General features: G+C 52.3%; 4 protein-coding genes, 2 long non-coding RNA genes and 1 other non-coding gene across 17 annotated transcripts; 3 read left to right on the top strand and 4 right to left on the bottom strand.

Moving 5' to 3' along the window:
- Positions 1 to 14,283: 14,283 nt before the first annotated feature.
- LOC117198867 (uncharacterized) lies at positions 14,284 to 26,333 on the bottom strand. 3 transcript variants are annotated; one of them, XR_007473585.1, is made up of 4 exons: positions 26,073 to 26,333; positions 25,455 to 25,588; positions 14,976 to 23,714; positions 14,284 to 14,693 (listed from the first exon to the last, which is right to left on the bottom strand). It is a non-coding gene; the product is annotated as an uncharacterized LOC117198867 (long non-coding RNA). The 3 variants fall into 3 exon arrangements; XR_007473584.1 differs by having other exon boundaries at positions 14,976 to 22,885; positions 23,138 to 25,588; XR_007473583.1 differs by having other exon boundaries at positions 14,976 to 25,588.
- Positions 26,334 to 26,583: 250 nt separating this feature from the next.
- On the top strand, positions 26,584 to 69,675 carry MAP3K14 (mitogen-activated protein kinase kinase kinase 14). 4 transcript variants are annotated; one of them, XM_049702293.1, is made up of 16 exons: positions 26,584 to 26,695; positions 47,265 to 50,145; positions 51,358 to 51,427; positions 52,552 to 52,762; positions 52,884 to 53,504; positions 54,077 to 54,214; positions 60,009 to 60,138; positions 60,590 to 60,721; positions 61,167 to 61,271; positions 62,578 to 62,741; positions 63,223 to 63,373; positions 65,159 to 65,548; positions 65,713 to 65,819; positions 66,254 to 66,398; positions 67,573 to 67,673; positions 68,036 to 69,675. In XM_049702293.1, the coding sequence occupies exons 2-16, from the start codon at positions 49,890 to 49,892 to the stop codon at positions 68,198 to 68,200; spliced, it is 2,886 nt and encodes a 961-aa protein (XP_049558250.1). In that variant the 5' UTR covers positions 26,584 to 26,695; positions 47,265 to 49,889; the 3' UTR covers positions 68,201 to 69,675. The 4 variants fall into 4 exon arrangements, with proteins under 4 accessions (XP_049558250.1, XP_004286001.1, XP_049558249.1 ...); XM_004285953.4 differs by having other exon boundaries at positions 26,586 to 26,695; positions 49,870 to 50,145; XM_049702292.1 differs by lacking the exon at positions 26,584 to 26,695 and having other exon boundaries at positions 47,259 to 47,397; positions 49,870 to 50,145.
- Positions 42,205 to 56,809, bottom strand: LOC125962132 (uncharacterized). The gene is made up of 2 exons (XR_007473586.1): positions 56,755 to 56,809; positions 42,205 to 42,375 (listed from the first exon to the last, which is right to left on the bottom strand). It is a non-coding gene; the product is annotated as an uncharacterized LOC125962132 (long non-coding RNA).
- A 132-nt stretch (positions 69,676 to 69,807) lies between the features above and the next one.
- SPATA32 (spermatogenesis associated 32) lies at positions 69,808 to 82,876 on the top strand. The gene is made up of 6 exons (XM_049702518.1): positions 69,808 to 70,766; positions 79,669 to 79,723; positions 80,534 to 80,588; positions 80,905 to 81,702; positions 81,781 to 81,977; positions 82,523 to 82,876. Exons 1-6 carry the CDS (start codon positions 70,145 to 70,147, stop codon positions 82,605 to 82,607), a joined length of 1,812 nt encoding a protein of 603 aa, XP_049558475.1. The 5' UTR covers positions 69,808 to 70,144; the 3' UTR covers positions 82,608 to 82,876.
- Positions 82,877 to 84,187: 1,311 nt separating this feature from the next.
- Positions 84,188 to 88,692, top strand: LOC125962183 (uncharacterized; the record flags this gene model as incomplete). The annotated part of the gene is given in 8 exon segments (XM_049702519.1): positions 84,188 to 84,593; positions 84,691 to 84,774; positions 86,752 to 86,811; positions 86,814 to 86,894; positions 87,252 to 87,323; positions 87,408 to 87,525; positions 87,767 to 88,209; positions 88,556 to 88,692. Coding segments are annotated over 8 exon segments (1,401 nt in total), but the record flags the coding sequence as incomplete, so codon positions are not given.
- Positions 86,276 to 86,382, bottom strand: LOC117198872 (U6 spliceosomal RNA). The gene has a single exon (XR_004480134.1). It is a non-coding gene; the product is annotated as a U6 spliceosomal RNA (small nuclear RNA).
- Positions 88,693 to 88,754: 62 nt separating the features above from the next.
- On the bottom strand, positions 88,755 to 114,524 carry FMNL1 (formin like 1). 6 transcript variants are annotated; one of them, XM_049702290.1, is made up of 28 exons: positions 114,206 to 114,524; positions 104,847 to 104,930; positions 103,209 to 103,292; positions 102,345 to 102,418; positions 101,908 to 101,991; positions 101,434 to 101,571; positions 101,119 to 101,136; positions 99,507 to 99,615; positions 98,467 to 98,543; positions 98,163 to 98,256; positions 97,212 to 97,286; positions 96,789 to 96,899; positions 95,544 to 95,693; positions 94,950 to 95,051; positions 94,518 to 94,770; positions 93,965 to 94,264; positions 93,639 to 93,763; positions 92,772 to 92,974; positions 92,095 to 92,329; positions 91,866 to 91,934; positions 91,251 to 91,331; positions 91,032 to 91,161; positions 90,733 to 90,896; positions 90,377 to 90,478; positions 90,133 to 90,228; positions 89,742 to 89,862; positions 89,488 to 89,586; positions 88,755 to 89,233 (listed from the first exon to the last, which is right to left on the bottom strand). In XM_049702290.1, exons 1-27 carry the CDS (start codon positions 114,332 to 114,334, stop codon positions 89,495 to 89,497), a joined length of 3,300 nt encoding a protein of 1,099 aa, XP_049558247.1. In that variant the 5' UTR covers positions 114,335 to 114,524; the 3' UTR covers positions 88,755 to 89,233; positions 89,488 to 89,494. The 6 variants fall into 6 exon arrangements, with proteins under 6 accessions (XP_049558247.1, XP_049558245.1, XP_049558248.1 ...); XM_049702288.1 differs by having other exon boundaries at positions 103,179 to 103,292; XM_049702291.1 differs by lacking the exon at positions 89,488 to 89,586.
- Positions 114,525 to 128,228: the final 13,704 nt, after the last annotated feature.

The following is a 128,228-nucleotide window of genomic DNA, read 5'->3' on the forward strand; positions in this document are numbered from 1 at the left end:
TATCCATGCCAGAAATCAATTGACCATAAATGTGAGGGTTTATTTCTGGACTCTCGATTCTATTCCATTGATCTCTATATCTATCTTTATGCCAGTACCACACTGTCTTTATTATGTAGCTTTGTAGTAAGTTTTGAAATTCGGAAGGGCAAGTTCTTCAACATTGTTCTTTTTCTAAATAGTTTTGACTTCGGAATCCCTTGAATATTCATATGAATTTTAGACTCAATTTCTGGAAATAAGACAGCTGAGACTTCAATAAGAACTGCATTGAATCTAAAAAGTAAATTTATCATCTCAACAGTATTAAGTCTTCTAATCCACAAATGTGGGATATCTTTTCATTTATTAAAGAAGCTAGATCTTCTTTAACATCTTTCAGCAATGTTTTGTAGTTTTCAGGAGTATAAAGTTTCACTTCTTTTGTTAAATTTATTCCTAAGTATTTTATTCTTTTTTATGCTATTGTAAATGGAATTATTTTCTTTATTTTCCCATTGTTTGTTACAAGTATATAGAAGTACAACTGATTTTTGTATTCTGAAATCTTTTTGTACTTGCTTATTAGTTCTAATAGTTATTTAGTGGATTCCTTAGGATTTTCTATATAAAAGATCACGGTATCTGAGAATATAGATATTTTACTCCTTCTTTTCCAACATGGATGCCTTTTATTTCATTTTCTTCCCTAATTGCCCTGGCTAGAACATCCAATTCTATGGGGTGTTTTTTTTTCAAATATAGTTAATTTATCTATTTATTTTATTGATTGATTTTATTTTTGGCTGCGTTGGGTCTTTGTTGCTGCGTGAGGGCTTTCTCTAGTTGCGGCTAGCGGGGTCTACTCTTCATTGCAGTGTGCAGGCTTCTCATTGCGGTGGCTTCTCTTGTTGCGGAGCACGGGCTCTAGGCGCACGAGCTTCAGTAGTTGCAGCACGCAGCCCCAGTAGTTGTGACTCTAGGGTTTAGTTGCTTTGTGGCATGTGGGATCCTCCCAGACCAGGGCTCAAACCCCTGTCCCCTGTATTGGCAGGCTATTCTTAACCACTGCGCCACCAGGGAAGTACCTCTCTGGGGGTTTTTTTAAACAGCTTTATTGAGGTATAATTGATATACAAAAAACGGCAGATATTTAATGCATACAATTTGGACACATTTGATGAATTCCATACACCCATGAAACCATCACTACAGTCAAGGTAATAAATCTCCAAAAAGTTCCCTCTTGTCCCCTTGTTTTGTCTTGTTTTTTGTGGTGAGGACACTGAACATGAAAGAAATCTACCTTCTTAACAAAGATTTTAAGTGCACAATACAGTATTGTTAACTGTAGTCACCACGTTGTACAGCAGATCTCTAGAAATTAGTCATCTTGCATAACTGAAACTTTATGCTCATTGAACAACAGCTCCCTATTTTCCCCTCCCTCAGCCCCCTGGCAACCACCATTCTACACTTTGCTGAGTACAGTATTGAATAGAAAAGGCAAGAGTGATCATCCTTGTTTTGTTCCTAATCTTAGAGGGGAACCATTCAGTCTTTCACCGTTAAAAAACCTACTGTGGGGTTTTTGTAGGTGCCTTTTATCAAGTTGAGGAAGTTCTTTACTATTCCTAGCTTGAGTGTTTTTATCACAAAGAGGTGTTGGATTTTGTCAAATGCTTTTTCTGTATGCTTTGAGATAATCATATGGTTTAGGTCTTTAATTCTGTTGATGTGATATAGTATAAATAGATTTGGGGATGTTCAACCAACCTTGCACTTCTGGGGTAAATCCCACTTGGTCATGGTGTGTAATCCTTTTGATACATTGCTGGATTTGGTTTGCTAGTACTTGGTTGAGGATTTTTTCATGTATATTCATGATATATATGGGTCTGCAGTTTTCTCTTCTTGTGGTGTCTTTGCCTGGTTTTGTTAATAGGGCAATACTAGCCTCATAGAATGAGTTGGAAGTGTCTAGGTTTCTTTTTCACTCATGTTTTGGTCAAGCTTATCTCTTGATCTTTACAACATTCTGAGAAAAAAGCCAAGGCCTGGGAAGGTTTATCTGGGGTTCTCAGGTTGAGCATGCATCACGATCAACTGGGAGCTCGTTCAAAGCAGGGTCCTGGGTCCCGGCTCCATACACTCTTGACTCAGAAACTTTGCAGCGAGACTGGCGACCCTGTATTTCTAACAAGCGCTCCCCAAGAGATTCTGAGATGTCTCTCTCATTTCACTTTAAAAAACATTGGTAGACTTGCCCAAGCTGACCCAGTTAAGTAGCCTCAGAGGATGGCCTAAGAAAGTATTGTTTCTTCATATAGGAGTCTCAGAGGCTTCAGTGTGTTCATGTCCCTCATGAATATCTAAAGGGGAAGCTAAACTAAGCACTGTTTCCCAGACTTATTTGTCCACAAAATCTTTTATTTGTGGAGGACTGATGTTCCACAGAGCATACTCTGGGAAACACTGCCCCCAGAATCATTCAAACGTCCCTCTGAACTTTCATGGGGCTTTGTTCTAAGCACTCACCCCTTTGGCCTGCAGCTGCTTATATATGTGTGGCTGTGTCAGACATCTGTCCAGGCCTCAGTTAGGGTTGGATAAGTTAGGCGTTTGCCTCAAGAGCAAAATTTCAGGAAGTGCCAAGGAACTCAATTATCGAGATAAATTATTATTTGGAGGATGGATCAACCAGATAGCCCATCAGGCAGCCAGTGGGATAAAGGAGGGTATAATAGTGTAAAGGGAGCTTAATAATTACTGTGTGGGGGACCAAGAACCACGGTCTGTCCAGGCGGGGTCAAGCCCTGGAGCAGCGGGATGGTTGAGCCGGGTCTGTTGTTTGTCTCCCCCATGGACTGGGACCCTCTCCAGAGTAGGGGCGGGTCTTTCTCACCTCTGAACCCCCAGTCTGAATCCACAGTGCCTGGAGCACAGAGGGGTTCCACGCCCTCACAGGAATAATGCCACATTTTCTTACCTCCCAGCTCCTACTTGAGCCTCAAACCCAGTGCTGGACACAAGGAGACTCAGCTAATTCCTATTTTGAAGTGACTGAATGGATTTCCTCTAGAAAGCTTCCCCAGAGTATCTGAGCCGACTGCATGATGGCGCCTTGCTTTGGATGTGCTCCTAAATCTGAATTGGGAAGAGGGGGGGCTGGGTGCCAGAGCATTTCTGGGAAAAGTCTGTCCTTTCCCAAATACCCTTCCTCTCTGTGTCCAACAGCGCTTGACCTCAAATGTGAAAGCTCTAACATTCATAAAAGTTGGGCTGATTGGGCTGCCGCTAGATATTTGTGATTTGTGCAGTCATCATGGCCTGATTGGGCTCTGTGACTAGGAGGCCCTCAGCCCTGACCTTGGAAAAAAATCTGAAAGCCAAGAGTGGTTGCCCAAGGGTACCTTCCTGGGCCCACCCTTCAGGCTGGTTCCAGGGCATTTCCGTGCCTCAATCCTACCCATTCTTTGCCTCATTAAAACTGCTTTAGGGCCTTCTCTGGTGGCGCAGCGGTTAAGAATCTGCCTGCCAATGCAGGAGACACGGGCTTGAGGCCTGGTCTGGGAAGATCCCACATGCCGCGGAGCAGCTAAGCCCGTGCGCCACAACTACTGAGCCTGCGCTCTAGAGCCCGCGAGCCACAACTACTGAAGCCCGTGTGCCACAACTACTGAAGCCCGCACACCTAGAGCCCACGCAGCAGCCCCCACAATGTGAAGCCCCTACACCGCAACGAACAGCTGCCCCCGCTAGCTGCAACTAGAGAAAAGCCCACGCGCAGCAACGAAGACCCAACGCAAGTAAAAATTAATTAATTTTTTAAAAAACAAAAAGCTGCTTTATAGGCCTAAAATCTCATCAATTAATTGGACAACAAGGAATAAGAACAGGGTTCCCTTTAAATAACTTGTGTAAAAATTATTACAGTGGCTCCATGTTGACCTGCTCAAGAGAGGAAACATGTTCACTCTCTTAGGCAACATCTAACTGTAAATAAGCCTCCAGCTGATTCTAGAAGATTCTCCTCTATGCCATAAAAAGCTGATTCCCCATGACCTCTACTTATCAACACCTCATAAGTTTACTATGGGTTGCTTCATAACCTCAAGGGTACAGTGATGTCTTCTGGGAACTAAGCTTTATAGTAACTCTATTGTGTTAAATAAGCTTCAGGGAGACTTCCCTGGTGGTGCAGTGGTTGGGAGTCCTCCTGCGAATGCAGGGAACACGGGTTCAAGCCCTGGTCCAGGAAGATCCCACATGCCGCGGAGCAACTAAGCCTGTGAGCCACAACTACTGAGCCCATGTGCCACAACTACTGAAGCCCACGTGCCTAGATCCCGTGCTCCACAAGAAGAGAAGCCACCACAATGAGAAGCCTGTGCACTGTGATGAAGAGTAGCCCCCGCTCGACGCAACTAGAGAGAGCCCATGTGCAGCAACGAAGACCCAACGCAGGCAAAAGTAAATAAATTTTAAAAATAAAATAAAATAAGCAATAAAAATAATAAATAAATAAAAATTTCAGGAAGCAGGGCAAGCTAGAGTCCAGGGAATCTGTGTGGATGAGCAGGGTTTAGGATGGCTGGAAAGCTGGTTCTTAGGGATTGTGGAATTGGCCCTGGCTCTAGGATGATGGCTTTCAAAGGAATGTCATCTCAGAGAGGAGTTACTGAGACCCAGGTTGGGGGAAAGGGGTGACTTGTCTATATTTACACAGTGGCAAAGCTGAGGTTAAGACGTGGGTCTCCAGACACCAGACCCTCTCTCTCCTTTCCCTTCCAACTCCCAGGGCCCAGCCGCTCTGCTCTAATCCCCTTCCTGCTAAGAAAGCAGAAAAGAATCTGACAGCTGACTGAGAGCATGTGTAGGAAAGAAATTCAGCCATTTTTCTCTCCTCAATTCGTCCTCTGCATTTTAAGCCATTACTTTTTATTGTGCCATGAAAGTCTTTGCGCTGTGTCAAATGAACTTCAGGCAGGTGGGAAGAAGGCAGTGTAGAGGTAGGAGGCCACCGAAGTCACATGTGGTGTATGGCCTCAGGTCTCACCCTTGGCCGCGTGGTAGAATCGCCTGGGGCCATTGCAAAAGTCCCAATGTCCAGGCCACACCCCAGATCAATTACATCAGAATCCTCTGGAGCTGAGCTCAGGCATTAGGATTTTTTTTTAACTCCCCTTTGATTCCAACATATAGCCAAGTTTGGGAACCACAGCAGTTACGCCATTCTAAATCAGATGAAGCCAACGTCGGAGTGGAACAGCTGTGGTGGATGTTCACCATTGATGTAGACAAAGTCAGTGTGTCCTGGGCCCTCACCCTCACCCACCCCTGTCTCCAGAGAATCCCCATCATAGCAGCCTGCTCCGCTTGCATTTGTTCAGTGCGCGCTCTGCCCCAACAGGCGTTCTGCTAAGTGCTTTATGGGCGTTGCCTCACTTTCCCCACAGTTGCCCGGTGATCCGGATGCAATTATTACCCACACTTTGAAGATGATGAACCTGAGGCTGGCTGAGACGGCACCTGAGCCCAAGTCTGTGTGACTCCTAAGCTTATCTTCCCGTAAATAGTGGTTGAAGTCATTATTCTATGGATTAATACTATATGCTTAGACATAATAATGGCGTCAAGAAATATGTCCCGTGTGCCTCTTGAGGGCTGGGCACTGAGCTAGCGCTGGGCGTAGAGTGGCGAGCGGCACCGAACAAGTCCTGGCCCTCGGGGAGTTTATGGGCCAGCGGGGCAGATGCCCTCAATTTAAAGACTCCACGCCAACACTCATGCCCATAAACAGGTCATTCCAGATGCTGAAGGCTGTGAAGAAGGCCACCGGGAGGCTGGAACGGGGAGTAATGATGGGCCTGTGTCAACCGGAGGGACAGGAAGTGAGATGTGGAGAAGGGACCAGCTGGTTCCAGCAGGCAGGGGCACGGTCCTGCTGGGCTGGGGCAGGGTACAAGCCAGAGGGGCCCCTCAGGGTTTCAGGTAGAACAGTGGCAGGATCAGATCTGGGTCATTAAGAGACCACCCCCAGCAAATGGATTCCCCTTCCATTTCAAAACCGATCGGCTGGGTGACCTGTCCTCCCCACCCCTACCCTCTGCCTCCTCTGGCAAAGGAGGGGCAAGACCAGTGGTACCTCAGGCCACCAAGCCATGGAGTCCACGGGTAAAGGGCTGAGGAGCACATTTGTCATCCGGCCCCAGCTCAGATTCTTAGGAAATACCAAAATAACGAGAGACCAACGTGGCCTAATTCAGCTAGAAGAGCTGGGAGGCTTTAATTAGAAACATCACAGAAATAAAAACCTTAATCCAAACCAGCCCCACCAGATGGAAATTCAGTCTCTCTTTCAAGGTCTTTAAAAAGAGTTTGCTTTACACTACACAGTGATCAGTTTTTATACTTAAACAATATTTATGAACTGGGAGTTCTTCTTCATCCTGGGGCTAAGACTTCTTTACTGAAATCTAACATGAATACCAGCTTTTCAATATATTTCTATTTGTGAAATTATGTATATTTGAAGATAAGAAATTATTGTCCAATAAAAAGTTAAAAAATTAAAGATGACTCCGGAGCTCTAACATAAAATAGTGGCCGTTTGGGCTTCCCTGGTGGCGCAGTGGTTGAGAGTCCGCCTGCCGATGCAGGCGACGCGGGTTCGTGCCCCGGTTTGGGAAGATCCCACGTGCCGCGGAGCGGCTGGGCCCGTGAGCCATGGCCGCTGAGCCTGCGCGTCCGGAGCCCGTGCTCCGCAACGGGAGAGGCCACAACAGTGAGAGGCTCGCGTACCGAAAAAAAAAAAAAAAAAAAAAAAGTGGCCGTTCTCTTAAGCCACTTTCTCCCCTGGGTTCTGTATCCAGTAGGTGCCTAACTATGTTGCTACTAAGGACACAGTGTGTGAAGAGCAGCGGGAGCACAGAAAGGAGGGGGAAGGGGTGCATCTGCAGCAGCACAGCAAGAAGCTGGTCCTGGCCCAGGCCCTGAGCAGGGCAAAGACAAAAGTCCAGATCCTCAGGGACCCCGTGGGGGACAGCAAGAGACATGTTACATCTATGAACCCCCTGTCAACACATCCCAGCAAGGTCCTGAGCCCTTCCACAGTCACTCCAATCCTTGACACCTCCTTGGTCACAAGAACCAACACACACACATACATACACTGGTTGCCGTGAACACCTTGGGGTGTCAGGTTTAACAGAGTCAACTGAGGTCAGGGTTGACAGATCTAAACTCTTGTCCCAGCTCTGTCCCTGCCAGCTGTGTGACCTTAGACAAGGTACCTAACCTCTCTGTTGGTCAGTATCATCTCTGGGGAAATGGGAGGAATAAACACATAAGACATTCTTCGTGGGGTTGTTGTGAGGACTGATGGGGTTGTGGGGTGAAGTGGTGTGTGAGCTGGACCCACACGATTCATTAGATTCATTGTTACCTTGGGTCTGACTCTGAAGCAGAGGTCAAAGAGGGACAGACAGGAAAGGAGGGAGAAGTTAAAGAGGTTGGAACTCTGGGACTGTCCGCCAATCCCAAGGCCAGGCACCTTGCAGCTGCTGTGGTCTCCCCCTGGGCTCTGAAATTCACAGACACTGTGAAAACAGCAGGGGGGGCCCCTCCGAGCAGGTCCTGGGCAGACACTTTTCACAAGATCAGATGTTCTCACGGCCCCATTCTACAGAAGAGAAAACTGAGGCTCAGCGAGGTTCTATTTCTAGGCTGAGCCAGGCATTCCCCTCTAATGCCTGAGTGCTAATCCCTGTGTCGTGGGGCCACGTGTGGGGAGCACAGCTTCTGCAGAACAGGAAAGCACAAGAGGCTTCCCCCAGGAAGCTGCCTTATCTTTTAGGCACGGGGCCCACAGTACTTGCAGGGGCCCGTGCAAATGTTTTCATTTTAATTTATTTTAAAATCAAAAGATAAGTTGAATAAAATAATGAACATATAATCATGAATCCAGCTTGGATTCTATTCGTCTTTATACTGAGGCAGTTGTATCATATACTGTTTAGTATTTTTAATGAAGGAAGGGGCCCACAAAGGCAAAAGTCATAAGTGGCCCTGGTGCCCCATAATTATGTCCCCACCTGGGAGAGGAAGGTCAGGAGCTCCTCCTCCTGACACCCCACCTTCCCGCATGCTCCTGGTCCCTGGGGGCGCTCAGCAAGGCCAGGCCAGAGCAAGCCCAGCCTATTAAGCCCAGCCCCTCAGCGAGGCGGCGGGGTCCAAGCCCCCCTGGCTTGTGCTGCAGAGCGCCAACCCCACACGCTGTCCCGCGTCCTGTCCCCAACACCATCACAGTGTCCTCCAGCCCAGGGCTGAGGAAGGGTGTGTTCCAATTCCTGGCAGAGCCCAGCTTCCTGTTTTTCTTCAAGTAGACGAGGTCAGGCTGCTGCTGGAAAGGGACACGGGGACCAGTTATGGGCCAGCAGATCCCGGCCGCGCTGATGGGCTCGGCAGCTGAGGGAGGAGGGGCCGGCAGGCAGGCACACCGGGCTCCAGGACCCAGAGGGGCCCTCTCTTCCTGACACCCCCTCAGACCCCCCACAGACCTCTGCGAGGACTCCTCGTCCTCTCTGACTTCCTGGGCTTCAATTTGTTCATCTGCGAAACAGACAGGGAGGTTCTACAGTGCCTGCCCGCCTGCTAAGAGGATCCAAGTCAGGCTGAGATGGGAGCAGAAAGGGCTTTGTCAACCGTAAAGACCCCACTGGCCACCCGCACAGTAGGGCTAGTGACCAGGAGCTGCAGTGTAACAGCGTCTATTTATTGCCTCTCTGCCCCTTGTGGGGTCTGTCCCTGTGCAATTTCATCTCCACAAAGACCCTATGAGGACGGACCAACTATTCCTATTTTCTGATGGAGGAAAGTGAGCCTAAGTGCCTCAACTCTGGCCCCAGGGGCAGGAAATGACCGACGTCAAGCCGTGCCCACACCACAGCCTCCCCACTCCTCACACAGCCGGCGTGGGCTGTGGGAGCTGAGAACTGGTAAATCCAGGTCTCCTTCTGGCTGGTGGATTTCGGGGTCCTGATCAAGGTGGCTGAGGAGTTACGGGGTGGGGAAGCTAAGATGCTTCACTAGCCGGTGCCGACAGACACCAGGGATTCATATAGTCAGTTCAGCCTCAACACGCCTGAATCCCCATCCATTCAACACTATTCATCGAGTGCCAGCTGTATGCCAGGTGCACGCCCTCCTCCTCAGGGTGCCCTGTTGGGACTTCTGCACCCTCCTGCCTCCAGGGAGTGGAGACAGACTCTGAGTTCAAATTCCAGCACTGCCACTTACAAGCCATAAGGCTTTGGGCAAGTTTCATAACCCACCTTTGCCTCCTCCCCTGTAAAATGGGGATGATAATCGTACTGACCTCACAGGGCTATTATGTGGATTAAGGAAGGCATCAATGTGTTAAATTCATGTCACATGTTGCATCAGCATCCTCCCTCCCTCCTTCCGTTTCAGCCTCCTTTCCTCGCTTGGCCTCACTTCTTTCTTCCACTTGCTCGGCCCACTGCTCTCTCTGGTTTACCCCTCCCTCATCTCTTCCAGGGCCTTTCCTGACATCAGGAGAGACATCCAGGAAAAGAAAACACAGGCCAAGAGTACGCAAGGCCAAGGACAAGGTAGGATGCGGTCACATGAAAGAGCAGGGCTCCATGTTGCAAAGGGCCTTCCCTCCCACTGAGCCCTCTGGGGTCCAAGAGGAAGGATCCGTGGGATCGTTCGTGATGCTCTCAGCCAGCAGCTGAAGGTCTAGAAGGGAGGACAAGAGGTAGTTGGGTCACATGGAGACTGGCTTTACATCTGGGTGACCCTGAGCGTGTACAGGAAATGGGAGTGGCGGGGACAGGGCCTCCCATCTCCAGCAAAAGCAAACCCAAGGCAGGACTTGTGGGATGCTCAAGGATTTGTGAGACGCAGAAGACTAAAACAAGAGTTTAGTGGCCAGTACCATGGGTAGGCACTCAAGAAATATTTGTTGAATGGATAAATGACTCCATGTGGGAGTGGGGTAGGGTGTGTTGGAAACAGGAGCAGAGGAAGATGGGGACCAATAAGGGTACCAACAGCCACATCTGCCATGCAGAACGTGGACCAAGATGGCAGCTCACAGGGTAATACCAGTAGCTGACCCTGGAGAAGCACTTCCTGTGTGCCCCAAGCACTGTTCTAAATGTCTTACCCATAGTTCTGTTATCATCACCTCTGTCTTACAGACAAGGTAACTGAGGCACAGAGAAATCAAGAAGCTGGCTCGAGGTTACACGAACCCAGGCACTCTGACCTCAGTGGCCGTGTCGCTAACCACTGTGCTCTCCTGCCTCTCAATTTACTCTGGAGAGGGAATAGCCTCAAGTTTCAGGTAAGGTGCTGACTTTCCAGATCAAGCATCGTGTTCGTGGCTTTCCTGAAGTTTGTTTAGTTCATATGCTCTACTTGAGGCTCCTTCAGTTGTCTTATTTTTTTTTGTTGTTCACATTGTTACCTGTCTTTTCAGCAGCTCCATACTGTTGGCCATCTTGGCTCAAAATCAGAACACTGTCAGCAGTTAGGAAAGAAGTGGAGATGGAGAGAGGGAATAGTCTGGAGCTCTGTTCTGGAGGTCACAGTCGAAGGACTTCCTGATAATTTGGATGCGGGGGTGAGAATAAAAATGACACCTTTCTCGCTGCAAGTCAAGTGATACAATGCATGTGAAGTGAATGATATAGTGCATGCAAAAGCCACCAATGATCCCCTAAAGCAAAGGAAACAGATGAAGGAAAGGAGGACAGCTAGCAATGAAGAGGTTGCAGACTGAACCAGCCCTGATGCTGTTCCTGTTGCCTGGAGCTTCACGCCATCCCGCACTGATACAGGGTTCCAGCTGAAACATCCAGCAGGCGCTCCTGGGTTACACCTATTGCCTGGACATGGTCGTCATCATGCCCCTGCGGCAGATGCTGTGAGGCACCATCCAAATCCCCAGCTGTTGGGCTGGCTACCCAAGCTGCCTTCAGCTGTCAGCCCTCTTTGGGCGTTGCCTCGGCTAACGAAAACAAACAGCCTCCCCCGAGGTCACACCTCCTTCCAGAGGCCACAAGTATCCAGGGACTGCTCATTGTTATACAGGATGTTATACAAGCCAGGCCCCCCCGCCCCCGGCCCCAGCTGGAGATGATACTGAAGGGCCATCTTAGCTCTGGGCTCCCTGTGGGCTTAGCTGAGACCTTCACTCAGACTGTGTCACATCTCAACTTCTCCCTCTGCCCCGTCTGGCTTCTGTCCCTTCCCTTCCACATGTATTGACCCCAAAAGCACTCCTAATAATCTTTCTGCATGCAAATCCCACTCCCACCTCCCGTCGTCATCTTAAAATCTGCTTCCTGGGGAACTTAACCTGCAACAATCACTTTTACTCTCAATAGTGTCCTAGTTAGAATACTAAACGGCACAGTCACCCTAGCTCCATGAGACCTACCAGGTCACAGCACTTGGCACAGCTCATTGCAATGACTCATTTAGTGACACTAGACTGGGAGCCCCCTGAGGCAGGCAACGTGGAGGTCTCATTCCCAATCATGCAGAACCCAGTGCTTGTCACAGCAGTGCTGAATAAATATTGGTTGAATGGATGGATTAAGCACCTTATCTGAGAGTTTAGAGCCCAGGTGAGCTGGAGGGCAGGGGGGGAGGAGGAGGAGGAGGCTGCTCTGAGCCCCTAAAACGCCAAGTAGCAGAAAGACACAGGCGTCTACAACCATCCTCCCCAGTCTGCCTTTGCTTGTAGCTCCTCCTGGCTTTATTGCCTCCTCCCAACAACATCCCATCCCTGACTATAGTTCTTCTTGTCTATGGCTTCATTCATTTGTTCATTCATTCATGGAGGACCTGCGGAGCCCTCCCTGTGTGCCAGGCCCAGGGCAGGACACTGGGATATAGAGGCGAATGCAACCAGCCCTCTGTCTTCCAGGAGCTCACAGGTCAGAGGAAGAGACAGATGTGGGAAGGGCTCTTGTGATATAGTATGAGAAGGCGATAGTACACCAAGGCTACCCTTGATTTTTATTTTAGCAAGATTTCACTTGCACTAATGTTGGGCGGAGGGAGGAAAAAGGATCCTTGGGTTTGTCTGCAACCCCAGGAATGGCTCTGATCCCAGTTGTACCCATATCCCTAAGAACTGCCCCCGACCCCGACACCACTGCTGCTCCACTCCCTCCCCCTCCCGCCTCCTCCTGAAATCCATCAGTCCTGCGGCCCAGGCCAGGTTAGGTGCCTTCCAAGATGACAAGTACCGAATCCTAAAAATGGCCCTGGGGTCATATCTCCCTTCCTGGGTAGAGGTCATGTTGTAAAGCTGGCCTTCTAGAGACAGTGGCCTCAGATTGGTGGCCTGCTCCAGACCAGGTGGGCAGAGAGCTGGATCCTGGGTGGGAAGAGAACCTGACTTGTAGACTTGCCCCACACCTTACACAGCAGGCAGCCACCCACCCTCATGGGTGAGGTTCTTGGGAGACCCAGGTCAGCTCCTGGAGGAAACCTGGAGCCGGTCTGCAGAGTGGGCAGTGCCCAGGAGAGCCGCCAGGCCAAGCTACCTCTCCACCCGCCCTCTCGCTTCCCATTCTCATCTCTTGTTAGTCAGAGGAGCGTTGGCAGCTGAGGGAAACACACACAAAGCAGAATTCCAGAAACTCCAGGCTGAGCAGACTCCTGGCTGTTTTCTCAGTTCCTTGTTGCTTTTCTTAAAGGTCTCTGGTGCCGGAGCTCAGCCCCATGAACTTCCAGGCAGAATCCTGGTTGATGGTCTCCGTGCCGCCTCCCTCCTTCCCCCACAATTACACTTCTCTTCAGAGGCTTCTGAGAATCCTAGAAGGTCACACTGCTGGAAAGGACCGTATATAGATAGCGAAAGAGGAAGCTGAGAGGCTCCAGCCTAAGGAGGCGGCCTCCATCTAGCTGGTTCCCACCTGCCAGGCTGCATCTCCCCAGGGTCCCCAGCCTCCAGAAATGCAGCCACTAATTAGGTACCAAGAGGTATGGAGCACTGGAACAGTAACACCTTCACACTTGAATGCCTGACCCTTTCCACAGGTGATGAAATAAAAAGGTGGAACAGAAAAGGGTACGGGGGTTGCTGATAACATGCAAAGCCTGCGATGTGAAAGGAAAAGGCAGAGAGCTCCCCATCCCACCAAGCAGAACAGGGGGAGATGCAGAATTTTTCCAGAAGGATGAAGACTAGCTGTAAGGACTGCTAAATGGAATGTCTGAGAGCCAAGTGATGGGAAGATTGAGTAGAGGTAACTCCAGGCAAAACAGAGGATGATCTGAATTGCTTTGGAGTTTTTAGGAAGAGACGTTTCTAGCCTGTGATTCATCCTGTGATTCTGGTGATGCAACAGTTTTGGATAAGTGTATATAAGTGCATTAGAACCCCCTTCCCCTCCCCTATCCTCACTCCTCCCTCTTTGGGGCCACAGAGGGGAATTCTGGGTAGGAGGGACTCATCCTGCCTTCACATAAAATGTCTATGCATTTATTTATTCATTTCTTTCTTCAGCAAAGATTTTCAAGCACCTGGTCCAGACCCTGATAAAACCATTGTAATCAAGGTAGATGCAGTGTCTGCCCTCATGGAGTGTACAGTCCAAAGGGACAATTAAATGATTCCACAATAGTGTGGGGTAAAGTGCTATGTGGGCAGAAAAAAGTGAGAAAGCTAAAGAAGCACAGATGAGGGACCCCTCAGTGAGACCTGTGTGTGGGAGGAAGTCGTCTCCTCCCTCATGACAACGGGTTAATCAAATGACAATGCCTCAGACTCAGACTAATTGTCTCCAAGATCACACATCTAGTGACAGTCACCAACTGAATCTCATCTCTATAAACTGACTTTGAATCCTAACTCTGCCACTTTCTAGCGAAGTGTCCTTGGGTAAGTTACTCAACTTCTCTGTGCCTCAGTTTCCCCATCTGTTAAATCGGGATAATAAGAAACCTGCCTCATTGGGCTGTTTGGAAAAAGTAAACGTATTAGTACAGCAATTCTTGTTTTTTGAGGGTTTTTTTTTGTGGTATGCGGACCTCTCACTGTTGTGGCCTCTCCCACTGCGGAGCACAGGCTCTGGACACGCAGGCTCAGCGGCCATGGCTCACGGGCCCAGCCGCTCTGCGGCATGTGGGACACTACCGGACCGGGGCATGAACCCGTGTCCCCTGCATTGGCAGGCAGACTCTCAACAACTGTGCCACCAGGGAAGCCCATTTCTTGTTTTTTTTAAATTTATTTTTTATTGAAGTATAGTTGAATTACAATGTGGTGTTAATTATTGCTGTACTGCAGGTGACTCGGTTATATATATTATATATATATTATATATAATATATATATATTCTTTTTCATATTCTTTTCCATTATGCCTTATCACAGGATATTGAATATAGTTCCCTGTGCTATACAGTAGGACCTTGTTGTTGTTTTTTAATTAATTTATTTTATTTTTGGCTGCGTTGGGTCTTTGCTGCTGCACGTGGGCTTTCTCCACTTGCAGCGAGCAGGGGCTACTCTTCATTGCAGTGTGCGGGCTTCTCATTGCGGTGGCTTCTCTTGTTGCGGAGCACGGGCTCTAGGTGCACGAGCTTCAGTAGCTGTGGCACATGGGCTTAGTTGTTCCGTGGCATGTGGGATCTTTCCGGACCGGGGCTTGAACTCGTGTCCCCTGCAATGGCAGGCAGATTCTTAACCACTGCTCCACCAGGGAAGCCTGACCTTGTTGTTTATCCATTCTACATATACCAGTTTGCATCTGCTAACCCCAAACTCCCACTCCAACACTCTCCCACCCCCCTCCCCCTTGGCAACCACCAGTTTAATCACTATGTCCCTGATTCAGTACATGCTTTTAAAGTGTGGTCCAGGGACCCTTGGATGTCCTCAGGATTTTGTCTGGGGGTCCAAAAAGTCAAAACTATTTTCATAGTAATAGTAAAATATTATTTACCTTCATTGCTCTCCAGTGTTTTCCAGAGACCATATGATGTATGACATCACAACAGATTGAATGCAGAAGATGTGTGAATCAAACTATCTTTGATTGAACTAGACGTTACAGGGAATTGTAAAAATATTTTTTAAAAAAATGTCACCCTCTTCACTAAATATTTTTTATTTTGGAAAATAACAGTTATTTTTGCAAAAAATGTTATTTATACTGACATGCAATGGGTTTGTGATTAGTATTTCTAATGGATGCATAGTTTAACTTGTTCTCAATTTTAATTTCTAATACCTTAGATATTGATAAACATCCCAGCAGGGTGCTGGAGTCAGCTTGCCCTGGCTTGGGAGAGTTGATTGTGCACATCTCTCCCCATTTCACATTCAGTTATGTCAGGGGGAATCTTAAAATGGGTCACAGTGGAAGTATTTACACCATGGGAACTGGCAAATGTTACACATCAGAATTTTTCTCCCAGAGAACCAGTTATTAAGCATCACACCACCAGATATAATCCACAGAAATAAAAGCTCTTTGGGGGTTTTCAAGAATTTTTGAGGCAGCCAAAAAAGTTTGAGAACCACTGAGTTAAGTACTCACAAAATACTTAAATCAATGCCTAGTATGAGGTAGTTCCTCAGTAATTTTCAATAATTAATCTCCACCACATTTCAAAGTTCAAGGATTTAGTCATTAATGGAGGGCCTTATTTTTTGTTTTTCATTTTCCAAGTCCCCAGATGCTCCTTGCTCTCACCTGCAACCTCACCCCTCCATTCGACGGCGGCCCCTCTTAGCTCCCACCAGAAAGTTTCTCTGCTCCAGGGCCTTGAGGCACCATCCACCCTCTGACCATAGCCAGCAACCTCTGCCAGAGGCTTTCTACCACCTACTGGGCATAAAGAGCCCATTTGTGAAAGGTACTCTTGTTTACATTGGCAACAACCCAGCGAATTGTGTCTTTAGCTAACAAGCTGTGGGGATTGTTCAGAAGGTTCTGGCTTTGAGATCTCCTCAAAGGCCTACTTGGGTTTGGTTGTTTCATCATCTTATATTTGAAGAGCATTATTGAGCAAGCCTCAACCAGATTAAGAAAATCTGACTAAGGGTGCTGCATGAACGCCCCTGGCAGAGGCGTTTCCAAATATCTCCAGGGGCGGCAATAGAGGCTAGGGCGTCTGGGGAACCCAAGTGGAAGAGATTTTGTGAGAGAATGCAAATTGGAACAGTTTAACCAAAAAACAAAACAAAACAAAACCAAAAAACCCTTTCATGACCAGAAGCTCAGTGCAATTTAAGCATAAGAATTACCAAGCAAATAGTAAATGATAAACAAATAAGCTGCCTATGAAGAAATACGGATGCAAGTCCATTTCAACACCAAAGATGAGTGAGGATACAAAAATAAACACCAAATACAGTAGAAAGAGCCTCACCTTTTCTCCTTGCTTCGTTTCCATCAGTGATTTCCCCACCTCAGTCATTTGAATAACACCTTCGCGGGTTTTGCGGGTTTTTTCCACCTCTGAATTCCCACCTATGTTATTATTTACTCAGCATTCTTCTCTAAATTGACTCACCTTGTTTTTTAACTTAAATTATTTTGGAAGGAACCTTCATATTTTGATTGTAGATGGAAAATCTATGTAAAGCTATATCCAATAAAAACCAAACATTGTTATGAAACTCTAGCTAGGCTCTGGCCAAAGACTCTAATCGGAGACCAACACTCTGTCTTGAAGAGATTAGCAAGTATTAGAGAAAGATAATATTAAAGACATTTTGGCACTAGTGAGACTTTCTTACCCAAGTGAGATTCTTCCTGACATCATTAGAAGGATTGAAAGAAAGTGTGACCCACTTCTAGGAATCTATCCTGTAGCTTTCTCCACTATAGATTGTCAGCTCCATGATGCAAGGACTGGGCCTGTTGTGCTCACTACTCTGCACACACACACACACACATACGCACACACACACACCGTGCCTAGAGCTGGCCTGGTGCATAGCAAGTGCTCAATAACATTTGTGGAATGCATGGATGAATTAATATGCAAAATGAAATAGGTACAAAGATATTTACTGCAACAATTCTTATAGTAGGAAATGGGTTGGAAACAGGTAACTCCATCAATAGGGGACCAGGTAAATTACATACCAGACATACAATGGGGTAGAATGAAGCATGTACGATGTGGAACTCACTGATATGTAAAGTGAAATAAAGTACAGAGCTGTTGTGTATAGCATGCTTCCATTACTTTTTTTTTATATATATAAATTTATTTATTTTTGGCTGTGTTGGGTCTTTGTTGATGCGCACGGGTTTTCTCTAGTTGCAGCAAGCGGGGGCCACTCTTTGTTGCGGCGGGCAGGCTTCTCATTGCGGTGGCTTCTCTTGTTGCGGAGCACGGGCTCTAGGCACGTGGGCTTCAGTAGTTCTAGCACGCAGGCTCATTGGTTGTGGCTCGCGGGCTCTAAAGCTCAGGCTCAGTAGTTGTGATGCACGGGCTTAGCTGCGTCTTAGCTGGATCTTCCCGGACAAGGGCTCAAACCCGTGTCCCCTGCATTGGCAGGCGGATTCTTAACCACTGCACCACCAGGGAAGTCCACTTGCGTTACTTTTTAAAAAAGAGGCTACCTGAATTTATGTGTTTGTAGATGCATGAAACACGTCTGGAAAAATACACAAGAAACTATATTTTTGAATGGTTGCTTCAAAAGAGGGAAACCTGGGGCCAGAGGTGGGAGAAGCACACTCTTTTGAAATTTGTACAAAGTGCACACATCCACTATTCAAGGAATAGACAAACCTGGAGGACTGGAGGTTTGAAAAATGAACTGGAGGACTTCCCCAGTGGCACAGTGGTTAAGAATCTGCCTGCCAATGCAGGGGACACGGGTTCAAGCCCTGGTCCAGGAAAATCCCACATGGCGAGGAGCAACTAAGCCCACGAGCCACAACTACTGAGCCTGCGCTCTAGAGCCCTCTAGCCGCAGCTACTGAGTCCACGTGCCGCAACTACTGAAGGAACCGTCAGGGACTCAAAGCCCATCTAGCTTTCTGCTCTGCCATCAGAGGATGAAGTTTCCATGCTTATGCTCAAATACTGGCTGCTATACCTCCTGGCAGTGGGTCTACATTCTAGACTAAAGAAGGATAATAAGACAAAGGACAAAAGACAAAGGGTGTGTGCCAGCGGGGTTGGTCCCCTTTAGGAAGTTTTCCCAGAAGCCCCACCCAGAGACTTCCACGTACATCTCACTGGCCAGAATTTTGTCACATGGCCATCCTAGCTTCAAGGGAGTCCAGGAAGCATTTAAAAAGGAGCAGGTCACCAATACGAACAAAATTAGAATTTCAATCTTAAAGAAGGAGAGGCAGGATAACTCAGGAGTGAAAGATGTTATTTTAAACTGATAGTAGTTATTAGTAGGCATAGTTTATCCACCCTGGTAGATATGGGAAGGGAAGGCAGGGAAGGTGTATTTTATTCATTTTTCTATCTTTCACACTTCTAGCATAGAGTTGAAATTGAACAAGGGACATATTTGGGGGAACCGTGGGGGAATAAGGTTAGATACCTAAGACGGAGCCTGGGAAGCCACTAGGAACAGGTTTGAAGTGGTGGACAATATGAGGAACCACAACAGGTTCTTGATCTGAGGAATGTTTTTTGAGCCAATTCAGTTCAACACACATTTAGTGAATACCAACTCCTCATACGGTGATGAAAAGCTGCCCTTAAGGTGCTGTCTGTTAAGAGAGATGAGGCAGACAATTACCTGGGAAATATGGTGTGTGGAGAGGAAGCATTTCATCGGGGCCTTGAGGGATGGGTGTGATTTGACAGGCAGAGGCAGGAGAAGACGCATTGCAGTCTGCAGGACGGCCTGTGGTCTGGACGCACAAGACGTGGCGTGGTTTGGGGCGATGGTAAGGGTGTCTGCCAGGAAGTTGTGAAAATTAAGAGCCAAAAAGGTAAGTGGGGGCTGGACTGTGAGGACCTTGAGAGCCAGAGAACAAGCATGTACTTTACCAGTAGGCAATGGGCAGGCACTGAAAATTTTGAGCAAGGGAGTGTCAGACAGACAGTAGGAAGGATCGGAATGGAAATGACAGAAGCAAGAGGAAACGGTGGGACATCACAGGGGCACTGGCAGAAAGAGGAGCCAAAGAGAGGCCACAGACTCAAAGGGCGTTATGCAGGCAGAATCCGTGTGGCTCGGGGTGAGTCGGCGAGAGAAGGCGATGACACTCCCGGGGACGGTGGTGACGTCACTAACAGAAGGAGATGGGCGAGGCACAGGTTTGGGGGACTACGTAGAGGTAGAGATGACAGGCGACTGGCTAGAAGGTGGAAATGCTCTACGGGCCCCTGGAAATTCCGGTCTGGAGCTCAGGATCGAGGTCAGAGCTGAAGGTGTTAATTTGGAAGTGAACAGTCAAGAAGGACAATTGATGGGACCAGATGTACCTCAGCTACAATATGTCCAAAGCCGATACTCCTCTTCTTCCCAGAACCTGTCTCCTCCTATGGGTCCTGACCTCAGCAGTATCAGCCCAGACTCACCGCTCCCACCCTTGGTCCACACCCTACCAGCTGACTTCTTTTCTCAATTCTGAATCTCTCCATATTCTGCTAGACTGTCCTGGCTCCCCATCCCCTTGCACTGCCCGAGTCCAGCCCCCACTGTCTCTCACCTGGTTTACTACAAAGCCCCCCGACTAGCCTCCTAGTTTGTAACGTGCTCCACCACCACCCCGACCCTTTCACACTGCAGACAGAGAAGCGTCTCTAAAAATGTGCTCTACGGACTTGAGGACACGGGGTGGGGGGGGTGGGGGCGGGGGGGGGGAAGGGAAGCTAGGACGAAGTGAGAGAGTAGCAACAACACATTTACACTACCAAGTGTAAAATGGATGGCTAGTGGGAAGCTGCTGCATTGCACAGGGAGATCAGCTCGGTGCTCTGTGACCACCTAGAGGGGTGGGATAGGGAGGGTGGGAGGCAGGCTCAAGAGGAAGGGGATATGGGGATATATGTATACACATAGCTGATTCACTTTGTTGTACAGCAGAAACTAACATATCATTGTAAAGCAATTATACTCCAATAAAGATGAAAAAAGAAAAAAAATTTTTTAATGAAATTGTGTTCTAGAAATGTTGTCTTTTCCCCAGCCCAGCCTACTAAGTACATAAGGCCCTCTGCAATCCAGATCAAAGCCTGCGGGGCCAGCCTGAGGCTCTCTCTCTCCCGGCATCCCTTGCATTCCACACCCAAGTCCACAATGTGCCTTGACAGGCCCCTTGTCTGCCTGTGCACATGTTATTCCTTCCACCTGAATGTTCTTCCCGCCTCATTCACCTGGCTCACTGCTAGCGTACCTGGCAGCAATCGGCTCAAGGGTCACCTCCTCCAGGAAGCCTTCTTTGATCTCTTCTATGTGTTCTTACCTCACCCAGGACTTCCTACTACCGTCCACATTGTATTGCCACATTGTCCATCTCCTCTTGGAGGGCGGGCCTCATGACTCATTCATCTCTCACTGTCACCAGGGGCCAACTCAAGTGTCTGGCACACACCAGGTGCTCAATTAATGTTTGTGGAATGATTAAGTGAAGTTAGGAGTGGATGAGAACTCCAAAGGAGAAAGTGCAGAGAAGTGGGGGGCTTGGGACTGAAACTTGGGGTGTGCCTCAGTCTTTAAGAATGGGAGAAAGAGGGAATGCCAGGGAACTAAGATCCCACAAGCCGCGCAGCACGGCCGAAAAAACAAAAAAAAAGAACTGGAGAAAGACACAGAGACAGAAAGTACAGTATCCGTGAAGCCTCAGGAAGAGAATGGGCAAAAAAATACCACTGACCTTCTTACTGTCTCCATACTTTTGCCTTTTCCAGAATGTCATATAGTTGGAATCATACAATATGGAATCTTTTCATATTGTCCTCTTTCCCTTAGTAATACGCATAGAAGTCTTTTAAGTAATATGCATTTAAGTCATTTCACGTTGGATAGCTCATTCCGTTTTAGCGCTGAATAGTATTTCATTGGTTGGATGTATCACAATTTATTTATTTATTACTATGGAGATAGTAAAAATATCAGTGGCTGCCAGGGTTTGGGGTGGTGGGGTGGGAGGAGGGAGGAATGAACATGCAGAGCACAGAGGATTTTTAGGGCAGTGAAAATACTCTGTATGGTATTATAATAATGAATACATGTCATCATACACTTGTCCAAACCCATAGACTGTATTATAGACCATACAACAGCAAAAGTGAACCGTAATATAAACTGTGGACTTTGGGTGATTACAACGTGTCAATGTAGGTTCATCGACTGTAACAAAGGTACCACTCTGGTGTGTGATGCTGATAGTGGGAAGGCTGTGCGTGTGCGGGGGCAGGGGGTAGATAGCAAATCTCTGCACCTTCTGCTCAATTTTGCTGGGAACCTCATGCTCTAAAAAAATTAGTCTTTTTAAAATGTCAGTTATTGCTCGGAACGTTTTCTCCTCCAATTCCCCTTCACCTTGCAGGTCTCAGCTTAGTTCCTCAGGGAAGCCTTCTCTGAGCCCCCTCCACTAAGTCAGTCGCCCCCTCATCCTCTCCCATCCCATCCTGGTGGTGGTCCTGGGCTGTTGCCCTCCCATCTGGTCCTCACCTTCTCTGCTCTGCACTGCAGGTGACTGACCCCTGCAGGCTCCGGACCAATGAGAGGCTCTGGCAGGAGACCAGAGGGTGGAACGTGGAAGGAGAGGAGAATCTTCATCCCGCTCAGTCCTGAGTGGTATCTATGGAAGTGGATTGTATCTTCTCTGTGGTTCCAACTTCTTCCAAGTGACCCTGGCCCCCCGCCACTGATTACACTGTTTTCCCCCCAACCCAGGACTAATAGTGGATTCCTGGTTACCTTGCCATCTCCTCCTGGGTTTCTCAGCTCTTTCAACCTCTGTGTAACCAATTCCTTGTGTGAAATTCCATGTTTAAAAACTCGGAATGAGTTCTGTTTCCCTGGTTGGGCCCTGCATGATACAGTACACTCTGTCCATCCTCTCAACATCCTCATCACCTGAAATGATTTCGGTCCTCATCTGTAGTCACCTTTCAAGGTCTGTCCACCCTTGGGAAGGGTGTTCCCTAAGGGCAGGGCAGGGACTGGTCTGGAGGTCCCGCACTCCCTCCCCAGGGCCTGACACAGTAGGTGCCCGGAGCATCACATCTGTAGCTGGCTGCATATGGGAGCTAAGACAAGGTCATCTGACTCAGAGGCGGTTAGTGGGGTATCCATGGAGAGAAGGGATAGTGGGCAAAAAACAGACCGCCGGGGTTACACACAAGTGGGAGATGAAGCAGACACCAGGAGTACCAAGAAGTTTGGGAGTTGAGAGGGGAAAGTCGAGACAGGGGAAGGGTTTTTTTTTCTTTACCGGTCTGTTTTTTGGCTGGGGAGACTCGATAACATTTGGAGGTTGAGAAGAAAAAGGTAAAGGTGAGGAATTGAAAGGCAAGAGATGTGGAGACACTGGGGCTAGAACACATGACCTAAGTGGTCTCTTAGGAGGATTAAATCCACCAGAAGGGTTGAGAATGACGTTGAGAGGAGACTGGAGGCAGGGAGGTGAGCTAGCAGGGGATAACCCATCAGGAAGTGAGAAGAATTTGAGTCAAGCCTTAACCCAGGGCTCCCTAAGAAGCCTAAGAAGGCTCCAAGGTCAGGAGGGGTCTCAGGTACGCCCAGGAGATGACCTCTTGGTAAGGTCAATTTTGCCCAGTGTTCCAGAGACCCCCACCCAGGCAGCTCCGTCCTTTGTGGAGATGAACACGTCTCTCCTCAGCCACGTCACCGGGACTCCTCCTCTTGTCCCATAGCTCTGGGGCTCGCCATGCCCCCTTCCATCTCCCCCTGTTAAGCAGAATTAGTGAGAGTCAATCAGGATCCAGAATCTGCATGCAATGGTGCGCTGGTAAATGCTGAACAACCAGCTGGCGGGTAGGTAGGCCTGGTTTATATTGTTTGCTAATTTCTATGGTGTAAATACTCCCAACACGTCTGATTTCAAGCAACAGGAGTTCCTGGTGGCAGGATAGGAAGAGAGCCCCAGCACACCACTGCCTGAACCCATTCTCTCTCCTGCCTCCCTAGTCCCACCAATACCTCTGGACTGGGTGGCAGCAACGGGGCAGGTCCAAGCCCGGGAGGGCAGCAACAGCACTACAGCTGCAGCCTCGGCCAGGTCCCTGATGGAGAAAGAAAGCTGCTTCTCCTTCAGGAACATCCATTCCCACCCCCCAGTCCTCTCTGATCTCAGCCTCACATCCGAGTTCTTTTCAAGCATAACTTCAGGATCTCCCAGGAAAGTGGGGCCTAAGACCCACGGACACAGAGATGATTCACTAGCTACTTTCCCACTAGACATTGCTGGACACCATGAACTGCGCTGACCAAGGCAATAAAAACCAGAATATAATTGCCTTTCTTCCAAAGCAAACAGAAAAGGACAAATGATCCAAGAATGGCATTCTCTCACTGATGCACAGAATTCACTCACTCTTCATCACTCTTCTACAGAAGTGATTGGGCAATTTGCTCCTTGAAGCCCACAGTCTCTTTGCAGAGTCCTGCATGCAGGAGAGCAGGGGCTCTGGGTCACACCTGGTTTAAATCCCAGATCTTCTATTACAGTGAAGTGACCTTGGGCAAGTCACTTTTCTCTGAGCCTCAGTTTCCTCATCTGTGAAGTGGGGATGATAATAATAGTTATTATTCTGTGAGGTTAGACTGCAAAGGTTCTCAACTGGGGGCACTTTTGCTCCCTTTGGGACACCTGTCAATGTCTGAAGACATTTTTTTTCTTGTCACAACTGGGTGTAGGAGGGTGGTGTTACTGGCATCAAGTGGGCAGAGGGCAGGAATGCTCTTAAACATCGTATAATATATATGATAGCCTCCCCACAACAAAGAACTATCCAATCCAAAATGTCAGTGGTGCCAGGTTGGGAAACCCTAGACAGGAGTGAATATTTAGCGAGGTTATTATGCATACAAAGCACTTAGAAACATCTGGTTTATTTTTTATAAGCTCTCAAAAAACAGAAGCTACTATTCTTTGTGGAAGAGCATAGTCTTGCCCTTCCATTGCCGGACTTGAACCATGGGAGTGGGATGCGGAAATCCTTGAGTGCTGAGAACCCAGCTCACTGCTCCAGGTGTGAGTCATCCCATAAATACCAACTTATTTTATTTAAAGCAGAGCTGAGGCTGCACAACTGACTCAGGGCTAGAAGCCTTCCCAGGTTGTCGTGACTCAACTACCTGGGTTGGAAGGAACTAATTTTACCCTGAAGCTCTCCTTCCAGAAGATGCCAGCATTTCAAGGCTCAGAAGTGCTCAGTGCTCACTTGCAGTGAGTATCATGTTGTTTCTTACCTCACCTCACACACAGTTGGGCTTGGAAAGGCCTGGGGAAAGTAGCTGAAACCAGGAGTCCCAAATCTTGTCCTCACTAGTCTGTAGAGGTTTGTTCCTCTCCTGCAACCTGATGTGAAATTCCTTCTTGGGAGTTGCAACTTTGGGTCAACAGGTTCACTCTCTCCCAGTAATACACATTAGTGTTAGTGGATAGATTTAAAGACAGATAATATTGATAGGGTGGGTGGGTCGTCGCGGGGACCGAGAGAAGTGTCGAGGGAAGCTGGGTAAAGTACATGGGCACTGGGTGTCGTAAAGAAGGAATGGTGAAAGAGGGAGAAGGCAAAGGCAGGCCAGGGAATGTCTGCAGACTCTGGCCCTGTGCCCACATCTTTCCTGAGAAGCGGTGTGCCCAGAGGCAAACAGGTGGTGGAAGAGGCAAGCCCTGCATCCAGGCTTGCTGATACTGACCTGTAACCCACCATCTGGCCAAGCTCTACCTCTCCCTGAGTCACAGAAATGAAAACCCTGTGGTTGGAAGCAGCTTTAAGGGCCCCCAGCTTCTTTCTTACCCATCATTTCCCACGTCAGTCAGTAGCAGAGCCAGTTTATGCAACAGAGACTGTCCAGCTCCAAAGTATGGGCTCTATCTGGACCATGACCGCAAACACTTTAGTGGCCAGGCAAATGACATAGGTTAAGTGGTTGGGTGTAAGACAACGGGGGCTGGGGCTGTGAGGAACTGCAGGCTCTGCTCGAAGGCATTCAAATTCAATTGAAAAAAAACATTGGGCCAGCCAAACAAAACTTATCTATAGCCTGAGTGAGTGGGTGAGGCCTCTAGATGGTTAAGTTTTCTGCCTAAATGGTCTTCCGTATCCCCTGACAACCAAGATGTCTGTTGGATGCAGATCTCCAGAAACAGACTTCAAGCTATGAACCACTGTCTGCAAAGTGGTCCTGAGCAGGTCTTTGCTCCAACACTTCCAGAGATTGGGTGATCCTTACTTCCCCAGACAGCCTTGAATGGGGCCTGCTTACCCGTACCATTAGAGCCACTTACCACACCTGCCTGTTGTAGACCACTTATTGGGGTGGGGTGCCCAGGTAGGGGCATATCTTTTATTTTGCAAACTTTTTTTAAGCGTGGAAATATTTTCTTTATTATAAATAAAATACAAGCTCACTGTGGTAACGCTGGAAAATATGGAAAAGCAAAAGTTAGAAAAGAAAAAATATCCATACCTCCCTTAAGCACCTCCCCTACCCCTTCCCCAACGCCCACCCCCACCCACCATTCAGAGAAAAGCATTGTTGACACCTTGGTGCATATCCAGACTCCAAGTCCTTTTTTTAAATAAGTAAAGCTCTAATCTTCTTTCTGGCTCCATAACCTGTAAACCCAGCGAGGAGATGCTTCACGCAGCGCTCACACCACGTTGCTTCTCTGGCTGTGGAAAGGGATTGCACCACGCCAGCCGCACGCTCTCACCAGACCTGGGTTTCAACACACAGGTCTGACCTGCGTAGGCCTTTAGCCCCCCAACCTCCTCGAGGGCAGGCACTAGAACCTATCTTATCCTCAGAGCCTCTACAGCACCAGGCTCACAGCCAGTGCTCAATATAAGTGTTTCTAAATACACACCCCTGCCCCGCCCCGCTCCCTCCACAACCAACACACCTGCCTCAGCCGCTACGGCCCGGAGCAAAGAGGAAACACAACCAAAGCCTGGAGAGAGAGCACGCCTCGCCGTCTCCTAGGTAACCAGGTCCTAGGTTGGGGAGGGGGCCCACGCATGCGCACGCTCACCCTTCCTTCCCGTAACCTCCAGAAGAAAGCAACCCTGAAGACTGCCAGAAGCCGAGCGCGCATGTGTAGTTACACCAACACCCCTACCGCCTCCGCCTTCTGTCGATCCTTCAGCCCAGCAATCTCTTCTCTATAAACACTGTCCGGAAATAGTGCCCATTCCTGGAAACGAGGCCTCGTTAACCAATCGTTGCTTGGGGCAGTAGGACAGAACTGGCTGGGACGCGCTGTCTCATTGGTTAGATTGGAGGAGTGGGCGGGGCCAAGGGTCTAGGTGAGGCCAAAGCAAGGAGGCGCGAAGCGAGGCAAATTTGCTGCCGCCGGCGGAGGCGTGGCCCCGGGGATGGCCGGGAAGGCGGTGAGGGGGCGGGGTCCGAGGCGGGGCGGGGCGGGGCGACCGTGGGCCCTGAGAGCAGCGGTCGGCGACCGGCGGCGGGAGATCGTGGACGAGCGGAGCGTGACACTCGCTGGTGGGGGAGATCGGCGCTTGGCCGGTAGGTGACCTGAGCGAGTCCCGGGGCGAGGGGCAGAGGGGATGGGTCGCTTCTCAACCCGGGGCCGGGCTGCGGCCTGGCCCGCCGCCCCGGAATGGTGGGGGTCAGCGACGCGGCCGGGGGACCCACTCGCGCGCGGGCCCTCGGCCCTGGCGGCCGGCCGCCGGCGCTCCCTCACGCACGCTGCCGGGGCCACGGTCTCACGCCGTGCTCAACCAGCACACCCGCAGGCCACACGCTCGGCCGAAGCGCGCGCAGGGACGCCTTGCTTCCCCTTCTCCAACATCCTTGTTCCTCCGCGCCAAGCTGCCCCACCGCCGGGCCTGCCCCTCCTGCTCTGTTCCCTGGATGCCCCCCAGGATGAGGGCTCACCTCGGCACCGGGCGGAAGGTGCCTAACGCCCAGGTGCGCCGGGTCCGTGAGCCCTACCACCTGTCCGGGCAGTGAAAACCTCAGGCCTTTCCTGGGAAGTTCTGGGGTCACACCCCGAGCCTGGGAGAAGAGGCAGAACCTGCCCTTGCCACCCAGCGGGGCAGTGCAGGCTACTCGCAGCATATCCTCTTTCTCTCCCTGACTCCTCTGTAGTTCTTCTGTCCACTCCACTCAGGACTTTATCTGTCGGCTCAGATAAAATATCCCATCTTGGAAGCCCATCGTGGCCCTGGCATCCTGCAGCCACCGGGCACCAGGCAGAAGGAGGCCACTTGTGAGGCACAGAGAGCCCCACCTGCCCGGGAACCTCCTCGGTGCTGGGTAACTTCAGAAAAAGCCGATTTTTCCTAATTGAAGTTAAAATATTGCTCTCAGTCCTAAGGGTGGACTAGGGGATGAATGGAGAAAAGAGACAGAAATCAGTGGTGTAAATGGTAAAATTATTATTTTTTAACTGGGGGACAGTGAGTACCTGTCCCTTGATTAAGAACTTGAAAAGCAGATGAAGCTAAATGATGAGAGGTGGGGCCTAATACAAAATAGAAGTCTGAAGTTTATTCCAGGAAAAATGTTGAAAACCCCTTGACTAGAAACATGGTCTTTCTGAAAGATGAGAGGGAGATAGTATCTTAACATTAGTGATGTGTTTTTTTACTTAGTATCTTCATACCTGCAACCTCCTTTTTCCTTCAGATGTCTGTGTGATAAGATAGTATTGTCCTGCTTTAGAGGTGAGGCACCTGAGGCAGGTGTGTGTTTGTTGGGGGCGGGGGTGTAAATAGATCTTGCCTAATGCCTCATAGCTAGGACTCAGGGTGAAGACTTGAACCTGGGCCACTGGGGTCTTTCCCAGGCTCCTTACCCTGGACCAGGACCACATTATGGGACTTAAGATGCAGGACAGAGGGAGAAGTGTTCGCTGGGGTATTTATGCTTTTAACATGAGAGAACAGGTGCTTGTCTTACGAAGTGTTTGGATTTACTCTTGCTGTTTTTTAAGTGATGTCAAAGTCAGTTCCTTTGGTGCAGCAATGCCAGACATGTGAGATTTTGAGACACCTTGAGGACATCCTCGTTTATTTTGAAGGGTGTGGTGAACTTCTCAGAAGGCCTCAAAGTAAAAGTACTAGTCTCTGACTTTAATTTTAGAAATATATACCCAGGTATATGTTCCAGCACTTTTGTGAAATCAGACAGCGGGAAGCCGCCAAGCTTTAGGTCGCCTTCTGACTGTTTTCAGAGTATAAGGAGCAGTTAGCTCTGAAGGGGGTTTTTCGCCCCTGGTATTGTCAGTTAGAGTTTGTGGGAGCGGCACCACAGAGACCCTGCCAAATGAGCCTTCATCTATTAAACAAAAATGTCTGGTTGGCCATTTCGCCTCAACAGACAGAGGTTTGGTTCCTCATTTTGGTTCTCCTGTTGAACACTGACTCCATTGTGATCTGCCTGGAGTGTTTGTATATCACTTAATGTTGAGAAGCAGGCCTGCCCTGATTGGTTGTCCAACTCCAGGCAGCTGTTGTGATTTTGTTTGGTGCGTGGTAACAGTTCACCCTGACCAGGGTCTGGTGAGAGACCTGTAGATACGTGAAAGAGGTAAAGCCCGATTCAGAGCTGTTTTCCTCATTGTTGGCACCCTCTTAAGAGTGTCCTATCACTTTGGCCTGCAAAGTCACTTTTAATTTCCTATTTTTTTCCTGTCTCTATGGGCAGCACATGAGCTTTCCTAACAGGCCTGCCTGCCTTGATGAAGAGCTGAGAGATTCATGTTGGTTGACCTGACACATGTTTTTTTCTGGGAGAGTAATTAAGAAATCTTAAAACCAAATTCAGTCCTAAATCAAAAGTGTAAGTCAGCTTGATACACACATAGGCAGCATCTTTTGTACCAATGGCTTCCATCATCTCAGAGGTGTTTTTTTTTTTTCCTGGCAAAAGGTTAAAATGCAACTAAAATTCTGCTTTCATGATTAATAAGTCACTACCGCAGTTGTGTCTGATGCTTCCTGTTTGCCCCATTTTAGTATTTCAGTTAAACTGGAAACATCTGAGCCTTATGGGCACTTTTGATGGCACCAGCGTGAAATTGGCGGGAAGGGGGACAGTTCCCTGTCAGTGGATTTAGGGAGCTTTAAGGATAAGCCAGCCTCTCTGGCCGCCGCATGCCTGAGATCCTTCAGCAGGGAAAGGAACGGGGGTTGAGCACCTTCAAGGACTAGGTGAGCATTTAGAGTGATGCACGTGTGAAGGCTTTGCATTTGCTTGGTGATGCTGACTGAAATGTTGAAAGCAGTAGATTAGAAATGGAAGGCCAAACATAGGGCAGATCGTGTGGTAGAACATTTCAGTTGAGCTGAGCGAGACACTGAAGTATGTTGCATTTGAGGTCTTCAGTTCTGGCCTTGTCTTACTGCCTGAGTGACAATGCAGAGAAAAGTCACTTTTTCTCAGAAGCCTGTGCACCCTTCTTTGTACTCTATCAGTAGTTTAAAAGATCCCCTTCCTGTGGATGCCAAGGTGGGGGGTGGGATTGGATTGGGAGTTTGGGGTGAGCAGATGCAAGCTATTACATATAGAATGGATAAACAACAAGGTCCCATTGTATAGCACAGGGAACTATATTCAATATCCTGTGATAAACCATAATGGAAAAGAATATGAAAAAGAATATATATATGTATAACTGAATCGCTTTTCTATACACCAGAAATTAACACATTGTAAATCAACTATACTTGAATTAAAAAAAAAACTAAGATCCCCTTTCCCTTGCTATTTTATACCCTCTCTTATACCCTCTCTTATCCTCCTGACATAAATCCCTTGAAATTGTATGGCATCCAGAGTAATGGTACTTAGTGGCTATTTTCTGTATTTTCTCACAATACTCCCGTAAAGAGAGGCAGAGACAAAGATCAGGAATGTGAGGCCTAGTAAGGAAATAAAGGGGATGAGATTACTCAGGAAATCAGTGTCATGCCTAGAAGCTAAACCCACATTTCTTGATATCTAGTTCACTGCCTCTTCTACTAACTTACTCATGAAAGGGTAAGTTGTTTTCTTTTTTTTTTTTTTCCCAAAACAGGTCAGTTTTGAATATAACTAAACCAGGGTAGCTGCTTTATTTATCTATTTATGTTAACAAGTATTAATTAATAAGTGTTAACAATTAATTATTAGTTGATATTGATTGTCCATAATAATTATTATTAACAAAAGTCTAAAAGATGAATAGAGCATCCTCTGGGCGAGTCTGCTTATCCCCATTTTACAGATGCAGAAATTAAAGCAGAGTGGTCAAGTGATTTGCCAGGAGCGGTAGAGCAAGTCCACGGCATCTTCGTATCCAACTTGGGGGTTTAGGCTGTCGGGTCAGGTCCAGGTCTGCCACTGTCTGCCTGTGTGACCTCAGGCAAATCACTTCTCTTCTCTAAGCATTGGGTGCCTCGTCTGTAAATACTTCGTGGTGTTGTTTTCAGTAGAAAAGGAGAGAATGTATGTAAAGTGCTGAGCTTGGTGCCTGGCACAGAATAAGTCATAGGACACAATGGCTATAACTGCTGATGGTGGTTGTAGTAGTAATCGCAGTACTAGTAGTTGCCGATTAACACTTTGACTAGACCTGTTTTCTGTAAGATGATGTCAGGAAGGGTCACACTGCCTGATAAGGGCAGTCATTTTCTCAGCAGGACCTCCTGGGGGACATTTCTTCTGTCTAGAGGGTTTAGCTGTCAGGTTTTCCTGCCCTTACCACCCTCCAAACGAGTCTAAAAAAGCTCCGGCTCCGCCTGGTCAGAGTTGGCGAACCTAACCCTTGGCCACCCTCGGCCCTCCCAGGACTCTGAGCAAGAGGCAGAGCTGAGCCTCTCTAGGGCCGTCCTGTGTCCCCTGTGCAGCGAAGTCCTAGCCTTAACTCTGGAGGGGAACAAAAGGAAAACACTGTGTAGAATATAAGTCAGCAAGGACTCATTCTTCTCTGAGAAACCTGGGTTCTGTGGGGCAAGGTTCCCACCACCATGTGGCAGCCTCAGCTCACTACGCTTTGTCGACTTATTGCCAGTCTGGGGGCCCTGGATCCGCAGTCAGGGACTTGCAGATTTCCCTTTAAATCACCCAAGAAAAAAACCAGTTTCACATTATATTTTAAATTCTTTTTTTTCCCCTTCTTAATACAAAACAAAAATACAGGCTCCCACCAGGCTGACGTTGCCTTTAAATAACATTTTGTTTTCTCTTGGGGAAGCTGCCTTCGTGGCCAAAGAGTCATTTCTAAAGTGAACTTAGTTTTTAGAAAAAATAGATTACCGGATGTCAAGCCTCGTGTGGAGCTCAGTTCAGATGAAAATGAAACCAGCAGATCTGGAGTGGCAGCTCCACACTTCACTTCAGGCTGGAGGTGAGAGGCAGAGTGTGTCTGGGCCCAGCTCGGTAACTGGTCGGCCCCACAGGGTGCATTTGATAGGCGCCTTAGTCATTTTCCAGGCAGCTTTGCTTAGGTGAGCAGAGCACTTTCTCTGGAAGGTGAGTCACCCTTGCAGGGGTGTAGGTGACAGGCGATTTATTCCCCAGCTCAGTCGCAGAGGAAGTCTTGAACAGACCTTGTTGAGAAGCCCTCTGCCAAAGATCATGTTCATTTCGGTCCAAGGGCTTTGGAGGCAGGGGTAAGGAAGCAAACCGAAGGCTCCCGGGGCTTGTGGACTGACAGAGAGATGGATCCCCCGGCAGGGGGTTCATGTGGACCCGGCACAGAGCCCAGATCAGCAGTGTCACTGCACTCTTGAGTCCAGCCACCTTGAGGGTGGAAAATAGCCCACTTGCAGTGAGAGTCAACAAAGAAGCAGGAGGGGAGCTTTGGCTCTAGGGAGCTGGGAAACCCCTTGGCAAAAAGCAGAGAGATACATACCATACTTTGGTGTAAAAGGCCTTTTGGGGAACCCTTTTCTATCTGCTTTCCTTTTCACCACCTGAGTTGGAGGCTCTGAAGAGTTCCAGTGATTAGGAAGGCTAGATTCAACCCTGGCTTTCAGGAGACTTTGGAATTCTGAGCCTGCCATACTTCTGGAGCCAGTGTTTGGACTCAGAAAGAAGGCGCAGGGCTTCCCTGGTGGCACAGCGGTTTAGAATCCGCCTGCCAATGCAGGGAACACGGGTTCGAGCCCTGGTCTGGGAAGATCCCACATGCCATGGAGCAACTAAGCCCGTGTGCCACAACTACTGAGCCTGTGCTCTAGAGTCTGCGAGCCACAACTACTGAGCCCACGTGCCACAACTTCTGAAGCCCACACGCCTAGAGCCCGTGCTCCGCAACAAGAGAAGCCACTGCAATGAGAAGCCCCGCGCACCACAACGAAGAGTAGCCCCCACTCACCACAACTAGAGAAAAGCCTACGCGCAGCAATGAAGACCCAACACAGCCAAAAATAAAATAAATATATTTATTTAAAAAGAAAAGAAAGAGGGCTTCCCTGGTGGCGCAGTGGTTGAGAGTCCGCCTGCCGATGCAGGGGACACGGGTTCGTGCCCCGGTCCGGGAGGATCCCACATGCCGCGGAGCGGCTGGGCCCGTGAGCCATGGCCGCTGAGCCTGCGCGTCCGGAGCCTGTGCTCCGCAATGGGAGAGGCCACAACAGTGAGAGGCCCACGTACCGCAAAAAAAAAAAAGAAAAGAAAAGAAAGAAGCGGCAGAGGGAACTCCTGAGCCATCTCTTCCACCTGGTTTTTGGGTGCTGTGCCTTCTGACCCTCTTACCACTAAAGCCGTGGCCAGGTATCCTTCAAGGCAAAGAGTTTGTTCGGACTCTGTGTTCTAGACCAGTGCAGTTGGTGTTGAACTTGACTGCTGAGGGTCAAGGACCTCTAAGCAATGTCCAGATCACCCCACCAGGTGGGCTTGACTTCACTGAAGCCACAGGGAAGAGCTAGTATTACCTTGTTTCCTTTATCTGTTGCAGGCTCCCCTCCAGGCCCCCTACCCGCACCTCATCCATCTGGACTAGCCAGCAGTCACTTTGGGTGGGCATGGCTGAGTGACCTTAGGCCTGAACCACTCTGTCAAGAAAGAGCTCTTTGAGTTATAGCCTGGAAATGATCATAACCGTTTGTGTGCTCTGTTTTACAAACGAGAAAATGGTGACCCCAAGAAGCTGAGTTGCCCTAGGCCACACGGCTAGTTAATTGCAGAATCTGAACTAAAGTCCAGGCTCTTTGCACTGTGCTGTGCTGCTCCTTGAACAAAAGAACTACTCCTGGAGTAGGAATTGTATCTTTTAACTAGCTTCTCCTATATATCCACACCCAATCCCATCACTCCCGGCCTTTCTTCAAGCTTTGCCAGACCTGGGGAGGGTGGAGCCAAAGCGGCAGCTGCTCTGAGTCTAAGAAAAACTAAACGGAAATCTACTTACTTGACACTCTCTTGTACCATGAGGTTCGTGTAACCAAAAGGAGGTGAAGGTTGATAAGAAAATACAATTCTGGGCAGGGTTACCCGGAAGTCTCAAAGGTTGCCTACACCTGTAGGTCACTGTCCTACCTCACCAGGCAGTATCGTACCCAAAGTGGGTCTTTAGTAGCTATGAATGATTGATTGTGAGGCTACAAACCCACTGGGCACCAAGAAGCTCCTCTGCATCTTTCTCCTGTTGTGTTACCTGTGGTGTGCAGGTAGCCAGAAGACCCAGAATAGTTGGGCATCATTCCCTCGGGATCCGTCCAGCTCCTCTCAGTGAAGAGGCTCTTTCTTGTGGGCAAAGCTTGATGTCACATCTAGATGGTGGCCCCCATAAGTGCAAAGAGCTGTTGTATCTGAGATCCACCACCCACCTTCTGCTGACTGCGACATTTCCTTTTATCAGAACGGAATTAGTCCTGGTCAATACTAGGGATAGGTGGGAGGCTTGGGAGGAAGGGGCCTTTGCCAGCCTCAAATGAGGATGCTATTGCCAATTAAGATTAGAATTGGAGGTACTTCCCTGGTGGCACAGTGGTTAAGAATCCTCCTGCCAATGCAGGAGACACGGGTTCGAGCCCTAGTCCGGGAAGATCCCACATGCCGCGGAGCAACTAAGCCCATGCACCACAACTACTGAGCCTGTGCTCTAGAGCCCACGAGCCACAACTACTGAGCCCACGTGCCACAACTACTGAAGCCCGCACGCCTAGAGCCCATGCTCCGCAACAAGAGAAGCCACCGCAATGAGAAGCCCGCCCACCGCAACGAAGAGTAGCCCCCGCTCACCACGACTAGAGAAAGCCCGCACGCAGCAATGAAGACCCAGCGCAGCCAAAAATAAAACTTTTTAAAAATAATAATAAAAATATAAATAAAGAGTCTGCCTTCCAGAGATCATCTGCGAACATTCCCTGTCATACCACAGGTCCCAAACCCTTTCCTCCCTTCCTGGAGGAGGACAAGAATGTGACCCTGTGTTGAAAGGGACATGTCCTCAAGCTGCTCACTCAGGCCAGTCTGTCAAAGGATGTGTAGGGCAGCATCTGAAACGAGGCCATGATCAGGGTGCCACTGCTAAAGGGCGGAGCTGGACTGTGTACTTCCTTCCATTTACCCCTATATGTTGGAAGCCTTCTGTGGAAAGCCAAGTTGTTTGGGTTTCTTGTTTATTCTGAAGTTCCTCAAACTAGTTCCTCAATTTCAGGACCAGTCACTAATAACTACAATGAACTTGAAGCCTCTTCCCTTCCAAAGAGGCTGAGCCCGTCTTTCTCCATCTCTGAAAACAGGTAGACCCTGCTTGAAGCCAGTCCCACCTGTGAAAAGCAGAGTTACCAACCAACAGAGGAGGGAAGTGGTTGTGTTGCAGCAGGATTGACCATAGCCCAGGGAACTGCTCCTTGCTCAGAATCCAATCTGAAAAGTTAAATAAGGAAAAGTTTTTCACAAGCAGACCTTGCTTGCAATGATGACCTCAAGGCTTGGCAAGATCCAGAAGTACCTTTTGACTCATCAAAGAAAGCTGGTTGTGTTTGGCACGATTTTAGTGTTGAGGGCAGTTAACTGCACTATAATCTTCGGAAACTGATCGTTATTGAGTGGTACATGCTGCAGCCCCCACTTAATCAGAATATTCAGTTACACAAAATACGCCAACCTACAGATTTCAGTGATCCTATGAAACTTTTGTATATAACATACATTAAAAATTCCTTGCTGTGTATTGTAGAAAATGAAGTGGTTGAGGTTTTTCTCAATACTACCCCGCCCCCCCATTCTCCTACGTAACTGCCTCTGTGGATCAGTGATGCCCCAGTGGCATCTTTTCTATATACTGTTGGCTCTCCTCATGCAAAGGATTTGAAAGTTGAATTGAAAATGTCGTTGTAATACTTTACTTTTAAAGTGTATACAATACCCTATATCAGGGCCTGGAGACAAAGTAATAACCGTGTTTATGAATTTAGTAACTGATGCTCGAGGCTTTGCTATTAAAAACAAAAACAAAAAACAGTAAAATAGGCTCAAGAAGCCTGGAGCCAGGCTTTATATATAAAATGAATGGTGAATTTGAACGTTTTCATACTGTTGGTCCCTGGGATGGGTCCAGCTGTGCTGGGCATGGGTGGGCTAAGGAACACAGGCCTGCCACATGCTTGGAGTCTCTGATCCCCATTGCCATTTTAAAGTTGCTTTTTCCAAAACAGAGGCTGGCTGTTTTTATGCTTCCTAACTGAGATGCTTCCTCCTGGGTCAGTCCCTGGGTTTCTCATTAACAAACCTTTGGCTTGTGGCAGCTTCTGCATTTGGGTCCCAATTTTTAAAGCTTGAATCGTTTGAAAATGGATTCAGTGTCATGGTTAAGAGTATGGACTTTGACATAAAAGAGTCCCACGTGCAAATCCTGCTTTTCTGCCACTTCCTTGCAGTGTGACCATGGGAAAATTACTTGACCTACTGAGCCTCAATTTATTCCTCCATCTAAGGGGGATGATACTAGAGTTATTGTGAGGATTCAAGAAGTAACACACATGTAATACATAGCAAGCATTGCCTAATGTACCTAATACATAGCAAACAATAACAGCTGTCATTATTATTTTTATTATTATTGACAACCGGCATGTAATTCTGTGTATACATATAGCAGCAGGTTGTTGAAAACACCCAAAGATGTCCACAGGACAACTGATTTCGGCTCTAGGTGCCGAGGACTTCTGGGTCCTTGTTCATTGTGCACTGGTGGGTCACTCTTGAGTCCATTCAGAGCTGAGGCACTGCCAGGAGAGAGAGGCTGGATGGCGTGTGCAGAATGCTCTTCAAAGAACAACCCCCTCAGGAATTCCCTGGCAGTCCAGTGGTTAGGGCTCTGCACTTCCACTGCAGGGGACACAGGTTCAAGCCCTGGTCAGGGAACTAAGATCCCGCATGCAAGGCGAAGCCAAAAAAAACCCAAACAAACAAACAACACCCCTGTCATGGGTGGTCCTTTTCCTGCTGGCCGCTCCTGCCTCCCTGCTCTTGGGATGCTCCCCTCCTCCTTTGACTGTGCCCGTTCCAGACTTTCCTTCCAACGCTAGGGCTGCTGGCTGGTGGTTTCAACTCTGCACAGGCGAGGACTGTCAAACAACTGGCACTTCCAGTCCCGGAAAGGACTGCTCATCTTGTAACAGCTTCCCGCTCACTGGAGGTTCTGCTAATGTTTCTAGAGCATCCCCTGTGTGCCAGGCACCCTGCTGGGCATTTAAACATTGTTTCTTGTGTTTAATTGTCCTGTAAAATCCTGTTATGTACGTTTGAGGATCCTTATTTAACAGATGAGATACCTGAGTCTCAGATTACGTTATCTGCCCATGGTTATACACCAGATTCAAACTCAGATCTTTTTTTTTTCTTTTTTTGCTGTACCTGGGCCTCTCACTGTTGTGGCCTCTCCCGTTGCGGAGCACAGGCTCCGGACGCGCAGGCTCAGCGGCCATGGCTCACGGGCCTAGCTGCTCCGCGGCATGTGGGATCCTCCCGGACCGGGGCACGAACCCACGTCCCCTGCATCGGCAGGAGGACTCTCAACCACTGCGCCACCAGGGAAGCCCCCAAACTCAGATCTTCTGATGGCAAGACCATCCTGTTAAGTAGCTGGATGGCCATCCCTCAGGATCATTGAGTGCTATGTTGGAATAAATGACGTCCAGGGCCCTTCTGATCTCAAGGTCATTTTGAGATTCCTTGATCATCTATTTATCCATCCACCCATTTGCACCGACTAGATAAGCACCTTGAGGGCAAGGATAGTCTTTCTAGCAAATAACTAGTGTAGTGTTTGGTAACCACCTGTGCTTAACTGATGGATGCTGCCTACTTCCCTGACACATAGAAACAGGAGAGAAGAAAGGGCCACTAACCCACTAAGAAAAGGGTTACCCAGGAATTCTGATCCCAGCAATTTACCACCTAGAGTTACTTGTAAGAGTGCACAAAGAGGGAATTCCCTGGTGGTCCAGTGTTTAGGACTCTGCATTTTCACTGCCGAGGGCATGGGTTCAGTCCCTGGTCAGGGAACTAAGATCCCACAAGCCGCAAGCTGTGCGGCACGGCTGAAAAAAAAAAAGAAAGAAAAGTGCACAAAGAAGTGAATAAAGGTGTTGTTTTGCAATATTACTTACAAGAATAAAAAATGGAAACAATTTGAAAATCCACCCATAGAAGAAAAAGTGAGAAAATGATAGTACATCTGTACCATAAAATCTTATGGAACCATTAAAAAGAATGAGATAGACCTACATACACTGAAATGGAACAGTATTCATAATTCATTGTTAAGTGAAAGAAGCAACGTATAGAATATTATGTATGTATAATCCTATGTTTATTTTAAAAATGGTCCCAGGGCTTCCCTGGTGGCGCAGTGGTTGAGAGTCCGCCTGCCGATGCAGGGGACGCGGGTTCGTGCCCCGGTCCCGGAAGCTCCCACATGCCGCGGAGCGGCTGGGCCCGTGAGCCATGGCCGCTGAGCCTGCGCGTCCGGAGCCTGTGCTCCGCAACGGGAGAGGCCACAACAGTGAGAGGCCCGCGCGTACCGCAAAAAAAAAAAAAAAAAAAAGTCCCAAACTCTATGTTCGTATATGTACAGTAATGGAACTAGAGGGGTTTACACCAAACCTGTTTCTAACATTGCAGGGAGAAGGGAATGGTGCAGGGATTTTTTTTTTAATATATACACTTTTTGTATTGTTTAATTTTTTATAATGAACAAGTATTATATTTGTACTTGAAAACAAAATAATTTTTTTCTTTTTTTTTAAAAGAAAGAGCAGTGTCAGATATACAAGGAAGCAGTGTCAGATATACTAGCCTGAAACCCTTGCCTCTTTCAGGTTCCCCGGGTTGGGACCAGCCCTCAGATCCTACCCCTTGACATCAGCAGCCACCGAGGGGCCAGTGGTTTTCTCTCAGGTCCAGTTCTGCTGTTTCCCACTCTTTATGGGGCCACTTGTGCCCACGAGCATGTCTTACCCAGCATCTTCACCGCTGCATACACTTGTCATTGGATGGTTATAAAGTAAAAGCAGGGAAGCACTGGCCATCAGAGTTGAGGACGGCTGGCACAGCGATCGCTGAGCACCTTCCTGCTTCTTGAGTCCCAACGGATGAAACTCACAGTCCCCCAGGGAAAACTAGAAAGAGAGTGAAATGAAAACCAAAACCAGGAGGGACAAGCTTACCCATCTCCAGCTTCTGTTTTAGCGGCCCTGCTGCCAGAACTCACTGAACAGCCCCCAAGTTTCTGGCAAGGTTTCCTGTGTGTGTGGTGTGTGTGTGCGGGGTGAGGAAGCAGTCGTCACGTATTTATGAAGCCCCAGTCACAGATGTGGACCAGACGCCTCCTAAGTTCTCATCCCATACCAAGAGACCTTATTTTAGTTATAGCTTGTTTTCACTGTAAAAGTAATACCTCGCAGAGAGCATCTCTGGAGGGATATGTAAGAAACTGGTAATGGGGATCCCCTCAGAAGAATGAGGGAGTGGTGGGAGGGACTTATATTTCTCATTGTTTATCCTTTCTGTATTTTATTTTTACCATTTGGAAACATCTGTTGAAAAATGAAGACTGGGAAAAGTAGTACTTCCTCACTGTAAAAAATGTGGAAAAATTAGAAAAGTATAAAGAATATTACCACCACCAAGGGAGAACCATTGCTGCATGTCTGTGCTAGGTGTCTGCATTTTTATAAATGTTGATAAAATATACAGACACATGCTAGGTGGGATCATACCTTAGATATAATTCTGTATCCTTTTTCTGTTAACGTTGTATCCCATAAGCATTTTTCCATATGGTTAAATATTATTTGTAAGCATTTTTAATGGATGTACTATGACTTATTTAATAATTATCCTCCCCGTGTAATTAGACATTTTTGTTTCAGTGTTTTACTATTATAACAATACACTGAACGTCTTTGTACATCTTTTCCCATATTTCTATCTGCTCCATACCTCCTAGATTGCAATTATGGAGTTGTGCGCACAAGAAATGGCTATCTTCCCTTGGTGTATGATGATTTATCACATTTAGAGTTCTTTCACCTACATTATTTTATTTAACGAGTAAAGGGAGTGAGGGTGAGGAGAGTAAGGAGACCAGGTGCTATCAGCGGGGACTTCCTGGAGGTGGAAGGCCTGAGCTTCGCCTGGGAAGGACAAGCAGGATGTGCAGCACGGCCCACACAAGGACGAAGCACACACGGAGACCTGTAGATCTGAGTAGCCAGCGGGGTGTTGAGAGATCAGACTGGCCAGAGCCAAACCCTGTGTTTAAGGAAACAGTGGTAAGACAGATTATGGACCACAGAGTTGGGACCAGACCCGTAAGCAGTGCACAGCCAATAGATGTCTTTGAGCTTGAGGTTATCTTAAGGACATCATGATTTAAGATTAGCGTGGCCTCATTGTGAGATGGGAGGGGTCAGGGAGAAGCTGGAAGTGGGTAAGGCCTGTGCTAATAGAATAGTGAGGTGACTTCGTGTCTTAAACATTTGAAAGGGCCTGTAGACAGCGGTGTTCCTGCACATGTGGGGCTGGTTAACCTTTTTTTTTTTTTAACATCTTTATTGGAGTATAATTGCTTTACAATGTTGTGTTAGTTTCTGCTGTATAACAAAGTGAATCAGCTATACATATACATGTATCCCCATATCTCCTCCCTCTTGTGTCTCCCTCCCACCCTCCCTATCCCACCCCTCTGGATGGTCACAGAGAAACGAGCTGATCTCCCTGTGCTGTGCGGCTGCTTCTCACTAGCTATCTATTTTACATTTGGTAGTGTATATATGTCCATGCCACTCTCTCACTTCGTCCCAGCTTACCCTTCCCCCTCCCCGTGTCCTCAAGTCCATTCTCTACATCTGCGTCTTTATTCCTGTCCTGCCCCTAAGTTCATCAGAACCATTTTTTTTTTTTTTTTTTTTTTTTTTTTGCGGTACGCGGGCCTCTCACTGTTGTGGCCTCTCCCTTTGTGGAGCACAGGCTCCAGACGCGCAGGCTCAGCGGCCATGGCTCACGGGCCCAGCCGCTCCGCGGCATGTGGGATCTTCCGGGACCGGGACACGAACCCGTGTCCCCTGCATCGGCAGGCGGACTCTCAACCACTGCGCCACCAGGGAAGCCCCATTTTTTTTTTTTTAGATTCCATATATATGTGTTAGCATATGATATTTGTTTTTCTCTTTCTGACTTACTTCACTCTGTATGACAGATAGAGCTGGTTACCCTTGATGTGTGGTGGGAATTAGGGATGGTCATAAATTTTATTCCATACATTTCATCTACCTGGCAGTTTGACCTATGGAACTGGCAGTGAGATTGAGTTTTGTGGGCGTGACAGGTTTCTTTTTTATAACTGACCTGTAAGATTTTAATGATTAATGTATTACATTCACATTTCATATCCTCTTTAATGGGAAATGCTTATGCAGAACTTGCTCTCCTGGGAAGCAGGCCTCAAGCTGGCGAGGAGGCAGGTGTTGAGATTCCTCCAGCTGCGTTTCACTCAGGGTGCTCCTTCTTCCGATGTCTGTTTCTAGGTCCCAGTGCCCACTCCCTTTCTCTGCCGAAGGGGAAATTAGCAAGCCTTCCAGAGGCCTGTAACTTGTGATTTTATCAGCCCAGGCTGGGCAGGTGGTGGAGGGTTCTGTCCCAATGGCAGGATTTTCATTTAATGCCCAGCATCCACCATCTGCCCTTACGCTGTAGGTTCCTCCATCTGGAACTCTGCCCCTGAATTAGACACCTCTCACTCTTCTGAGAATTTCACCCCTGGGGGTGTATCAGGACCAAGCACAATTCCATGATCTGGTACCTGAACTCCACAGGCAACCTCATCTCCTGCAACTCTCGACAAGCTTTGCTCACCAACAACTTCAAGCTGTTTGTGATTCCTACATAGATTCACCCCTGTTCCTTAACTTTTGCCATCCCCTCTACTTGGAATACCCTCTCCTTTTTTCTTGGGAACTTCTCACTCACCCCTTGAGACTCAGCCCAGGTGTCACCTGCTTTAAGAAGCCTTTCCTGATCCCCACCAGGCTGGGCTAGCTGTCCCTCCATGTGTTCCCACTGCATCTGCTATGTGTCTGTGCTGTCATTGCATCTCTGTGTGGTAAGAGACTACTTGTCTCTTTCCCCAGTAGACTGTAAGCTCCTCAATGGGCTGCTGCATCTTCTCCCTCAGCGTACACCCAGTGCTCAGCAAAGCCCCTATACCCAGCAGACCAATACATGTTCAAAGAATTCTGTGTTATAAGATCCTGCAGTTCTCTGCAGTATGACAGGACACTCCGAAGGCAAGACCTTACTCATCCAGAAAGCCTCAACCTGCCACAAGTCTCTGGATTTAGAGGCTCCTTGTTGCATGCATATAAGTGATTGTTATATCTTTTTGTCTTAAGTATTTGGTCTGATATTAACATTAAATGTTTTTGGTTAGTATTGGCCTGGCATATCTCTTTGCATCCTTTGTTCTGAATCTTTCTGTATAATTTTGTTTCGTCTCTTTTAGTTAGCATCTAGAGGGATCTTTTAAAATCCTGATTGTCTGACTTGAAAACTTAATGTTTTAAAGTGCTTTAAACTAATTTTTTTTTTTTTTTTTTTTTTTTTTTTTGCGGTACGCGGGCCTCTCACTGTTGTGGCCTCTCCCATTGCGGAGCACAGGCTCCGGACGCACAGGCTCAGCGGCCATGGCTCACGGGCCCAGCTGCTCCGCGGCATGTGGGATCTTCCCGGACCGGGGCACGAACCTGTGTCCCCTGCATCGGCAGGCGGACTCTCAACCACTGTGCCACCAGGGAAGCCCTAAACTAATTTTTTTTTGAGATTTTAAAATTTCTTTATTTTTGCTATTTTCCCAAAGGCTTGTATAATGTAGAAACCATCCTATATATTTGATAGAAAAATATAAAACTACTGGATTGTTTACTATTTTTGACTTATAAAAATGATGACTTCATATTGTTCAATCTAAAAGTTTCCTCATTTAATCACATATAATTTTAGTCTGTTTGAGAAATACTTTCCATTGATTTGTTTGTTTCATCTATCTGTTCTTGGACATTTTCTATTTGGCGAAATGTTCATGGCTATCAAATGTAGTTTTTGTTTTTAGTGGTAAAATGAGCAAGTTATTTCTGTTTCTCTTTTACATTATAAAATAATTTTTTTAATGTAGACCATATGTGCTTATGTAGATTAAATTCTTTTTTTTTTAATAGATCTTTATTGGAGTATAATTGCTTCACAATACTGTGTTAGTTTCTGTTTTACACCAAAGTGGATCAGCCATATGCATACATATGTCCCCATATCCCCTCCCTCTTGAGCCTCCCTCCCATCCTCCCTATCCCACCCCTCTAGGTCATTGCAAAGCACCAAACTTATCTCCCTGTGCTGTGCTGCTGCTTCCCACTAGCTAACTATTTTACATTCGGCCGTGTATATATGTTGATGCTATTCTCACTTCGCTCCAGCTTCCCCCTTCCACGCCCTGTCCTCAGGTCCATTCTCTATGTCTACATCTTTATTCCTGCCCTGCAACTAGGTTCATCAGTACCATTTTCCTTTTTTTTTTTAGACTCCACATATATGCGTTAGCATATGGTATTTGTTTTTCTCTTTCTGACTAACTTCACTCTGTGTGACAGACTCTAGATCCATCCACCTCACTACAAATAACTCAATTTCGTTCCTTTTTATGGCTGAGTAATATTCCATTGTATATATGTGTCACATCTTCTTTATGCATTCATCTGTCGATGGACATTTAGGTTGGTTCCATGTCTAGGCTATTGTAAATAGTGCTGCAGTGAACATTGTTGTACATGTCTCTTTTTGAATTATGGTTTTCTCAGGGTGAAACTAATTTTTTTTACATTCAATTGTTAATTAAATTGACCAACATATCGTATCGATTCCTATGCCTACCATTGTTTCTTGCATCCCATTTCTTCTCTGGTTTACTTTTCTGCTTGCCAAAGCACAGCCTTCAGTGCTTCTTTCCCTGAAGATAGTACCATCTTTCCTGGAACTCTTGTTGCTGTGTTTGTGTATTGTGTGGATTTTTTTTTTTAATTGTATTAAGAAAATGAAATGACCTGTTAAAACTAATCAAATGAAAACTGGTAACATCCCAGGAACACGTACTGGAGTAACTCCACTAGAAGTCTGACCAATTTATTGGTGATCCAGCCCTTACTGATGAGACCCCTCATTTTTAGTTCTTGTCCTTCCTGCCTACATAGGCTAAGAAATTATTACCAACAGTGGGCAGATCCTGCGAGTAAAATAGGGGTAGTAATATGCACATGGGTAGTAATATTGCTCAGTTCCCGCAGTTCCAGGTACCTTTGCCAACAACTTTTATCCTAGAAAGGAACTAAGGATCCTTGGGTCCCAGGGGAAAGGGCCAGGAGTGTCCTGCCTTTAGCCCTAACCCCATGTTAGATGCTCTAGTTGTATAAATTGGGCCTTATTAGTTTCTGCAGGCAGTTTACCTCTCAGAGCCTTAGTTTCTTCATCTGTAAAAATATTACCAACCTTGCAGTGTTGCTGTGAGGTTCATCAATAACATGGATAAAGCCCCTAGCACATGCCCAACACACAGAAGATGTTTAATGAATGGTAGTGACTGTGACAGTCCCTGGCACTTAGGAGACTGTCATTTAATACCTGTTGGGTGAATGCGGGAGCCTACCGGAAACGGTTTCATTGAGGAGATAGGTTATAAAGGATAGGTGAGATCTGGACAGATAGTAATAAAGGAAGAAGACACTCTTCACAGGGAACGGGATGAGCAGAGGAAAAGAATCAGGCTCACCCGTTGCTGCCCTGCTCAGGGAAGTGAAAGGAGCAGTGTGGCTGGAACAGAGGCTGAGGGTAGGGGCTTGGGGAGGATAGGCAGGGCAGAAAAGGGAGCTGGGATTGAGAACACATGGGGATCTCTGGGTCCGCCTGGCCAGATAGCTGTCTTGCCTGGCCAGGTTACTCTGCCCAGCGCTTGCCCTTGGTTCCCCTTCCTGCACACCCCTTGTTCTTGATAGGCAGAGGCTGGCCCAATGTGGCCTAGTAGCCGGGCAAGCTGAAGGCTTAAAAGAGGAAGCGTCAGAATGAGATTGGTTTTCAACTAGTATCTTATTAAGGAAGTTGAGTTCCTCTACTTCTGTTATTTGTCCCCTCTGGGCATTCAGAGAAGGACAAGTTTTTATTTCCAGATGAAATATCATGAGAGGGATTTGCCCTGGTCTGCCCTGGCCCCTCAGTGGACATTTTCAAGATGGCCCTATATTTCTCTTTGATATACAGAGAATCAGGGCTGAAGGTGTTGAGTGCCTTAGGTAAGGCTTGACACCTTGGCTGTATGATGCTGAAACAAAGAAGTCCCATTGTCTCAGTGAGGGCGTTTATGAGCTTCTATTGGCCAGGCAAGGTGATTGGCATTTCATGTACTCTACCTCCTTCAGCCCTCAATGCAGCTCTGAAGAAGCTATGAGAAGAAACTCAGTGGCCTGCTCAAGGTTTAGCATGAAGGCTGGGGAGGCAGCAGTGCACGTTCAGCCCCACTTCTGCAACTTGTCCCTGTGTGACTGTTCTGACAGGCTACTGAACTTCTCTAAAGCCTCCGTTTTCACATCTGAAATTGACATTAATAATGGCTGTGCTTAGTAGATATTGACAATTATCATTCTGAATTGGAGTCATCCAGCCCTCAAATAATCCTGACAAATCAGTGGCATTTGGGAAACTAGAAGGAACCTCAAAAGGTTTCCTAGGCCACTAGTTTTCAGACTCTTTTTCTTGGAGACCTAGGATTCTGGGGAGGTCTGTGGTGGATGAAGGGAAGCTGAGTATGTGTGGCCCTTGCCCACCTTCTTCAGCAGAGCAGCTGTTTCTAATGTGAATTACGTAGCAGTTGCACGTTTCTTGCTCTTTTATATTGTGGGGGTTGAGGTGGATTTCATTTAATAAAAATGGTCCTGCTGCTTTTTAAAAAAAGCTTCCAAGGCTTGCCCTCATATCTCGTGGTTCCTAATCTAGTGTTTTTACTGACCTTACTAAAACAGGGAACTGAAATATGATACATTTTAGAAAGGTTGTCATCAAAATTTTAAACATTATTCTCGTACCTTCCAGTTAATCAAGCACTCATTTAGTCTAAACCCCATTCCTGTCCCAGAATCCTAGGAACAGAAATTTTGCTGTCAGAGAAAGCATTGCTATCATAGCCTCAGATGAGAACTGTCTAATAGAACCTTCTGCAGTGATGGAAATGTCCTCTGTGTGCACTGCCATATACGGTAGCTAGTGTAACTGAGGAACTGATTTTTAAATTTTATTTTAAATGAATTGATTTAAATGTAAATAGCCATGTGGCTAGTGGCTGCCATGTTGGACAGGGCAGCCTTACAGTATAGAGCGGGGGTCAGATGGCAGTCCCTGGCCTCTGGGCATTGGAATCATCCAGAGAACTTGTCAAAAGCACAGATCCTGGGCCTAGTGCCCAGTGGCTGATTCAGTAGACCTAGGGCGAGTGCATCTGAGGTGGTCATTCTAACTTGCACTCAGGTAGGAAGGCACTACATTAGTGAGCTTTCCCTCGGCGTAAAAATGTGGAGGCAGAGCAAGCATTTTGCCCTGGCCTTGATCTTCTGGGGAGACTAGAGCAACTTTCTGAGGAATGTCAGACCCTTGGAGGATATGATGAAAGCTATGGACCTCTTCCCTGGAAAAAAACAAAAATAGTGTCTAGGGCTCCCAGACCTCCTTGAACCCACATTAAGAACACCTCAACTTGGACAGAAGATCTTTACTAGCTGGTGAGGGAGTTGAGCTTGAGCCCAGGGTTAATCTGGTACCATCCCGCTCATTCCTACCCCCGGATCCCTCCAGGGGGTCATAGAGGCACCACAGAAGAGAGAATAGTCAGTGTATGTGGATCAGGCCCTGAAAGAATACTGAATGAGTTCTGCCCCTTTCCTTTCCCCTTGTGTTTTCATAGCCTTGTGGGTGAGCTGAGAGGGTGTGGCTATTGTCACTGCTCATGTCCTCGGCTCCGATACAGAGAGCAGAGGGAAGAATGCATCTGGGGCCCGAGTGGAGCTGTGGAGAGAGTCCAGCTGAGTAATGGATCAGGATTTTGACTTGCCTTCAAAGGCAGAGACACAATGGGCTCCCACTTAGTCCTCACTTCCCACAAGCTGCAGGAGTGAGAGAGAAGGGGCAAAGCTGCGGGGCTCTGGGCTGGGGCAACGAGCCAGGGACCGAAGCCCAGAGCTGGGCAGGCCACCCAATCAGCAGCCCCAGGCTTAGTGCAGAACCCCATTTTTTGTAGATCAGAACCCATGTAGAAGTGGGGAAGAGTGAGGAAGCAAGCGTGTGTATGTGTCGGAGAGCTGCTGTCAGGCCAAAGTGTCCTGAAAATAGCCTCTTGAACTTGGAGACTGTCGGTGAGGGTCTGAGTCATGGTCATGTGGCACAGGAAAGCCAGACACAGGAGAAGCTGTACAGCTCCCGGGCCGAGATTTCGTGCCCCTGGGAGGTGAGGGTCAGCCCTGTTTTCCCCGTGCCCTTCACAGATTCAGCTGCCAGCTGCTGGGTTAGCTTCTCAGGCCGCCTTGTTCCTCTCTCTGCCTGATAGGCTGCCGGATGAGTCATCAGGGAACTACAGAGGAGGAGGCCCCAAGCTCAGCTGCCTCAGCCTCGGCTTCTCTGGGACAAGGGAGCCTGGAGTGCTCCTGGAAGGAGGATCAGGAGCCTACCTAGCCACCAAGGTGAAAGGGCAGCTTCTGGGGGAGGGGGTGCCCCACAGCCTGTCTGGAGGAGCTCCAGCTCAGGATGAGCCGTGTCAGGCAGGACAGGCCACTTGAGCCTGAGTGCAGCTCTATAGACCTCTAAACATCTGGGTTTAAGATCTTGCCCTCGGAGCAAGATTGACTGCTGGCCTCATTTCTCTCACCGTCAGATGAAACTCTCTCTTCATCCCCAATGCTCAGCATCACCCTTTGATTCCGTCATGCAGCCACCACCGGCTGTTTCGTCTATGCCCCACTCTGCTCTACACAGGCAACACCACCTCTCACCCTCAGAAGCCTTCTGCCTGGGGAGGACCACGACTTTCCTCCTTGTGTTTGCCTGCAGCCCAGGGGACTGGGGAGTGGGCAGCACAGCCCACTAGGTCTGGCCCCGCACTGCCCCACACAGGCTGGGTGATCTGGGGCAAGTCTCTGCCTAATTAAGCCTGCAATTCTTCAAATAAAAGTGAGGAGAGGGACTTCCCTGGTGGTCCAGCGGTCTCCGTGCTCTCAATGCAGGGTCAGGGAACTAGATCCCACATGCATGCCACAACTAAAGGAGCCCGCATGCTGCAACTAAGACCCAGTGCAGCCAAATAAACAAAAAAAATTTTTTTAATGAGGAGATTAAAGCAATGTCCCTATAGGCACGCTTCTAATACTATTAGGTTTGAAGGCCTTGGGGTCTGTTTTTAAGATCTCATTTCCCTTATAAAGAGGCCGAGAGAGGTGGGCCCTACTCTAGGCCCTGGATCAAGTCCTTTTTGGAGATGGAAGGGGCTGTGGAGGTGTGGGGTGGGATGACAGTATGGTTACAAGTGAAACAGCCTGCCTTGCAGGGCTTTCACCTAATTGAAGTCAGAACACCCCTTAGACTTCTTAAGGTCATCAAGAAACAATGAGGCCACCCATTCAGCCTCCTGAGCATCGGGCCTGCAGGACCACACCCAGGCATCCAGGCTGAAAGCTGGAGCTGCTGAGTTCAAAGCTAGAAGGCCCTTGAAGGCACCCCCACACCCACACCCCAGTCAAGCTGACTCAGCCTTTCGTAGCCACTGTGGTGAGGCAGACGCAGTAGGAAGGAGGTTTCAGCCTAGTGTTTCCCAGCATCCCACTGTCTCTTGTAAGCTTCCAGCCTGATCCGGCAGAAGGTCAGAGGTGTTGGAGGGTCGGCTTCCCACGGTCTGCCTTTCTCGCGCAAGAGCAGATGGAGGAGTGATCCGGGATGAATGGAGCTACCGCAGGGAAGACCGCATCTGTTAGTAACAGCCTTAGGACCAGGCTGCCATCAGAGAGCACTTATTAAAGGCCTGTCTGCAGCCGATGCCTTCTCAGGCTTTGTCTCAAGCAAGTCACGACCCAGAAGGGCCCTGCCCTTGGGAGTCCACGCCCCAGTCTTTAAAAAGGCTCCCAAATGGTAACAACCTCAGGGTGGTGCCATTCTCTTCCGTGACAACCGTAGCCCACGTGCTGCTTGCACAGATTGTCACAACAGTGGGCTCTCTCTCCCCTCTGCCTCTACGGGAACGCAGAGCTGGTAGAGATGGAGCCCAGAGAGAGGTGACGTCTTGCGCTTTGTCCTCATATTTCTAGAGGTGTCGGTTGGTGTCCACGGCTCTAATATAAATTCCACTACTAATGTTGCCTGAAAGAAAACTGATACTTAGGAGAGGTTTTCAGCAAATGAGTTTGGACATTACAGAAGGAAGCATGTCAGTTCCTTCTGGAGAGCCGCAAACAGATGCATCTCGTGAAAGGAGCCAAGTGCTGGTATTGCCATTTGCATGCTGGTTTTTCAATTTACAAGATTTCATTTATGTGTATGCATGTAATGTTTATATAAATATACACACAAATCCCTCTATATATATATACAAACACACACATCTGGATGCCTATGTACACACACGTGTGCACACACACGTATACATACATGTATCTACCTCTAGCTAGGGAACAAAACAAAACCGTGGTTCTCTCCACTTGGAGAAGAGCCATCATGGATGGTGCAGGCATGTCCTCTACGAAGCAAGGCTTCTGCGGAATCAGTGATGTGACTGATGGTTTTGGAGTATAGGATCCACCACCCTGTTCTGGGGAAGCAAAGTTCACCACAAAACAAACAACAGAAAAAGATTCAGCCATTATTCATAAAGGCAAGAAAGAACCAACCCAGATGTTGGTCCACATCTCTCCTGGAGGAGGCGGGCTGGAGTTCCCCTTGTGGGGTGGAGAGAGGGGCCATTTACTGTGGAGGGGCCAGTAGGACTGGGGGGCTCACCCCACGTGGAACAATGGTGAGGTTGCCATTTGGAACATTTGGAGGGATAGCTATGTGTGGCATGAGGAAGTAGAGACCCTTTGCCCCCTGCTTTTCTCCTCCCACCCAAGCCTGACACCTGGGCGCCTCGGGGTCTGGGGGTGACCTGCTCTGTGTGTGGTCTCTCACAGGGTGAGCGTGAGCCTGGGAGATGGCAGTGATGGAAATGGCCTGCCCAGGCGCCCCCGGCTCCGCGGTCGGACAGCAGAAGGAGTTCGCCAAAGCCAAGGAGAAGACACAGGCAACGGAGACGAAGCAGAGCTCCGTCCACAAGCTCGAGGCCGTGGAGAAGAGCCCCATGTTCTGCGGGAAGTGGGAGATCCTGAACGACGTGATTACCAAAGGCACAGCCAAGGAAGGCTCCGAGGGCGGGCCGGCTGCCATCTCCATCATCGCCCAGGCCGAATGTAAGGAGCCCTGGGCTGGGAGTGTTGGCAGAGAGGGCAGGTGGGGAGCCTGCAGTGGGTGCAGCGCTTGTGCAAGGGTGGTTGGGCACCGATGGGGCTGGACTCAGGGTCCCCCTGTGGAAGAGGGAAGTCAAGGTGACCACCATAGAAGACTTGCAAGACACACCTGGGAATTAAGCCAAGGATCAGTGTGAAGTGGGAGCTCGAACAGTGCAGGGGAGTGAAGCACAAGAAGGGAGAAGTGGCAGACAGAGGCCTTGCTCATGACCAGAGCGGGGGAAGGGAGCTGGGAGACAGGAATGCTTGGGCTCCAAGGTCCTGGGCCCTCTCTGCAGGGCCATCAGGCAGGCCTTCTGCTGGGACCTTGGGCAGCCTGAGCATCTCTGGAGAGGCCCAGGCAGGAAAGGCCAGGTGTCCCGGAAAGCCTCTCTGGGCCCTGGGCCCTGGGCCCTTCACCTCCTTCCACGCCGGTGCTTGCCGCCCCCCAACCCCCGCAAAGAATGAACGCCTGCCCTCGGGCCTGCAAGGCCGATGCAGGGTCTGCGGGGCTTCCCGGGCTGATCCTTTCTGCTTCCACTCACAATACCTCAAGATGGCTTGGAGCAGTGGCTGCCACCGGAGCCTGAGAAACTCCCAGGGGCGTGGGGAGGGCCAGGAATCCCCTCTCTACCCGACACCTACCCTCCACCCCAGGAGGTTTCCTTGGGTGGAGCCTGGCGAGACCTACAGCTCATAATGGTATTTTCTCACATACACGCATCCTTCCCCTCATCTTCCGCTTCCTTCTGGCTGGCCTTTGACGAGAGATGAGAGAATAAAAATTAAAGTGGAGTGAGTGACATGGTAATGGTAGTACTGCACACGCGTGCGCGCACACACGCGTTATATGTAATAGTGTATATTTGTTGAGCTGTTACCGTGTGCCAGGCACTGAGTTGAGTGTTTTATATAGATCATCTCACACCTCACAGTACGTGAAGTGAGGTGGGCACCCTGTGATCCCATATTGTAGGCACGCCCTGTGCCTTGACCCACAGGCTGGGAGGGAGGGGTGAGGCTGCCAGTGAGAGGAGGTGAGCCGCCAGGCAGAAGGGGTCTGGGAAGGAGGAGTGGCCGGGAGGGTATCTGCAAAGTGCCTCTCCTCTAAGTGCCTCTCCCCTGTTCTTTCTCTCTCCTTTCTGCTCATCCAACCCCTTTGCCTTTACTTAAAAGGTGAGAATAGCCAAGAGTTCAGCCCCACCTTCTCAGAACGGATCTTCATCGCTGGCTCGAAACAGTACAGGTAAGGTCAGCTTGAGTGGGGTGGCAGGGAGCTGCCGCGGGGGCGTCCCCACCCCAGCTGCTTGCCCAGGCCGCTCGCAAGTGACCCCTGGCTCCTTCCTTCAGCACCTGTGGTTTGGCTCCTGGAACCCACCCAGGCTTCCTCGCTGAGCTGCTCTCGCAGCCAAATAAGCTTTTCAAAAGCTTTTCCCAGCGTGTGGGTGACTGCCTCTGGGTCACATCAGGGTCACATCAGCTTGACGTTTTATTTTTATTCTCCTCCTCGGAGTCCTTGCTGCTCCCCTTCGGTTCCCATCAGTAGGGAGGATGCTGGGAACAGGAGGCACTTTGCCGCTGGTGCGTGACCACGAGTGCAGGCCCAGAGAAGCCGCTCTAACTCGGGGAGAAACCTGCTGTGTCTTTCCTTCTGTGAGACACACCCAAGGAGGGATGAGGGCTTGGAACCAGGCAGGGACAGACTTGCAGCTCGGTGGCCCTGTAGAAAGGAGGCCAAGTGAGGCTCGGCCTGTTCCCAGCCTCCCCAGCCCCAAAGAAGATTTTTGGCAGCTGGAGGTTGAACCTGGAAACAGTTCCTCCCCTGCCACCAGGTGGACTTCTTTATCGTTGGAATTTGGGAACTGCTAGCAGGAAAGTGACCAACCTCAGCTGCCCCTGCTTTGGAGGCAACAGAAGCCAACTCAGAGCCGAGAATGCCTGCCATGGGCTGTGGCCCTCTGAGCCACATGCCCCGCTGCCGGGACCTCTCAAGGGCAAGCCCCCCTTGGAGAGCAGGGAGAGAACCATGTCTCCCCCTCCACCCAGAAGAGCGGTGTGCACCCTCACTTTAGTAACAACCACTGTTGATCGGAAGCTTGCCGTGGGGCCCGACACCGAGGCAGGCTTTTTAAATGAGCTATTTCATTTAAACCCCATCTTCGCCCTGCCCGGCAGGAAACGCCACCTCCATTTTATCAGTGAGGAGCCTAAAGGTCTTTGGGGCTTAGGAACTTTCCCACGTTCACACAAGTCCTGACCAAGCTGGGATTTGACCTCGGGTCTGTATGACTCCAGCCGCAGCTACCTGAGCCGTTCTGTCTCCCTGCCCCCTCACACTCAGAATGCGTGTCTGTGTCCCCTTGCTGACAGCCAGTCGGAGAGTCTTGATCAAATCCCCAACAATGTGGCCCACTCGACCGAGGGCAAAATGGCCCGCGTGTGTTGGAAGGGGAAGCGTCGCAGCAAAGCCCGGAGGAAACGCAAGAAGAAGAGCTCCAAGTCCCTGGCTCAGGCAGGAGTGGCCTTGGCCAGACCCCTCCCTAGAACCCCTGAGCAGGAGAGCTGCACGGTCCCGGTTCAGGTGAGACCCGCCCCTAAGCCCAGACCCCTGTGCCGGGCGCCCCCTGGGCTCATGGGCCTTCGGAACAGCACCTGTGCCTTGGCCCCAGCCCCATGTCCTAACAGCTGTGTTTCCCCCGCAGGAGGATGAGTCTCCGCTAGGCACCCCGTATGTTAGAAACACCCCCCAGTTCTCCAAGCCTCTGAAGGAGCCAGGCCTTGGCCATCTCTGGTTTAAGAAGCTCGGGGAGGGCCTGCGGCCAGCGCTGCCTCGACCGGAACTCCACAAACTGATCAGCCCCCTGCAGTGCCTAAACCACGTGTGGAAACTCCACCACCCCCAGGACGTAGGCCCCCTGCCCCAGCCCGTGCACCCCTTCCCCTACAGCAGACGGCCCCACCCCTTCCCGTTCCACCCTCTCCAGCCCTGGAAACCTCACCCCTTAGAGTCCTTCTTCCTAGGCAAACTGGCAAACTGTGTAGACAGCCAGCAGCCCCTGCCCGGCCCTCCCCTGGGCAGACTGGCCTGTGTAGACGGCCAGAAGCCCCTGCCTGGCCCACATGTGAAGCCCAGCTGCCCGTCGCATGGCTCGAGTGACAAGCTGTCCATGGAGGAGTACCTCGTGCATGCTCTGCAAGGCAGCGTGAGCTCCGGCCAGGCCCGCAGCCTGGCCAGCCTGGCCAAGACCTGGTTGGTGGGGGGCTCCAAGCCTCGGGAGCCCAGCCCTGAAACCGAGGACAGTGAGGGGGTCCTGCTTATTGAGGCGAGTAGTCCCCAAACACACGTACACCTACCACCGCCTCCACCTCCAGGGCCGTCCACCTTCACTACCCCCCTTCCCTTCCCCTTTTCCTCTAGTTCTCTTCCTGGGTCACTGTGTAATGTTATGTGATTTTCCCAAACTTAGATTTCTGGGTGTTATCCCGTCCATCTCTGACACACTGTCCCTTGTCCCCCGCCCCTCTTCACTGTCCTTCCCTTTCCTCTACCACTTAGCTCCTGAGGCACTTTTTCTCATGGTCAAGGCGGTTGACAATTCCATTTCTGTCCCACAATCACAAGTCTGGGGAGGAGGTTTCCTCATCGCAAGGGTCGGCTTGCCTCCGCCCGTGAAGCTCCCCCTTGCCTTCGCCTGACTCCTGCAACCCCCTGTCTGGGTCCGTCCCCACACCCCGACCCCGAGCCCTGCCTCAGACCTGCTGGTGTTCTTGGATGTGAGGGCTCAGCCCAGCAGCCTGGCAAGGGCCACCAGTTGGAGAGCCTTCCTCACTGTAACCCTTCGTCCCTCCACTGCCCTGGCCACTGAAACCGGCCTCTGTCTCCCGCCAACCCCAGAAACTCAAGCCGGTGGATTATGAGTACCGAGAGGACATCCATTGGGCCACGCGCCAGCCCTGCCTGGGCAGAGGCTCCTTCGGAGAGGTCCACAGGATGGAGGACAAGCAAACCGGCTTCCAGTGTGCCGTCAAAAAGGTATGCCGGGCTCCGGGGCTGAGGAGGGAAGGCGGACAGGAGGCCTGTCGCGTTCCCTCTGCTTCCTTTCAGGGTTAGCACAGGGAGGCCGTGGGCCTGACTCTTTAACGGCGTCTGGCTATCCTGGCTGCCCTGGGTCAGCTGGAGCTGGAAGGGGACAGTCCAGGTCATGTGTCCCCGCCTGGGTGCCACACTTGGTGTGCGTGTATGTGAGGGAGCATGAGAGTGTGTACGCAGCCTGGGCCACTCCTGATGCCAGGCCCCTAGAGCACATCAAAACCTGGAAGATGGTTGGATTGTCATGAAATTCATGTTGAGCTGAAACCCCTAAACTACATAGTGGACCAGAAGGTAATAGCAAGAGCATAGCCTCCACCTAACAGGTGCTTCCCGACAGAGGCCGTGCACCTTGGGAGTCAGATCTGACTTGAGTTTGGGCTCTGCCTCCTGTCGGCCGGAGGTACTAGGTCCTGCGAGATGGACATGAGGAAACGAGACTTAGCAAGAAGCCCCAGGCTTGTCCGACTGTAGGGTTTGGCTTTGAACCTCTCTTCGGGAAGGGACAGGGGAGGAAGACTCATGCTTCTAGGATTTTGATTAGAGGAAGAGGCCTGAGTCACCTCTCCCACTCCCTTGTCTCACTGATGTTAGAACTGGAGACCAGAGAGGGTCTGCACCTTGCCCACCGCTGCACAGCTGGGCCTGGAACTGAGGCCTCCTTCTGTCAGATCACACTGCCCAGGCCTAGCAGTCCTTGAGGGTGTCAGTCGTGCTCTCCTTCAGATACCATTTCTCCTCCTCTCCTCTCACCTTGACTAGAAGCCACCTTGTCCTTGACCCCACCTCAGCCTGAGGGCTAGCGCCAAGGACTTCCTAAGGTGGAAATCAGAAACATTTCCAGGGCCATTTCCTTGGCCCTTGGGCAGCGTGAAATAAGCTAATTCAAAGATGGGCCCTGCTTTCAAATGGCTTTTGCCAAGGACGCTCTGATCCCCAAAAGGAAAGGAACCAAACAGCCAGCCCAGGCAGGTGCATCCCACTCAGGCCCCACGCAGAGTAGGCACTGCTGCCGCCACTGTCTTGGGTACCTGTGACTTTAAGGGGCGATGGTACAGATTGTGTTGTGAGTAAACCTGGCTTCCCTGGCTTGTGTGTGACCAGGTGTTAGAGTTCTAAAGTTTGGGCCTCGGGGTGATGGGATGAGAGAGGGGACTATCTGTAGGTATTACCCCAAGCTTCAGACCTACTGTGTCAAATAAGCCAGCTCCACCCCTGCCCACCCCCACCGGCCAAAACACGTGCTTAGTTCTTGCCAGCACGGGTCATCATCTTTCGCTGGGATGCCAAGGCCACGTGCCTGACCTCCTCAGCTGCAGTCCCCTCCCCAGGCCACCGGAGAAGGCTCAGCTGTTCCTCCTGAGAGGCGGGTGGGAGGAGGGCAAGAGAGTGTGAAGTGTCCTGGAGATGAGCGCCCATGCTGGGGAGCTTAGTCACCAGGCTCCTCAGCTGTTCCCCTGCTGAGGTTCTCAGAGTCCCAGGCAACAAGGTAAACAACCCTAATATAGTAGAAGAGGACAGAGACTCCATTTCTCACCTCCCCAAGGCAGTCGGACAAGCTCCAAGCACAAGGCACGGACTTGCCAGCCCCAGAGCTGCTGCCCCAGCCCCCCAGAGCCAGCCCTTCTCAGAACTCCGCCTCCCCCATCCAGGATCTTAGCGGGGCTGGCTTTTGGCAGCTCACACAGCTGCCTTTGGTCGGGCAGACCACCCCTCCTTTCTCTCCAGGGCAGCGGGGTAGGGGAGGCAGTAGTGTCCTTTAGCGATTTCAGCTGGAAGATCTCAGAAACAGTTCCCTGCTAGGGGGTAGGGGTGGAGGGTGGGGACCAAGGATCAGAGGTCAAGCCGCACAGGGGGTCAGAGCAAGTCTGCACACCCTCTGATGCTCCCTAGGGAGGATCCAGGATGTGGAGTATCCTGTGGTGACATCAGCACCCCATTGGCCCTCCTTCTAGAACATTCATGGCCCCAGGTCAGATGTTGATTGGTCACAAGTCCAGGGCTTAATGTAGGGTTTGGGGGTGGGGGTGGGGTTAGGGTTTTATTTGAGCTTACTTTTAATTTCAAATTAATTGAGGCTCATTGTAAAAGAATGATACCCAAAAAGCAAAAAGTCCCTCTGTTGCCCAGTCCCCTTCTGAGGTAACCAGCCTTTGACATAAATCTTTTTTAGACTTGTTACGCATATATAAACATGTAGTTGTTTCTTTTATTGAAATGAGATTGCACTCATTTGTTGTTCTGTACCATGTTTTTTCATGTAATAGTGTATCATAGATAGATTTCCTTATCGGTACATATACATCTGTCCAGTGCTTTGTTGTTTTTTTTTTGTTTTTTTTTTTTTGCGGTACGCGGGCCTCTCACCGTTGTGGCCTCTCCCGTTGCGGAGCACAGGCTCCGGACGCGCAGGCTCAGCGGCCATGGCTCACGGGCCCAGCCGCTTCACAGCATGTGGGATCTTCCGGGACCGGGGCACGAACCCGCGTCCCCTGCATCGGCAGGCAGACTCTCAACCACTGCGCCACCAGGGAAGCCCTGTCCAGTGCTTTTTAACAGCCAGTGTGTAAGTTCTTAACCTAGCCAGTGGATGAAGTCATAAGATCCATGAATTCCTGGAACTTTATTCTAAAGTGTGTATGTGTGTGGCAAGTGTGGACACACACACATTTTTTATTTATTAGATTTTCAAAGGGGTCTGTGGCTCAAAGAGGGTTAAGAACTGTGCGTTTGAGAACATCTGGCTCGAGCATGGAGTTCTGGGAGCCTCCTTTTGCCTCTGCCCTGATCTGGGGTAGTGTGGCCTTGGCCAAGTCCAGCCAGCTGTTGTTACCAAGCACCTGTTCTGTGCCAGACGCTGTGCCAGGGAGACAGAGGTGTGGAATCTACACGCCTGACCTGAAGGAGCTCAGATTGTAATGGGGGGTGGACACTTACATGGTGTAACGGTGGTAGAAGCAGCCATCAGCCGGGGACATGGTGAAGTCAGCCGGGACAAGTGTTGAGAAGGAAATCAGAACAAGGACCGAGGGGAGAATATCTCGATGGTGATGGCGAAATAAGGCGGAAAGCTAGGTGCCAAATACTGTGTGAGTCACCTTCACATATTTATGTTCCTGGGATCTTTAAAAGAACTTATTAGAGTTGCTGTTACTCCCTTTTTTACCGATGAAATAAAATGGATACGAATACTAAAGAAAACAAGAGGGAAAGTTTCAAGAAGGAAAAAGCGATCCGCAGTGTAAAGCGTGCAGGCAGTTAAGCAGAGGGAAGGGGCTTGTGGATTTGGCAGTTAGGTGATTGCTGACCATGTTTCCACCTGGGTAGGCGCGTGCCTGAACGTAGGTAAAAACGTCCCAGATGTAAAAGCTAATATACCTGGAAGGGCCTTCAGCGAGGTGGGGTAGCTGGGAGCTCTGGAGTCAGGCTTCCCCCACCAAAATCCCAGCTTTGCTACTTTATATCCAGTGACCTTGAGCAGATTACTGGTCCAGTCTTCAGCTTCCTTGTCTGTAAAATGAGATGATATCACCTCCTAGGCTATCGTAAGATGTAAACGACTAATGCTCATGAAGTGCTGAGCACAGTACCTGGCACATGTTAAGTGGGCATTAAATATTAGTCCTCATTAATTAACATCCTCATCAGAGTCCAGCCCTCACTTGACAGACGCAGACACTGAAGTCCAGGGAGGAGAGGTGGCCGGACGGGCAGCTGGCCTGGACCAGGAGGCCGTCATTTCTCCCTTGGGACCGCCCTTTCAGCCTGCTCTCCCTAGGGCTGGCCCAGACTTCTAACGCGCCTTGTGTTTTGAAGTGTCCCTTCCAACCCCCTCTGATCTGGGTGGTTGGGAAGGGTTTTAATATTCCTGGGACACTCCAGAGGACTTATGGATTTCTTCACAGTTAAAGCCGAGGCTCCCAGACTTTCTTGGTTCACAGCCCTTAATGTCTCAGTCATTTTTTCAAGGTGCTCCAGGCCAAAACAAGTACTGACCACTTCCATTTATTAAATAATTGGGTCAAATAATAAGTCTTTATCCTAATAACCTAGTAGGCATTTGAATAACAACACTCATAAACTGAGAGATAAATTATGCTCTTAAACAAGCGTTATTTACTAACGGGGTGCATGCCTTGTTGGGCAGGCACAACTTCTCCAACTCAGAAATCACTGGACACCGTCACTTTCATTTCCTGCTCCACATTATCCCCCTGAAGTACCTTTCTGTCACAACAACCTCCAAAAACCTAGCTTCATAAAGATATATCATCAAAAGAATGCAGTTCGATCGTTGAAACTGAACTGTCTCACGCTAGTAGTTTGTGTGATGTCCCCAGATGTCAATCGTTGCTGTTTCCCGCAAATGCAGAATACCCTGTAGCCCCCTTCCAAGTTCTCTGCGGTGCCCCAGGGCGCTTCACCTCACAGTTCGGGAACAGTAGGGTTAAAGACGTTTGCTAATACCAGTCCGGTTGGCGAATTAGTTCCAACTCAGGTTCAGAGCTGGAAACACTGACAGGGAGTCAAAGTTCATGTGAGTTGATTAACCAAACCAGATATTCTGCAAGTAACCAGAAGAGGGACATTTTCCACTGATAGGCTAAAGTCCAAAAGCTGCACAAGTCCGCAGGTCTCAGAAGAAAACTGCCAGAGGCCCTGACTGACGGCTTCCAGGCTGGTTTTGTTACCACTCGTGCCCCCTGGTGGCGCTTCTCAGGGCTAACATGAGAACCAGCTGCAGCCGGAAAGGACAAGTCTCTGTTAGCAAGTGTAAGCATTTAGTAAGCTGCTCTTATCTGAGCTGGAGGGAGGAGGTGGGGAACTGGCATTTCCTGAGCACCCACTAGTTGCCAGGCCTGGTGCTGGTTATCACCCCTCCAGACCCCCACTCGACCCACCCTGGAGCAGATGCCACTGTCCCCACCGTTCACATGTGGAGGCACATAGCTTGGGGGAAGTGATCTACCTTTGGAAATGGCCGAGCCAGGGTCTCAGCCCAGGATGTTTGTATCCAAGGCCTATTTCTTCCCTCCATGTCATGCTGGTCCCTGCAGAAAGGAGTGGGTGGTCCCTGGCCTGCCAGTCCCCTGTAAGAGGGGCCTTGGCCAAACCCCTCCCCACAGGAGAATCCTCTCCTATGCCCAGATTCTGGGGAAACAGCTGCAAACAGAGTAAACAAGCACTACCCCATCCACATGGACACTTTAGCCCTCAGGGGAAAAGGCAGATAATTATGAGCAAATAGTAAGTGCTGAGAAGGATGCTGAGGGTCCAGGGGCACTGACAGAGGCAGAATCTTGGCCTCATCCACTCTGGCTACAGAAGCCCAGCATCTTAGGAGTAGAAGTGGATGTTGATACAGAAAATGTCCCATGACCTAGAAACTGTCCAGACATTTGGGCTGGGGAAAAGAAAGTTCTGTGTTTGGCAGATCTCTGAGGGTGGGCAGCATGCCAGGGGCCTGGATAAGGATTGTAGTTTTTGTGACTATATTTCCATAGGCATCAGCACTGAAGAACTTTAATCAAGTGCTAGGCGTTGACCCCGACCCCCAGGGGGCACAGTTTAGTCTCTAAGGGTCCAGTAGGCCCACTAGGGCCCCTGCCTGGCCTCAGAATCGTCACCGGGAACATCAGCGGCCTCTGTGCAGGGAGCTTCAAGGGTCCTGACAGGATGCCAGGGAAACAGCCCTGGTCCGTCACCCTGATTCACACCCACCTCTGGGCCCTTCCAGGTGCGAGTTGAAGTGTTTCGGGCTGAGGAGTTGATGGCATGTGCGGGATTGACCTCACCCAGAATCGTCCCTTTGTATGGAGCTGTGAAGGAAGGTCCTTGGGTCAACATCTTCATGGAGCTTCTAGAAGGTAAGGAGCCAGCCGCCGCTCCTTCTCCCTCCACATTCAGAGCCAAGGGTTTCCCCGAGTCTTGCCCAGGTTGACCCTCGTCCCCAGTCAGTCCGGTTTTTTGTTTTGTTTTTTTGCGGTACGTGAGCCTCTCACTGTCGTGGCCTCTCCCGCTGCGGGGCACAGGCTCCGGACGCGCAGGCTTAGCGGCCATGGCTCATGGGCCCAGCCGCTCCGCGGCATGTGGTATCCTCCCGGACCGGGGCACGAACCCGCGTCCCCTGCATTGGCAGGCGGACTCCCAACCACTGCGCCACCAGGGAAGCCCAGTCAATCCGTTTTTACTCTCTTGACCCTGTGACATGAGCAAGAAAGGCCTGCTTTCTACCACCTGCCCTTCGGAGGCCCTTGCCCTTGGCTGGCTTGCAGGCCTGGAAAAGCCCCATGTAAAGACTAGCCATTGGTCTCCTAGGTGGCTCGCTGGGCCAGCTCATAAAGCAGAGGGGCTGCCTGCCGGAGGACCGGGCCCTTTATTACCTGGGCCAGGCTCTGGAAGGGCTGGAATACCTCCATACCCGAAGGATTCTACACGGAGATGTGAAAGGTAAGGCTCAGGGCGCCTGTGGCCCTGGTCCCCGTGGGGCTCCTTCCTTACCCCACCCTGCCTGGTTTCCTCCCAGGTCTTCTGGGCCTGCTCCAGTAGGAAGGGGAAGTGTGTTCTCCCAGCCCTCAGCCTGGCACTGTAGTTTCCAGTGGGCGATGCCCACAGAGAACAGCAGATCAAGCTCCTACCGCACTGGTGACCACTGGGGGAGGGTGGGGACAGCAGAGCTGAGTGGCACTGTCCCCTCACCCTCAGAGATCCTGCCTGCTGCCTGCCTCCAGGCTGAACTGATTCCCTCCTCCCTCCCTCCATGACTAATGAAACTAATCAGAAGCAGCAGGTGCCATGCAGGGTCAGCCAGAAAGTCGCCTCGCCGGAGGCACAGATTGGGCCGGGGCCCTTGGTGACTCACCTGTTCCTCTTCTTCCCGGGGGTGGCCTGGCAGCCGACAATGTGCTCCTGTCCAGCGATGGGAGCCACGCAGCCCTCTGCGACTTTGGCCATGCTGTGTGCCTTCAACCCGATGGCCTGGGGAAGTCTTTGCTCACAGGTACGCCCCTCCCCGCCACCGCTCCCCACAATGATAATAGCCAGTAGCCTTTACTACGCATTAGCCATGTGCCTTCTGTACTTCCTCAATGGCAATCAGAGATGTGAGCACTTTAGGTCCACCAGGATGCTTCAGCCCCACAGCAGCCCTAGGTTATGAGGCTTTTGTTGTTAGGCTTAAATGCAATGATGCACATCAGGTGCGTGTTTCTGCTGTTCCTGTTATACAGGGAGGGGAACAGAAAGGCTGGGTGCCTCGCCCGAGGTCCCCAGGTCTCCTACCTCAGAGCCCCCAGAGCTCCACCCCTCTCGTCCAGCCTTTCCTGGGGAGCTGTGCTCCCAGCCTGCGACCTCAGCCCTCCTGTGTCTCTGAGAGCACAGTTTCTGAAAGCAAAATGGGAAGGCTGACCAAGGGGCTGGGGCTCAGTAGCTGAAGAAATCCCTGTTTTTAACTTACATTCTTCTGGTTATCAAAATAATCCATACCCACTGTAAAATATTTGGTGACTACAGTGTTAAGTGGTATGGAAGGGGAGGAAAAAAGAATTCTCACCATTCCTCTTGCCCAGAGAGATAATCATGAATATTTTAGATAATTCCCTCCAGGTCTTTTTTTTTTTCCGTACATAGTTAAGGCCATTATAACACGATTTTGTGCCCTGCTTTTTTATTTATAGCATTAGCATAAAATTATTTCATTTTGACCAAAGGAAAAACAGTCTTTTAGAAGTGATTCTTTGTTGTTAAAGGACTGTTGGTAATTCTGAAGATGTAAATTGCACATGGACACCTGCCCTCCACTTTGAAATAACTCTAGTGTTTTCTTCTTATTACAAAAATATCTTTTCTAATATCTTTTGCAGAAAGTCAAGCTAAGCAAAACTACAAACCGCTGGAAAAAAATACTGTTCACATCTGGCATCAATCTTTCTAGTCTTTTATGCATATAAGTTTTCTTTTTCCTTTTTGTTTTTTTTTTAACCTACATTTTAGGAACATCATACCACTAATCAGTCTCCTACAACCGAATTTCCAGTGTCTAGGCCCCTCCCCGCTTTTGGGAAAGCACTTTAAGGGTTTGGTCCACGGGCAGAGCCCGTGTTTTGGATGATATATTCTTTGTCCTAGTCCCCAGCACAATCCCCGACTTGGCCCAGCCCCAGCAAGTTTGATCTGGAGGCTCTATCTCTGTTTAAAGTACTCTGAGACAGTCAGGGTGTTTCAGGAATTGACTCGGGTGGTCATTGCCGAGGCTTCTGCCCGTCAGAGTTCACAGTTGCCTCTTCTGTCTCTCCTCACCTTCTCAGGGGACTACATCCCCGGGACAGAGACCCACATGGCGCCAGAGGTGGTGATGGGCAAGCCCTGTGACGCCAAGGTGGACGTCTGGAGCAGCTGCTGCATGATGCTGCACATGCTCAATGGCTGCCACCCTTGGACCCAGTACTTCCGAGGGCCGCTGTGCCTCAAGGTCCGTGACAGCGCCTGGGGCCGCCAGCAGGGCCGCGGGGCCCGGGCTGCAGGCTTGATGTGGCCTCCCGTTTGGGCCGCTCTTCAGTGGCAGATGGGAGCAAGCAGAGGCCTCATCATAAGTGTGGGATCCTGACTAAAATACTTGGCTACTGGAATCTGAGGGTCCAAGGGCAGATCCTAGGTGAGGGGTCTTCTTGGGTCCATGGTTCAGGGCTCTCTTGCGTCCACACCCCGGGCCACCTCTGCCTGCCTCCTGACAGGCTGGGCCTGGGGGTCATGGGTGCCTCACCCCCCGGCTCTGTGCTGTCCTACCTTTTCTTGGAACAGTCCCAGCCCTCACTCTAGACCAGGCCACTCTGGTCCTTGTGACCGACCCCAGCACAGCAGGGCAGGGGAGAGTGGGGAGGAGCAAGAACAGAAAGCCGGGGGCCAGGAAGTGACGGGGAGGCGGGCCTCATATGTTGCCTTTTGACCCCCAGATTGCCAGCGAGCCTCCACCTGTGAGGGAGATCCCGCCCTCCTGTGCCCCCCTCACAGCCCAGGCCATCCAGGAAGGGCTCAGGAAAGAGCCTGTCCACCGAGCGTCTGCCGCAGAGCTGGGGGGGAAGGTCAGCCTGGCGCTGCAGCATGGTAAGAGCCCCATGCTGGCTGCAGGGGGCGAGAGAGGCGGCGGGGTCGTGTAGTGGCCAAGAGCAAGGTACTCAGCCTCTCAGAGCCTTGGTTCCCCCGTCTAGAGCATGGGCCTGACACCAACCTCAGGCTTGTTAGGGAGACTGAGGTCACGTGAGTCGAAGTGCTTAGTACTGTGCCTTGTACTGTGCTTAGTACTGTGTCTTGATGCAGAGGCTGTGCTCAGAGATGGGGCAAGGGGTTACAACATATAAAGGGAGGCTTGAACTCAGTATCAGAGAATGTGAAATAAAGCCAGGTATCACTTTCTAGCCATTTGTGTGGGGAAAATCAGGAAGTTGGTGTCACGCCAAGTGTTGGTGGGGATGAGGGACAGTGGCCTTTGCGCTCTGCTGGAGAGCACCTGGCAGCACTCCGGCAGACGTCTGCAGACCCGGGACCCAGCACCCCACTCCAGGGCGCACCGCCAAAGAAACTCTGCCCAGATCCATAAGGGGACACGCCTGCGGATGCACGCTGCAGTGTCGTTTGTGGGAGGGGAGTCGGGTGTCCCTCCCTGGGAGCTTGGAGAGGCCAAAGGTGGGGGTGGGGGGTGGAGGATGCTCCACGCAGCGCTCACAGCAATTAAAGCAACTCTGCTCACGGAGCAACCTGGCTGGATCTTCAAGCCGCAGTGCTGGCTGCAAAGAGGACCAACAGAGCAAGGCCTAGAACACAGTGCCTTTTCTGGAAATGAAAAATTGATAAATAGGGCTTCCCTGGTGGCGCAGTGGTTAAGAATCCGCCTGCCAATGCGGGGGACGTGGGTTTGAGCCCTGGTCCGGGAAGATCCCACATGCCGCGGAGCATCTAAGCCTGTGCGCCACAACTACTGAGCCCGCACTCTAGAGCCCGCGTGCCACAACTACTGAGCCTGCGCTCTAGAGCCTGCGAGCCACAACGGCTGAGCCCGCGTGCCACACCTACTGAAGCCCACACGCCTAGAGCCCGTGCTCCGCAACAAGAGAAGCCACCGCAATGAGAAGCCCGCACACCGCAACGGAGCGTAGCCCCCACTCGCCACAACTAGAGAAAAGGCCCACGCGCAGCAACAAAGACCCAATGCAGCCAAAAATAAAATAAATGTATTAAAAAAATTGATAAATAAAAATAACACATGCTTTGCAAGAATTCGATCAAACCGAAAATGACATGTTGACCATAAGAGAACATCAGCCGGGGGCGGGGTAGGGGGTGGCAAGGGAGAGACAGTGGTTATGGGAATAAAAGGGAATAAGTAAAACAGAAGAGAGACCTTGCAGAGCCCCCTGACGCCAAACCTAGATGGTAGTTGTAATGGTCCCAGGGCTGAATTGCCTTCCACTCCAGAGGAATGGTGTCTTCAGGAAGCACTGACTATCGGGAAGGGAGGGGTAAGAGAGACAGAGGGTCAGCGAGGCCCATTCGCCTGGGAACTGTGAGTTGGCATTACCCCAGAGCTATTTTTAAATCTTCTCTTTACTATTAATATTAACAAAGTCCTTCTCTGGAGCCAATTCTGTAATTTTTAAATTTGCAGTTGTTACCTAGGAGGAAAATGGAATAAAAGAAATACTGTCGTAGTCCCATCATCAGGGCCATCTTACGGAAGAGGCCTCCTCTGGAGACCACACACTGCCCTCCGAAGTCATGTCCTGGCCGGGCAAAAGGCCACTCTCACTGCCCGCTTCTGGCCCTCTTCTGCTCAGGAAAGGCCACCTGGCCTGGCCCATTTCCACCTCACCACGTGTGCTCTCTGTTTTGTAGTGGGAGGTCTGAGGAGCCCTTGGAGGGGAGAGTACAAAGAACCAAGACATCCGCCGCCACTCCAAGCCCACCCACCGTCAAGCCAAGGGCACCCTCACCAGACCCTACGTGCCCCGCCAGTGGAGCTGTCGCCAGGGGAGCTCTCACCAGGGGACCCGGGGCCCCAGCCAGCTGAGGATGCAGCAGGCGGGGCCCCTAAGCTCCAGCCTCCTCCACCCCCAGAGCCCCCAGAGCAGAACAAGTCTCCCAGCCTGCACTGGGGCAAAGAAGAGTCCAGGACGTGGGAACCACTGGCTCTGTCCTCCCTGGATCCGGCCCCAGCCAAGAACTCCAGCTCACCAGAGCGGAAGGCAACCTTCCCCGAGCAAGAGCTGCAACAGCTGGAAATAGGTACGGGCAACCACGGCATCCAGGTCCCTGAGCACTGGCCTGGGCCCTGCACCAAGGCCTGGGCTTCGTCCTCTTCCCCAGGGTCAGCAATCTGTGCAGAAGAACGCCGACGGCACAGCCGGACCCTCCCAGTCTTTCACAAGGTCTTCTGCCTTTCTCTGCAGAATTATTTCTGAACAGCCTGTCGCAGCCGTTTTCTTTGGAGGAACAGGAGCAAATCCTGTCATGCCTCAGCGTCGACAGCCTCTCCCTGTCAGATGACAGTGAGAAGGTGAGTCGGCCGTGGGCCAGGAGCCGGGGCACAGGGCAGGTGGCTCTGTGTCCGGCCAGTGAAGGGGCCATGTGCAAGTAGTGGGTAAAGGGCAGGTGACAGGGGTGCCCGTTCCTTCTGGGAGGGGTCCTCACTGGGGCAGGGGTCCTGGTTTCTCAGAATGAGACGGTCCATCTCCAACACACCCGGGAATTAGGGACTGGTTTGGCTACTAGGATAGTGAGGGGAAAGGCTTGGCTTTGGTGCCCATAGAATTACTGTTCACCCTCCTCCAGCCCAAGGGCCCTTCAGGAGCTCAGCCCTGTGCTGAGCCCCAATGCTCAGGAGAGCCACGCTCCAGCCTAGGACATGGGCACTTCCTCGCCAAATCAGACCAAGGCCAGAGATGGTTCCCTGAGCCCGGGGGCCTGAGTCTGTGCCCACTTCTGTTTCAGAACCCGTCCAAGGCCTCTCAGAGCTCGCGGGACACCCTGAGTTCCGGCGTGCACTCGTGGGGCAGCCAGGCGGAGGCCCGCAGCTCCAGCTGGAACATGGTGCTGGCCCGGGGGCGGCCCACCGACACGCCGAGCTATTTCAACGGTACAGTCCCCTGATCCGCCTGGGACTGGGGAGTCTGAGAGTGGGGCACAGTGGGGAAGGGAGAGGAAGGCACCTGGCACCCAGAATCTGAGGTACCTGGCCATTAAGTTGGTTTAGAGTAAAGGCCCTGATCACCCAGAGCCTTTCCTCATGGGGCAGTCAAGGACCATTGCCCCTTGTGAGCAGTTGATAGAGTCCCAGAAGGCCTCTAGCTTGGGGCAGAGAGCAGTCTTTCCTGGCCTGGAGTCCCAAAGCTGAGCGATTAATGTCTTCTAAAGGGAAAAGGAAGAATGGGACCCCATGAGCGTTTTAATCAAGAGGTCAGCAGTAGGGGCTTCCCTCGTGGTACAGTGGTTAAGAATCCGCCTGCCAGTGCAGGGGACACGGGTTTGAGCCCTGGTCCGGGAAGATCCCACATGCCACAGAGCAACAAAGCCCGTGCGCCACAACTACTGAGTCTGAGCTCTAGAGCCCATGAGCCACAACTACTGAAGCCCATGCACCAAGAGCCCGTGCTCCGCAGCAAGAGAAGCCACCGCAATGAGAAGCCTGCGCACTGCAACGAAGAGTAGCCACTGCTCTCCGCAACTATAGAAAGCCCGTGCATAGCTACAAAGACCCAACGCAGCCAAAAATAAATAAATATTAAAAAAAAAAAACTCAGTAGTAGGTTTGCTGAGATCCTCCTCTGACATTTGAAGTCAGAAGATGAGAAGGACAACATATGTAGAACTCTGTTTTCAAGCATGGTTGCAGAGGTCATGTTGTGATTTTGATAGAATGAGGGTTTCATCAGCTTACGGTTCCCTGGGGACAGTGAGACTCATGGCATCAAGCCCCCATGCCTGGCCACAGGCCGCTCCACCTCAGGGACTTAAAATCTAATTTGCCCACAATCTAATTTAAGAATCTTTGTTTCCAGTTCCTTTCTGCTTTGTAAGTTGAAATACTACTTCCCCACAGGAGCCAACCCTAGATATTTGCACTGTGCAGGCCAAATTCCTGGTGTTGACAGGAAATGGCCAGTAAGAGCTAGCAGGGGTATAACATTGCAGCCACTCCATCCTCCATGTCATCTCTGCAGCTTCCCCACAGCCACCCTGCTTCCCCCTACACAGGGCGCCTTAGGGAGCTAGCAGCCACTCCCCTGACGGTCACCTTACCTGCCTTCTAGGTGTGAAAGTCCAAATACAGTCTCTCAATGGCGAACACCTGCACATCCGGGAATTCCACCGGGTCAAGGTGGGAGACATCGCAACCGGCATCAGCAGCCAGGTAAGGGGGCAGGTACACGCTTAGGGGCAGAGCCCCAGAACCCAGTGCACCTAGCCCAGTCCTCCAGGAAGGAGGCTTTTGAATAAGTAGAAATGGCACCAGAGGAAATAGCTGGCCCCAGATGTCCCCTGGGGTCCCAGGGCAAGACTGGCCGTGGTGATTGAAGGGTCCTCAGGATCCACACTTGGGCCAGGAGAGGTTCTGCAAGTGTTCCAGAAGGAAAGGCAGCTGATACCTCAGGGCTGCCTACTCGGCTGGAGGGAGGTGTCTGCCAGCACGGCAGGAGGCCGTCAGCACCGCACTTCTAGGAACCTTCGGTGCCCCTTGCCACTCTCAGACCCATTCGTTTGCTCTGCCCGCAGATCCCAGCCTCAGCCTTCAGCTTGGTGACCAAGGACGGGCAGCCTGTGCGCTACGACATGGAGGTGCCGGACTCGGGCATCGACCTGCAGTGCACCCTGGCCCCTGACGGCAGCTTCGCCTGGAGCTGGAGGGTCAAGCATGGCCAGCTGGAGAACAGGCCCTAACCAGCCTTCCACCACTGGCTCCACTTGGCCAGAAGTGACCTTCCTTCTCGGTGCTCAGCGCTGCCCCCGAGACACAGGCTCAGCCTGCCTGCTCCCAGGGGCCTGCCAGCTTGTGGCTCAGCGGTGGGACCAGGGGCTGGCAGCAGTGAGGTGGGGCTAGCAGAACACCTTCCAGGATCTCCCACCTGTGTCCTTCCTGAGCCCACATGAGGAGGAGGAGGAGGAAGACAGGAGGCCTCTTCCCATGGGGAACAAAGAGGGTCTTCTCTGCCTTGGTCCTGACAAGCTGGCCTGACCCATTAGGATCAGTGACCACTTGCTGGCAGTCAGGGGAGAGTGGCTTCCGGCCCAGGTCCCAGAGAGGTGGGTGAGCCCCTCCCTCGGGTTCCAGGCAGGTATGAGCATCTAATGACCTACCCCCAGGCCCAGTACAGGACTGGGGCAGCAGGTGTGCCTACCCTTGGGTTAATGGAGGGGGCCCTCTGACGCCCTTGGCCGGCCTTGCCTGGCCATCAGGCCCCCTTCTATCTCTAGGTGTTTTTCAGACCAGGTCAGGGAGGGAGGAATGCCTGACACTGGGGGTCTCCCTGGGAGAAAACACCACACTTCTCAGGGAGCCGCAACCCAGGCCCTGAGCTGAGCTCAGCTTCAGCAAGGACCAGAGAAGGCGTTCGAGTGACGTGGTTCTCAGTCCCTAAGCACATGCCCCTTCGCTGCTGGCCACGAGTCTTCCCCGGAGCAGCAGGCCCCGAGCCCCAACCGCAGGCCCAGCACCGCCCCTGCGCAGCTGGCACTCAGCTCCCTCATCTGTAGTAGCGAAGGGCGACATGAGACCTACCTGACGGGAACCGTCTGAGGACAGAGCACGATAGACTCGAGAGAAGGCGGCAGATGCAGGTGCTACTGTTACCCAGGCCACGGCTCTCAACAGCCTCACGTGAGCTTCCCGAGACACTCACTGGTCCTGCTGCCCCTGGTCTTGGGGGCACTGCCAGCTGCACTTTGCACTCTGATGACCTCAAGCACTTTCATGGCTGCCCTCCAGGAGGGCAGGCCAGCGGTTCTGCATGAGCACAAGCAGGCCAGGAGATGGGGTGAAGGGACTCAGCTCTTGACCCTTCTCCATGCATGTGACCCCTCAAACCTCCTTCAGGTTTCTTTAAGGTGAGCACCCCCTACCATCACCCCAACCCAGCCTCTTCTTTCCGGGGGAGCTGATCAGCACTCATGTAGCATTAATCAACTGTGAATTGTTGTGGGGTGAGGGGATGTCCCCTGAGGTTCCATCTGGGGAGAAGCTCATCCCCACGTTTTGCCAAGGTGGCCTCTGCCCAGCTCTCCACATTGAGCCATGCTGCTCCCCAGGGAGAGACCCCCGGCCCCCCCATGCATGAAGAACTGCAGCCTTGGTCCTGCAGAGTTGAGACGGTAGAGAACTCCTCGTGGGCAATAAAGTTTGAGGTAATAAGTGTGTTTGGGCCACGGTTGTCTCCACTCGCGCCTGCCTGTGTGCTGAACCTCACATCCTGACGGCAGCCTCCTTGCGCCTTCTTGCTGGGACCTTGTCCAGTCTTGCCCCGTAGGCAAGGACTGTTCTCAGCCCTTGAATGGGGCTGCTTTTCCCACCACTCCTCCCGGTTGGTGCTTCCAGTTCCGCCTCTGAGCTATCCATTCAGACCAGTTAGGCAAGATGCCCCACCCGGTGACAGCAGGGAAGTCCCTGGCAGAACACTGCCAGGCTGAGGGGAGGAGGAGGAGGGTGTCGAGCCTGGGCACTGACCCAGCAGGGTTAGGTGGGGGCAGACCACATGCCCAGAACAAAGACATCCCCCCCCGCCCCCGCCACTCCTCTGTCCCTGAGGCCTGGCTTCCTGGGAACTGAACTGGGAGTGAGCCTGCACTCCCAGCCCTTCCAGCCACCCAAGTGTCTGCAGGTGATCAGAGATGACTTTCCCAAAGTCGGTTCCCTGGTGGTGGGAGAGGACCTGTCTGAGGATGGATGCCACCAGCGCACAGGGTGCCTTATCTAATCTGGCTCTGCACCCCAAAGCTGTGTCCCTGTGTGTGTGCACTGGACACACGTGCACAACTTGGGGTAAAGGTGGCAGGTTCAGCAGGTTCTTGGAGGGTCCTGGGCGCACAGAAGGGGCAGCGGCCTTGTGCCAGTGTGCCCAGGGCAGGTGCAAAGTTCAGCCTAGCAGACCCCAGGCTTACAGGTCGCCGCCCTCCACCAATCTGGGCCTGCTGCAGAGAGCAGGGCCGCCCCATGTCTCCAGGAGAGGGGCATCCGGCTGGCTGCGGGGCGAGGTGGGGCAGCCCACTCCGGAAGATGCCCCCCAACCGCCAAGCCCACCCACTCGCCGGGATCGTGAGCGCTGTTCCCTGCCCGCAGCGGTCGCGGCAGGGATGTCACAGAGGCGGCGACATCACAGACGCCAGCGCCCCCGGCATCTCCACCGCCCTCCACAGCCCGCCACCAAAGAGCGCACTGGAGGCGGAGGCGTTAGCAGCCACCAGCCCGCTCCCCGCCTCTCAGACAGAGCCTCGGTCAGCATGGGGGTGACAGGTGGGAGCGGGCGGGCGCGCGGCGAGGCGGGGCCGGGCGCGGAGGGACGGCCGGGGCGGGGCCGGGCGGGAAAAGTTAAAGTGAGGGGCGGGGCGCCGGGGGCGGGGATTGGCCGGGGCCCCTGCCTGGCGCCTGAAAGGAAGGTCGACCCCAGCCAAAACCCTCACGATCCCAGCGAGGATGAGGGGCGGTGCTACCCTGACCACCACACCCACCCAGCGTTGGCCCTGCGCGGTGCACAAGCGTGTGTGTACACACGTGCACACCGAGGGGTGGAGGCTGCAGACCCGGCGGGTTCTTGGAGGGCTTCAGGGTACCCAGAAAGAGCAGTGGCCCTGTGCCCAGAAACGACACATGAATTATCCCAAACTGCCGAGAACCACCCCCAAATCAAATCAAGTTGTTCCTGGTTGATGCTTGGAGCTTGTGCAAGGAAAAGCAATCTGCTTCAACAGATGTTTACTGAGCGCATCCGTTGTGCTTTGCACTCTTCTCCGTACCAACAAGCAAAGATGTTTGCCCCTCAGGGCCCTGGATCTCCCAGGTTTCTAATAATGGGGGCTCAGATCCCCCCCTTCCGAAATGGAAGATTTCTTCTCAAGACCTTCTCTCCCAGGAGGACATAGGCCAGCCTTCAAAATGTGCCAAGAACCAACTACCAGAGAGCAGCTTCCCCCCCCACCCCCCCACCCCCACCCCCCCGTCCCAAATGCCTAAGGCAAACAAATTGATGCAAACAACTTAAATCACTCCTGCAACATTTACTGCAACCCCTTCAGGACTTACTCTTTTTTTCTTTTTTCTTTCTTTTTTTAATCTCAGCAGAGAACAGTATTTTATTTTATAAATTTATTTATAAATCTACTTATAAATTTATTTATTTATTTATGGCTACGTTGGATCTTCATTGCTGTGCGCGGGCTTTCAGCGAGCAGGAGCTACTCTTCGTTGGGGCGCGCGGGCTTCTCATTGCGGTGGCTTCTCTTTGTTTTGGAGCACGGGCTCTAGATGCGTGGGCTTCAGTAGTCGTGGCACGCGAGCTCAGTAGTTATGGCTCACGGTCTCAGTTGCTCCGCGGCATGTGGGATCTTCCCAGACCAGGGCTCAAACCCGTGTCCCCTGCACTGGCAGGCAGATTCTTAACCACTGCACCACCAGGGAAGTCCTATTTTAGTTTTTAATTGTATAGTTGATTTACAATGTCATATTAGTTTCAGGTGTACAGCACAGTAATTGTTATATATTTTTTTTCAGGTCCTTTTCCCTTATAGGCTATTACAAAATGTTGAGTATACTTCCCTGTGCTATACAGTGAGTCCTCGTTGGTTATCTATTTTAATATATAGTAGTGTGTATATGTTATCCCTACCCCCCCGCCCCCGCTTTCCCTTTGGTAACCATAAGTTTGTTTTCCGTGCCTGTGAGTCTCTTTCTAGTTTGTAAATAAGTTTGTTTGTATCTCTTTTTTAGATTCTACATATAAGCGATATCATATGATATTTGTCTTTCTCTGTCTGGCTTACTTCACTTAGTATGATCATCTCTAGGTCCATCCATGTTGCGCAAGTGGCATTATTTCAGCATTTTTAATGGCTGAGTAATATTCCATTGTGTGTGTGTGTATATATATATATATATATATATATATATATATATATATATATACCACATCTTCTTTATCCATTCATCTGTCCATGGATATTTAGGTTGCTTCCATGCGTTGGCTATTGTAAATAGTGCTGCAATGAACATTGAGGTGCATGTATCTTTTTGAATTAGAGTTTTCTCCAGATATATGCCCAGGAGTGGGATTGCAGGATCATATGGTAACTCTATTTTTAGTTTTTTAAGGGACCTCCATACTGTTCTCCATAGTGAGAACATTCCCACCAACAGTATAGGACAGTTTCTTTTTCTCCACACCCTCGCTAGCATTTATTATTTGTAAGGGCTTAGCATTGTGCTAGGCCCTGAGTCTGATGAGTTAACTAAAAATTAAAAGGTAGGTTGGATAGCTAGGATTATCACTGAGACGACGACAATGGAGATTTGGGCTGTCAGGCATGAGCAGGATTTTGTCAGGAGAGAGACTTTCTGAGTATCAGAAATAGCATGTGCAAAGGCACTGGGGCACGAAAGACCCTGCCATGCTCCAGGGTGTCTTGGGCTTGGGGCAAGGCAAGGAACTGGATACCAGGAGATGAAAAAAGAAGGCAGAGGTCAGACCATGCAGGATCTTTGAGGCCACCCTAGAGTCTAGACGTGAGCAGAGGCAGGGGTGATGCAGCAGGCTCACTCTGCAGTCATTGAGATGCCCAGTGGGGATGGGGGTGGGGGCACATGGTTCAGTGGTCCATCTAGAGGCCTAAAGAAATTTCAGACAGCACAATGGTTAGCACCACAGGGTTTGGAGCCAGTCCGACTTGTGTTCAGGTCATGGTACTGCTCTTAAGAGCTGTGTGACTTGTGCAATCTTCCTCATCTGTAAGAGGAGAGTCGCGGCCACCTGTGCATAGAGTGGCTCTGAGGATCGAATGTGTGCAAAGCACTCAGAGCTGAGTTTTGAGGGGTAGTGAGTCCTGGGTTTGTGTTGACTTTGGTGTCAGAAGAGAAGGTCAGCAACAGCGGTGGTGGGAAGGCCAGAAGCTGGGGAAGTGAGAGGGTCACAAATGACCCAGGTCTCTAATTGGGGTGATAGGATGAAGGATGAATCAGGCAGAGGTTATCGAGAGATGAGAGATTGGAAAGGAAGACAGGTCAGACATGCAGAACCGTGTTGGCCAGGCTAGAGTCTGGACACCAGGGTGTGAAGTTGAGGTCAGAAATGGGGGATAAACCGCAGGGTTTGGCAGGGTGAGAGGGATAAGGAAACCATATTTTTGCACAGACCTTTGCTAAGCATCCACGTTATATCTGACTCTCTGTGTAGAGGATCAGAGATTCAAAGTGAGAAACCCACGCACCCGACCCACCTCTAACTGAGGGTCAGAAAGAAGCTGTGTGCTTAGATAGAAGTCTGCAGGGGTGGGGTGGGGTGGGGGCAACTGGACGAGGAGTCCCTAGCTCAGCACCTCGAGGTAGAATCTGGAAGGTCTTCAGGAAGAGGCGAATCCTGAGCAACGTCACAATAGGAAACAGGGGAATTCCAGGCTTTGACAAGGAATCCGTAGTGTTTTGGACAAGGTGAAGTTGAGGCCCCCTGAAGGAGAAATGTGTAATCAGTGATTGCAGTTTGAGTCTAGAACTCAGGAGAAGTGAGAGTAAGAAATAGAGATTGGAGGGTCTCCTGCAGTCACAGCCACAGGCTTGAAAGCTCCAAGGGGGCAGAGACTGTGTATGTTCATCACTAGCTCCTCCGCCCCTAGCACAGTGCCTGGCCAGTACCTGGGGCTCAACATTTTCTTTTAACTTTATCATAGAAATATATGCATGTGGTTAAATAGTACTGAAGAGCTTATTCAGTGATGAGAAACAAGAATCCCCTATACCACACACCCCCAGCCTCACTCCTCAGAGCAACCACTCTTGTTTCATGTGAACGGTTTTTCTGCCTAGTTACCTTCTCATCTCTCTACAAGCTCACAGGCTTTTTCTTGGTTTATCAGCTCTAGACATTGCCACTTTCTTGCTCTAATGGCGCCACCCTCCCCCATCCTCCCAACTTCAATTGTTTTTAGATATGCTGATAACTTTTGTAAATTTAATATACTTATATCTTTATTTTTTTCATCAACTTTAGAGAATATCTTTTGACACCACACATAGTAAGATGAAGTTTGTAGTGACCCTACCTTTCCCTTCAGCTTTCCTCCCTGCCTTACACCTCCCAAAGCCTCTAACCTGTATTTCTGGTTTTTTTTAATATCAAGGTTGGTAACATTCATATTGTCCCATAACCATAATTATGTTTTCCAAATTTTGTTTATATATTGATTCTAAAAGTTGAAAGTTAATAAACAGGATTTACCTTATTGTGACTACATAACAACTGTTCACTGCAGGGCCAGAAAAGTTACCACAACTACCTTTTCTTTCTCATACAGCTTTTTGTTTTTCCTGGAGTTTTTAGTGGCCTTTTCCTTGTACTCTTTGCTTTTATTATAGTCTTTGTTTTCTTCAACCTCTACATCTAGCCAACTACCTTGTCAGGTCTTCTTTATTTCAGAGACCTACTGCCCAGGATCCTCTATTCTCCTGCACAAATGTGTACTGGTTGTAGGCCTCTATACAGTTAACATCTGGGACTTAGCTTCTTTCTGGGGGTGGACACACTATTTCATTCCTGACTCTCTTGTTTTACACCTTTATTTTGCTTTAGCACATCTTCAAATAACTTCCCCCCCCCCAAAAAAAAAAGAGGAGGTAAATTTTCTGAGTTTTCCATGACTGAATTGATAGTTGGGCTGGATATAGAATTCTAGGTTAAAAACCATTTTCCTCAGAAATTTTAAAGACAAACTTTGTTGCTAACTCTGCTGCCAGTATGATTTTCCTCCCCTTGTAGGTGACTTGTTTTTCCACTTAGAAACATTTAGGAATCCTTTGTTCTTGGTGCAATGAACTTTTACAACAAAGATCTTTTGACATCTGTAGTGCTGGGCATTCAGTAAACACTTTTAAGCCAATGACATCCTTCAGCTCAGGGAAATATTGATTCCTCTTTTCTTCTCCATGTTCTCCATTCTTTCTGAATCCCCTTTCTATAACCCAGAATTAGATTTCCTTTTAACTTTATTTTATTTATTTATTTTTGGCTGCATTGGGTCTTCATTGCTGCACGTGGGCTTTCTCTAGGTGCGATGAGTGGGGGGCTGCTCTTCATTGCGGTGTGCGGGCTTCTCATTGCAGTGGCTTCTCTTGTGGTGGAGCACAGGCTCTAGGTGCATGGGCTTCAGTAGTTGTGGCTCGCAGGCTCTAGAGCGCAGGCTCAGTAGTTGTGGCACATGGGCTTAGTTGCTCTGCAGCATGTGGGATCTTCCCAGACCAGGGCTCAAGCCCGTGTCCCCTGCATTGGCAGGCAGATTCCTAACCATTGCGCCACGAGGGAAGCCCTAGATTTCCTTTTGATCCTTTTCTCTCACATTGTCTTGATATTTTGGTTCTACTTTCTAGGAATATTCTCTGTATTTTATTTTCCAATTCTATTTGTCAAAAAGCTCTTTCTTTCCTTAATTCTTTTTAAATAGTACCCTGTTCTTGTTTTCTGGATGCAATATATATTGTTGAATATCTTCATTTCTGAATCTCTGAAGATGATCAGAATTTTTCAGTTTCCTTCAGTTTCTCAAATTACCTCTCGTACTCTGGAGTGCTTTTTTCTCTTGGTCTGTCACTCCTATGTTAGCAGTTTTCTCAAATGCCTGGTGATGCTTCGTTGTTCATGTGTAATAGTGAAATCATAAAAAGTTGATTGGGAACCTATGACTTCAGGAGCCTATTGCCTGGCAGATGTCACTTTAGGGTGACCAGACAGGGATCCGACATATCTCTGGCTGGTTCGAGAAGACCAACAGGGCTTCCCTGGTGGCTCAGTGGTTGAGAGTCCGCCTGCCGATGCAGGGGACACGGGTTCGTGCCCCAGTCCGGGAAGATCCCACATGCCGCGGAGCAGCTAGGCCCGTGAGCCATGGCCGCTAAGCCTGCACATCCGGAGCCTGTGCTCCGCAACGGGAGAGGCCACAACAGTGAGAGGCCTGCGTACCACAAAAAAAAAAAAAAAAAAAGAAGACCAACAAAATTGATAAATCTCCAGACAAAATGAACAAGAAAAAAAGAAAGACAAAAATTACTAGCATGAGGGATGAAAGAGGTGACATCACTACAGATTCTTTAGATATGAAAAAGATAACAAGGGAATATTAGGAACAAATTGTGCCAATAAATTTGACAACTAAGGTGAAATGGATAAATTCCTTTAAAAAAACATTACAAACTCCAAAAGCTGACTCAAGACGAATAGATATTCTGGGGATGGATAGTGTTGGTTGCATAACAATGTGAATGTACTTAATGCCACTGAACTGTAAACTTAAAAATAGTTTTAAAAGGGCAATTTATGCTATGTATATTTTACCACAATAAAAAAGAAGAAATAGATAGGCTAAATAGCCCTGTATCTATTTTTGAAAGTTGAATTTGTAATTAAAAATCTTCACACAAGGAAACTCCAAGCCCAGGTCCACAAGCTTCATTTGTGATTTCTACCAAAAATAAGAAGAAATAATATCAATTTTACACAATCTGTTTCAGAAAATTGAAGAGGGGATACTTCTCAACTCATTCTATGAGGCCAGCGTATCAAAACCTAACAAAGACATAATAAGAAAAAAAAATTACACACCAAAATACCTCGTGAACATGTATGTGAAAATCCTTTTTGAAAGTTAGCAAATCAAATTCAACGATGTATAAAAAGATAATACATCATGATCAAATGAGATTTGTCCCAGGAATGCAAGATTGAGTTAACATCTAAAAAAATCAATTTAGGGCTTCCCTGGTGGCGCAGTGGTTAAGAATCCGCCTGCCAATGCAGGGGACATGGATTTGAGCCCTGGTCCGGGAAGACCCCACATGCCGCGGAGCAACTCAGCCCATGCGCCACAACTACTGAGCCCACGTGCCACAACTACTGAAGCCCGCACGCCTAGAGCCTGTGCTCCGCAACAAGAGAAGCCACTGCAATGAGAAGCCCACGCACCACAACGAAGAGTAGCCCCCACTCACCGCAACTAGAGAAAGCCCACATGTGGCAATGAAGACCCAACACAGCCATAAATAAATAAATAAATAAATAAATTTTTTAATCTATTTATTTCACCATAAACAAATTATAAAAGAATTATTAACAGAATAATATGTAACATATGTTAACATAATATATGCTATATATAACTTACATAATATATTAACAGAATATAAAAGAAAAACCATATGATAATCTCAATAAATTCAGAAAAAGCATCAGATAAAATCCAACATCCCTTCCTATTTAAAAATTAAGTAAACTAGGAATAGAAGGGAACTTCCTCAACCTGATAAAGGGTATCTATGAGAAAAATTATAACATTGTACTTCATGGTGAAATACTGAATGCTTTCCCCCTAAGCTCAGGAGCAAAGCAAGGATGTCCACTCTCAATTCTCTTCAACATTTTACTGGAGATTATTCTCAGTGCAATAAGGCAAGAGAAGGAAATTAGAGACATCCAGGTTGGGAACGAAGAAGTAAGACTGTTGAGTCACGAACATTATTGTTTACATAGAAAACCCTATGGAATCTAAAAAAAGTTACTAGAACTAATAAGATTTTAGGATGGTTACAGGATACGAGATCAATACATTTCTATATAATAGCAACCCAAAATTGGACATTGAAATGATTTCACGCACTACAGAATGTCACTTGAATCCCTAATAGAACATCCCCAAGTTGGGTACAGAGGCCCCAAGTTGAATCAACCTCAGACTTTTGCTTCCATCCCCCAGTGCTGCAATGAGGTTTACACCATAATAATTTCTCCCCTTCTATCCATATCCAGTTGCTGTTTATGGAAGGGTTAAGGCTGAAGGTGTTGATTAAATTTCCCAGGGAAACTTTGTAAAGCAAGCAAAAGAAGGCTCTGACGTCAGAAGCCTGAGGAACAGCAGCATTTGGGGCAGGTAGAATTGCAGAGGAAGCGAAACGTGGGGAGAAAGCCAAGGGATGGTCGAAGGAAGCATGGTGGTCAAGGAGGTGATGGGTTCCGAAGAGACCACTGAGCCCACCACTGTGAGCCTGTCCCTGGTGTACTCTTAGCCCAGCACTCTGGATCCCAGGCCCAGGCTGAACATGGAGGAAGTCAAATCCCAGGAACAACACCAGCCATTCAAGGACACTCTCCAGCCTCTACATCTCTAGGGAGAGGCCACAGCACATTCTAATCCTTCTGGTCTAATCCTGGGAGCAATTCTTCTCAGCCAGAGCCAAGGCTGTCACTTCCTGCCACACTGCAGGCTCGTAGGGACTCAGCTTGCCCATTGCCATGATGGCCCCACCAACAACTTCTATCCAGTACGCTGGGGAGCAGAGAATGGGACAGCCTGGTGGCTCCTATCCCCAAAAGGTGAAAAAGAAGCTTCTGCAATAAAAGATACAAGCTTCCAGGAAGGGGACTGGGGCGGGGTGGGGGGGCTCCCCCAAGGAGTCAGTCTCTCCTGCAGAGGATGACTGGAGCTCATAAATAACCAGACGGGTGTCAGCATCACCTCAAATTAAGCACCTGGGGTGATAACTCTGGCCCAGAGTTGGAGATGGATGACCCCAGGGTGTGATGGTGTGAGAAGCCAGGGGAAGAGAGGACAGATTTCAGGGCAGGAGAGGCCAGGGTTAGAGTGAGTGGCAAATCTGAAGCCTGGCCAGAGAGAGTGGAGAAAGGGGGCAGAGGGGCAGGAATGGAGAAAGGTGAAGTTCATCTGGGGTGTGATGAGGAACCCCACACAGTTGTAGGCTCCAGGGTAGGACGGCATGCGGGACAGGGGAGTAAAGAGTTTCTTGAGTGAAATCTGCATCAGGTCCTGACTTCCTGAATGATCAGCTGAGGGACTTTGGGCAAATGAACCTCTTCTCATTTTTTGTGTTGATTCAATGAACTGAAGCATATAAAGTGCTCCTCACAATACCTGGGCTAGAAGCCCTCAATGAACGGGAAGTGACCGCGGTTAGTATTCGCCCTAATGGAGGACAGTGATGGATCACGGAAGGTGGAGGGAGCAGACGTGGAGGAGGGGACGGCACATGGGCTTAGGTGAGGGACAGGGAGGGAGGGGGTGGCTGGAGCAGCACCTTCAGTCCGGACTCCAGAACCCCTCAGGGACTGTCCCCGCCTGCAGCTCCCCTGCCCTCACCTCCTTCTCCCTGCCAGGTGCCAACGGATTTCCCTGCTGTGACAAGGAGTCGGTGGACATTGTGGATACACAGTGAGAACTAGTCCCCCCCATCATCGTAGGACCTCTCCCCAACCCTCCAAGATCACCAGCCCTCACCAGCTGCCATGGCTGTGAGGTTTTCATGTGTACCCACCCAAGATCTTCCTCTATCTTGCCCGTTTCCAAAATCTCCCCAAGGGCAGTATCCAGGCCAAAAGGCAGCAGGGGGTGGGGGTCATATCCTCCTCTGCTTCTGCCCCCAGCCCCTGACGTTGGAGGAGGACTGAGGGGTGGTGGGGCGCACCCAAGACATGGATGGGACCTGACCCCTTAGAGCTGCCTTTCTCTGAGGACAGCTGTCCAAGGGAAGGGTGGGCAGTTGCCTAAGGAAGGAGAGGGGTCACAGTGGCTGACCACTGAAGGGGACGGCCAAGATGATGGCAAAATACCAACAGGAACCAAGGGCACCCTCCATACACACCCCTGCATTTCAGATCTGCCAAGCTGAGAGCGGGCAGGTCCCGGAGAGGGCGTTGCTCTGGGCTTTTCTTTCTGTGGGGAGCCGCTTTCAAGGGCACTGGCTCACTGGGATGCTGGATTAAAATGAAGATTCCTGGGCCTCACCTCCAACCAACTGTATCCCTCTTTTGCGGGTGGCAGGGGGCAACTTGGCCAGCTCTCTAGGCACTTCCAGAACTCACTGAAGTTTGAGAGTGAGTCTGGAATCTTTGGTGGGAGTGGGCACAGACAGGGGAGTGAGCTGAGGGCATCTTGCCAGCTCGGGTCTTAAGGGCTCCAGACACCGTCCCCTGAAGCCACCCCACGGAGCCCTGTCACCCACTCTGTCTCCTTCTGTCTTAGGGGTGGCATAAACCAAAACCAGTTCCAGTCAGTACAAGAGGAAGATGACATGGAGGTAACAATGGGCAGCGTCACATCTTACGGGGAGGTGGGGGTCCAGGGGCAGGGCTCTTTGGGGCCTGTCTTCTCTAAAGCCCGACCAGCCCCTACCCTGGACAATTCTGGGACCCTGGCACCAATGTCAGCATGAGCACGCACACCCGCCCTCACCAGCTGCCCACACCGCCTCCCTGCCCTAGGCAGGTCACTTGGAAGAGGCAAGTGTGGGAAAGGAAGTGAGAAGAAGCACGAGGGGGGCAGGGCAGGGAATGGGTGTCGGGGAGGACTTTGGGGGGCAGGCGCCTCCTCAGCTTTCTGTTGAAACCTTTCAGCTGGAGAAAGAATTGCTAGAGCTGGAGTCCCTAGACAAAGAGGTCCCGCGCCTAGACCCAGAACTGGAGCCGGAACGGAAGCCCAAGCCTTTCCCGCAGCCAGAGATGCGCCCGGTTGTCATGCTCCAGCCCGAGGCCAAGCTGGACACAGAGCCCAAGATGAAGGTGGTTAACTTGGAACCCTTCAGTGAAGACCCTGAGCCGCAGGGGTATAAGACAGAGTCACTCCACCCCTACATGGAGGGGCTAATGCAGCAGGACATCAGCCAATGGAGTATGAGGTCAATCTCCAGCTACCCGAGTACCACAGAGGAGGACCCGCTATCCACCGACCACCGCTCCATCTGTGTGCAGACCTCCAAACACTTCTTCTGGGCAGACAAGTTCGTCCAGGCCTCAGAACACAGCCTGCAACAGGCGATCAGCATGCAGCCCATCAAGGAGAGCACAAAAGAGACCGCCTGCCACCCAGACCAGCCGTCGGCCCCCAAGGACACTGTGTGCTCCGAGAAGCAGAGCCAGGCCCCCAGTGCCCAGCCAGCTCTTCCAGACGAAGTCTCCCAGCAGCCTCCAAGCCCCCAGCCGTCCGCCTCCACACAAACCATCGGCCTGGCAGAGCTGATCGACTTCGCATCTTCCCTGGCCATGGCCTCCTCCAGCAGGATGGACTTGCCCAATTTGGGGCATGTGATCAAAGCCCCACTCCAGATGGACATGACGCTTTCCACAGAGCCCACTGTGGATCACACTGCCCAGCCCACTGTGGACGAGCCAGAGCAGGAAAACCTCCCTCAGGATGCGCTGGAGAAGCCACCAGAGGAACCACTAGAAACCAGGGAGCCGCACGATGCTTCGAAGCAGGAAAACCTCCCTCAGGATGCGCTGGAGAAGCCACCAGAGGAACCACGAGAAACCAGGGAGCCGCACGATGCTTCGAAGCAGGAAGACAAGCACTTCCCTCACTCTTACCTTGATTTCAGCAAGCTAGGGTTCAAGAAGGCCACCATTGAAGGGGAGGTGAAGTTTCTCCAGCCCCCAAACATGTCCCCTCAGCCGCAAGGAGCTGGGAAAGAGTAAGTGAGGCTGGCCCAAAGCTCCCCCGGGAGGGGGCTGTGTTATGATGTGCAGGTGGTCCCATTCCTCACACAGCCAGGTGGGGGTGGGGACAGTGGAATGAGGGACTGGCTGGGGGATAGGTGGGCTGTGATGTCTCAACCTCAAGACCTCAACCTGCTTCAGGGCAGGGACAAGGACCTGGGTTCAAAGAGGGAACTAGAATGTCGTCCTAGCGTTAGGGGGCTTCTCACCCAGAGCACAGACAGCCTCACCCTCACTGGAAATGCTCAGGCTAGTATCTTCCCTACTGAGAACCCGATGGCCCCAGCTCTGGGCCCAGGACACCTCCATCAAGCCAGGAATGAGGAAACTGGGTTCCCCAGCACCCCGTGCTTCCTGGTGTTGAATGAACACCACAGAACACCAGCCGCCCACCCGCATGGCAGGAGGAGGCCCTCTTAGCCCCAGGGCCTTCCTCCGAGAGGCCTCTGGGCTCACCCCTCTCTTTTGACCTTCCCACCAAGGCCCAAGTGACTCTCTCTCTCTCTCTTTTGCGTTGCAGTTCGGGAGGGGGTCCATTATTGCTGAAAATCCATTTTAAGCTGTCGTCCCCCACTTCCCCAGAGAAGACTAGACAAAACCAGTAAAGCCTACGGTGCTGGCCCCCGGCTCAGACATTTTGTGCAAATGCTCCTGGACCAGTGAACTCCTCTGGCTGCGGCATCCTGGTCTCGAGTTTTTTAGGGACGCCACCCCCACTGTAGCTACCCCAGCAGCCCCTGCCCCCTGAGGGCTCTGCCAGCCCTGTTTTGTGCCTGCTCACTCCCCATGGGTGGTCCCACTTCCCCTGCACCCAGCCGGACCTCCCAGCCAGCAGCAGACTCGTGACTAGGGGAGGCCTCAGTGGTGCCCTTTCTGAGGCTTCTGTTTCTTAGATGTAAAAGGGGGGCACGTTGGGATCGCCTGAGGCGAGAGCCTGCTGGAGGTGGGGCTGGGCAGGTGAGACGGCTTCTGGAAGGAGTTCTTCCTGCTTCTCTCCATGGGGAAGGCCTGGCATGGGAAAGGGGTGGTGTCCAGGGCTTGAAGGAGGGCAAGAATGAAGCTAAAGGATTGGTCCTCCAGGGGCCACCGCCTTGAGTCCGAGGTACCTCCAGCGTAGGGGAGAGCCCATGTGTAATGATGCACTTCTGCATGCAACCCAGACACACACACACACACACACACACACACACACACCCCAGCAGCTGACCAGCATGTTACACACGTGGTCAGCATGACACAGCCACATGCAGATCGAGGAAGCATGTTCCACACGTGCCGTGCACACAGGCACACACACAGGACCTGTGACTCACACACATGCACACAAACGCACAAGCCTCCCCACGGCAGGGGAGGACAGGCAATGTGGAGAAGCTTCTGGAAGAGGAGAGGGCAGCAAAGGAGGGAAGAGAACTTGGAGTGCGGGGATGGACATGGGCAGGAAGAGGGAAGTTGGGGAGGAAGAGAAGGGGAGGCAGCATCGAGGCTTGGGACCTGGTGAGCCTGGGACCTACTCTGGGCCAAGGCTCCCGATGCAGTGAAATCACCTTGCAGGTCCCCAGAATCCTGCCCCACCTTGAGACGGGGCTGAGGAGGGAGGTGCCCAGGGCCTAGGAGAATGGGATTAGGAAGGGGTGAGCAGTTAAGAATGGGCCAGGGCCAGAGAAGGGGGCAGGAAGCTGGAAGGAAGGATGAAGAGACCCAGAGGTGAGTGTCTGGCTGTTGGGATGCATCTTCCCAAAGTATTTTGTTAATGTGGTTTGTGGGTTTGCGTCGTTTGGAGGAAGGGTCCCTGCCCTCCCGGGGGTCCTGGGGTAAGGTGGGCCACAGCCCCAACTTGGCTAGATCCCACCCTCCCACGCCTTGACTTGGGGCCTCTGGGGCCTGCTTCTCCCCTGGGCCTCAGCCATCCTGTTAGCTTCCAAGTGGAGTCACAAATTTACGTGCCTTAAGGGAGGCAGAAACACAAAAGACGAAAACTGCAGGTTCCCCAGCAGAGAGGCGCAGGCCAGTGGGAGGGAGAAGGGCACCCCTGCCAAAAGTTGTTAAGATCCACCCGGAAGCCAGCTTGGGGACTGTGGACCTGGGACACTGGACCGGCCTCCGAGCCTGTGACTGCCCTTCAGGCAGCAGAGGATGGAAGACCAAGATATCACCATCGGCAAAGAGAACGTCCAGGTGACGTGGGCAGGGGGAAGGTCCGCCACTCCTCCAAGCTACTGCCCCCGGAATCCCCCAGGGAGAGGACTGTGGCTGCAGGCTGGCGGGGGCGGCGCGGGTCCTGGGAGGGGAAGCTGTGCACCCACAGGTCTGGTCTCAGGTCCCCTGGAGTCGGGCACTCAAGTGGGCTGGGCCCTTCGGCCCTGTCTTCTCCCCGCCTCCAAGGCCTCCACAGAAGCCTCAAAGACTGCTCACGTGAGACCCAGGAGAGGAGCAGGCCGGGAGGACGCAGGGGAGGAGGCTGCAGCAGCGCGTACCCTGCTGACCCAGACAGAAGCAGCAGCGGCCACAGCCACGGGCTGAGCAGCCCTCCCAGGCGGCGAGGGAGTTCAAGGGCCTTGCGGCCACCCGTACAATACAGACAGGCCCAAGCGCTGGGTCTGAGAAGTGAGAACAGGGACTGAGGCCAGGCCTGGGGTGCTGGGTTTGGGGAAAGGCCTGCCTGGCCCTGGCATCTCTCTGCAGCAGGTACAAAAGCCTTTCCAGCCTCCTTCCCACGAGGCAGCTTTGCAGACAAGAATCTGCTACCCCTGACACCCGGGCAGCTGGCAGGTGAGGGCCTCAGGGCTGGGAGCAGGGAGGAAAACTAGGAGGTGCTCGGAGCAGAATACAATGGAGTTGCCTGCCCAGAGGCTGGGGACACAGTGAGAAACCAGTGATTGTATTGTAACCTCTCCATGCCAGCCTAATTTGCTCATCTCTGCAATCCCAGGGCTTGTTGCTCTGTGTGTGTGTGTGTGTGTGTGTGTGTGTGTGTGTGTGTGTGTGTGTGTGTGTGAAGGAGGGAAGGAGGGATGGGATTGGTGGATAGCAAGGTATTTGGATGGTGGATGGATGGATGGTGGATGGACGAACAGGATGAAAGGAAGAAGGGAAACTGGGAGAAAGGATGGAAAACAAGAATCTGAGGTCCCTGCCCCGCTGGGGTTTGGAGCTGTGGGAGTAGGGGTAGAAGGAATCATTTCTACATTTGGGGGACCCAATGTCCCTGCAAAGATCATGCCCTGATACTGGCAGGGGCCCCTCAAAGCAGAATCATTCTATTCATCATCAATAATTTGCAGTGCCTCTAGGTCTATCCACCTCATTACAAATAGCTCAATTTCGTTTCTTTTTATGGCTGAGTGATATTCCATTGTAGACCCAGAGTCTGTCATACAGAGTGAAGTAAGTCAGAACGAGAAAGACAAATACCGTATGCTAACACATATATATGGAATTTAAGAAAAAAAATGTCATGAAGAACCTAGGGGTAAGACAGGAATAAAGACACAGACCTACTGGAGAACGGACTTGAGGATATGGGGAGGGGGAAGGGTGAGCTGTGACAGGGCGAGAGAGAGGCATGGACATATATACACTAACAAACCTAAGATAGATAGCTAGTGGGAAGCAGCCGCATGGCACAGGGATATCGGTTAGGTGCTTTGTGACCGCCTGGAGGGGTGGGATAGGGAGGGAGGGAGGGAGACGCAAGAGGGAAGAGATATGGGAACATATGTATATGTATAACTGATTCACTTTGTTATAAAGCAGAAACTAACACACCATTGTAAAGCAATTATACCCCAATAAAGATGTTAAAATAATAATAATAATAATTTGCAGTGCCTACTACAGGCCAGGTGCCAGCAGGGCTCCTGGAGCCTCTCGGCATCGTAGCTCCAGAGCCAGACTGCCCGAGTCCAAAGCCCAGCAGTGCCCCTACTGGTGGTGTGGCCTTGGACATGAGTTATTTTGTTGTTTGTTTCTGTTGTTGTTTGGGTTTTTTTTTCATAGGATCACTAGAATGATTTAATATTTATAGATCCTTAGAATTGCAACAGATATACAGTAACATAGGGGTTAGCAAGCTACAAGTCTTGGACCAGGTCCAGCATTTGGCCTCTTTTTGTACTGCCTGTGAACTGAGAATGGTCATTACATGTTTTTTATGTTACATATATTTTATCTATTTATTTTTTAACATCTTTATTGGAGTATAATTGCTTTACAATGTTGTGTTAGTTTCTGCTGTACAACAAAGTGAATCAGCTATATATATGTACATATAAAAAATATGGAACGCTTCATGAATTTGCGTGTCATCCTTGCACAGGGGCCATGCTAATCTTCTCTGTATCATTCCAATTTTAGTATATGTGCCGCCGAAGCGAGCATGTTGTCGTTGTTTTTAAAATATTTATTTATTTATCTGGCTGCACCGGGTCTTAGTCGCGGCACGCGGGATCTTCGTTGCCACGTACGGGAATCTTCATTGCAGCATGCGGGATCTTTAGCTGCGGCATGCAGGATCTAGTTCCCTGACCAGAGATCGAACCTGGGCCCTGAGTTCAATTTTTGGACATGAGAATTGAATGGACACTTAACAAGTGCCAACACACAGCAGCCACTGTTCTCCATTAAGTTACAATGCACAGGGGGTTGGTGAACCCAAGTCCTCAGTCCCATCTGAGCTAGAGTGGGTGAATCTCAGGGTTCCTGTGCCTGTGGTTCACCTTGCCCACCTGCCCCCCTCCCCACCCTCAGCATTCCAGGATGTCTTCAAACTGTTCAGCTCCAGCCCGACAGGCACCACGGACACGCGCAGCAGAAAGCTGCCCAGTGCCATGTGGGTGTCCAGCTAAGCCCGCAGGAGATGTGTGAGGTTCTACGGCAGGCAGACTTGGATGGTGGGTGACCCTGTCCCTGCCCGCCTGTCCTCTCCCACCTCTAGCCCTGAAGAACGCCTCCCTTGCCCACAAAATCCTGGGCCTGGTCCTATTCTAAATTTCCCTCTTCCAGGAAGCCTGCCCTGATCAACATGCCTATCCCGGAGCCCCTAAACATTCCTGTTGTGATAATCATCCTGACTTGGGGCTCCCAAGGGCAAGGGCTATTTCTCCCCCACTCAACCTGGGACAACGCTTGGCCAGAGGCAGGACTGGATGCTCTATGCCTCGAACTGCTGGCAAGCCCCTAACGCGTACGCAGAGTAGGGCTTTGGCGGGGTGGGCACCTTCGGCACCCCCTCCTCTCTCTCTTCCCAGGTGATGGAACCGTAAGCTTCAAAGACTTCCTGGTTGTCCTCACTGACAGCCACCGACTCGCTCAGTGCTTGGGTGAGGGGCAAGGCTGGTGGGGCAGGAGTGGACCTGGCCAGGGGGAGGGTCTTCCTTACCTGTCCGCATGTTCTCTGGCCCTAGGCAAGGTGAGGAACAGCCGGGTCTGTGATCCCCAGGGCTTGCAAACGCTCTTCTTAGAGATGCTGTTCAAGCTGAGTCTGGGCTTTGTGCCCTTCAAGTCGGTACAGGAGGTGATGAGGTGGGCACAACTGGACCCAGCTTCAGGGCCCAAGATGGGGGGAGCAGACTCTGCCCCTGCAGGAGTCCCCAGATGTCCCTGGCCCAGAGACGGGAGCCCTGAATTCTGGGTCAGTTTCCTGGGTCCCAACTTGCCCCCAGACCAAAGTGGCTTTCTGTCCTGCTTTGGTTTCCCCACCGGTGAGATGGAGAGGACTGGGGGAGGCGCTGTCTGAGGCGGCTACCCACTTTCCTCCTTCAAGCCACTACTCCAAGAAGCAGCGGTCTCTGCGGCTGAACTCGAACCGGAAGGGCGGGTCCGGCGGCCACGGCCGCACCTCGCGCTCTCAGGCGGGCCTCGCGATCTTCCGCCAGGCCGCGCACCTTAGCGGCCTTTCCAGTGCCGAGCTGGCGTGCTCGCTGCACGGACTGCACAAAGCGGGTGCGCCCCAGGCTGGGCGGGGACCTGCGGGACTGGGGACTCTTTCTCGGGACCCGCTCTCAGAACTGGCCGCTCCTTTTCCTCCTACCGGCTTCCTCGCCCCAGGTGCGCGCAGCGCCTACTCCCAGATACCTAACCTGAACGGGCGGACGCAGTCAGAATTCCACACGCGGAACCGAACCCCGCGCCCAGACGTCCGACTTCCCAAGTCCTACCAGCCCAGCCAACCCAAGCGCCGCCCCAACCGTGGGCGGCTCGGCCAAGGTGAAAGACGAAAGAGGCAGGGCCAGCGGGCGGGGCCGGGTCCTGCAGATAAGGGGCGGGCCGTGTGAGGGGCGGGGCAGACAGACGGGGAGGGGCGGGGCAGGCAAAGAGTGGAAGAACTCCAAGAAATTGGGACCTGACTGGCGGAGATGCAATAAATCACTCAAGGGCGCGACTAAGGATACGGCGGGGCATAAGAAAACGAGGCCGGGGACCCAGGTAGGAGGCGGGACTGACGGAAATGGGGCGGGGCCGGCAGAAAGGTGGACTGAGGTGGCGCTAACCCTGCGTCTCTAACCCGAGCAGCAGGCTTGACCCTCTGCACGCCCCCTCCGAGCTTCCGCAGGGTTCGTGGGCCAGACGCTAGGGTATACGCGCCCTTCGAAGCTGGCTCCCTCCCCCCCAACTCTAGTGCAGAAGCAGCCCTTCTCCCCCTCTCCAGCCTGTTTGCAGAGACCTGCTATGAAGAACTTGTACAAGTAAAGCGTTTGCTGAGCGAAAACACGTTGCGCCTGGTGGGGGCGGGCACGGAGCGGACGCGGATCTTTTGCAAACGTCTTTATTAATCTTGTATAAAAATAAGGTCCACGGGGAGTCCCCGGAGTTGGGGCGGGGTGGGGGGGGTGGAGGGGGCGCGAGGTTGCACTTAATAAGTTACAGGCTAGGCTCCGGCTGAGGCTAAGTACGGCTATTGGGGGAAAAGGGGTGCTGCAAGCAGCATTTGGGGGGAGGGGCCAGAGATGCTGCCCCCAGTGGCCAGATGAGGGTGCACCCGCCTATCTGAGGTGGGCGCATGGTGTGGACCTCGGCGGAGGAGACTGCCCCGCCCAGCAGAGCTGAGGACCACCTTCCTTGAGTCCTGGCTTGCCACCCTCCCTACACCCCCTGCCAGCCTCCCGGTCCATCTGCAGAAATAGTGGCTACAGGGAGAGGTCGGAGGTGACCTGAACGGGGGGTCCGGGGGGGCGCCGACGAGCGCTGCGACGGCCTGTGTCTGTGCGGATGTAGGGCTGGTTCCGCAGATCTGGTGGCGGAGAGGAGAGACATTTACCTTTTCAGGAGTCTGCCCAGGGTTGGGACACCACTCCAGGGCACAGGCCTCACCCCTCTAGGGACACAGGTTGTGTGCACGTGGGAGGGAGCCTGTTTGTTTATCAGACCTCCCTCCAACACAGCCCAGCCATGCATGGTCCAGGGGAGGGCAGCATGACTCAGTCCCCCCAAGGACCCCCAGGGCTGTGGGCAGCCACTGGGATCAGAGGCCAGGCCGCTGGGTACCTGGGGGCTAGAGGGGGATCTCCTCTCCCAGGCTGGCCTCACAGAGGAGCCTGGACGTCCTCTTGCCGGTGCGAGCAGTGAAGGGCACCGTCTTGAGCACTGAGGGTTGGAAGGGAGGAGGGGAGAGAAAGGGAAAAGGAAAAAAAGAAAAGTAGCAAAGAGGCAGTGAGGCAGCCAGACCCCCAGGGTTGGGCGGCAGATGGAGGACAGCATAGGACAGACCAAGGACGGGACAGGCCCCACCAAGTCCTCACCTGTGATGATATCTTCAATGGCCCCATCACGGTCACTCTCGTAGATGAGTGGCTCCTTCTGCTGCTTCCGTTTCAGCTCAGAGATGAGGTCCATCTGTTGCCGCCGGATCTTGGATGGGGACTGGGGAGGAGGGCGAGGGTATATAGCTCCAACTCCAGGATCCCCTTCCCCCACTGTGCCACTAAACCCTAGACCATCTGCCTGGTCCCCCATGGTAAGAGGAGCTGGCTTGAGGAAAAGGAACCCATTTCCACCCCAGGCTACTGGGGCATCCTAGCCTTGGGCAGAGTCAGTCCATAAAAATAAGGGTGTGCAGGAGGGCCAGATCTTTGGGGTGAGGATACCAAGCATCATTGGATCCCAGTACCAAGCGCAGGGGCAGCTGCCTACCTTGGGTGCGGGGGGCTCCCCTTTTTCCGGGGTGTCGGTGCCCGCCTCCTGGGCGGCTGCTGCTTTCTTCCACTGTTCCACCTCCTGCTCGGCTCTCTGAGGGGCCAAGGCAGGTCTGCGTAAGGGGAGTCCTCCCTTCCTTATCCCGCCCCCCAGCAGAAATAACCCCTACCACTCCCACTGCCCAGGTGGAGAGGCTGCAATGCCCTGCAGGGGTCCCAGCCTGCCCACCAAACACACATACCTTATAGGCTTTGATGAAGCGACTGAAGAGGGAAAAGAACGTGGAGGGGGACGTGGTCTTGGGGTTCTCTCCGAAGTACTCCACCACAGACTCGTAGGCTTCCTGCGGGCACAGCCTGTCAGCCCCACCAGCACAGACCCCTCGGAGCCTGACCACTGCTCTGTACCCCCTTAAGACACTGGCCACTTCGTCTCTCCTCCTCCAGGCAGACGGATGCTCCCTCCTGCCCCATCCCCCCAAGGCGTCCCTGCTGTGGTCACAGCGTTCCAAGCCTTGGCTACACAACCCCACCTAGGTAGTCCTTCACCCCCCACCCCAGCTTCCCCACCTCCCGGGCCGGGTCAGCCCCAGCCCACCTGAGCCGTCTTGCTGTCTGCCAGCAGCTTATCCATGATGGGCGAGTTGGCCCTCAGGAACTCCTTGAGCACTGCGCAGTCATCCTGCCGCACAAACTCCCGCTGGGTCAACTCCAGGCCTCGCTGCAGGGAGCGCACGTCGGCCAGCACGCTGTCCAGGGACACTGAGTGGGAGGTGGGGCAGTAGAGAAGCAGGGACTCAGAGAGGCAGCATTCCCGTCCAGTTACCTCCTGTGGTCCCGTTGCTTTCTCCCAACCTGTATCCGTCCCCAGGGCTGAGCCCCTCCCCCCACCCATACCTGAGCCTGCCTTGTCCAGAAAGTGCAGGTCGCTGTGGAAACCTGTGAGCTGTGGGTACTTCTCAGCAATGACCTTCACCAGGTAGTGCAGCAGCGTCTGCTTGCGGTCAGTCGACTTCATCTCCAGCAGCTGCAGCGAGGACCTTCTGTAAGCCCCAGGCCACCAGCCATCCCCCAGCCCCCGGGCCAGGGGACCCCCTCCTTGCCCCGCCCCCTCACCGCATCCAGACTCTGGAGCCGGAAGCCATAGGCTGCCCCACGCCTGCTGCTGTTCATGTAGTTGCCGAAAGCCAGGACGATCTGCAAGAGGCGGGGTGGGGGTGGCAGGGAGAGCTCAGCCAGGTGCTGGGGCTGAGGAAACCCCCTGAAGTGTAAATTGCACAAGGAGAAAAGGTGGTAAAGAGCAAGCCCTGCACTCAGCATGGATGCCTCAGGTCCATGACGCACGCATATGCGTGTCTGACACGTGTGCACAGCCAACACCATGGCACACCCAATTTTGTCACCTGTCACCTTACCCCAAACTGTGCTGCCAACACCTCCTCCAAGGCTGTGGGGTCACCATCCCCCTCACAGCCATATCTGTTGGTTCCCCGACAACACGATGCTCTGCTAATGAACCCTCAGGCAGGGTGTGAGGTGCGCTGTTGTAACATGGCCCCCATCCCCACCTTAGCTTTGCCCTTCTGAGCCTGGATGTTAGAAGTGGGAACCTTACAGTTGTTGCATCCCAGGGACTTAGGGCAGGGCCTGGGTCTCCCTCTCACACAACCCAGAACAGGCAAGGCATCATGGATTGGCCCCGCCTCCTAGACCCTTGCCCTAGGCTCTCACCTCCAGGATCTGGCGGAGTTTGTCCGAGGACTTGATGGACATTGAGGCTGCAATGATGGCATTCAGTTGCTGGGGGTGGGATGGGGGAGGCATGGTAAGTTGGGGCGAGAGTGGGGGGAAGCCTATAGGAGGCTCAAGTACTCCCAGATGCCCTCTTGGAGACCAGGCTGCAAGCTGCCTCCTCCCCAATCCCAGCCCAGGCCGCATCGCCCTGCCAGCCCGCGCACACCGGCATGAGCAGCTGGGCAGTGTCTGGGAAGTTGCCCAGGAAGGTGAGCGTGTTCATGCGCTCGGGCAGGCGGGGGATGCGGCTGAAGCGCAGCATGAAACGGTCCTCCTCTGACAGCTCCTCTATGGGTCGCTGCTCCCGCTCGAAACGGGCAATGAGGCTATGTTCATACTCTGTGGGCAGGAAGCGGGTCAGCAACTCCAGGAAGTCCAGGCCAAGGGTCTGTAGGTCGTACCTGTGAGGGGAGGGGCCGGTATCACTCCACACTCACCAGTTCTTGAGAGCAGGACCACTCCTACCCCCTTACTTGATTGAATAAATGAACTTAACTATTTGCTATTGCCAACAGCTTCAGGGAATAAGAGGTAACAGTCAAGGGATGCTGGGACCTAAGAAGCCCGGAGTCCCAATCATACATCAGTGGCAGCATCCAGGCTGTAAATGCTTGGGCCTCAGTGTAAGGAGGCAAGAAGGCAAAAGGAACATCTCCATCCGGGCACGGACTCACAGTATGACCTCAGTTTTCTTAACTGAAAATGGGCCCTACTCTCCGACCAGCCCTGGTATGAAACTCGATGGACTCTGTTCCATAGTTGGGGCTCTTTTACTATCTGCCTAACAACCCCGGCCTAGCAGAGGGGCTGCGCTACCTCTAAGCCTGGGGCAGAGGTACTCACGTCTCGATGGCCTGGCAGATGCGGTCCGCCCCCAGGTTGCCCTTGCGCAGGGTGATGGCCAGGTTCTTGGCCCGGTTGGCCTCGATGAGCGTGGCTTTGCTGGGGGCCTTCTGGGATGCCTTACTCTTGAGGGTGCTAAGGTCTACATTGGGGCCTTGGGACTTTGTCTTGAACTGCTGCTCAAAGTCACTCATGTCCAGCTCCTGAGGGTGCAGAAAGAGGAGGTGGGGCTGGGCGGGGCCGGGGGCTGGTGCGTTCCTGGCTGAGCGCCGTGCTTGGAGCTAGAGCCATCTATCCAGCCCTGACCAGGCCACCAGCAGAGAAACAAACCAGTACGCAGCCTGACCATGCACCTTGATGGGGGATACAGGCGAAGCACATGGAGCACCAAGGAGGGGCAGGAACAGCACCCCATCCAGGGGACCCAGACTCCAAGCCGCTTCAGCTGAAGCAAGAGCCAAATTGGCCAGGGTTAAAAAGAGGAAAGGGAAGGGCATTCCAGGCAGAGGAACAGCATGAACAATGGCCTGGAGGCAACAGAACACAACCTTTCGGAAAACTGAAAGTGTAATTAGAAGGGCTGAGGCCCTGGTTGTCTGTGGGAAGGTGGTGGGAGAGGGGCCTGAAAGCAGGAGAGAGGCCAGACTTAGGGGAGGGATGAGCCCCTCTGCAGGCATGGAGGGAAAGCCTCCAAGGGAGTCAGGACACACTGCCTACGAGATGCACTAGTCCAGTTTAGTTTGACCCCCATTCTTGGGCCTCCATAAAATGGGGTAGAGGAGGTGACCACCCCCAGTGCCCAGCATGATCCAGGCAGGTCCCCCCCTTCTCTGGTGCCCACACTGGCAGCAAGGCAGGACCACTCACCTGCAGCACCTTCTCGTCATTGAGCTCAGTGAAGACAGTGCCTGTGATCTGATTGGGTTTCAGGGCCACCCAGTTTAAGAGGGGCATTCTGAACTTGGTCTGGATGGGTTTCTTGGCCATCATTCCTGGGACAGAGAGGGAGTGGTCACTGGGGCAGTAGTGGGTGCCATGGCTGGAAGGAACCGGGGCCCAGGCCCAGTGAGGACACACAGAGCAGACTGGAGGCAGTAAGAGGCCCACAGACAGAGGGTCCTGGAGGATACTGAAGCCAGAGTACCCCCCACCGCACCCCCGCCTCGTCCCCATGCCCTGGGCAGTCTACTCACCCGGGCCCATCTCTGAGCCAGGCCCTCCAAGAGCAGCAGAGGGACCTCCCGCAGGCGGTGGGGGCGGTGGAGGCACCGAACCGTCAGCGCCCGGAGGCAGCGGTGGAGGCGGGGGTGGGGGCGGCTGGTCTCCCGGCAGCGGCGGCGGGGGCGGGGGCTCCGGACTGCCTGGGAGGGGCGGGGCCGGTGGGGGCGCCAGGGGCGTGGCATCCTGCTGGGAGGGGAGACCAGGTAGTGGGGGCGGCAGCGGCGGCGGTGGGGTTGCTGCTCCGGGAACCGGCTCTGCTGCAGGTGGGAGTTCTGAGCCCAGCAAGAACCGAGGAGGGGGCGGGGAGAAGGGCGTGTCAATTTCTTAGGTTGAGGGGTCATGTCTCCGCCTCCCCGCCCTACACATGCGCACTGGGCTCATTGCGACCCACCCGCACCTGCCTGAGCCACGCCCACAATCCAAACCTACCCCTCCCACCTCTCCCCGCCTGAGATGTCCCCAGGCTCCTCATGCACGTCCCGGTTCTGCCATTCCTACCCCACCCGGCTTGAAGCCCCTGCACACCTGGGCTGGGGGAGCCGATGGGCACCCTCGGAGTCGGGGCATCGCTGCCGCTCGGAGTTGCCACAGCGACCGGGAGGATCTCGATGGAGACGGCATCCCCGGGCCCCCTCAGGATACGGATCAACCCCTTTTCCTCCAGCTCCTCCACCTTCAGCTCTAGCGCTGAGGGCCGCGCCGGGGCAGGGGCAGGCACTTTCTCAGGCTCAGAGGGACCTCTGGAGGTGCCCATGGGGGTCGATTCGCTGAAGCGCTCCTGCGAGCCGCCGGTGGGGGGTTAGTAACCACCGGCAAGCCTGGCACAGAGCCCCCATTTTCTTGCCGGGGTGGAGGGAGGTGTCAAGCCTAGAAGCCCCAAATGGTCTGTTCTTGGAAGTCCGTCCCACCCCTGGCCCGGCCCACCCACCCCCCAACCCCCCGTCCCCCCAACCTCACCCGCAGGGTCTCCAACTCCTTTCGGGTCTGGCTTAGCTGCTTTTCCAGTTCTGCTATCTTGGCCATGGATTCGTTCTCCGCGTCCCGAAGCCGCTCTGTCAGCTGTGGCACCAGCACATGGTGAGCTCCCACCCGCAGCCGGGCATTGGCATGGGCACCGAGGGGGCGGCACCAGGCATGCCTGCCTGGAGGGCTAGGGGAGGCTTCCGGATGTGCTTAGCCCTGGGGTGCCGCGGGGCAGCCGAGCCTGGCACTTGAACCCAAGTAGGTGAGGTACTGAGAGCACTGAAGTGCTCTCAGGAGGGGAAACCAAGGCACCACCGATGAGGGAGGGAGCTGGCAGGGGCCCCAGGCACCCAATTCCACCCAAACCAGGGCCTGGGGTCCGAGCACCTGGAGAAGAGGAGACCTGCCTTCCTCAGAGGTCCAGCCCAGTGGAGGAGCTCAATGAATATTCATTCATGGAGAAAGGCACCCAAAGGATTCAGGTGAAACTCAGGGGCCCCCAGCTCACGCCTAGAACCAGTGGCCGATATCCGTGTGGGGCTCTGTGGGCCTACTCTGTGCTGGGCCAAGTTCAGGAGCAGCTCTCACCAGGGCCACCTGCTCCTGCAGCTCCTCCACGTGCTCCAGCACAGCATTCTTGGTCTCAGTGTCCTCCAGCAGCGCACCCACATCAAAAACATTGTCCAAGTAGGCCTGAATCTGCACCTGCAGCTTGTCACTCTCCGTGAGCCGAAGCCTCTGTCCCCAGATGGAAGGCTCAGGTTGAGGCCTGGTGTGAGGGATCTTTCCAGTACCCCCATCACCACCAGAGCCCAGACAAAGGGGCCTGAGCCCTAGCCCACTTCTGTTTCTTTATTTTTTATTGAGATATAATTCATATACCATAAAATTCACTATTTTAAAGCGTACAATTCAGTAGTTTTTAGTATATTCACAAGGTTGTGCAAACCATCACCACTATCTAATTTCAGAACATTTTCATCACCCCAAAAAGACACCCTGTACCTGTTAGCAGTCACTCCCCATCCTCTCCTCTCCCAGCCCCTGGCAACCACCAATCTTTCTGTGTCTACGGACTTACCTATTCCGGACATTTCGTATAAAGGAAGCGTACAATATATGGCCTCTGTGCCTGGCTTCTTTCGCTGAGCATAATAGCGTAATGGTTTCAAGGCCCATCCACGTTCTACCCTGTATCACTACTTTGCTCCTTTTCGTGGCTGAATAATATTCCATTGAATGGACATATCACCCTAGCCTGCTTTTCACCTTTTGTGGATCCTGGCTTTCAAAAATCCTATCCCGAAGGCCCTGCTCCTCTGGGACGCCTCACAAAGAAATCAGAAGAAAGCTACAACCTCTCTGCTCAGGCTGAGCCACGAAGTACCAAGCCCCTCTGCCCATCTTCCCCAGAGCGAGGAACTCCCCCACGACCCAGCCCCATACAGCATGAGCCAGCTCCTGCTCTGGCCCAGTATCTCTGTGCTCCCCAGTGTAGGCCTATCTGAGTCTGGTGCTCCCAGAGCCAGACCAAGGGCCACCTAGAGCCTGTTCTAGCACCTGCGACAACAGCTCCATGGTCTGAGTGCCTATTTTGCGGCAGGCACTATACAGTTACAGTCTTTATTATTTCTATGATTCTCCTATCTTACAGATGGGAAAAGTGAGGCTTAGCGAGAAGAGACCTATCTAAGGTCACATGAGCTAGGAAGTGGCAGAGTCAGGATTTGAACCTTGAACCCAGGTCTGCCTGACCCCGGCATCTGTGCTAACCACTGAGCCATCCTCTGCAGCAAGCAAGTGGTTAAGTCCTGGGGGGAGTGCAGGGCTCACCTCCAAGTACAGGTCCAGGCCCAGGTGGGTGAACTCATATTGCAGGAAGACGCGGAAGTTCATGTTCTCCACCGAATGTACCACAATGTTGATGAATTGCATGCAGGCCACCTGGGAGGCGGGGCAGTGAGCAGGTCTATGATCCTCTTGGTGGGGGGTTCTCAGTGACTTCCACCCCCCCCAGTTTAACCCCAAGTCCCCCACCCTTGCCACATTTCTCACCCCACTGATCCAGCTTTGTCCCACCCATATCTCTCCCACGTACCCTCCTCCCAGCCTCCCCCTCACTGACATCCGCCCCTCCCCCACCAACCACTCAGTCCTCATATCTGCAGGAGCTGAGCCCAGATCCCAGATACCCAGGCTCCTAACTGCTCCTGGCACCCTAGGGTGACCTGGCCCAGGCTGGGCTCCTGAGCTCACCATGAAGTCAATGTTGCTGTCCTCATTCCGGAAATATTCCATCAGCTTTTCAAAGCGGTGCTGCTCCCCACACACCTGGGTAGGAGGAATGGTTGTCACTGAGGTCCCAGTGACACACCTCCTAAGCTATCTTCCAGCTGCCCCCTTTATGCCTCTGTGAGCGCCTCTCAAGTTAAATGTAAGTCGGGCCATGTCACTCTTCTGCTCAAAACCTCAATTCCCTCTTGATCTCTCACAGCCCTCCCCAACAACTGACCCATTCTGGCCACACTGGCGTCCTGGCACATTCCTACCTCAGGGCCTTTGCACCTGCTGTTCCACCTGCCTGATGTGCTCTTACTCAAGACAGCCACCACATCAATCCCTCACTTCCCTCACAACTTTGCTCAAATCTTACCTTCTCAATGAGGCTTCCTAACCACCCGGCAACCAGTTCCCCCTCCCCTGACAGCTTCCCTGATTTTTTTCCCCAGAGCATTTACGATTTCTTCATAGACTGTGTAATTTGCTTATTTATTATATCGCTGATTATCTGTCTTCTACTGCCTTCTTTGTTTCTTTTGTTCACTAATGTATCCCAAGTGCCCACTCTGTGCCTGACACATTGTAGCCCCTTGACGAATATTCATTAAAGGAATGCATTGATCCTGTGCTGCCTTATGCATCATATTCTCATGCAGCTACTTCTTGCGAGCCTGTTAACCAGAGTCAGCAACTCCAAGATGTGTGGATCAAGGCCAGTTTGGGCAGAGGTTCAGCAGATCCCCATAGCTGTCCCTGTCGCCCCAGGCAGTGCCCCTGCGTGACCCTGTACCTTCCCTTCAGATGAGGAAACTCCCCAAATACCCACCCAGCGTCCCTAGCTGTCCCCAGCAGAAGCCCCAATTGGCAGCAACAGGGCTCCAAGCAACACTAGAGGGCAGGTACATGTTTGGGTGGGGGCTCCATTACCTCCTTGAAGTTGTCAAAGGCAGAAAGGATGATATCGTGTCCTCCCCGAACCAGGCACACTGCCGCCAGCAGCTCCAGCACCAGAGCCTTGGTTCTGGGGAGAGAAGGGGCAGGCTGTCCCTTGCAAACAGGCAGGCCCCACAGCAAAGGCGGATGTGGGCCTGGCTAGGGGGGAGGACAGGGGAGCTGATGGGGTGGGAATGAGCCTGGGTAGTGGTCCTGAGAACTGAGGGGACAGAGTAGGCAAGGGGTGAAGTAGGAGGAGAAACTAGACATGGAGAAAGGTTAGGGGCCTGGAAATCACCTAGGGTTCTTGTTGTTGAGGCTCAGAGCAATCTCATTGACACAGGCTGGGTGGTTCATGACGAGGCTGAAGCCAGACTGGGGAGAAAGGAGAGGTCAGCTCCTCCAGGCAGACCCCCAGGGTTCTTTTTTTTTTTTTTTTTTTTGGCTACGTGAACCCAGGGCCCCCGGCAGTGAGAGCGTGGATTCCTAACCACTGGACCACCAGGGAATTCCCAGGAAGTTCTTTATATCCAACCACGACCTCCTGGGTGGCAGCCAAAGCCTGGTCCCTCTTTTTAAATACCTTTGTCTGGGACTTCCCTGGTTAAGAATCCACCTGCCAATGCAGGGGACACGGGTGTGATCCTCAGTCTGGGAAGATCCCACATGCCGCAGAGCAACTAAGCCCGTGCGCCACAACTACTGAGCCTGAGCTCTAGAGCCCACGAGCCACAACTACTGAAGCCCGCGCACCTAGAACCCGTGCTCCGCAGCAAGAGAAACCACCGCAGTGAGAAGCCCACGCACTGCGACGAACAGTAGCCCCGCTCGCCACAACTAGAGAAAGCCTGCACGCAGCAACAAAGACCCAACACAGCCAATAATTAATTAATTAATTAATTTAAAAATAATAATAAATAAATAAATGCTGTTGCTCAAAAGCCAGTGTCAAGACTCAGTACCTTGGACAAAGTGAGTCCTTTAAGGCCAGCTGAGTGAGGGAGGAACGGCTTCACCAATCACCCCTCCAAATGAAATAACCCAGAGGCTGCTCTCCCTGGTGTGCAGCCTTTCTTGGTGGGGTGCCTAAGTCCCCACGTGAGGCATAGCCATGCCCCCAGCCATGTCCAGGGTATTCTAAGGGACCTGACCAGGAAGGTGCAGAAATCTGGGCTTCCCCTCAAGACTCATCAGCCTCAAGACCCTGAACTAACAGCCCAGATCCCCAGGGTTCTCCAGCGGGGACAGGGTGGGGGACAGTTGGTCCCAGAACCTCGGCAGCTTAGGCAGCCCCCAGGGAGGACAGTCAGTGTCAATGCCCCGGGCCCACTGACCAACCTGGTAGTTCATGATGGCACGCAGACACATGATGCAGATGTGGACGTCATCCTTCTGGCTGATGATGCGGGAATTCCTCAGGGCCTTCCTGCTATGGGCCGGGGTCAGCCTGGGCAGGTGGGGAGGAGGCAGCAGGGGTCAGAGTCCCAAACCCAGCTTCCTATTCCCCCCACCACTCAGATGGCCACTGGAGTAAGAGGGGACACACCTGGAAACGTCTGCTTCCCGTCCACCCAACCAGAGAGGCCAGCTGAGGGCCGGAAGTCTTCCTCAGTTCTTAGGCCTGGGGCCTGGCATTTCCGGGGGGGAGGTGAAGAGGCGGGGGTCAGGGAAGCAAAGACCCCCTAACAGCGACTTGGTATTAAAAAGAGTTGCTGGGGCTTCCCTGGTGGCGCAGTGGTTGAGAGTCCGCCTGCCGATGCAGGGGACACGGGTTCATGCCCCGTTCCGGGAGGATCCCACATGCCGCGGAGCGGCTGGGCCCGTGGGCCATGGCCGCTGAGCCTGCGCGTCTGGAGCCTGTGCTCCGCAACGGGAGAGGCCACAACAGTGCGAGGCCCGAATACGGCAAAAAAAAAAAAAAAAAGTTGCTGTGTTGTGGGGATGGAGAGCTTATAGAGGGAAAAGACCGCCAAAGCTTGTGAACGGCCATGAAAATACTCTCCAGAAGGTGGCGCTCACAGCCACGTGAGTTTACCTTGCATCTTGACAATTCAGACAGCCATGGGTCAAATCCCAGCTCACTGATTACTAGGCATGCATGTTACTTCATCTCCCCGGGCCTCAGTTTCCTCTTTTGTAAAATAGGAATGGTAATAATAGTGCCTTCCTGATAGGGTTGTTGGGACTATGAAGTGAGCTTAGAACAGCGCCTGGCACATCGTAAGTGCTCTATGAATGGTTTTGCTGATTTTTCGCTAAAAGAAACATGATTTTTTCCATTGTCGCAGAACCACCAGTCAATACTGGAAGGCCCCACTCCTCGCTCTTCCTGCCACATCTCCCTTTTCCCGTCATTGCTCAAACGTGCCTCTGACTCTTTGCTTGTGCTGTTCCTTCTGCCTGGAATGCCCTTCCCTGTTCCCACCACTGCTTCTAAAGCCTGTATCCATCTGCAAGACACAGTTCCAGTGTCATCTCTTCTGGGAAGCCTTCCTGATGCCCCAGGCAGTGGCCACCTCCCTACTCAGAGTTCCCAGTCATACTTCCATGACAACCTGTCACACACTGTCTCCTACTAGATGGAAGGCTCCCAAGGGCAGGGTAATCTGTCACCTGAGAATCTACCACCATGCCTGGTACATAGTAAATGCTAAAAAAAAATGTTTGTTGAATGAATGAACAAAGAAATATATTGTGAGAGTTTAGAACTTAAGATGAAGTTGGTTTCCTAGACCCAGAGTGGGAAGGAAGGTACCTGGGGTCCACATGAGGCTCCAGGGCCATCTCCTTCCCTCTCCCCACCTCCCAGCAGGATGTCATAAGTTAGGGTGGGCTGACGTATCCGAAGCAGCTGAATCCAGGGGTGTCACCTGAGTTGAACACCTCACCCAACCCCACCACCACCCTGGAAGCTGACCAGGCATGCACCTGCCCCTAGGTGGCTACGTACCGGGGAGAAGGGGGGCATCTGGAGTCCGCATGGGAGAAAACAGGGGGTTAGATGATACAAAAGGGGTCCCACCGACCCTGAAACCACCCCTCTTATCTCAGATCCCACTGAGGTTCCAGCCTCTAGGTGCACTCCAGAGGCTTCTTAACACACACATTTCCCGAGCCCTGGGTGAGGCCCTTACTCTGATCCCCGATGCCAGGCTACCCCTCTCACCACCCCCAGGGCTCTGGTGGAGCAGGCTGGGTACAGCCGTCCAGGGGTGAATTCTCCATTCACCCCGCCACCTGCCACCCCGCCAGGGGGCCCACATACTTGATGGTCAGGTGGCGGCTCTTGGGCTGTGGCAGCAAGGATGAGGGCGGGCCCTTGCTGAGATCTTCCACCGACTGCTCCAGCGGCTTGCTCTTCTCGGAGCTCGGGGCCCCATTGTCTGTGCTCTCCATGTAGTACCTGTGGGGGTTAGACTGGGGATGGAGGCCAACACTGCAGGGCACCTCAGAGGGGCTGGGGGGAACCCAGGGAGAGACAGAGCTGCAGGAGAGACTGGGGGTGGGCGGAGGAGGCTGTGTTCTTGGCGCTGTGCTGGGCCTAGCAGGTCCCAGCTGGCCACCGCAGGCCACCTCCCTCCCCGTCCACGGCAGGCCATCAGGAAGGGGCCTTGCTCAAGCCAACTGCAGGGCTCCAGGGTGGACCCAGGCTAAGTTGCCTGGAAGCGGCCCGAGGAGTGGGCGAGGCACAGGAAGGCACGGACTCTGGGGGTGGGCACCAGGGCAGGGCCAGGCTTACGTGACAGAGCACTGCACGAAGGCCAGGTACTCAAGCAGCACATCCAGGCCACGGTTCTCCTCGTTGAGGAACTCCTGCACCCACCTGCAGGGCACAGGGCTCCCTGAGTGCCGCCCAGGAAGGAGGTCCTGCCCAGTGTTGGCACAGAACGGGCACAGCAAGGGCCCCTGGGCTGCCCTTTCCCAGGAAGACAACGGCCTTGTAAGACCCAGTGACGCCAGGCGATGATGGTGGAGGCCTCGGGCAGGACCCACGGCCCAGCCATGCCTCAAGGGGCAGGCAGAGGGTGGGCAAGAGAGGACACCCAGCCTGGAGGGGGCCCATAGGCACAGCCTCTGGGGGGGATGGGGGGATAAAAAGGGGAACCCAGGGGCTGCCTGCTGCCAGAGCTCTCCCCCTCCCCCGATCTCCCCAGGGAAATCTGAGCCCTTGCTCACCCAATGTGGTTGGTCCTCAGGGAGGTCTCCAACTCCCGTAGCACCTGGGTGGACTCCTGGACTCTCCTCTTAAACTGGGAGCCAAGAACAGGGGAGTCTGATGGGTGGAGCGCAGGCCTCAGCCCACAGTGCCTGCCCACCCCGACAGCTGGCCTTTCACACTTGGCAGTCTAGACCACCTCCACACACCTGCCCAGCGGAATAAGCATACTCAGGCCCCACATACGCCCCCCCATACAGACACACAGGGTGCGCAGCACGGCCACGCACAAACACGAAAGAGGCACACACGTCTCTAGACACAGACACACAACGCGCGCGCGCACACACACACACCCATATATGAGGACAAAGGGTACACACACATTCAAACATGAACACCCTGGGTACACACACACGTGCATATCCATACACAAGTACAGTGGGTACACAGACATAAGACACTCACATATTCACACACAGACACGTGGGGTACGCACACACACACACACACCCCTATACAAAGACTCAAGGATACACATACATCCATATGTGGACACAAAAGGATGCACATAATACACACACGCACATCCATGCCTGGGCACACAGTGTGCACACGTGCACACACACTACACAAGTACACACAAGTGTACACATCTGAGTACAAATAGGAGCTGCAGAGGAACCCGTGAAAGCGCAGCCCAGGGCACGCTCAGTCCCCTGTGAAAACGCACACACACGCGTCCACGCACCCACAGAAGCCTGCAGAAAAGTCTATACACACAGTTACTCCAGCTGCCCAGAGCTTGGAAAGTGCAGGGGGAAAGGGACAGAGAAAAAGCGGGCGACATATACCCCTAAGTTGGACATCCAATCTGCTGCTACCTTGCGGCTGACCCCACCGATTTCCAGGTAGCTCTTCAGCTTCTGGATATAGGCTTCAGGGGGGTTCTTGACCTGAAACCGCTCCTGCGGAGATGGAATAGGATGTACAAGGGGCAAATGGCCAACCCTTGTCCCAGAGTCCCTTTGTCAGCTCCGACCCAAGGTCCCAGGCTGCCTTAAGACCCCCCTGAATACCAAAGGCATAAACCCAAACATTCGGCCTGCCACTTGAAAAGACCCCAATCCCCGGCCAGGCCATCCCTTGGTCTATGGCCACAGGCCTAGAACAGCCTGGATGGAGTGTGGAGGGGTCAGTCCAACTATACACCCCACCCTGGAGGGGGAGACTCAGGCAGGCCAGTGAGTGGCACCCTCCCAGCCCTGTGCCCTCCCTGGGCCACATCCCAGCCCAGAAGTGGGAGTACCAGGAGGAAGAACACTCTGGAAGGGCCTTATGAAGCGCCCAGCTCCTAGCAGGATGGGGGCCCCTCCCGCAGGGCTCCGCCCCAGTCGTCGTGTTCACCTGTGTGTGTGAGTGCACACGCGCGAGCACGTGACCTGTGCTCAACAAAACAATCCTTAACTCCCCCACCCCATCCAGGGCTCCAGGAGCCACTCACACAAGAGTCAGGGGCCCCACTAGAGGGCCTCCACCCAAAGGAGCTCCCACCCTTCCCAGTCCAGACCCCTCAGATATGCCCAGCCACCCCCCTCAACCTCCCACTTCTCCCAGGCCTCTGTGAGCTCAACCTGAGATGCCAGGCCAAAGGGGCAGGGACCCCTACCCCAGCCCCAAAGCCTCCGGAGGCAGCTCCCCACCCTCTCCCCATAGCCCTGCCCTCACCCCCCAGACTCCCGCCCTGCCAGCTCATCCCATCCTGGTCCACTAGCAGAAGCCGAAGGCCCAGCCCTGGCTCCCAGGATAGGCTCCCTGCTCCCCAAATCCCCACCCCCAGCCTCCAGGGCCACAGGCCCGCCTCCCTCCCTCTCTGAATCACTGTGGCAGCCAGGCCCCTCCCTGCCACAGCAGACGTCCTCCCTGCTACCTCAGACAGCAGCCCCACAGCTGAAGGGGCCGGGGCAGCCAAGAGAGCCACGAAGGTGGCAAGTCCAGGCAGCGACTGAGAACCGGGAGACGGGGCCTCTAGTCCCTGCTCTGCCACTCGGGAGCTGGCTGACTTGGGGAACAGCTCCTCTGGATCCAAGGTCAAAGGAGGACAGGAATTCCTGACCCTCCTCCCCACCTCCCATGGGGTGGAATGAAGATGTCCAGCCCTAGGGCTGTCCCTCTCTTCCCCAGCCCAGAGCTGGAGGGTGGACAGAGCCTGCCCCGGGAAGCTCAGCAAGGAGGATGGGGACACGGCCCCGGCTGCCCCGGCCAGTACCCTGGACCAGCCCCTGTCAGCTTTTCAGAGGGCAGACCCAGCCCTGCTCGTGACTCATAAGGTCCCTGGGGAGGCCCAGGCCCAACACAGGGGGATTCCAGAGTCCTGCACATGCCCTCAGCACCCTCCCCAGATGTTACGCTGGCCTCTGGGCAGGGTCTTGGCCCTGCGGCAGCGTGGCAGTGTCCCCTCTCCTGCCAGCCCCAGCCTGGCCAGGACAGGGCACCCGATGACGGAATGGGCCTGTGCCCACCTGGTCACAGATGAGCTCCCACTTCTTCTCGTTGTCATACTGGCTCAGCAGCTGGACCTTGTCCGGGGGCAAGTTCATGCAGTTCTGGGGAGAAAGACGACAAGATAAAGATGCTGAGTCTGGGGCCCTAACCCGAGGGGGAGAGGACCATGGGCGTTGTCGGGGGACCCACTAGAGGCCAGCTCCCTAGTAGGCCTGTCATTCACATGAGTCCTGTCACCACCTCACCCCCGGAAATAAGTAGCATTAGACAACGGGAACACCGAGGCCCAGAGATGGAGCACCCTTCCGAAGGCCCAACAGCTAGAAAGTGACACTGGGATTTGAATCCAAACCTGCCTGACGCCAGGGCCTGGGCTCCGTCACCCCTAAATCGCCCCCCCCCGGCACAACTGGCACGGAGGCAGGAGTGTGGGTTCGCAGCCTAACTTCCTGCAACCTCAGGCACCTCTGGGCTTGTTTCCCCACATGTGATAAGGGGGTACCATCTCTTCTCCCATCTGCATGGGAAGCTAACAGGGACTCGTCTCTGGCCAGGCCCAAGTGTGGCCAGGCGTGGACTGTGCCCCGTTCCCACATGCCACCAAACAACACGTGTACGTGGTCCCAGCCCAGGGCACCAGTGTCTCACAAACACCACAAAGCCTCTGCAAGGACAGCAGCCAGCAGCCCCCGTCCCTCTCCAGCCGCCCCCCCCCGGCCCTCTCCAGCCCCCTCCCACTTGGTCACTTTGGGACAGACCGAGGGAGATGAGGTCAGATGGGCAGGGAGTTCCAAGCAGGTGCATGGTGGCTGCAGGGCCCAGGTGGATTCCAGGGGAAGGTCACCCAGTTACAGGAACCAGGGAGAGCAGCCAGCACGCTGGGTCTGTGGTGCTGGTGGCCCAGGCTGGGACTCCCCTCGAGAGCTAAGAAAGGTCAGCACTGCTCTGCCTGGGTCCTCCTCCCCCAGCCACAGATGACAAGGGTACAATGTGCCTGCCGAACTTCTCCCCACAGGACAGGCTTAGTGTCTCTCCTGGTGCTACGGAATCACCAGGTGCCACCAGCGCTAGGAGCTCCCTGGACCCCCAGGACTTGGCGTGTCTCCCTAAAAGAACCAGCAGATGATGCCCGTTCACCCCGATTCAGTAAACCCCAGGTTTACTGAGGGTCTACTATATGTCAGGCTCCAAAAGACAGTTCTGGCCCTCGAGGACCTTAGTCTGTACTGGGGATGTGGGAGCCCCAGGGAGCCCCAACCCAGGGTAGAAGAGGCCCCTGTCACCAGCTCTGATGGCTCAAACTACACATCCTCAGTCACATGGCCCTGAGAGGAGGCCACAGCTGGAGCAGAGAAGGGGCCACACCCACCCAAGGCTTCTCAGCCAGCTTCCCCTCCCGGGTGCTAAGCCTAATTCGGGGTCTCTGGCCAGACCTCACCCCGAAAATCACTTAGGTCGGCCCCAGACAACAGGAAGCTTGGTACCCTCTGCCCCGGTTGCCCAAGCTTTCCGGCCAGGGCCCCACTTGAGAGGTGAAACTGCCCATCCACCAGGCCCTCCCGCCCCGGGCCGGCTGGGCATGGCGATACGTCATTCCTCTCCCCCGTTGCGAAAGTGAGCCCAGATTGAGGAAACCGCCTGCGGTCTCATCGGCTGCCCTCCCCCAACCTGCCAACAGCCAGGACAGCTCCTGCCCCATGGGAGGGACTGCCCAGGAAGGGGCCCTGGAGCCCAGAGAAGGATGTACCTGGCCAGGGAGGCCTCCCTGGGGCCATTCTCTGTCTGTCTCTGTCTCTCTCTCTTTCTCCCTGGTCCCTCCAGATCCATCCCCACCCTACAGAGACCCAGGGTGGGGCAGGGCCGAGGTGGGGGTGGGGGCCAAGGCTGAGGGGGGTGGAGGAAGCAGAGAGAGAAGGCAGGCGATACCAGCGCGGCCAGCACGGAGGAGGAGGTGGGGGGGGGGCAAGGAGGGCGCAAAGGAGTGAGGGGGAGGGCTCAGCAGCTGAGCCTTAGAGGGGATCGCCGCTTCCTGACGTGGGTCCTTCTGGGCTCTCACCCACCCTGGGGACTTGCTGGCTCCAGGAATGGCCCCAGTGGCGCTTCTAGAGACAGCAACTAATCATCATAATGACTCCAACGACTGCGGTGCCAGCTTTGCCCGAAGGCTTACCAGCCCTGCTCACACATGGCAGCCTTCCACCCTCACCACCATTACTGGCACTGCTATTAGTCCCATCCCACAGGTGCAGCACAGATCAGTCCAGTCACCTGCCCAAGGTCACGAACCCAGTAAGAGGGGAGCCAGGCTGACTTTGAGCCCTGAGCCAACCTAGAACCAGCGCCCAGGTCCACTCTCCCAGTTCAGCCCGCGGTTATTACTGGGGAGGGGGAGGTCTCTGCTGGGCCAGCGCCCCGTCCCAGCAGTGGTGGAGGGCAGGGCACCCCTTTGCCCCTTCCCCACCTGGGCCTCCTCAGGCCCCCGGGCCTACATGCCAGCCTGCCAGACGGGCTAAATTTAGGCTCGGAAATCAGAAATAGCTCTGACAGCGCTGAGCACTAATTAGCAGCTGTTCCTCGGCTGTGCCCACAGAGGAGACGGGTACCCGAGGAAGCAGGAGAGGGACCAGCAATGCCACTCACTCAGAGTGGGGTGAGGCCATCCTGGAAACAGTGACAGACCCCCAGACTCAGGGCCCTTAGCAAGGAGGCAGGGGACTGGGAGACTGGGGACTGGGAGACAAGCAGAAGGTTGGCTGATGGCCCTCAGATGGGACAGGGAAGGACCAGGAAGTCCAGGTGTGCGTGGCGGGGGGGTTGGGGGGGCGCGTACGGGGGGGGTGTGGAACACCCGCCTCCTGTGGGGGGGGGCGGCTGTGATGTGGAGGAACCCAAGCGGGATTCAGGGGACCCAGGCTCTGGGCCCACCTAGCCTGACTGCTTCTTTGTCTCCTTGAGCCTCAACTTCCTCCTCCATTAAATGGGCACACTTCCCTCCTACCTCAGACTCACGGGGCTCCCAGGAACCCTTCAGTGAGAAGCTGTGTGGGGTTTTTTTTGTTTGTTTGTTTTTGTTTTTTTTAACATCTTTATTGGAGTATAATTGCTTTACAATGGTGTGTTAGCTTCTGCTATATAACAAAGTGAATCAGCTATACATATGCATATATCCCCATATCTCCTCCCTCTTGCATCTCCCTCCCACCCTCCCTATCCCATGCCTCTAGGTGGACACAAACCACCGAGCTGATCTCCCTGTGCTATGCGGCTGCTTCCCACTAGCTATCTATTTTACATTTGGTAGTGTATATATGTCCATGCCACTCTCTCACTTCGTCCCAGCTTACCCTTCCCCCTCCCTGTGTACTCAAGTCCATTCTCTATGTCTGCGTCTTTATTCCTGTCCTGCCCCTAGGTTAGAAGCTGTGTTTTGACGTAATAATACTCTTCAGGGACATACCACTATGAAGAGGCATGTCACAGGTTGGGGGGGAGGTCAGGGGAGTCCACTGAAGACCCGAAGGTGAGGGCTGTGTGGCGGACAGAAGTTGGTGAAAACATTCGGAGAAGTGGACCTGTCTCCAAGGCTTGGCCAAAAATGAACTGAGCCTCCAGCTTCCACCCGCTGCTGCCCTTCACACTTTTCGAAGAGGGAGATAGGGTTCACCTCTCAGGGTGTGGCCAAGAGAAGGAGCTGTTTCCCTGCTCCTCCTATTAGAATGGGTGGGGATCATTCATCTGCTTCCCTGCCCCCTCTCTGTGTGTCAGAATGGCCTCCAGCCCTGCACACCCAAGGCCAGCCCCTTGCAAGCCGCCCCCCATCCCGACACTGACATGTGGGCAGGTGTCCCTGGAGACTGAAGGGGCTCCAGCTACATGTGGACACAGTCACACCCTCCAGTTTCACTTTTAGTTTGAGCTGAGACTACGTCCCAACCCACCCGCCCACCCTCTCCCTAGGAAGCCCAGCCCTTCAAGCCCCAGGATGCCCTTGAACTTAGGCACCAGCCCGTCTCAGACCAGCCCCACAGGCATTCCACAGCCTGATGGATCCAGAAGCCAGCCCTGTTCCCCGGCCCCACTTCCCCATCCATCTCCCCAGCCCACCTCTACATGGCTTCAAGCTTGGTTTTAGAGCTCTCAGGGCATCTCCAAAAACAATCAGCGTTATCCTCTTTTAAAAATTCTGGTATATGGATTTTCTAGGGCTCTTATAAGCAATCCCAGGCTTAGAGGAGGGTGTGGGGTAACCCGGCCCTAGGGTGCTAAGAACCCCAAAAAGTTAACAGCTTCTCCCGTTAGGGTTGAAGGGTCCCCATGGCAGGAACAAGGGCAAGCAGGGTAGGAGTCAGGGCAGCAGGCACTGCCCTTATAATCCAGGCTGGTAGGAGAATAACGACAGTAACAATAATTAATATTCCCCCGAACATTCAATCCGTGCTAGATGCCATGCTAAGGGCTTTACATCTATTAACTCATTTAAATCTCAACAACAAGCCTACACAGTAGACACTATTATAATCCCCTTGCCACAAACGGGAAACTGAGGCACAGAGCCATTAAGCTGCTTGCCCAAGGTGACCTAGCTGGCAAGCTGGTAAGAAGACTCAGTTTCCTCGGAAGAAGGAGCGCTCAGAGCAATGAGAAACATGGGTCCCGGCCTCCCAGGGGTCTTCTGCAGACAGCCTGGCCCCCGCGCCTGTCTGAGGAACCAGGAACAGCTGGCCCCATTTCCTGCCACCCAGCACCCTACATTTCCTGTTGTTGCCCACACTGAGCTCTTACTCACTGGGGAACCCCCCCTCACCAGCACACCCTCTCTCTGAGGGAAGTGGAGGCCTCCCCACCCCTCCCCATGTGCACACAGCTACCGTTAGTGCCACCGCTGCCCCACCCTCCAGGAGAGGTGGGCCCTCCCTCTCGTGGTTTCCGGCCACCAGGCAGTTTTCATCTAGACCCCTCTGTGGCTGACGTGCTTGATGGCAGGGAGGGCAGCCTGACCTGGGACTGCTGAAGACTAAAGACGGCACCCTTGGTTGGTCTTGGAAATGGAGGTGGGGGGAGGGAAGAGGCAGGGTCTGGGCTCCTTCACCTCGAAGGGCCCCAAGATGAAGAGGACCAGATCAGCCTCAACATCATCCTGTCCTCACAGTGGACAGTGTTTACTGAGCACTTGTTCTGTGTCAGGCATTGTGCTAAGCGCTCTATTTAATCCCCTCAACTCTAGTTAATCCCTTCAACAATCCTAGCAGGCTGGCATATACCCTTTTCTTTTTTGGGGGCTGCACTGCACGGCCCGCGGGATCTTAATTCCCCAACCAGGGATGGAACCTACGCCCCCCGCATTGGAAGTGTGGTGTGTTAACCACTGGACCGCCAGGGAAGTCCCTGGCATATACCATTTTTATTATCTTTTTACACGGGAGGAAAACTGAAGCTCGGAGAAGGTGGGTAACTCGTTCAAGGTCACACAGGTAGTAAGTGGCAAACTTCATGACCCCAAAGCCCGGGAAGCTACTCAGCCTCTCCTGTGAGTGACCCCTGCCCTTCTCAGAGGCAGGGAGGGCTGAGCCACCTCCCGGGGCTCCATGTTCCCAGGAAAACCTTAGAGGTGGCCCAAGAGCAGCCCCACCTGTTCCTGCCCGTCTCCCCCAGCTCTTTGCCAACTGGTCCCAGATGTCACTGTGAGTCATGCTACCACATCCCTGTGTTTCCAGGGGCAGCACGTGCCAGTGCTGCCTGCTGGGAATGGCACCCCACGGCCTCTGCCCAGCCCAGCCTCTGACACGGGGCCACAGCCCCACTGGGATCCTCCACGTGAGGCCCCAGAGACGGGAGGCACGGGGCCTAAGCGACCCACAGCTCCATCTGCCCCACCCCAGAGGAGGGAGCTGCCTGAGCGGGCAGCGCCTCGGTCACAGCCTAGAGAATGGAGACGCCCCCCTCTGCCCTTCACCCCCAGTCCCAGCCCCAGCGGGGAAGGAGCCCCCCGAAGAGCAGGACTCCCAGCACCCACACCCTGCCGGGGACTGCCCTGACCTCCCCACGCAGCCTGGCCACATGCTAAGGGCACCCCAGGCCGCCAGGCCCCATCAGGCAAATTCCTCTCCTCTTGAATGGCGGCATCACTTGGCCTCGAGCACATCACGGCACCTTCCCTTGATCCCTTTGCCCCTGAGTTACAGGCGCCTCCCTGCCCAGACACATCGGGGGTGTCCTAGGCCAGGCCATAAGCCTGGCAGTTCTAACAGGCCTGGAAGGAGTGCCCTGCCACCCCAAACCCTGACCCCTGCAGGGGAAGGCCTGAAGAGGCTGGAAGACGCCCAGCGCTCAGCGTGGCGTAGGAGAGGCGAGAGCACGGAGCTCGGTGCGCAGGTTTTCCCACCATCGCGGCAGGCAGCCGTCACTCCTCCACTGTTGCTAAGGCAGCAGGTGGAAACCCTGGATCAACCTGCTCTTCCTCCGCACCACCATTTAAGCAAGGGCACCCCTCTTTCTCAGAGCCTCCCCAGAAAAGTAGCTCGCACCACCCATTCTTGCATGGGAAAAAGGCTGCCCAGGGGGAAAGGGAGAACAGCACCCTCGTCTCCTGTCTGGCAGTGGGCCTCGGTCGGGATACCCCTAACCCATAAGAGGAGTTCCACAGCCAGAAGCCAAGGAGTGGTTTTAGATTTCAGGATCCTACCACCCACCAGGGATGAAGGGGCTGAGCTCCAGTGAAAGGAAGAGGTTCGCTGGGGCCATGTGACTAGATCCCAAGGGGAGGGCTGTGCTTCCCCCTTCCAGACTGGGGGATCCCTGGGGGTGGGAGGCCCACCACTCAGCAGTCTGAGGCTCTTCTCCTTTTATTAATTTTTTTTCCTAAGGATTTTATATTTATTTATTTATTTGGCTGTGTTGGGTCTTCGTTGCTGCGCACGGGCTTTCTCTAGTTGTGGCGAGCGGGAGCTACCCTTTCTTTCATTGCAGTGCGCGGGTTTCTCATTGCGGTGGCTTCTCTTGCTGCAGAGCACGGGCTCTAGGCGCTCGGGCTTCAGTAGCTGTGGCTCGCGGGCTCTAGAGCGCAGGCTCAGTAGTTGTGGCGCATGGACTTAGCTGCGCGGCATGTGGGATCTTCCTGGACCAGGGCTCGAACCCGTGTCCCCTGCATTGGCAGGCGGATTCTTAACCACTGCGCCACCAGGGAAGCCCTCTTCTTTAGACATTCACTGAGGACAGGGCTCAGCTCTGGCCCAGGAGGCAGTGCTCAGATGGAGGCTCTCCCTGTAATCCCCGTCACTGGGACTATAGTTTTAGCCAAATCTGCATCCACTCCCCACCTCCCCCACCCCACCCCCTGCCAGCCTCAGGCAGGGGCCAAGGGTATAGTCCCAGGGCACGGTGGTGAGGAGTGCGGAACGAGGTTCTTAGCCAAGTGACCTTGGGTTGGGTGCCTTCTGTGAGTACAAGACATGGGACAGGCTGACCCATCACCAGGAAGAAGGGGGAGGTGTAAACACACTGGGGTTCCTTGGGGAGGCGGGCGGTGAACCCCAGTGGGTGCTGCTGCCCTAGATTTCTACCTAGCCACCACCGCTTTCTCCACCAGGACACCTTCGGACCCCTCTCTGGGCCTTCACCCTCCACGCCCCGGTTCTCAGGGACTCCCAGCGGCACTTAGCGTCAGACTCAGCCAATCGGAGCTAAGGCCAAAACACACGCAAGCGCGGCAGTCAAGTCCTACACAGGCATCAGAACCTCACCACTTGACTTTTGGATTTTCCGGTGGTCTGAATTACTCACCCAGCTCCTCCCCCTTAGGTGTGTGTAACAGAGAACGGACTGGGACCTGGACTTCACCCTGAGAGCCCATCCCCCCCGTCCATAGACACACACTTAGGGGGAAAGTCAGGCTGGCCAAGGTCCAGGGATTCACCACCAACTCAGGCTCCCCAGATGGCCCCCAGAAACCGTCTATCTCATTCTTCCCCCTCCCCCTTCTGCTCCGCTCAACTCAGCTTTGTGAAGACATGGATTTGGGGAAAGGGAAGCTGGTGGAGAGGTGGGGTATTTGGGGACTAGCCTGATGTGAGGTGTCCCTCAGTGTCCCTCCCTCTCCCCGAATCAAACAAGGTGCCTTCACGGGGACAGCTCAGACCCCGCCCCACCCTACAGCTCCTTCAAATCCCTCCCAGCCTTTCTCCTGGGAGGGGGCATCAGACAAGACTTCCTGGAACTGGGAGGAGGGGCCACACAGGGGATCTGGCAAGTAGGGCCTCAAGGCAGGCCAGGGGAGGGGAAATGATGTCAAGGAGGTGGAGAAGACGAAGAATCAACAGGGCCACCAGCCTGCGTGGCTCTGCTGCCTGCCTCTACCTCGGGCCCCCACCCTCAGACCTGCAGTGCTAGCCTGCTCGGACTTGGAAGTGCCTCTGGGGAAAAGCACGGCCTTATTTGCCTGTCACCCAGGGTCTGGCAAGGGAGCTGACAGCAGACAGGCCACCAGGCAATTAGTTAGGGAAGGAGCCTGGGACAGGGTTGAGATAGGGAGAGGGAAGTGAGAATGAGTGGCCATTTCCCCTCCCTTCTTCTACCAGGTCTTAGAGAACCTGGCTTTGCTCTGGAGCCCCTACCCACCAAATCCATCCCAACTGCCTCCAGGCTCAGTGGATGGCTTCCTCCCCGGTGGCCTAGTCCCCAAGCCCCCCAATCCCCTGGAGCAGGTGACAGTGAGGGAGAGGGGCTTCCAGACTTTTGCTCCACCCCAAGCCAGAGTGACCAACCCATCCTGACCCCGCCCTTCCTAACCTTCATCCCTCCAGGGGGTGTGTGGGGACGCACAAGATAAGGACCCACAGACAAGCTCTCCCGGACATGCAGTGAGGGAGAAACACAGACACCCCCAACTGAATGATCTGACAACCCAGCTCCCAGCAGCTCAGGCACCAGCGGATCAGGACCAAACACCTCTACTCAGTTTCCAGCTCCTAGGAGGTTAAAATATAACCCCTTATGTCTTTGACCCTGAGACACAAGTAGATGCTATTGCACCCTGTGGCTGGGCCTGCATGCAGTGGGGAAGGGGGTGCTCCGGGACACCTCCCCACCCGCGTGCTGCGCTCCCAACTTCCTCACAGGACATTTTTGTTTAGACCTTTAGACCCAGAAGCGCTGTGGGAGGGGGTATCTTGGGGAGGGAGACTGGACGGTTGCAGAAGAAAGTTTTGGGGGGAGAGTGCTAAGTCACTCTTTAAGAAACCACTGTCACTCCCACCCCCTGGAGGGGCCGCCACCAAGCTGCCGGAGATCTCCAAGCGGTACCTGAGCCCCCGGGGGCGGGGACGCGTGGCGAGCCCCTGCCGCCCCCGCCCGCGCCCCGCGCACAGCGGGCCACACTCACCAGGACCCGGTTAAACCTCTCCTCCAGCTCTCCGGCCGCGGGCATCGGCTGCTTGGGCACCGCGGGATGCTTGGGGGACAGCGCTGCGGGGCTCGCGGGCTGCTCCGCGCTGCCGGCCGCGTTGCCCATGGTGGTCCCCACCCAGTCGGCCAGACGCCTCCAGCCTCGGAAATCCAGCTTTCCCGGGGAGGGCGGATGAGGCTCCCGGCCTGGGGGGCGAGGAGGGCAGCGGCTCTCGGCGGCGGCGGGGGCTCGGCGACGCGGGCGCTCGGCTCAGCGGCGCGCAAGGGCCGGGGCGCGGCGTCCCATCGGGGCGGCCCCGTCCGAGGAGCCGGGCGGCGAGCTGCGGGGTCGGGGGAGGAAGTCAGGCTGCAGGCCGCCGGGGCCAGAGGGCTGGGCCGGGGGCAGGAAGCTGCGGCACGGGCTCCCCCCTCGGCGATCTTCTAACTTCTGCTGTCGCTCCCTGTGCGCGCAAACCGCATTTCGCCTCCGCCGCCGCTACGCACCCAGCCCCAGGGGGGCGGGCTGGAGGGAGGGGGAGGGCGCCGGGCGCCTGCCGGGGGTCGGCCGCAGCCATGGCGTGACGGAGAGGGGGCTACCGACCCTCTTCACCTGCCGCAGAGGGGGCGGCCGGCGCCGCTTCACCTGCCGCAGCGGGAGCAACCGAGGCGAGGCAGAGGCGGCGGCGCGCTCGGCCGCGCCTCGGGGTCCTAGAACCGCAGGCTCCCGCTCGCTAGGAGCCGGGCGACTGGCGGGGTCTGGGTGAAGGGGGTCACGGCCTGGGGGACTGAGGGGGCAATCATCGGAGTCGAGGACTGCCACCACTTATGAGAGTGGCTTGGAGACCCATGACGGTGCGGCGTTGGGACGCAAGGGCTGCGTCCCCCTCTCGGGTTCCCGCCGGAGAAGGTGGGAACCCCCTTCCAGGCCCCCCACCCCTTGTTTCTCCCCTCCTCTGTTTAGCCCAGGACCGAGCTGAAGACCACAGAGAACCATCTGCAAATAAGAATCCCAAAGCAGGGCGGGCGGCGCAGATCCAGGCCAGCGGAGACCCCCGCGACCTGTCCACTCTGGACCAACTCTGCGCCTGCGCCGGCATCCCCAGTGCTTTTAGAATGGGGGCGCCCAAGGAAAAAGGCAGGCTGCGAAAATCTGGGGGCCACCAAGGCGGTCTCAAGGAGAAGCGCGGGTATTGGGGAACGGGAGGATTAAAGCCAGCATCCACGCTGGGAAAGGAGCAGGAACCGCAGAGGGGGAAAAAATCTTGAAGCTGTCACCTCCAGAGACCTACGGTGGCCTCTCGCTTGCCTTGACGTATAACAATCTCTGATGTCTGGCAATTACAGAAATACTTCCAGAGGTCTTCTTTCATTCATCCTGACAATGACCAGGGAAGGTAGGTATTGATATCCTCATTTTAGAGGGGGAAATTGAGGCTCAGAGTGGTTAAGTGACTTGCCGAAGGGCACACAGCTAATAAAGGGCAGAAACAGGCCTCCTTTCTCTCCACCTCCAAAATCTACAATGCCTTGGAGCTGCTGCCCCTTCCTCCCTTTGGCCCTCTCATTGAGGATGGACCGGAGGATGAGAGAGTATTGCGGTGAGGCGGGGTGAGGGGGGGGGTTGGAACCCCAGGTCTGGGCACAATCTCCAGCCTGAATTTGAGGCTTTTCTCTTTCAGTTGCTCTTCCCACTCCCATCTATTATTATTATTTTTTTAGTATTATTATTTTTTTTGCGGTACGCGGGCCTCTCACTGTTGTGGCCTCTCCCGTTGTGGAACACAGGCTCCGGATGCGCAGGCTCCGCGGCCATGGCTCATGGGCCCAGCCTCTCGGCAGCATGTGGGATCTTCCCGGACCGGGGCATGAACCCGTGTCCCCTGCATCGGCAGGTGGACTCTCAACCACTGCGCCACCAGGGAAGCCCCCATCTATTATAATTTGTGGGGATCCCCAGTTGGTCGTTCCTTGCACCATCAAGGCATTGAGGACCGGGGGCCCAGTAATGAGCCCTGGATTTTCTCTAGGCCAGGCAGGGGCCATAAATATCCCCTCCACTATAGCTTCCTCTTCCTCCTGCCCTCCCTCTCAAATTCAGAACCACCGAAGTTTAAGCAGGAGCTGGGAATTTATCTAATCTTAAGGAAGGCCCTGGAATGAGCCAGTCCCTTCCCCCAGGCTGACCTGATTTAAGCCTTTCTTCTGCCAAGGTCACCAGCACCTCTGGTGGGTGAGAGATGTCATCACTTATTTCATGTCCCAGGCAGGGACCCACAAAGTAAGACAAAGCAGGATATTCCTTGGGTGTGCTGAGAAGGTGATCCATTCTGTGCCCACTGCCCTCACCTCCAGCCTAGAGCAGACCACAGTCTTGCCCTTGGATTCTTGCCCTTGAGGTTAGCTAAGACCTCTCTCTCTCTCCCTTTCTTTCTTTCCTTTCTTTCTTTCTTTTTTATTTAAAGAATTTAGTCCCTGTTCTCCTCAATGACTATCTCTTTCCATTTAACAAGGCTTTACTTAGCACTAGCTCTGTGCCCAGGACTGTGCTCACTCCTGAAGATTCTGTGGCAGATGAGAAGACTCTCTGTCCCTGGGACACACTCTAAACACATCTGGGAGAGTGACTGGGAGAGTCAGCCTGTGGTGGCAGGTGTTCATGCTTACTCTTGCTTAGAACTACTTCTTTGAATGGGTAGGACAAGAGTGGGAGTTGTGCCCCACAGCTGAAAATCCCAGGGGGGTGAGGAGCCTCTAATGACTTAATAGCTGCCAGCCTGCACCCTCGGTCCCTGGGGTTGCTCAGGCCATTGCCAACCACTGCCCACCCAAGGCCTGATGGAAATAAGCCTGGGCTAAGTAGGACCCGTTGTGTGGAAAATGATCAGCCCAACAAACCTACATTATCTCTCTCTCATGCTGATCAGAACTGTAAGGTACAAAGAAAGGGGGGGGGAGGAATTTTAATCAATTATTACCTAATAGATTTGGTTGGCTTGGCAGGAAGTGTCTTTCCAATCCTGGTCCACAGAGGAGGAAATCCTAGAAGGGATGCTTGAAGTTTGGGACCAATACTTTGGTGGGTCTGTGCTTCCCCCTGCTGGGCACAGGTGGTATGACAGCCAAGACAGGGCGAGGCCTTCAGAGGTGATAGAGATGGAGTCACAGCATGGGTGACATTTCTGAATTGCTGTCGCCTTGTCACCTCCGATGCAATGATTGTGCAGTCACTGGGCACACTCGGAGCTCAGGTGACTGAGCAGGTTTCCCCAGGAATATCCTCCCTCCCCATCCCTGCTCACTGTTACTCAGTTGGTTCCTCTTTTTTTTTTTTAAAGGTAATACATGTGTACAGTTTAAAAGAAAAACAATTTTAATGTATCTTTCCAGAGATATTTTGGATATATACAAACAGTATTTTTTGTGTGTGTGTGCGTGTTTGACACAAATGATAGCACACATTCCACACTGCATGACACCTTGCTATTTTCACTTAATAATATATCTGCCTCCACAAAATCTAGTCTTCCAGCATATGGAATGTGTCACAATTTATTATTTTTTTCAATAATTTTTTAACATATTTATTAGAGTATAGTTGCTTTACAATGTTGTGTTAGCTTCTGCTGTATAACAAAGTGAATCAGCTATATATATACATACATCACCGTATCTCCTCCCTCTTGCATCTCCCTCCCACCCCTCTAGGGCATCACAAAGCACCGAGCTGATCTCCCTGTGTTATGCGGCTGCTTCCCACTAGCTATCTGTTTTACATTTGGTGGGGTATGTATGTCCATGCCACTCTCTCACTTCGTCCTAGCTTACCCTTCCCCCTCCCCGTGTCCTCAAGTCCATTCTCTACATCTGCGTCTTTATTCCTGTCCTGCCCCTAGGTTCATCAGAACCTTTTTCTTTTAGATTCCATATATATGTGTTAGCATACGGTATTTGTTTTTCTCTTTCTGACCTACTTCACTCCGTATGACAGACCCTAGGTCCATCCACCTCAGTACAAATAACTCAATTTTGTTTCTTTTTATGGCTGAGTAATATTCCATTGTATATATGTGCCACATCTTCTTTATCCATTCATCTGTCGATGGACACTTAGGTTGCTTGTGTCCCAATTTATTTTGCTATTCTCTACCTAGTGGACATTTAGGGCATGTCAGCCTTTTGTTACTATAAACAATGGCTCCTTCAGGAAATATCTTGGTACATATAATTGTTTTGCACTTATGTGTGTATCTGTAAGACAAATTTATAGATATGACATTGCTGGGTCAAAGGTTATGTGCTTTTAAATTTCAGATAGGTTTTCACTGGAATTTGGATAGATTTGGAATTGACTTCCAAAAAGTTTGCACCAATTTGCAACCTCCAGCAATGGATGAGATCACCTGTTTCAACCATCCTAACTAACAGGATATTTTCAGGCCTTTTGGGTTTTGACGAGGCCTCTTTGAAAGTCTTTGTCACAAGGCAGGTGATGATCTTTCTCTTTCTTCAAGACAGACACTGTGTCTTTTCTGAACCTGTCTCCCCAGCACAGGACTTAAATATTAAATGAAAGAAAATAGGACTGCATTTTGGTAGGACTGGAAAGGGAAGTAGAGGGTTAGGGTTAAGCATGAAACCTGTCCTTAAGGGTCACTCTTGTTTCCAGGCCCTGGTCAAGCCTCTGCCTCAAACCCAAAAGCCCTCATCTTGAGAATTCCCTGGCGGTCCAGTGGTTAGGACTCTGTGCTTCCATTGCAGGGGGCACAGGTTTGATCCCTGGTCAGGGAACTAAGATCCCCTCAGGCCACGCTGTGTGGCCAAAAAAACCCAAAAGTGCTTCTCTTGCAGGAGCCTCCAAGATTTCGAGATCTGAGGTTGAAGGTCCAGCATTCCCTAGGCAGTTCTCACTTAGCTCTCTTGCATCCCAGGGATGGGACTCATCATCCCTCAGCTCTTAAAGACTGGAAGTAAGTCAGATGTTCAGCTATAGGGGATTAGTTCAACCAGCAACTCAATAGAACTTTCTGCGACGATGGAGATGTTCTCTGTGCTGTACAATATGGTAGCTACTAGCTACGTGTAGCTACTAAGTGCAACTGAGGAAGTGAATTTCAAATTTTACTTAATTGCAATTTTCAGTGTAAATAGCCACATGTGGCTACTATATTAGATGGCGAAGGGTTTAATGAACTGTGGTAAAATGGTATATCCCCCCAGTGGAAGACTATGCCGCTGTAAAAAAAAAAAAAAAAAAAGAGAGAGAGAATTACTGATATGGAAAGATCCTCAGGATATACTTTGAAGCAAAACTATGATGCAGAACAGTATATATAGTATGTTAACTTTTGTATAAGAAAAGGAGGTGGAAATAAGAATAAATGTTTGCCTTTGCTTGAATTTAAGTAGGGAAGGTAATAAAAGTGGCAATCTATAAGGTTCTGGGGAAACAGGGTGGACAGGGCAGAGGTGGGAGCAAGACTTCTCAATGCATTTCTTTTTTTTCTTTCTTTCTTTCTTTATTTTGGCTGCGTTGGGTCTTCATTGCTGCGCGCAGGCTTTCTCTAGGTGCGGTAAGCAGGGGCTGCTCTTCATTGCGGTGAAAGGCCTTCTCATTGCGGTGGCTTCTCTTGTTGCGGAGCACGGGCTCTAGGTGTGCAGGCTTCAGTAGTTGTAGCACGCGGGCTTCAGTAGTTGTGGCTCACCGGCTCTAGAGCGCAGGCTCAGTAGCTGGGGCACACGGGCTTAGTTGCTCTGCAGCATGTGGGATCTTCCCGGACCAAGGCTCAAACCTGTGTCCCCTGCATTGGCAGGCAGATTCTTAACCACTGCGCCACCAGGGAAGTCCCTAATTGAATATTTTGAATACTCCAGTTGACTACTGGAGAACAGACTGTTGCTTTCAGTCACACATTTACAAAAGTGACCACATATCAGATCATAAGGCAAGTCTCCACTAATTCAAAAAAATCATTCAGACCTCATTATCTGACAGCAATATAATTAAATTAGAAGTCAATTGGAAATTCCCTGGTGGTCCAGTGGTGAGGACTCCCTGCTTCCACTCCAGGGGGCCCAGGTTCAATTCCTGGTGGGGGAACTAAGATGCCACAAGCCACGGCGGCCAAAAAAAAAGGAAATCAATAACCAAAGGCGACCCCATGAATTTGAAAATGTCAAAATGCACCTCTAAATAATTTATGCGTTGAAGAACTCATACAAGAAATTAGAAATTATCTAGAATATTTGGGGGGGTTCTGTAAAACAAACTTGGCAGTAGTCAGTCTTTTTTTTTTGGCTGCGTTGGGTCTTCATTGCTGCGCGCGGGCTTTCTCTAGCTGCACGAGCAGGGGCTACTCTTCATTGCGGTGCACGGGCTTCTCATTGTGGTGGCTTGTCTTTGTTGGGGAGCATGAGAGCTAGGGCGCACGGGCTTCAGTAGTTGTGGCACATGGGCTCAGTAGTTGTGGCTCGCGGGCTCTAGAGCACAGGCTCAGTAGTTGTGGCTCACGGGCCTAGTTGCTCCACGGCATGTGGGATCTTCCTGGACCAGGGCTCAAACCTGTGTCCCCTGTACTGGCAGGCAGATCCTTAACCACTGCGGCACCAGGGAAGTCCCCATTAGTCAGTCTTGAGGTCAGAGGAGGAGGAGAAAGTGTGAAAGGCTGAGTTTGAAGGTAATCACTGAGTCTGGGAAGGGAAGACCCAAAGGATGAGTTACAAACAACAACCCTGTGAGTTGGGGATTATTCTGGTCCCACTTTCCTAATGAGGCCACTGAGGCTGCTAATGGTGAGGGAGCCCAAGTCACCTAGTCAGAAAATGGCACAGCCAGGATGCAGACTCAGGTTGGCCCTCTCGCTTTCACAGTGCCCCTGAATGGACGGCTGAGGGAGGCGGGGACGGGCTTGTCAGTTAACAGTAAATCTTAATCTCAGATCAACTGTCTTCATCTTCGAAATAGTCCGCCAAGGAGGCGTTTGCTCGCGTCTCAAGCTCCAAGCTGTCTGGCTGAGCCGAGAGGCCACAAACCACAGCCGTCATAGGTCTGTCCGTCGGTTGGTCTGTCTCAACCAGCTCTGCTAGCCCAGGCAGAAGTGCAAAACGTGGTCTTTCATGCCGGGCCCTGAAGTCCACACAAACTGGGGCAGATGGGGCCCCATTCGACCAGCGGCCAAATGAAGCGGGGCACACAGGTGCCCAGATCTGCCCAGCTGAGAGGCGAGGGCGGCCTGAGGGAGCCACGGGGAGCACCCAGACCCACCCTCCAGGCTAGAGGTCACCTCACCTATGATGGGAACAAAGCCTTTTGCCTGGCACATAGTAAATGTTTAATGAACGCTGACTGAGGGACATTTATGGAAGACCTGCTGCATACAGGCACAGCGTCTGTGAAAAGGTCTTATTTAGTTTAGTTTGATTCTCATGGTAACATGCTAAGGTTGGTGTTATTATCCCCATTTTTTTACAGATGAGGGGACTAGGGCTCAGAGAGATTATGTAACTTGTCCAAGGTCAAGAAAGTGGCAGAGCAGAGACAAGAATCCAGGTTTGGGGTCCTGCTTTCCCTACCGTGTCTCCCAGTCCAGGGACAGCTGGTTTTCAAAGGTCTCCCTCTCAGCCAGTCCGCCGACCCAGAGGTCACTGTGATGAAAGCCAAGATCAGGACAAGGCCTTGGGCAAAGCAGCGGAACCGCTTTACTTGATAACAATCTCTGGTGGGCCAACAGCCTGTCTGGTGAGCCCACAGCCTGCCGGGCACCGGGGAAGAGAGAAGAATTAACACTGGGCCTGACTCGGAAGAGCTCACAGCTGAGAGTGGGGGGCGTGAGGGAGGTTCTGTGTGCCCCACGGGCCACAGAAGAGGAAACTAACCCCAGCTCCACTCCTGACGCTTGTGGATCCAGGACAAGAAGTCAACTGGAGCCCACTTACAATTCATCTAAATGTTTAACAGTTATAAAGCAAGCCAGCCCAGGGACTTCCCTGGTGGTCCAGCGGCTAAGACTCCACGCTCCCAATGCAGGGGGCCCAGGTTCAATCCCTGGTCAGGGAACTAGATCCCACATGCCGCAACTAAGAGTTCACAGGCCTCAACTAAAGATCCCGCATGACGCAACTAAAGATCCCACATGCCACAACAAAGATCCTGCACGGGGCAACGAAGATCCTGCATGCCTCAACTAAGACCCAAACCAGGGACTTCCCTGGTGGCGCAGTGGTTAAGAATCCGCCTGCCAATGCGGGGGACACGGGTTCGAGCCCTGGTCCGGGAGGATCCCACATGCAGCGGAGCAACTAAGCCTGTGCGCCACAACTACTGAGCCTGTGCTCTAGAGCCCACGAGCCACAACTACTGAGCCTGTGTGCCACAAATACTGAAGCCCGCGCACCCTAGAGCCCGTGCTCCGCAACAAGAGAAGCCACCGCAATGAGAAGCCCGCGCACCGCAACGAAGAGTAGCCCCGGCTCACCGCAACTAGAGAAAGTTCGCGTGCAGCAACAAAGACCCAACGCAGCCAAAAATAAATAAATTTAAAAAAAAAAAAGATGATTCTTTAAAAAAAAAAAAGACCCAAACCGGCCAAATAAATAAATATTAAATAAATAAATACAGCAAGCCAACCCAGATAAATACATTCTATCCTCTCACCCTTGTAAATACACCTTCAAGAGGACCTGGGAAGCCAGTTATAAAAATAAATCCTCAGACTAGAGCTCTGCACTGGAACACCCCCGGCTCTGTCCTGCACTAAGAGGAACCACAATCTCTCACACACACACACACACACACCTCAGGCTGCATAGCCAAGCCCCTTCCACACCCACACCCTTCCAAGCACCCTGACCCACCTGTACCACTAGAGCTGTGCACACCAGCTGTACAGTCTGCCCTCAGGAGAATAAACCTGGAGGGTGGCCTGTGTTGGCCCTGGAAGCAGGCTTGGGACCCTCTGGGTAGGGGACCAGAGGTAACAGGTCCCTAAGGCATGTGCTAGCCCTGGGTGATCCAATATGGTAGCCACTAGCCACATGTAACTACTTGCATTTTGATTTAAACTATTTAAAATTAAATAAAATTTCTCCGTCCCACTGAACTACATATCAAGTGCTCAACAACCACATGTGGCTGGTGGCCACAGCTCAGATAAAGAATATTTCTATTACCACAGAAAGTTCTACTGAACAGCGCTGGTCCAGACGGTGAGGCAGGCCTCCCAGTGAGCTCCTCACCTGGAAGAGGTCAGAGCTGCACCCCTCTTGCCCAGATGTAAAGGCCGCACAGCCTGAGGATGTCAGGAAGTCTTCACAAAGAGGGTGTCATTTGAGCACTTGACCAAATTAGTGGGTGGGGGTGGAAAAAGGAATGTGAATGGCCATTCAAACAGAGAGAACAGCATGTGCATATGCAAAGGTCCAGTGGCCACTGGAATGAGGGGCATGGGATTAGAGGGGGGAGGGTGGGAGTCTGGAAGGATTCACAGGCCCAATCCTCAAGGTCCTGGAGGGCATGCTAAGGATATGAGACTTGAGCTGGTGGCTGATGGGGGCAGGAGGGGCAAGAGAGACACGGCCAGCTGGGCACATCAGAAAGAGAAGGAAGAACTGAAGACCAGTTAGGGATTTCAAAACAAAACAGAACAACAGACCAGGAGAGAGAAGCAGAGGGGTGGGGAGGGAGGGAAGACATGGCTTTGATGTAAGGGTGAAAAACAGCTCATGTTTGGGGAGGACATAATGGGGAGATGGTGGGTCACAACAGGGACAAGGACGAAGGAGGAGTCACAGGGGGAGAGAAATAAACAGTTCCATTTGGGATTCCTAGAATCTGAGGGGCACCCACTGGGCCAGACAGGGGGAGGACACTGGACCAGTCCTGCCCTCCTATGTTAGTGAAGAAGAGAGGGGATGTAGATGCCGTGAGAAGGCTGAGCTCTCACAGGGAGGCGAATGAGTCCAGAGACCCATCTGAGGACAAGAACGGGGAGGATGTCCCCACTGGGGTGTGGGGAGGCTACAACAAAGAGCAGGACCTGCAGATTTCCCCGGATAAACCACACTTGCAAGGCTGACTCCCAGAGAAGCCAGCAGGCCCAGCCAGCACTCCATCATTTGTTGAGGAGGGAGGATGGGCAGAGACTGGGGAAGCAGGGCCTGGGAGGTGTCAGGGAGGAGGATTAGATTCCAGCCCTGGGAGGAGGTCAAGAGGGTAAGGACTATGAAGAAGATTGAGTTGAGCAATCAGGGTGTCCCTAGTAGCCTTCAAAAAGAATAATGCTTTCCATGGGAGCTCTGAATTTCAAGGGCAAGTTTGGCAGCAGGAGGGAGGTGAGGGGAGAAGAGAGGGTCAAAATCTAAGCCAGAGCTTCCCTGGTGGTGCAGTGGTTGAGAGTCCTCCTGCCAATGCAGGGGACACGGGTTCGTGCCCCGGTCCAGGAGGATCCCACATGCTGCGGAGCGGCTGGGCCCGTGAACCATGGCCGCTGGGCCTGCGCGTCCAGAGCCTGTGCTCCGCAACGGGAGGGGTCACAGCAGTAAGAGGCCCGCGTACCGCAAAAAAAAATCTAAGCCAGCCACCAGCAGACAGAAAACACACACACATAATTTATGGTGCCATTCTTAACCTGTGTTGAAAATCTGGTTCAAGTTTTTACAGATAACTCATGGGTTAATCCTTAGAGGTTCAGGAGTTCCACGAACTCCTTAAGGTGGAGAATCCCACCTCAAGAACATAAAATATTGCTTACGTAGTATTCTCTCCCAGGGTGTGTAGACTGAATCTACCCCTAAGGAAACAGCAGACGAACCCCAAATGAGGAACACTCAATTAAAAGAAGAAAAGGCAGGGCGGTCTACTCTGAAAAAATGTCACAAAAGATGAAAAAAGATAAGGAATTGTTCCAGATTAAAGAAGCTTAAGAAACATGACAGTTGTATGCAATCCATAATCCTGGTTTGGATCGTACACTAGAGGGAAAAAAATACTCTAAAGGACCCTATTGAATCAATTGGTAAAATTGGAATATGAACAGTAAATTAGATGAAAGTATTGTATCAACTTGAAATTTCCCAAAGTTGAAAAGAGTGCTTATGCAAGAGAATGTCCTTGTTCTTAGGATATACCCGCTAAAGTATGTACAGGTAAATGGGCATGACGGTTGCCACTTCTCTCGGTTCAGGGAATAAATAAACAAATATTAAATATAGATTTCACAGAGAATAAGAGAGGGAGCAATTGGGACAAAATTTTAACAACTGGTGAATCTGGGTAAGGCGTATATGAAGGATCTTTGTATCTTATTGCAGCTCTTCTGTAAGCTTAAAATTTTTCCAAATAAAAACTTTTAAAAAACAAAAAAAAACTCTACCCAAACCAGGAGCCTCCTGAGGTTAGCGCCCATTATCCTGCTCTTTTGCTCCAACGCTGACCTTGGGCTGGCCCAGGGCGGACCCTCGGTCGGTGTCCTGGGTGTACAGGGCAGCATTAGGGCCGGGGACGGCGACCCGAAGGGTCGAGGCCCGCCGCTGGGGGACACGCCTCGGCCGCGACATTTTCTGATCCGACAGCTGGTGCGCTCGGTCGCCAATCCAGCCAGGAGTGACTCACCCGCTGGGCTCCCTGGGCGGAGGAGAAGCCCCGCCCCGCAGGGAGGGGCCCGGCCAGCAGGTGTCGCTGTTGAGCCAGCGCTGGCAGAACCTGGCAGGGGCTCAGGCGGCACCTGGAGAGGGTCAGCCGTGGGGTGTTTTCCAGAACCCAGCCCACTGGGGTCTGTAAACAGCCTCGCACACCCTTGCTCCCCCTACATCCTTGCACTTCCCACTCCGGGGGCCTCAGCTTCCCCGCACCCCCTCCCCCACCTTGGATGTCCTAAAGGCAATTCTCTTGGTTGACGCCCGGTGGAGGAGGGGAGGGGATAAGCAGGAACAGGCTTCAGTCCTTGGCCCTAGAATCCGAGCAGCAAATTAATCCTCCCCTTTTCTCTGCCCCATCTCCCTCTCCTCCTCCTCTTCTCCCCCTTTCACTCCCCTCCCCCTCCTCCTTTTCCCAATTGAGCAGCCCCAGGGCTTTCAAAACTTGTGCACCCCCGTCAGCCCACCCCCAGCCTCCCTGGGCCTTTCTCCAGGAGTTGTTTTTCCTAGACTCCAGCTCCTTCTGCTGGGTCCAGGGATCAGGATGGAGCTGGAGAGGGGGTGACAGGGTGCTGAGGCGGGTGGAGAGATGCCCTGATGCCCAGTGAGGTTATTTTTTCCTGTGTGGAAGGGAGTTGCTCTCACAGCCCTTCTGCAGTAGAGGGGGCTGGGGTGGGCGTTCAGAGGTCTCCCCTGCCTGGGAGGTGGAGCTGGCCCTTTACTCCCACTCTTCCCCGGCACTCCCAGACTCGGGGTGAAAGGGGCCTAGAGAGGTCATTTGGTCCATCCCTCTGGCTGCAGGAAGGACCATTTAACTGTGTGAAGTTCTCCGAATCCTGTGTGATCACTAAGGCCTACAAGAGCCCTTCACTGAGCCCCAGCTCTGTGCAAGGTACAAGGAGTCTTAGCTAATGCCAGCACTTTAAATCCGCCCTCACAACCAAAAAAAAATCCTCACTAGGACCACTGGAGACGGGCACTATTACTCTAAGTTGGCTTGTCCAGGGATCCACTTCAATCCAGTGCTTCACTGTGACTCTTCCTGACTCTCCCAGTGGGGTTGATCTCATTCAGCTTTGGGGTGACCCCTGCACCTCACATGATGTCTCAGTTACTGCAGTTGTCTTCCTGGGTCCCCCCACCCGTGCCAGAGCAGGTTCCAGACCACTTGATGGGAGACAGTGAAACCTGGGAGCCCTGCTCTAGTCCTCACTATGTGGCCTTAAGGAAGTTCCTTCATTTCTTCGAGTTCAGTTTTCTCATCTATAAAACAGGGCTAATGGCAGTACCCTCCGCATGAGGTTGACGTGACAGTAAAATAAGAAAATGCATAGAAAATGCTTAGCACAGTAAATTTAACTTAAAAAAGGAAGCCCTTCCCCACCAGAATGGCTAAAATGAAAAGAGCAGACACCAAGTGTTGGCCAAGGATGTGGAGCAAAGGAACTCTCATACTCAGTTGGTAGAAGTGGAAAACCATTTAGCAGTTGCTGTCAAAGCTAATTGTATGCATACAGTATGACCCGGCACTTTCACTCCTAGATATATGCCCCAGAGGAATGTGTGCACATGGGCACTAAAAGATATGTAAGATAATTTCCATAGCAGCACTCATCATAATCCACGCAAAACTGGAGACAACCCAAATGCACAGCAGCAGCAGAATGAATTCATGCATTTTAGGATATTCATGCAATGGAATACTATACAGCAATGAAAAATGATCACCTGCTCCTCATAGCAACTTAGATAAATCTCACGGACATAATGTTGGTGGGAAGAAACCGAGCACAGAAAAGGTACATATAGCATGTTTATTTTCACAGAAGGTCCCAAAACAGCCAACTTGTCTATTAGAGGTCGGGATAGAGGTTGCCCTTGGTGATTAAAAGCGAGTCTTGGGGAAAAAAAAAAAAAGCGAGGCTTGGGGAGATCTGGGGTGCTGGTAGTGTCCTGTTTCTTTATTGGGTGTGGTTACACAGGTGTATTGACCTTATGAAAATTCATTAAGCTGTACAAATGATTTATGCACCTGTTTGAATAAATGTTATACTTCACTGAAAAGTATACACTAAGATAGAAAAGACAAATGAATTGAGCTACTTGTATCACATCAATAAATCTGAAAACATTTTTGTGCAAAGACCACATTATGAAAAGATTTGGGTCGTATGATTCATAGAAATTTTTAAAGTACCTAACACTACATTTTGTTTAAGCATACATACCCAGGTTGTACAAATAACAGACATGCAGGGGGATGATAAACCCCAAATGCAGAACAGAGGCTCCATTTTAGGGGGAGACAGGGGACTCAGTTATGCACAAGGGACTTCAAATGTTTTTCTAGCTTTCTTTCAGAAGCTAGGTTGTTCTTATCGTGGGTGTTCATT

The sequence above is a fragment of the Orcinus orca genome, chromosome 19 (assembly GCF_937001465.1).
Source record: "Orcinus orca chromosome 19, mOrcOrc1.1, whole genome shotgun sequence".
Classification (NCBI taxonomy): domain Eukaryota; kingdom Metazoa; phylum Chordata; class Mammalia; order Artiodactyla; family Delphinidae; genus Orcinus; species Orcinus orca.

Bases quoted from the DNA above. Each gene is read 5' to 3' on its own strand.
- MAP3K14 (XM_049702293.1), top strand. From the start codon at position 49,890: ATGGCAGTGATGGAAATGGCCTGCCCAGGCGCCCCCGGCTCCGCGGTC. The intron at 51,428-52,551 runs GTAAGGTCAGCT...CCTTGCTGACAG, and splicing joins GCTGGCTCGAAACAGTACAG to CCAGTCGGAGAGTCTTGATC. The intron at 63,374-65,158 runs GTAAGAGCCCCA...TCTGTTTTGTAG, and splicing joins CAGCCTGGCGCTGCAGCATG to TGGGAGGTCTGAGGAGCCCT.
- SPATA32 (XM_049702518.1), top strand. From the start codon at position 70,145: ATGACTTTCCCAAAGTCGGTTCCCTGGTGGTGGGAGAGGACCTGTCTG. The intron at 70,767-79,668 runs GTGGGAGCGGGC...TCTCCCTGCCAG, and splicing joins GGTCAGCATGGGGGTGACAG to GTGCCAACGGATTTCCCTGC. The intron at 81,703-81,780 runs GCGCTGGAGAAG...AACCTCCCTCAG, and splicing joins AGGAAAACCTCCCTCAGGAT to GATGCGCTGGAGAAGCCACC.
- FMNL1 (XM_049702287.1), bottom strand. From the start codon at position 114,334: ATGGGCAACGCGGCCGGCAGCGCGGAGCAGCCCGCGAGCCCCGCAGCG. The intron at 93,764-93,964 runs GTGAGTAGACTG...TCTCTGTCCCAG, and splicing joins TGGCTCAGAGATGGGCCCGG to GAATGATGGCCAAGAAACCC. The intron at 89,234-89,741 runs GTGAGGACTTGG...CTCCGCCACCAG, and splicing joins CATTGAAGATATCATCACAG to ATCTGCGGAACCAGCCCTAC.